Consider the following 139,519-nt stretch of genomic DNA (forward strand, 5'->3'; position numbering starts at 1 on the left):
GTGAACATAGCCTAAGGCGCATAGGGCTCCCCACCAACATGATATTGGTCGAGATAATGGTTGGGTGTGATGGAAAATCACTGAAATCTGAACAGTTTTTTCAACAAATCTGCTGCGTGGGAATTGACACCTAATAGTAGCTATGGCTGCAGAGATCTCTGCAAACCTCCATCCACATTAGGTCACTGGCACAACATAACATAAGGTCTGCCTGCATACTTCAGACCTTAGGAAGTAGTTTTTTTCTTTGCTATAAATAAATAAAAGAACAGAGTTTTTCTTTCTTGCAGTCCAAGATCAAACAAAGATTTCCCAAGTTGGAGCTCAGTTTGTGCAATCCTGTTTTCCTGCACCAAGATAAGCGGCACCAGAGACGCCTGTCCATTGTTTCACTGGCTGCTATCCCGTCTATGTCTGAATCATTTCTCGTCACTATTGGGACCTGTAGTTGTTATGAAGATATCTATGTACGGTACATCTACAGTCGTCCTTATCCTACCTCATTGTACTTGCATTCTGGAAATAAGAGCTTCTTGTGCTTTCACTTTGGCAGCCTTGGCATGGGATAGAATACAAACAGTAGACACTGGTTGCTACAATAGAAATACGTACAGCCTGCATAGGAAATGCCTTTTTTAGTGCCATAAAATCTACGATGCTTGGTGTTATTCGCCCAGCACTGCTTTATCCCCCCCAGTCACTAGCTCAACAACTCACATCACATGGCTCACGTGGTTCCAGTGCTCCTGCCTAATGCACAAGCTACCCTGTCGCCTATAGCTCAATAACCGAGTGGTTGTAGTTTGTGGGATCAGTCTCTATTCTAGCTATTGGTTTATTCTAGCTATTGGTTTATTGGTTTGCATTTTTGTACTTTGTATTATTTGTATTGGCTGTTGCCACGTCAGCAAAACGAGAAGCTGAGCAGATTGATGTATAGTTTTGTGGGAAATGTATAACTTGAAATCCCTCCTATTTCTGTGCTTAGGAGTCCAGTGGGCGGCTCTAATCAATGAAAGCTGTCGATCACTTATTAGGACCACCCACTGGACTCCTAAGGTCAGAATGAGATAAATAAATACTGAACATTTTATGCATCAAGTTCCTCAGCTCCTCCTGCTCTATAACCTTCTGTATGCTTGACATATTTATACAAGATATATGACATTGTGTTAGTGGATGGGGGTAAATACATTGTGGATAAGTTGTGGGCTTGCTGCTAGACATGTATTCATTTTTCTTTTTATTCTATATTTTTCAGATTGTGTAAAAGTTGACTCTACAGTTAATGAGAGGAATGGAAAAGTAAATATAAATTATTTAGCCATCGACTTATGTCAAGTGTGTACAGCCGCTTCTTTGTCTTTCTATGTCTGTTTCAAGAAAACCCAGGTGATGATAAATGTGTCCGATATTCAGGGACCCACAGGTGTTACTCCTCACCCTTCTCAGAGGAATAGTTCCGACTGGTATGAGGCCTCATGTACATTGTCACTCTGCAGGTCTCTGCTACTTCCAGGTTGTATGAAGCTGTAATACAGCAGCCATTAAAGCGTATGAGCCATGTTGTACATCTGTATACTTCTGATTTTGACCCTTATCTTTTTACACCTCCACTGTATTGCTGCATATGAGAAACACAACAACACTGATGACTAAGGACTGTATTAGTTGTCCATCCAAAAAACAAGTTTTCAGAGGCCTGATCAGTTGTGCGGTCAGACCACAGGGACGATTGCTGGATTATGTTGAAGAGGGTGTCCCAAAATTATGTCACATGGGAATCTGCCCTTATCATGACAGATACTCTTCAGTTATTTTCTTAAGGAGATGTTGGGAGTCCTGAAAAACGTGGAGATGGCCTATGGACTTGAGCATGCTCGACCTACGCTCATCTCTAGTTGCAACATAGGCTGAGTGGCCAAAAATGAATCAGGCTGCATAGCATCTAATGCAGGCGAATGGGATTGCGTTGCTAGAAATCTATCCAAAACGGGCTAATGGTTTACTGGTCACAGCCCATCCCCGTTCCTTTTCATTAGTTGCAATGTAGTGTGACACAGCAATATTTGGTCACGCAAGGTGTCGCTGCCAGAGTCACCATGCAGCCCTAGTTGTAGTTATCAGATTTGCAGTTTACTGTACATGAGAGGAGCATCCTGTAGCTTTATTAAAGAGCGATTCCTGTGTGGCCCTTTATGACATTGATTGATGTAGGTCCCACCTTAAGATCTCGGGATGGCCTGATTGTGACATACCTCTGGGATCTTCTTCTCTCAGCCATTTATGGCCTATTCTGTGGATCCACCATAGACATCCACATTGGAATGAAATAGAAAAGAAAGAAAATCTTCATGAGAAAAGGTTTTGTCAAACTTGAGCTTTTTTCCTTGTGATTTCTTTATCTCTATTTTTCCATCTTTTCCCTCTAATTTCCTCTTTCTGCTTCCTAATCATTCTCCGTCCCTGAATGGCGAGGACCATGACATTGTCCTAGTGAAAGCCTATTGACACATTGTTGCAGTGTAGAGAAACACCTGTACTTTTCATTTCAGCATCAGGGTCTCCGTCCAGTCAGCCATGAAGAGAAAAGCCTGTGAGCAGCTGGCCGGAGATGATGTACGCCCTAACACCAAATATTTGAAAAAGAAAAGGGGGGAAGATGTCTGATTTGTTTTAACGACGAGACGGAAGAGTCTGCGAGAAATTAAAGGGGTTTGCCAGGATTAGAATAAGGGTCTGCTTTCTTTCCCTCAGAAATAACGCCGCTCATGCACACGTCCGTGGCCGTTTTTACGGCCAGGAAATAACTCATCAGAAAGCTTCAGGAAAGCATTTTTGCTGACTGTAGAAACTGAAGTTAAGAGCAGCCGCTTGCATAATGTTGCCTCCAGCCAGAAGAGTGATTGACATGACCGGGAGCCAATGGCTCCTTGTCCTATCGAACGAATTAGGAGCACATACATTTAAAGGGCCAGGTGTGGCGCCTTGGCAAGACGCTGGCCCGGGCTTGCATCAGGACGTCTAGACAGTTTTCGGATGCTCCCATCAGTGCCGGAATTCCAGACAAATATAGGACATGTCCTATACTTTCTGGACCTATTTTCTCTCACCAATACACTTCAGGAAATATCCGGAAGGGTGTCCGTGCTCAACAGAACTCTATGGGATCGATCCAGTTTCCATATAGTTCTTTAGATCCCATAAAGAATATATGTAGTCTATCCATATTTGGTGAAGTGTACATGGATCCTTAGGGCCCTATTACACGGGCTAAACGGGCCAATAATTGCCCTGTGTAATAGACCCAGAGATAAGCCTGTACATCTTCCCGACCAATAAATGATGGAAGCGGGGCCGCACAAATGACCCAGCTCTCTGACCCGTTACCCCATAGGCTAGGTCTGGTATTACAGCTCTGCTCCATTCACTCGAATCAATGTAATAATGACACGAGCCACGCGCCAGCACAATACAATTTTCACACCGTTAAACGCCTTTTATTTCTCATGAACAATTGATTCGCTCAATTACAAGGTCGATAATGGTTTCGCACACCGCTTATTCTAGCTGCTCAGTGCAGATGAACATTAACATTCAGCATTTTATCAGGATTGGATTATGGGGACGATTAGTTTACGACCAGAGGAAAATTCAAGGATTTCATTAGGGGAAAACCAGGAACACTTTTCTTTACTCTTCTGCATTTCCTGCTCCTCCTTTCCAGCCCCCTTAATCACTGAAATGATGCAAGCGTAACTTGGGATACTGCCTGCCCTATGCAAAGCTATGGACATGCATACTCAATGGGGTATTGCCATTGAGATTTATGGCAAAACCACAATGTCTGATAGGTGGGGTGTTAAGATGGGCAGCCATTTCTTAGATTCAGTCTGCAATAGGATACAGCCCCATGGGCAGGACATCCAGTATGTATGAGTCACATACAGTAGGTGATCGGACATTTCTGGGATGACCCCTTAATGTCTGAAAAATGATGCCCCCTTCAGAAAATATGATTTGTAATGATATTACAAATAATCTTGTGTAGATGTAGAAATAAGGGGTAATTCACATGTGCAGGGAATAAGGTAGGTATCCAGCACGCATCTAGAATTGGGTAGAAACAAGATTCTTTATTTTGGCCTTTAGAAACCAATATTGGTTAGATAAGAATAACATGCCCCGGCAACAGTTATACAAATCTGATACGCTTCACACCTGTTTACTTGGGGGCCCTTAGCCACCTGTAAGGACGCCAATTAAAAGGGTCGAAAATGCACTGGCTTCCTTCGGTGATTTATTATTCTATCAAAACAACTGGTGTCATAAAGTTATGCAGATTTGTAAATTATATTTAAAAATCTCTAGCCTTCAAATACTTATCAATTGCAGTATGTCCTACAGGAAGTGGTATATTCTTTAGAGTTTTACACAGTACTGTCTGGAAGTGGACAGGAACTGTCCTGAGCAGTAGATAATGCCAACAGAAAACCTTCTCTGGCTTGGACAATTCATGACACAGACAGAGGGGGCAGCAGAGAGCAGTGTGTCAGACTGGAAAGACAACACCACTTCCTGCAGGACATACAGCTACTGATAAGTACTAAAAGACTTGAAATTTTTAAAAGGAAGCAATTTACAAATCTGTATAACTTTCTGACACCTGTTGATTTGAAAGAAACAAAATTTTTGCGGAGTACCAATTTAAGCTTTCCTGAGATTTCTAATGGCTGAAATTGTCATGTTTTTGCTGGATTTCTACCTCATTTCCTGCATGACTAGATCCTGTCCGGTGTGGTTATACTCCTCTGTTCATTGTCTGGACCAGGCCAGGGCCGCTCGGTGAGAACCTGTTTTTCATATGTCGCGTATATACAATGGATTTGCATCCAGATAGTCTAGATTATTACAGTGCCAAAAATATGTGGATGATATTGTAGCTCATTCACAAAATGCAAAGGAATCTGCATGTAAATCCACCTTCTGTAAGATTACATTGGCAGCATCATCATTGTGGCATCTGTCCTGTTCATCTTATCCCCACTGAAATTAATGGAACCGATGTTCAGTTCCAGAAACATTATTGTATGGAAAATCTGCAGGGTACCTAATATCTTCTGTCACTGATAAAGAAGTCACTGTTTTATATAAACATTGCCTAAAAGAGTAGTAGATGCTTGGAACAAACTTCCAGCAGATGTGGTTGGTAAATCTACAGTAACTAAATGTAAACCTGCCTGTATATACATATATCTATCCTAAGATAATAAGAAGGGAAATACTAAAAGGGCTGACTAGGAGGGCCTTTCTGCCGACAATCTTCTATGTTTTTAATGATTGTCATGGAAATGCATTGTTAGTATTATAATAGTATAATAAAACATTGCTAGTATGATAATAATAGTATAATAATGCATTGCTAGTATAGTCTTAGGAAATGTACCTATAAGTTCCGTATTGTTACTCAATGCAGCCATATTTTTTTATTTTTTACTTGCAGTGCGGCAATGGAGACAGCATATACGAGGGAATAAGGAGACAGCGATGCAACCCCGGAGCCCTATTAGCTTAATGTAGTAAATAATGTACGTGTAAAACCTCATTTATATTCCATTTACATGTTAATCTTCATGTGAATGAGGACTTAGCGGTTATTCCTCTAATTTGCTATTAAACCGTCTTAGAAAAGTATAAGAACTCCTTTTTTTCCTTCTCTACTCGATAATTTTACTTTATCGTAATTTTTTTTTTTATTTTTTAGCCATTTCCAGCCAATACACCAGAATTAGATGACACATTAACTATGTCGACGCTTGATCTCGTTTTAAATAACAAATACGGATCACATTATCTATCTGTAAAATTTTTATTTTTAATTTTTTTTTTCGAGAAGCGATGACAATATGTCATGGCACGCAGGATTTATCGCTCCGCACACGCAGCAGCAGCATCCAGGCTTCTGTTCTGAGATAACTGAAGAGAGTCATTTCTTATAGAGACGCAGCATGGCATGCCAGCAGTCGGAATTGTCACCCTTATCCATATGCTATCTAAGGATAAGGAGAGATGCAATATGCAGGCAGGCGCCCACATACTCCCTGTCAATGTCACCATCTGCTCGGAGGACGGTGGGATGCTGCTGCCTTTTGAGATAAAACTGTTTTGAACTGGTTAGTGATTTTTTTTCTTCTTCCCTTTCTCTCTTCCACCATCCACCCCTCCCCTCATCCTTCGCTCCCTGCCAGCTTGCTCTGCCTGTTTGTCTGATTCTTATCACCGACTCTCAATACAGGATTAAACACGCTAACAGGAATGTTAACAGAGGGCCAGAAACACCCTGAAATTTTCATCAAGTGGGTAATCAAGGTGACGCATTCAGTCGGGTCCCCCTCCTCGGCCTCCTTCATCCCTCGTGTGTTTACCACTGACCAAAGTGACTCGGGGGGGGGGGGGGGGGGGGGCATGAGAGCTGCGCTGCACATACTTACACTACCATAAGTGCTTTACAGCTCACTTGTCTATGATCTCTGTGACATTCATATCATCTTGCAGGGTCCAGCCTTCTTGTCTTTGTCTTTTCAGAGCCTATTATTTGCCGGCTAGTTATGCCATTTAAAGGCGATTATTAGAAGCGTCTCCTTTTGCATTCATCTCCGTTCTGGTTGGTTCCAGTCTCTTAATAAGTGTAGGTGTCCTCTTCAAGAACACTGGGCAAGAGGGCAGCATCCTCTCCAGACTCTCAATGGGACAGGCGAAATTGTAGGAGTGAGTGACTTAAGCCGGGCTCACAGCGAGAGCCTTGATCACTTTATGAGACCCTCAGTGCATTCCAGACTTTTGTGTCGCTTCTATCCAGTGTTTGCATTGTCAGGGATAAAGAACGGGAAAAGCGCAGCTCCCTCGCGGCATCTTATCCGGGCCTTGGCCTCTCAATGCTCAAGCCTAAAGGTAATAAGGTAACAGCTAACATAGTGCACCTGTGCATTGCATGCTATAACTCGTATACCTATCACATGCTGTTGTCTGCTGGAATGAATGCAATACGCAGAAATCCCTTTCTCCTCCTGCAATTGTATTTGTTTAATTCAACACATTTAGGTTATTATTGGCCGGGTTCTAGGCACGTATAGTTGTATATGTTCTCTATCTGTATCCTCTCTATCTCTCATCCCTATCCAGTGCCAAGGGAACAGCTATTCCTTGTCTGCTGGCCAGGTATGTCAGGGACCGCACGGTTACAGTATCTATTGTTAGAGTCCGCTCTGGCTATTTTGTCTCCACAAGGCTCTGTCGCTTGGGCTTTGTTATATTGTCACTCTGGTTTCTGTGTTCTGGTCTCCATCCCATAGAGACTTTTGATAAGCCTTGCGTTTAGCATTCCTTTGGGAGGGGATGGATCTGTTTGGAGTTGTTTCTATGTAATACCGTATGCACGGACTCCCTTCTACATGTGTGACTTGGTGGTGGGGGGTCGATCGCTTCCTGGGGACCTGGTAGCTTCCCGGTCTGTTAATGCCAAAGCTATTAGATCATTGCAATCTATCTTGTAAGACCATTGCAATCTATCTCGTAAGACAACACTTGGTTTTGTCCGGATGACACTCATTCATCCGTAGCGGCCAAAGATTATTGTGAACCCCGTAAACGAAGGAGAATTAATAAGGTGATTTCTAGTTAATGGTTTTCGAGATTTCATTGAACCCAGTGCCATTAAGAGCATCTCTATCTTGGCCGGTTGCTATGCTCTCTGTCCAGTTATTTAGCACGTCTCGGTGTCCCGCTGAGGCAGAGAATAGTCAACAGCTTCCAGCATAGAGCCTTCCCTTGTCTTGGCTTAGGGGTAAAGGGTAGCAAGGCCTGCACTTTCATCGCCCTTGATATGTCTACATTATGGATGAAGCCATAGGGTAAGAATCCACCGCACTCAGTAGGGAGCTTAGATGGAAGAGAAGGGGGGGGAGGCTTGCGCTGCCAGCGACGTACCTGCTCTGTATATAAATGGAGTGGTTGACAGAGGAGAGGATTGGCAAAACAAAGCAGAAAGGGCACGCCAAGGTCACGAGAACATGCAAAGAACAGAATATGTAATGAGCCTTTTCATGGGCACGCAGGGGGACGCTCTGAAAAAGTTGCAGTGTTTCGAGACGGAGACCGTGCGCACAAAAATACTGTAAAACGGAAACATTTAACAAATTCCTTCTCCGTGGTCCCTTTAGGCGTATCGCTAAGGGTCTTCCATGGACTTGATCTTTCACCCAAGGGACCTGTGTGTAGCGTGCTATACTCTCCATCACATGGAGCTGCCCCTACATTGTGGGCATGTCAGAGGTTAACTACATTGTAATGGCAACCTGCAGAGTTCAGGGCATCACGCGGTGGTGACTTCATTGCTGCTTTCTTCCAGCTCTCCCCCTCTTCTACTTTAGAACCTTACGCTGCCTTCACACATAGTATTTAGCATCAGTATTTGTAGCTAAAATCAGGACTTGGTTCGACTTGGTGTCTGTTCCATTCTTGTCTTTTGGCTACAAATACTGAGTACAGTGCTACGTGTGAAGCTTATGCCTGGCCCACCCTTCCCTTGCTGTTTCAGGTGTTCAGTCTTGCTCTCCTCACTCTCGTTCCCCTTGTACTTGTGACTTGGAGTCAGGTAGTTTGCTCCAGTCATATTCCTTCCCTTTAATCTTCTCCCCTCCCTCATACCTCTGGCTGGGTTGTCCCTCCCTCTGTGCTTACTCTTATTCGCTCTCTTTTAACACCCCCCCTTATATTCTCTCTTCTCTCCCCTTTCCTTCTCCCTCCTCCCTTTTCCACTGTTTCTCTCCCCCTTTCCTTTTCTCTCCAACAGAATGGAAAGTGAAGCTGTCAGGTTCTGTCACTCCGGACCCTCCCTCACACAATCACACTTTGCTCTACCAACATAACTGCACAGACACGGTGGCTCAGTAGTGATCCAGACTGTGCACATAACCTGCCCCGCTTTCAGCCTTATTGCTGGTTTTGGACTCCAGGATTTGCAGGGGACTTTTATTTTTTCCTTTGGAAAGCTCGGACTGTATCCACCTGCGGGCTGTCGGCTCCCACCATCCATTCACCTGCTTTTCTATCTTCCGACATCCTCACCTAACCTGTATCCAACTCGACAACGAAAAAATAAAAAGTGGTGGTTTCTCTTTGGACGGAATACACACCCGACACACCTGCAGTTTCCTGCCTGTCAGCCTGACAGCTCGCATGTTGCCTCCAATGATCACGTATACTTCCCGTAATGCACATTTCGACATGGTACAAAGTCGTATCAGCTGATTGGGGATATCTGCCTCCTATTCCTTTATCTACTCCTCACTGGCAAGAACGTATCTGAGGTATGTACCGCTTAGACCCTCTCCTATGTACTGCTAAAACATCCCGCATGACGAGTGCCAACGGGAATAAATAATACATGTATTGCCACGTTCTCACCGTACATGTGTTATTTAGTGTTTTTTCCTGTGTATCTTAACTTTATGTTCTCAAATTGTATTTCGATCATCATTTTAGTTGTCAGTATTTTTAGCCAAAATCCAGAATCAGTCCACGATACCAGAAATGAATTCTTTCCATTCTAGTTTTTCTCTGTGTTGGCTCATCCTCTGGTTTTGGCTATAAATACTGATACCAAGTAATGTGGCCTTACTTCTCCTATGGTCCTAACTTCTCGTAGACTTGGTCACTGATGGAGGACTAGTTTGGTTGGCGGTGGAACGGTCTCGTCCCTTGCACTGCTTACCTTATCGTCCCGATGTGTTATTACTGCAAAACTACAAATCTCATCATGCCTGGACAGCCAAAGTTTTAGCTTTGGCTGTCCAGGCATGGTGGGAGTTGAAGTTTTGCAACAGCTGGAGAGCCAAGGTTCCCTACCCCTATGGTGTATAGATGTTGCACAGTAGCTTCTGCACTTTCCCCCATTCACACCCTATCCAGTGTCTTATTCTTCTGCCTTGTCCTTCTCTCACCTTTTTTTCATAATTGACAAGTTCATCTCTCCCTACAAGTCTCCTCCCTGTCTGGTCTCCTTCTCATCCCTCCATCCTCTTCTCTGCTCCCTTCTCACTTTCTTCCCTTCCCCTATTCTTTTCGCTCTTTTTTCCCCTCACTCCCTGCCTTCCAGCACGTTCTCTCTCCCTCCCTTCCAACCTCTTTTGTAAGTTGGACAGAGATGGGAAAACACAGAGCGGCTCCGTATCTAGTGCCTGGTACGAGGTGTCCCAGGTTTGAGAGGTGGTGGTTCAAGCCGAACTCTGACAGATTCGCCATCCTTCCTTTCTAAACCCTGGAATCATCTCTGCCAAAAATAGAGTAATTATGCTCCTTAACCCCTTTCCTCCTGGTCACACGAGCATTGGATTGGAAAAAAGAAGGGAAAATCTTATTGTCTCGTTCCTAATGTGCCGTTTCCTGGAATCTTTTCATTGCACAAAGTAATGAGATGCTGCAGACATTAAACACTTAATAGGTTTATCGCAGCTAAATGGCTTCTATAATGGATCACGTTTCGCAGCAGGTACCCTCGACTGGCGCCGTACTCATCACAAGTTTTTATTTTTTTAGCAAGTTGCACATATATATATATATATATATATATATATATATATATATATATATATGGTCACCTGACGGTACAATTCCCCTTTAAGGGATGACAGAAATGTAACTTTGGCACGTATGATCCGGCCTGGCTATAAATCTCTAGTTCGTGTTGCAATCTAAAGGAACAAACATCCAATCTAAAACGTTGCTTCCTAAGAACAGAAATAAGCCATTTCCTACACAAAACCTCACGGATTCTAAAATTATAAGTGTCCCTCCCTTGTGTATCCTCCTGAAGGACACCCTGTTATAATGGACTTCCTCTTTACCGCCGTATATTCTCACGCGCCTTCCCTTACACACAAATCCCTTGAAAGCCCCCGAACCCAAGGTGCAATTGTTTTGCACAGAGTGCATTTGCATCCTAATTTGACCCAGAAACGCTATGGCGGCCGCCGCTTCCTGGTCATTGTTAGTTATAGAATAATTTCAGCCTTCCATTTTCAGAAAAAAAAAATGTCATGTGACCACCACAAGAAATAGGTTTTTGCGGCGGACGAAAACCTTTCATCTGCGGTCAGATTTTAATTATAGCGACGTAAAAATAAATTGTTAGACTTAGATGCTCTTCCTCTAGAATGCAGTATAGTATAGTAATATATCATATAGATGGTATATAGAGTATATAGACTATCATGGAGTCTTCCACTCAGGGCAGAGTAAGAAAAAGTGTAAAATAAATTTCTTCCTTATGTGTCAGGCTGGCTGTCCTCTATAGATAATGCACTAGCTGGTCTTCTCAACTACTCCTCACAAATGCATGCCCAGCTCAGCTAAGTGTGCATGTGTTGTAAATGGAAAGAGAAGGTGTAGCTGCTCCCATACACCTCTGATGGTGGCTTATCTTCCCAAGAACAAAAGGATCAGACATTACATCCAACACCCTGATCCCTCAATAGCTGCGTTGGGCGGTGTTGAGATTCCCCCCCCCCCATGTGCATTAGATCAGGATATGGAACCTTCGACCCTCAAGCTGTTGCAAAACTACAACTCCCATCATGCCTGCACAGCTTTAGCTTTAGCTGTCTAGGAAGGATGGCAGTTGTAGTTTTGCAACAGCTGGAGAGCCAAGGCTCCCTGCCTCTGCATTAGATGGTCGGTCATGCCAAAATAATCGGGTATGCCGACTACCTGTCTTATTAATATTTTTGGCAAGGTATATGCTTCTCATGTATATGGTATACTGTTTGAAGCTTAGTCCCATCATTAAGGCCAGGAAGCTGAGATATGAGTTGCTGTTTGATAGATTCCATATTCTTGAGAGCTGTGTGAATTGCTTTCCGTTAAGAAAATATTGGCATCGCGGGGTCAAAAATTGATTTTATTTCTCTAGACTCTAAAGAATGACAGTATATTGCGAGGACCTTGTCAATAAATATCCTCATATCTCATCGTCCAGGGGCCCTTTTGCATTTGCTATTGAGCGGAGATCGTGAATTTTCCAGTTTAATTGATTTCAAAGAGTTGCAAAGATTAAGAAAAAAAATTACCTTTTTTGATTTACAGAAAAAGCTCCATTCCTGCCCACAGGTTGTGTTTGGTATTGCAATTTAAGTTTGTTCACTACAATGGGGCTGAGTTGCAATACCATGCATAACCTGGGGATAGGTGTGGCACTGTGTTTCGGGAGAAAGCAACCAATTGTTATCTAATGCTGTACACCCAATTTAAAGCACTAGAAAAACATGGCTACTTTCTTGCAGAAATAGCGCCACCCCTATAATCAGGTTGTGTGTGGTATTACAACTCTGCTCCATTCACTTCAATGGAACTGAGGTTTAAAACCTCACAACCCAAACTAAGGACAAAAGTGGTGCTGTTTCTGAAAGAAAGCAGCCATGTTTTTCTAAGCCTGGATTAGCTGAAAAGATCTGCTGTAATGGGTATGAAGCAACTGCCCCCTGACCTTAGCGAGAGGTTTTGATATGTCACAGTAGGGTCAGTAGGGTTTATTAGCATATAAGATGCACACTCATTCGGGGTGAGTGTGCATGTGATGTAGTGCAGAGAAATAGTGCTTAGGCTTTTATGTTATTTGTGGTGATTTAATAAGTTTATGAGAGGTTGTTCCTACGACAGCACATTACAGGTGTGTGTGCCGGCTGCCCCCCGCCGCAGGGCTGGGACTCTCACAGCGGGCACATCTACGTCAGCCTGAGTTATCTGCCCCTATCAGGGTGATGGCACTCTCCTGAGTCCTGGGAACAGAACAAATGACCAGATTTCCTCCTCATTGTCGGTCGTGCCCAGTGATGCTGGGATGCTTATTTTTATCACTTTGACTAATATCCACATCATTTTCCTTTTCGCTAGAAGGAAAGGAAGCTTCCCGGTACGTCCCAGCACTGACAGGACAGATTAGATAAGCGCACTTTCAGCAAACGCAGATTTGTTCTATATTCGAGCAATAAAATCTCATATCCTGCTATGAGTCGCCCGGTCCTGCGGGGTCATCCGTCCGGGAGATTGTCTTTACGGTGAGGTGGAAATACCAGGGTGTAAACTTTGTGTCTTCTCTGTCTCCTTGTGTCTAGGGTAGCGACAACATGCTGGTGTCTGCACTGCCGTCCCTACTCCTCCTGCTTCTCAGCTTTTCTGTGAGGACATGGACTTCCAGGCCGGCACGTGTCTACCTGTCATACAAAGGTAAGATGGAGTCTTTTCTACCAACTTTTCTACCTGGCATCCCCCGTGCCACAGAGCTCTGCTTGGCTTCCACGTTTATATGGAATATGCCTAAAATCACATCTTATACATTGAATGCACATCGCTGTATCAGTGGTAGTCTGATCTCTGGGACCCCCACCCATTATGAGAATTAATCCATTTATCATGGAGGAGAATACCTTAATGAGTCGGCCTGCCGCCATTGTGACTGGTAATAGGATGGAGCTACGCTCATGTAATATTAGAGCTATCAGTATTATAGCTTATTGCAGTGATCTCAGTAATGCGAGTATTCGGCCTTCTCTTTGGTAGGGATCTGACATTGGTTCATTGTAGTTTATATACATTTTATGGAGTTTTTCCCATCACTTCATAATTTGTGGTGGTCCCACTGGGACTCTCACTGGTCGTGAGAATGATGGGGATGTAGTGCTTGAGTTTTCCCCTGCACCTGGATACCCGGCTGGGCTAAGAAGTGAATAGCAATGACCTCCATAGCCACGTAGCCGCTGTGAAGGGAAACAACTGTGCGGCTTCCCCTTTATTCTCACAAAGACGCTCTGACCCCTACCAATCATAAAGTGATGTCACGTCCTGGCAATGAGACAGGAATAAGCCTTTAAAGGTTAAGTCATGTACATACGTTAAAATGCTCACTTCCTGGTACTGATACTGTATTATGCTCCAGAGCTTATGTTCACAATTCTGCTGGCTTCAGAGCTGCAATCTCCCAGCATTCCTGGAAACATAATGGTCATCCATATAATATATCAACGCAGTGGCTCCACTAGTGTCTTCTCTTTTCTAGCACATGGATGGTTAGGGGGTCTCTGCCTTCTATGCCGTTCATAAAGGACATATACAGGAGGGTTGTCATCCTGAGGCAACCCCCCTTTAACTAGTAGACTGTAAGCAGAATTATGAATGCAGCTCAGGAGTTTAATGCAGGCAGTGCTCATTTAAAGAGATCTTCCAATGATGGGATACAAACTACCACTTGATCTTGTGTGCGACCCCCATTTCAATTATTCGCCGACAAGCGATGACTTTTATTGAATTAAAATAAAGCGATCAGCTGACATTCGCCATGTGTATACGAGTGCTAACCCTGAATGTAAGCAATGACATTTCTCTACTAAGTTGCAGACATCTTACCCAGTCCTTCATATATAATGGTATTACCAGAATTCTTATGCTGCTTAAAGGGGTTATGCCTAGATTAAAAGTTATCCCCTAACCACAGGACAGGGTTCAGTGCTCGGCTACGTACCGAAGTCCTGTAGAGAATGAATGGAGCAGCGGTCGATTACTACTCCATTCACTCAGGGGACAATTGACTCCCGTTCTTGTGAACCATGGGGGTCCCAGCGGTTGGACCCCCACCAATCAGCTAATTATCCCCTGTCCTGTGGATAGGGTATAACTTTTAATCTTGGGATATCCCCCTTTAATATTCCTCAGTAGACAGTGCATTGTGGCAGGCAGCAGCGTGTAATCCGTGAATGGGGTCGAGACTGTCATAAATCTGTCTGTAGTCTGCCAGTCAATAACCAGGAGACACACACTGGTGGGAGGAATTTCCCATGTGGCTCCTGCGGTTTCTATGGAGCGTAAGCAGCAATAATGTATTGGGGGATTTGTTATTTAAGCCATTTTATTAGGTTGAGCGTGCAGGTGTTGTATACACAATATGGAAGGTGTGAGCCGTGACACCTGCAGCACCATACACTATATCTCTGCTGACCCCCGTGTCATAGACCCTGCAGGCAGACCCTCTTACTGCATGGGATAAAATGTGTCCTCTGTGTGGGTGCCCTTTGCTATGGTCATCAAGGGGAAGAGATTACCTTGTGTTTTTGTGTGTATTTGACCTCTAACCCTAAAAGGTCACAGCAGGGTGAAGAATTGTCTCCTTATGTTTCCTCCTGAAGGAATTTGGAACGGGCGGTGGGGGCAATGTTGGCAGACTCTCCATATTGACACTATTAAGGGTTGGTAGACAAAGAGGACTGTTTAACACCTATCCTTCCATAAACAAGCTTGTGCAATAAAAAAGCACGCCCTCATTGTCACCATTTTGTACAGTGCTTTTGGCTGTAACGCTCGGGCCATGCCATCTTTACAGCTCTTGGCAACCGGTCGTACACACGCTCATGTTACAGGCAACAGCAGATTCTTCTGATATGGTGAATTAGAATGAAAATGATCCAAGAATGAGCGGACTTTATAACTCTGCGAGCGGGATCCGAAGGCTGTTACCCAGCGGGGAGAGGAGTCACGTCTGCAGCAGTGTCAACGTGTCTTCAACATTGATTGCACCGAGAACAAAGAGGAACGGGCAGTTGTCGGGATTTTGATGCACTTTGTTCTTGACAAGCGCATCCCAAAAATACCACAGTTACCTCACCGCAGCCGTGGGGGCCTATTAATAGGGAGCACTGAGCCCCGCTATCTGTGCGTGACAGCTGGGCCTTTATCCCTGGAGTCGCTGGGTGTGAAGCTGCATGCTGCGTCTCCACAGCAGGCAGTGCCCGGGGACACCCTCTGTGTGTCTGAGTATAAATCCTGAGACATCCTATGTGTCAGGGCATATCTATGTGTGAGGAGGATGAGCTCACAGCCAGTGCAGGCTTACTGGAAAGAGGGCATGGATGTCAACCAGTCCTCTAGTCCCCTACCAGATACCATTCCCCTACATTGCCATTGCCGTCTACAGATCTTCCTCCTATTTAACTTGTATTAAAGTTGTTATTTTAGCAGTCGGAATTACATGGAGATATGTCAGCCGTCATTCAACCCCCCCCCCCCCTCCGTTTTGGCCGTCATTCTTCAGTGCAGACGTCATGGGTACACGGATAGCTCCCTCATTTATGCATGTATGCAGCAGTCATTTCAGTTCACGTGTTATAGGAGGAGAAGTAGCTGTAAATATTAAGGTATCACCTTCCGAGTAATTCCCTTTTACAATGTCTGTATCTGAATCATCACCTAAACAAGAGGCTCTGATACTCTGATAGGAACCAGGCCAGGTGCCAAATACAGGTATAGTCTATGGTAGCCTGCGGACTGTTTCAAAGGCTTCACGTCATATTTATTGTCTGTGACGCAATTCAATAGGTCTCACATAGTCTACATGATCTGCTTTATGCCTCTATATGTTTATGAGAGATACAAATGCATGGTAGTCTATGCTTCTCTGTTCCGCAAATACATGATATACCAGCATAAAGCAAATAAAATGTGGTCAAGTAAAGGCTTATAGGTATACTTCAGTGTGAGATGGATAGAGATTTGATGGTATTCTGATATGAAAGTGGCCTGATGGGTTTATCATCAGAAACATTTCACCATTTTAGACAACTTCCAGCTCCCGGCAAACACCTGCTGTTTTAGCCAGAGGAAGCGGAGGCCATGCAGATGTTTTGGCGGCTGCAGGTGAAATGTATTACGTGGCCATCATTCAGATCGGGTCCGTCAAAGTAAGCAGCTCTGGCTTATAGAGAGGGGTCCTGATAGGAGGGACCTTCCTAATAGGACATATGCACAAATAGGACTTAAAGGGGTTATACAGGGTTAGATAAACATGGCCACTTTCCTGCAGAAACAGCACCTTTCCTGTCCTCAGTTTAAGTGTGGTATTGCAGCTCAGTTCCATTAAAGTGAATGGAGATTAATTGTAATACCACACACAACCTGTGGCCAGAGGTTTTTGCAAGAAAATAGCTTTGTTTTTTATTATTTTGGATCACGTCTCCATATCTCCTCATACAGATGAACATCCAACATGTCTGACCCTTTTCTCCCTGGCGCCATCTGTTGGGGGAGAATTGGTAGGCCTTAATACAATTTAGAGAATTGGCCAAACCCGCTAAAGATGACAAATTTGCCTGACTTTTAAGTAATTATATGCAGACTTTTATAGACAAAGGTTATGGGACAGCTCCTTTTATACGGCTCTGACTTCTCTCCCTCCCAGCAGTCAGATTTCCACCTATCCCAAGGTACCTGCTCAAGGAGATAACTTAATGTGTTATTGCTCATCCAACAGAGACAAGTTTATTGTAAATTTGACACATGCAAAAATTGCCCCCCAAAAGCTTGTAAGCCTATAGGTGGTGTAAACCTGGACTATAGAGTCTATAAAGATCGAATGAGCCTCTGGGATAAATCCGGTGCATTTTCTGATTGTCTAGTCTGTTACCATTAGACAGTATTAGTAACTCTGCCCCGCTGCCTATTTTCATGTGATCAAAGTCATAATCTACATCTGTCTCCATCCGATCCATGCATTTTTTCCCCTAGAGTTTTTGGGGGGGATCCCAGAAAGAGCAGCTGGCTGCATTCCTGTTTATGGCAGTCAGTCTGTTAACAGAGACCCCTTTGAATCGTAATAAGAGGATGGGTAATTTTGGGGAGAATGGTCACAATCAATATGATGAACATTTTTCAGTGTTGGTGAAGGACACCCAGTAGGTAGGAAGCATTGCTTTCCCATCGCCCTCCTCTTTGGACTGGTGCACAACCTACCCAGGCATCCTGGATGCCCACCGCACATCTGCTCTTCATAGAAGTCAATGCCCTCGCGGACTCTAACATTTCCTGCTGGACAGAAGGACGTCGTACACGCACAATCTGTGTCCGTCTGTAATAAGGGAGAAGAGAAAATGTCCATTGTTGTCTGTTGCACTAATGCACTGTGAGTTGGAACAGCTGCCTTCAGATAAACTATATTCTGGCACTAGGTAACCTAGATGTCCCGTGGGAGAGATGCCCCTTCTCTCCATATGGAGGATAGAAAATAAAGACTGTCCAAATGTGCAAATCCCCTTTAATAACTTAGTGAATGTAGCTACAATGTTTTGTAACCAAAGACAACTACAAAATATTCCCTCTTATTAGTCTAAACAGCTCGGGCGGTGGTGAGAGCCGGGCTCTAGGGTAAGCCTATTAATGCCTTGTGTGGGGCTTTTTGTCTTGCCTTGAAAGCCGTTTTATTGTCTTGTGTTCTACAGTTGTACGTCCTGCTGTTACGCTTGACTTTCTCTTGCGTCTTTGACCAGGTTTGCAAAAGAGCAATTTTTTTCTCTCCTTTTTTTAAGTTGCAATTTAGGGGACGGCTGTATGATAAAGCGACCAGGTTTTTCCATATTGCAAATTAAAAAAATCTAACTATGTTATAGTTTTATAAAATTTACAGAAGTAAAAATTAAATAAAGAGAATTACCGGCTAGGTACAGTATAAGAAACAGGGAGTCAAACTACCGTCCCTTCAGTTGGTGCAAAACTACAGTTCCCATCATGCCTGTACAACCAGAGATTTAGTTTGATACCCCTGGGGTAAGGGCTCCACAGCAATACTTAAAAGACCAACTCAAGTGCAGCTTCAATTTTTCGAGGAAGAAGTTGCCCGACAATTGTAAGGACTTGGTTGGCATTTGGGTTAGCTGCAACTTTTTTTTTCTCACATTAAGCTTATGTGTGGGTCATGGATACATTTTATTGTGAATGCCATACATACATGTGGAGCCTTAGCCAAAACATATAGTTGACCTGTCAAGTCTCCTTATACATAGCAATTGTCTGAAAAATTAGGCAGATATCCCACCATGTAATAAAGACATTACAGCAAACGCTCGCTCATCGGTGTAAAAAATGTCATGCAAATGTCCATGCAACTATAGCTCTTCATATTACAGAAACCTAGGCTCAGGGACACATGTACAGGCCTATTTACACAGAAGGATTATTTGACAGATTATCTGCCAAAGATTTGAAGACAAAGCCAGAAACACAATATAAACAGATTACAGGTCATAAAGGAAAGACTGAGATTTTTCCTCTTTTCAAATTTATTCCTGGCTTTGGCTTCAAATCTTTGGCAGATAATTTTTCTGTGTAAATGGACCCTATGGAAGCAGCACAGGTGCATGGAGATGATCTAGATCAGCGCTTCCCAAACTTTTTCTACTGGAGCCTAACCTAACAGACCAAGGCAATACCTGGGCCTTACCAGACTGACCAAGAGGGTGCCTGGGCCTCACTATCTGTGGTGAAAGTCCATTTAAATGCTGAAAATAATGCTAGGGCTACCATTCACCTGTCCCCCAAGCTCTATATACTAATTAAACGAGTACAAAATAAATAATGCTGTTCAAATGGATATTTGCAGATCATAGTTACTTTTGTAAAAACTGGCTCCCCACCTGGGCCTCACCAACAACTAGGGGGCGCCTCACTGGTGAGGCCCGCCTCACAGTTTGAGAAGCACTGATCTAAACAATGTCTCCTGGGGGTCGAGTTACCAAGTCAATAGACCGCTAATCTGGCATGTTCTGTGACTACAAAAGGAAGGGGGGAGCTGAGCGTGGTCAGAGTGGACACAGAGTAGAGGATTTTAGACCTCCAGAGCGGATAAGAATGAGAAGAAAAAACAGGGAAAGAGTGCAAGATAGGTTATACATGTATATTAGACATATAATATAATATTGTTTTTGTTACCCGGATAAACCCTTTAACTTTTCAGGTTAGCAAGTGTAGACCCACAGTACTACCTAAGCACTTTGGCTTTGGGCCACATGTTGTTTAAGTGGACCTTTTAACCTTTGTAAGAGGATCTTGTTTTTGCTACAGTGGGCCACACGGTGGCTACCTTGAGGAATGGTCCCAGTAAAGGTGGCCGCAGGACTCGGGGCCAATGAATTATTGTGGGATTAGGCAGGAGATTAGTCTGGGTACAACCTGAGGCCTAGGCAGGAGTTCACCTTAGATGGAACACTAATATCGAGGGCTCAGACATTAAAAGGGGTTCCTATTACCTCAATGGAATGGAAAAGGTACAATGTATATCCACCCATGAATACCACCCTGAATTATGGACATAATTCTTTGCTTCGTATTTCCCTGATAAATCTTTGTAGCTTTCTGTGCTCCAAGTCTTCTGCAAATATACAGGGTTGGTACAATCCTGCCATCAACAGGGGGAGCTCTGGAGCTTACTGCATACTGTTCATATACTGAACGCTGAAACAACAGAGTATGCAGGAATCTCTTTAAAGGGGTTATCCAACACTACAAAAACATGGCCACTTTCTTCCAGAGACAACCCCACTCTTTGCTGCTCAGTTCCATTAAAGTGAATGGAGCCTAATTGCAAACCGCACCTGAACTGGAGACAAGAGTCGTGTTGTCTCTGAAAGAAAGTGGCCATGTTTTTGTAGCACTGGATAACCCCTTTAAGACTCATCTCTACCTGGCTTCTGAATTCCCAATCTGCTGCGATTCTTCCCCTCCTCCCAAATCCCTACATAACTAGATGGATTAAGTCAGGGGACGGGATGACGGCCCTTATAGCCACAGTAAGTTGTTGCTGTCACTTTTACAAAACATGAGAGGGGGAGGGATGAAACCCCCAATACAGATAAGAACGTCTGACATTGTGCCAGGTTCATGTTCTGCTAGACGAAACATAGACACAACAGGGACAGAATTTCTCATTTTTGACAGAAGTATCACATAACTTTTGTTTTGGTGACCTTTAAATGTCACTTGCCAACATTCGTTCAGATTTATTGCCACTGTCGCAGGGTCAGGCTTCGGGTTGTGTAAAAACACATTAATTTGCACGGTGTCTGCCATAGTTATAGAAAATATTTGGTGTCTCATAAGGAATGTACTAAGGGCCGCTCACATCTATCTTCTGCATGGCAGGAAACCTTGAGGTACATGTGAATGTGTCCAAAGGCTTAGCCTCAGGGCTAATATCCTAATGAAGGCTTAGACTGTCATCACCCCCCAGTTTGGAACTGGGAGAACCTCTGGTTTACAGGCCATTGAAGACAGTAGTGACAAATAGTATACTGTATGACAACTAAATTATCTTATGGGAAAGGTCCGGTACCATGTATGGCCACAGATAAATAGTATCCTGTAACCGGTTGCTTTTGATAATAGTCTGAGAAGGCTATAACCACACAGATTTATAGAAAAATAAGAGATTTATTACAGAAAACAATACTTAGCTGCAGTTACAGATGGTACAGATGCATAGATGTTCCTTCCACAATGAAATGGGGAGCCCCATTGTATATTATGAACTAATATACGCCCATTTCGCCCGATGACAGGGTGCTGGGCACCTTCCATCCATGGTCCCAGCTGAGGCTGACTAGAAGCTACATATCCACGATCTTTATAGTAAGTTTGGGTGGGGGGTGATGTGCTTCCAGAAATGTCTATGTAGACCACTGATGACCATGAATGGAAGTTTCCCAGGCCCTGTACATGTTTACCAAGCAAAATGTGGTTGTACAATTACAGCTACATGCATTTTGGCAATAACAACAACTGTGTCCTCCAATGTTGACATCTACCTATTCCCATGCACTTAGCTAAATACAAACCAATCCCACTTACACAGCCAGCTAAGATAGATAGATAGATGGATAGATAGATAGAAGATAGATAGATACAAATAAGACATGAAAACACTACATTCCTTCCTATCACATGAATAAGACACTTTAACAATCTGAAATAAACCCATCCGGTTACATATCCCAAATAGGAGCTTAATACTTTGCTGAATTATTTCAAATCTCCAAGTCTTCTGTATATATACAGGGTTGGTGCAATTCTGCCATCACTAGGGGGAGCTCTGGAGCTTACTGCATAATATATATACAGTGGAACCTTGGCTTAAGTGTAACTTGGATTGAGATTGTTTTGCAAGAAGAGCTTACAGTTTTTCATAATTGTGACTTGGTTTAAGAGCATTGCTTTGGTTTAAGAGCTCCTTGTACTGGGTAGGAGCGGGGGAGGGGCATGGTCTGCGTAGTGGTGTCTACAGCCCTGTACTCTGACCCAGGAAGTCTCCCCCACCTTCCAAATCGTAGCAGATCCCCTTCAGGCTGGGGCTTGCATCAGGGGACAGGACTGTGGAGGTAATCTCTTCATAGCTTGTGTTTCCCATCCACTCCATTCCTGCTATAATGTGCCTGTTCTCCAGGACTTACTAGGGCTGCATCCAAATGGAAATCAAATGCTGACCCATCAAACTTGAGTATACTCAGCCAACAAAACACAGTAATCACTAAACTCAAGGAGAACAGCGAAAAAAACTCCAATGAAGTACTCAATCAAGAGTCTCCACTGATGCCCCCAAAAATTTAAATATGCAAAACAGGAGTCCGTGGAGTCTCGGTTGCGAGTCTCAAAACACGGGGTAGCCAGATATCTCTAGCCTGTTGCCACGGGGTGCCTCCATGATGGGGAGAGCACCACACCACCCTGATGGGGAGAGCACCACACCAAAAGGGGCCACCCCTGGTATTTTCCTATTTATGTTCCAATACTCGCAACCAAGTGGGACTTAAGGGGCTATTTATCAGGGTGGTGTGGTGCTCTCCCCATCATTGAGGCACCCCGTGGCAACAGGCTAGAGATATCTGGCTATCCCGTGTTTTGAGACTCGCAACTGAGACTCCACGGACTCTTGTTTTGCATATTTGAGTATACTCAGCCTTTAAGTGGTATAAGGTGAGAGCATTATGGCATCAATAACATGGACCAGATTGTTTGGGTACGGAGTTCTGTGAAGGAGACAAATGCAGGGGGTCATGTATGTGATGTATGTTTTGGCAGTGGTGGCTCTCTCTCTGCAGAACATTATTACGTCTTCATCACATCTTCTTACGTCTGTGCAGAGAACATTCCAGCAGCTTCTTGCAGACGTCTTCATCAAGTGCTGAACTTCTCTTGTAAGTGTCACAGGACGGCTCTTCTGACGTGTCAGATTCCATCTAGAATATGATGGGATTTACAGCTCACTACTTTGCGCTATCAGTGTTAACCCCTCAACAAAAATAAATGCGTCTTTGATGTAATTTGTGTTTTTCATATATCAAAGTCAGCATGCCTATTAATGGGATGTGCAGGGTTAGAAAAACACGACTGTGTTCTTTCAAAAACAGCGCCACCCCGTTTACAGGCTGCATGTGGTATTACAGCTCAGCTCTCGTATGAGCAAGGTTTTGTGTATGCATTACCCCAATATTAAATACAAGGTGATTTCAGCTCTGAATCTTGTATATGTGTGAATGCAGCTCTGGGTAGATTGTGTAACTCAGGGTCAGGCTCTTAAAGAGGTAGTTCAGCAAATAAAAAAATCCTTTAAATCAACTGGTGTCAGAGATTTGTAATTTACTTCAATTAAAAAAAATCTCAAGTCTTCCCGTACTTATCAGCTTCTGTATTTCCTGCAGGAAGTGGTGTATTCTTTTCAGTTTGGAGAACAGGAGAGATTTTCTATAGGGATTTACTACTGCTCTGGACAGTTCCTTGGATGGACAGACTGGAACTACTTCCTGTGCACCCTTATTACAGTCTCGCCACCCCACCCTTCCCTACCCTACTCTACCCTGCAGCAGAACTTGAAGCGACTCTGTACCCACAATCTGACCCCCCAAACCGCTTGTACCTTTGGATAGCTGCTTTTAATCCAAGATCTGTCCTGGGGTCCGTTCGGCAGGTAATGCAGTTATTGTCCTAAAAAACTACTTTTAAACTTGCAGCCCTGTGCCAAACAGCCGTGGCCTAGAGTATCTGTGCCCTAACTTTGCACCACCCCTTCGTCCCTCCTCCTCATTAGGAATGCCCCTGGCTATTCCTCTGCAGTGAACACTGCACAGGTGCCTTAACGATCCCACCCATGTGCCGTGCTGACACAGCTGATGAATAGGAGAATACCTGCCTGAAGCATTCCTAATGATGAAGACGGCAGGAAGGAGGGACATAGAGGGTGCGCCAGTCTTATGCATAGATACTGTAGGCCATGGCAGTTTGGCACAGGGCTGCAAGTTTAAAAGTTGTTATTTAGGACAATAACTGCATTACCTGCTGAACGGAGACCAGGACTGATCTTGGATTAAAAGCAGCTATCCGAAGGTACAAGTGGTTTGGGGGGGGGGGGGGGCGCAGATTGTGGGTACAGAGTCTCTTTAAATGACCACAGTGTTTTATGGTGATCTAACTTCTATATAGAGGCCGTGTCTTGCAGCCCTAATGAAGATGAATACATTGTCTCAGTTTGTCACCCTCGGATCACCCAAGTAGCGTGCACCTGCTAAACATATCAGGAAGTAGACAACAAAATTAAGACTGACGCTGCCCATAGCAACACGTTACAATGTAGCTGTATGTTTATGAACAATGAAAACTGAGCTCTGGTTGCTGCGGGCAGCAGAAGAAGATCTTGATAAATGAGGTTCCTACGGTAGCCGACTATTCGTATGTGACTGAATTGTTCTTCTAAAGAAGTGGCGTCAAAGCTGCGGCCCTCCAGCTGTTGTGAAACTTTAATTTCCATCATGCCTTAAAACCAAAAGCTTTGGCTGGCCAGGCATTATGGGAACTGTAGTATTACAACAGCTGGAGGGCCGCAGGTTTGACATAGTATGCCTCAAGAGATACCACCCACCCAGTCTGACAGTACAACCCCATATGACTCCCTGAGAGTATTCTGCACAGGTCTGATTCTAATTAACCTCTTTGCTTCCTGTGTGCGAGAAACTAATGGAATGGGATATATACATATTTATTTGTAATTATTCATATATATATATATATATATATATATATATATATATATATAATTTTATTTTTTATATATTTTTTTTTATTCAAAAAAAGTGTTTATCACGATCCAAGAGATACAAGTCCATCAAGTCTGATGGGCTGTATCTTAATACAACATCCCATCAAGTTGGTCTTGCTGTGAACTTTCGGTCTGTGTCTTTCTTTCACTGCCTCCTCCTCTCCCCCCCATGCTATGATAAAAGTTTTCTGTAAACGCAAATAAAAACAAGCTTGAAAAAAAAAGTTTCTAAAAAATGAAGAAAAAAATGATAATCATAAAGTCCTTTAAAAAAATTATAATAATAAAAATCTAAACAAAAGAAAGTTACCATAATTTGTGTCATCACAAGTGGAAATACAAGAACTATTAAAATTGTAACTAAAACATAAATAATCCCAATGCCTGAATTCTTTCTTGTTAACGTTAAATCCCAGAAAACATGTAATAAAAAGCTATTGAAAAGTCTGTTGCAAAATGACACTGATAAAAACTACAGCTCAGCGCGCCACCCCTTGGGGCCAGTTCACACGGAGCAAAAGCGACAGAATCAGCGAGAAAAGTGTTCCGCCCAGAATCAGCTCTCATGGAATTCCGCACAGAATACTCACAGAATTCTTGCGGAATCAGCGAGGAAAATGTTCTGCCCAGAATCAGCACTTGTGGAATTCTGTGCAGAAATGTAGGACGCGGAATCCGCAAGGAAATTCCGTGTGCATTCCGCACTGTTTCTGCGCTGAGAAATATCACAAAGGAAAATCTAAGCCCCATTGATTTCTATAGGATTCTGCCAGCAGAAGAATGAACATGTCCATTTTTCTGGTGAAAAGCGGATCTGCCGCGGATATTCCGCTGTGTGAACTGCAGAGTGTAATTTCCATTGAACTCAATGACTGGCTGTGCAGGACTTTCATGGGCGGAATTTTCAGCGCAGATTTAGCCATGAAATTTCGACATTTTTGCTTCGTGTGAACTGGCCCTCACACAATTTATAGTTGTGCAGTTAGAAAATTATAAAAATGGCATTGCAAAATAGTTTTTTTTTTAATGTTTTTTAATATCTTAAAAGCCATAAAACAACAAAGAAACAAAAACTTTTATTTCAGCTTCACCGCATTGTTTCTCATTATATGTTAAGATAAAATAAATGGTTGCCTTTAAAAAGTAAAACTGGTCCCACAAAAAAAAAAAAAAAAAAAATGTTGGAATTAAATAATAAAAGAGCAAAGAGGAAAAATGAAAATACAAAACAAAAAAATTGACTGCATCATGAAGGGGTTAATTGGATCCATGTATAAGTGTTATACAGTTGCCTGGGTAACTGTAGCGCCCAGCATGGCGTCTCTCCGCACCCGATATCAGGCAGGATGGTAGCCCTGGAGGTACATTTTAAGTTTCCAAGACTTGACTGTGATTGATGAAGATACAAAATCAGCTCTTAAGCTTCATATTCTCACCCCCCCCCCCCCCCCCGGTATATGAGCAGACAGCGACGTCTGTAAATGTCACCCAGTGTGCGGTAGAACACAGCCAGACTGTAACGCTCTCTATGGATTAGAGAAACTGCAGCGGAGAATGTGATCAGATGGGGAGTTTCACCATTTGTTTCTCATCTTTGTGAGCCTGCCTTGTGCACTGTGAATCTGGAATGGGGCCACATACCAGACAAAGGATGCCTTATGACGGGTGAGAAAAAGAGTGGAACAAAACCCCTCCACTGTATAAAAAAAATACAATGCAGATAAAGGTGACTCTATGAGCACATGGACATTCCAGGCCTAAAATATCTTTGTATCAAATGAATACGAGGTCTCTGGAACCATCATTTTTGCACATTGTAAATCATTGTCTGGAATCTAGTACTTCTTAGTGCAGGGTGATGTTAGCCATGACCCCACCGATTCTGCAATATTGTGCAGTGTGAATTGTAATGAAAGAAAAAGGGGTTGAGTTGTCATCCACAGGTTGCTGAGATCGTGCTCCGAAATCCATCATGGACTTCTGGCAATTGTCTGGTCACCATTGTGGTTATAGGTTGCACAACGACACCCTTTACTTACATTAGCTGCAATGCAACAGGGATCAAGGAGCGTGACATGGCGATCTATGACCATGTGACCTGTGCTGCCTTGTACCATGTACAGTCACCATGTAGCCATAAGGTGCCCATATACTTTATACCAGTACAACTCTCATCATGCCCGGACAGCCAAAGCTTTAGCTTTGGCTGTCCAGGCATGATGGGAGTTGTGGAGGACCAAGGTTCCCTACACCTGCTTTTATACTTAGTGTCACTGTCGTGAAATATTTTTTTTTCTCGCAGAAATCAAAAGTCCAGGCGATTTTAAGAAACTTTGTAATTGGGTTTATTAGCCAAAAAATGCATTTTTATCATGAAAAAGCGGTTTGAAGCTCTCCCCCCTGTCTTCATTGTTCTCCTATGGAGAGAGCTAAATAAAAGACCAAAACAAGACAACAAAGAGTTAATCTACAAATACCTCACCCTCTTAGATTACCTCACCCTCTATCTCCTCTGACAGTCACCACTGACCTCTCTGAGCTCTGTGCCTGTAATCCTTTGTTATCTGCTTTCTGCTGCCGGCTAACTCCCTCCTCCCCCCTCGCCTCTCCCTAGAACAGACAGAGTATGTCTGATGCAACAAGTCACAATTTTCAGATTTTTTGCAGTGGATGGAAAAGAGGAAGGAGGGGGGGACCTGGGAAAAGGCTTTTTAAATGCAGATAATGGCAGATTTGGCTAATAAACCCAATTACAAAGTAAAATCGCCTGGACTATTGATTTCTGCAAAAAAAAAAAAAAAAATACGACAGTGACTCTTTAACCCCTTAACGACCGCGGGCGTATATTTACGCCCGGCGGTCGTTACGGACGTTCAGAGCGGGGCCGCGCGGCGGCCGTGCTCTGAACAGCTGCGGGCCCGGGTGCCACTTGTAGCCCGGAACCGCAGGTATTAGCGGGCACGGTCCGATCGCCGTGCCCGCTAATACAGTAATCGGATGCAGCTGTCAAAGTTGACAGCTGCATCCGATTACCGTTTGCAGCGTCATCCCTGGTGTCTAGTGGGGAGATCGCTCCTCCGGGACGTTATCCCGGAGGAGCGATCTCCGTTTCTGAAGCCAGCCGGGGACCGCTCCAAGATGGCGCCGTCCCCGGCTCGGCACTCGTTTACTTCTGTCTGCAGCATCCGAAAGCAAACGAGTGCCTATCTCATGGATCTCTGCAGCATATCTATGCTGCAGAGATCTCTATGAGAGATCAAAGCACTTATACTAGAAGTCCCCTAGGGGGGAATAACCCTAACCCCAGGGGGGCTTCTAGTATAAGTGTAAAAGTAAAAAAAAAAGTGTTGTTATTAATAAAAAGCCCCCTCCCCTAATAAAAGTCAGAATCACCCCCCTTTTCCCAGGTTATTAATAAAAGTAAATAAATAAATAAACATGTTTGGCATCGCCGCATGCGTAATCGCCCGAACTATTAATTAATCACATTCCTGATCTCGTACGGTAAATGGCGTCAGCGCAAAAAAATCCCAAAGTGCAAAATTGCGCATTTTTGGTCGCATCAAATCCAGGAAAATGTTAATAAAAAGCGATCAAAAAGTTGTATATGCGCAATCAAGGTACCGATAGAAAGAACACATCATGGCGCAATAAATGACACCTGACACAGCCCCATAGACCAAAGGATAAAGGCGCTATAAGCCTGGGAATGGAGCGGTTTTAAGGAACGTATATTTGTAAACAATGGTTTTAATTTTTTACAGGCCATCAGATACAAGAAAAGTTATACATGTTATATATTGTTTTAATCGTAACGACTTGTGGAACATATATAACAAGTCAGTTTTACCCCAGGGCGAACGGCGTAAAAATACATATCCACTAAAAACACAAAATGTGTTGTTTTTTTTTTCAATTTCACCACACATTGAATTTTTTCCTGCTTTTGCAGTGTACTTTATGCAAAAATTCAGCCTGTCATTGAAAAGTACAATTAGTGGCGCAAAAAATAAGGGCTCATGTGGGTTTCTAGGTGAAAAAATGCAAGTGCTATGACCTTTTATGAAGAAAAAACGAAAACGCAAAAATCAAAATTGCCCCGGTCTTTAAGGGGTTAAGTCCAAATACATCAATGTCAGATGTATGGGGGCCTCCTGCCTCTCTTTCACCAAAAGTACACCCACCTACTCTTGTGTCATATAAGGCCGGAAGTATTGAAGTCGTGCCAAGCATAGGGAAGAGCTTATATGCCGGAGGGGTCGATCACTACAGGTTTAGATGAGTTATAATAGAAATAACAAAAATCAAAGAGTCACAGTTAGTTGTCCTCTATTGTCAAGACGTAAAAAAAAAAAAAAGTTCTTCTTAGCTGTTCCTTATATCCAATGCAAATCTATCTGCGTGGTTATGCAGTAATACATCCCCCACCGTGTCATCACCGCTTAGCAAGGCAGACTTGCCCTTCAGGAGTCAAAGAAGTGGGTGGCAACCCCATGTCTGAGCGGGATCACAGGGAATATTCGCCTGTCAAGTGGAGTTCCCAGCATCGGCTGAATAGATGGCTTGTAAAGAGGACCTGTCAGTTCTCCTGACATGTCTGTTTTGGTAAAAGCTGTGGAAATGGACGGCTGAATTGACAACAGGGCGTTCCCATTCACTTATCAGTAGAGCATGTACCTGTACAGTCTGGCACTGTCAGCACTACCTGGACTAAGTATATAGGGACAGGCCTCAATGGCAGGATTGGAAAATCCCAGTTGTCAATTTATTTGAATAGCATAACACAGTTCTAAAAAAATAAATAAATTGGAATCATTGTTCTTTTATAGGGAATTAAAGCACATGAGGAGTATCTACACCACAGGTGTCAAGCTCTCATCCCTCCAGCTGTTGCAAGACTACAATTATCATCATACCTGGACAGCCAAAGCTAAAGGCTCCCAGGCATGATGAAAATTGTAGTTTTGCAACAGCTGAAAGGCTGCGAGTTTGACCCCCCCTGGTCTACACTGTCTCTTCAAAGGCCCCATACACAGAAGCGAAAACAGTCATCCAGATCTGCTGATTTCAGCAGGACTAGCCGACTGTTTATAGTGGCCTTCGGACTCTTCAATAGCTATTAATGTTGAGCGCATATTGGGCATGCTCGAGTTGTGCTCATCTCTAATGTTGGGGAAAGAAGGATCGGGCATGCTGGATTCTGGATGATTCCGATCCTTTTTATCCTCAGAGAGATAAGCCACCACCAGAGGAGTGTCCATTGTTAACACATGAGAGCTCGGCCGAGCTAAACCTTCATGGGTATGGAGGGATTGGGAGAGATAGCGGTCGGACAAAGAAACCTTGGGGAGTTGACAGAAGATGATAAGATTTGTTGATTCTTTGATGTCGGGAGGAAGCGGCTTTTTGTTGATCACATTGATTACACCGGTCACAGGGATAACTAACAATAAGAAATCCTTTGTCTATTCAGAGGAATAATCCCTATGCATTTACATCCTTTCACTATTGTCAAGATTGAGCCCCTTTCAGCAAACTTTCACTAAGGTCAGTTTCCCACGAGCTGCTGCATTTCTGATCCGTATTACGGCCACAAGTCCCGGCCGACTATGGGTCCGATGACCCGAATCGACCGTCGAAATGTATCCGTATTACATTTGTGGGTTTATACACGCTAGGGAATTGCTTTTACAACAGAGGTATCAGCACATTTTTCTTTATACTGGGTTAGGGAAACTAAACATCTCCAGCTTATGGGAACCTAGAGGACATCTCTGTCTTAAAGGGGTTATCTAGCAAAAATCTTTTCCTTTCGAATCAACTGGTTTCAGAAAGTTAAATGGATTTGTAATTTAATTCTATTTAAAAATATCCAGTCTTCCAGTACTTATCAACTGCTGTATGTCCTGCAGGAAGTGGTGTGTTCTTTTCAGTCTGACACAGTGCTCTCTGCTGCCACCTCTGTCCATGTCAGGAACTGTCCGGAGCAGGAAAGGTTTTCTATGGGAATGTGCTACTGATCTGGACAGTTCCTGACATGGCAGTAGAGAGCATCATGTCAGACTGAAAAGAAAATGCCACTTTCTGCAGGACATACAGCAGCTGATAAGTATGGGAAAACTTGAGATTTTTAAATACGAGTAAATTACAAATCCGTATAACTTTCTGACACCAGTTGATTGGAAAGAAAAGATTTTTGCTGGACAACACCTTTAAGTTAGATAAAAATCGGACAACAAGCTCTTCAGATGATATTATTACATTATTTGCTTATTTGCATACATTGAGGCTTTCACAGATGCACAGGTGATCAGCTCTTCTTTCCTAACAAGACGGCCTCCTCGTTCACCCAATCTCACCCCATGTGACTTCAGGTTATGGGGCTCCTTGAAGAACCAGGTCTAGCGGGACAGCCCTACATCAGTGTCACATTTGAAGGATGACATTTGTCAGCATGTTGTAAAGCGAGTAAGGGTCCTATTCCACCGGCCGAGCAACAATGTAAACGAGCGCCGATCTGCTAGATTGGCGCTCGTTTACTAGGCCCCGATGATCGTGAAACAAGGGATGCAAGGACATCGTTACCGATGTCCTTGCAGCCCTTGTTTCTTACATTACCTGTCCGGGCTGCAGGTCTTCTTCTCCCGGTCCCGCGTGGCACCATCGGCTTCGGAGCGGAGCTGTTTGAACTGACAGACCGCTCAGCCAATCACTGGCCGCAGCGTTTCCGGCCAGTGATTGGCTGAGCGGTCTGTAGTTCAGACAGCCCCGCTGCGAAGCTGATGCTGTCGCGCGGGACAGGTATGGTTCTGCTGAAATCGTCGGTCGCCGCCGCGCACCGCTATTCAACCGTAGCGATGCACTGGTGGCGAATGACAATTTTAGGTCTGAACCTAAATGAACGATCAGCCGATGACGATGGAGCGAAAATCGCCCGAATTGGGCCGATTATCGCTCCTGTGGAATAGGGCCCTAAATCTGACTGGTTTTGCGAATGGAGAACATTGTTAGAAACCAAGGGAGACATATTGAACCTTTGTAGTGTGAATTGCATAGCTACAGCGCCACCTATTGGCGACTATTTTGATTACCTGTTGATCCCATCCGAAGTACCTGAGCAGAATGTCCTTCGCAGCCTCTGATTTGGGGATTTTTTTTTAATGTCTCTTAACTTGTATATAAACACTCAGCAAACAAGAACATCCACTTCAGCGTAATTCTGCCTGCTCAGCGTTTTTTCTTGCTGCATGTTGATATTTCTCGGTCTCTTGTTTAGATCATGTTCATGCATTACTAATGAAATTTACTTTGTTTACCGCCATTGCTGGAGGCGTTCGGAGCTCCAAATCTGGTGTGTCTTGTTCAGCGCATTGGGTGGGTATGTGTTAATAATCTGCAAGCACTTCTGATAGTTCCTCTATTGCACATTAATAAGTCCTAGGGGTTATCCAGGCTCTCTTCCAGTAATAGTGCCTCTCCTGTCCTCAGTGTTGGTGTTGGGTTTTGCACCTTCCATTGCAGTGAACGAAGCTGATTTTTAATACCACACACAACCTGAGGACACGGGTAAGCGCTGTTTCTGCAAGAAAGTAGCTATGCTTTTTCTAATCCCTTTAATAAAATATCCTGAATGTATAGATCATGTTTACTGATGAGGAAGAACTACATAAAGTTCTTTGTAGACATTGCTAGTCTGCAGGCCCAATCCATAGCACGTCTTGTAGTCACGGTCCCCGAGACCCACTTATAGGACTACATTGCAACACATATATGTAAGGATGCGTTTACACGGAGAGATTTATCTGACAGATTTGGCAAGCCAAAGCCAGGGATGGATTTGAGAAGAGGAGAAATCTCAGTCTTTCCTTTATGACCTGTTCTCTGTTTATAGTCTGTTCCTGGCTTTGGCTTAAAAAATCTGTCAGATAAAGCTCTCTGCATAAACGCACTATTACTTTAGGTAAATCACAGTCAATATATATAACCTTCATGACAAGTGAACATGTATATATTTCCTTTCTACGCCTGCACAGATCCCTCTAAGCCACAACTAGTCATGTCTTCTCTCCCTCCCACAGACACACAGAAAGGGAAGAGGGGGATGCAACTGCAGATTCTTCCTGTATTTACTATAGATGGATTGTTTGTAAACTTCTAGGATAGGTGAAAATTTCCGTAGCAAATCCATATTTTGCATAGAGGGCTGCAAAACAAACTTAGTGGACCAGGACTGATCTTCTCCCTGTCCAATGTTTTTAAATAAAAAGTGAAAAAAATGCAGAGGTAAGATGCAGGACCAAACTGGTATGTGACTTCAGTGGGTTCCTGCCGTCCGATTATCCTGTTGGTTTTGGGCTTTGTGACGGCCGGTCTTATTGTAGACCCTGATATGTAGTTTGGGTTGAGCTGAACTTCTCTCCGGCTCGGCTGGAGAGAAGTGTGAGAAAAAATGATAAGCTGGGCGTGACCTAACTATAATGACTATTGTAGGAATGATAATTTCTAGACTTTACATCATCACATTAGTACTTGGATAACTAGGACGCTGATGGCTGCCAATGCCTTATTTAGGAGAACGTGTCCCCTTTAATTAATAATTCTGTCACCATTTATTTAATGTGTGTGTCTTACATAATAGAACTTGGCTTGTGGCATTGTGCGCATCTGTTTCGGGACGTTGCTTATCATTATCGTGTATACTAGGCGGCAACACTATTGCCAATACAACCCTAATAATAATGCAGCCCTAATTATATACATGCAAGCTGCCGCTCCCTTCAGGATAGCCAAGGAAAGAACTACACCATCTTTGGCAGCTCAGTCAATTTCTTTTAATGGGGTACTCTAGCAAAAAAAAATTTTGACCAGTTTTAGAAAGTTACATAGATTAGTAATTTAACTCTATTTCAAAATCTCCAGTCTTCCAGTACTTATCAGCTGCTGTATGTCCTGCAGGAGGTGGTGTATTATTTCCAGTCTGACACAGTGCTCTCTGCCGCCACCTCTGTCCATGTCAGGAACTGTCCTGAGCAGGATTGGATTTGCTACTACTCTGGACAGTTCCTGACATGGACAGAGGTGGCAGCAGAGAGTCAGACTGGAAAGAATACATCACTTCCTGCAGGACATACAGCAGCTGATAAGTACTGGTAGACTGGAGATCTTTAAATAGAAGTAAATTACCAATCTATATAACTTTCTGATACCAGTTGATTTAAAAGAATTCTTTCCACCAGAATACCCCTTTATGGTGCGTTCACACCTACAGGATCTGCAGCTGATTTTCTGCAGCAGATTTCATTCAAATAACTGAACACAGCATCAAATCTGCTGCAGATCCTGTAGGTGTGAACGCACCCTTAGGGTATGTTCACACTTACCGGATCTGCAGCTGATTTTCTGCAGCGGATCCGCAGCAGATTTTATTTAAATAACTGAACACAGCATCAAATCTGCACCATCAAATCTGCCGCGGATCTGCTGCGGATCCTGTAGGTGTGCACCCTTCAGCAGCAAGGCACATGTCCAACCATGGCTTCATACAAGTGATTTAAGTTTGTGATCGGTAGAGATCAAAATACCCAGAACCCAACCAGTCAAAACTTTTTTCACTTAGTTTTGTTTCGGAGAAACCTGTATGACAACCAATATAGCTACAAGGGGTGCCCCAAACAACCTGGTTTTGTTCTGCTACATCTGATCATAGTAGGCAGTAGTAACTGAAGAAGTGGCCATATTGGTTGTGTCTTCCATCCCACACTTGAAGTAGTTGCAACCACTGAATATTGTTTGGCAGCGAGGGCAGAAGGACGACTCAAGGACTGTATTTTCTAGTCGACTTCATCAGTACTTTTTTGTTCCTTTTGCCTTTGATCCGTGCTGCCTACACCTCGGCTCTGACTGTCTTTGGAGACTCGAATCATCCTTTTTCCAGTCTACCGCATCTCCCGAGTGGTCTACTTCCCCTCCAACGCTTGTGAGGCTGTGACGGATCTGCCTCCATTATATTCTGCTCTATTAAATCCCAGGCACTCAGGCTCATCCAACCATTACAAAGTTTACCAGCAATTGTGAGACCCCCGCTCGGCCAGGAAGGGCAGCCCTCTCTCTTTGGGACCCTTGTAGCCGCTTTCATTGGAGGCATGGAAGTAGAAAATAAACATTAATGGGGGCACAAAACATTGCGTGCGGTTTTTGTCTCTTTTTATTGCGCTGTTTTATAGATTCCTTGATATATGGCTGGCAGGTTTTTGTTTTGCTCAGTAATCTGGATTTTAATGTCGGACTTGTCCTTGGATACAGTCACCATTAATGATTAACACGGCCACAATCAGATACCACGGAGGAAGGGATTTGTTGTTTTCTTTTTTAATATTTTATAGAATGTATAGAAAGATTTCGAAAAGACCACCTCTTCTAGAAGACCACCTCCTCGTCTATACCAGAGTGCTGGTTCCATCATGTTTTATGCTCACCGACCATATTCTTTGAAAAGACCACATTGCAATGTAGTTTTGGTAGTCGAGTCAGGAGGTTTTCCTATAGCAGAAATGGAGAACCTTTGGCCTTCCAGCTGTTGCAAAACTACAATTCCCATCATGCCTGGACAGCCAAAGCTCTCGCTTTGGCTGTCCAGGCATGATGGGAACTGTAGTTTTGCACCAGCTGGAGGGCCAAAGGTTCTCCATCTCTGCCCTATAGTATATTTTAGTGTGTATACATAAGAAATGGCAGCCTTCTGTATTCTCCTTGAAATAACAAGCTATATAGCTTTGTGCTTGGCCTTTCCTCTTTTATTCCTCATGGAAACATTACCATTTGTTACCATTTAGCAAGGTGTTACCACTTGGTGACATGTCTCTATACTGTTTGTTTTGATTGGATAGTGTCAACGATCAGCTGAGCACGGAGAAAACGCTCACTCGTCAGCCGATCGCATCTTTTGTGCTGGCGTTAAAATGTATGGCTATTAGTAGAGATGAGCGAACCTGGAGCATACTCGAGTCGATCCGAACCCGAACTTTCAGCATTTGATTAGCGGTGGCTGCTGAAGTTGGATAAAGCCCTAAGGCTATGTGGAAAACATGGATATAGTCATTGGCTGTATCCATGTTTTCCAGACAACCTTAGAGCTTTATCCAACTTCAGCAGCCCCAGCTAATCAAATGCCGAACGTTCGGGTTCGGATGGACTCGAACCCGAACCCGGTTCGCTCATCTCTAGCTATTAGCTGTCTTTCTCCCTGTGTAAGGGTACATTCACACTGAAGAAAAGAGGCAGAAATTCCAAGGGGAAACCCCGCCGCGGACTCCTCTCGAAATCCTGCCTGCCTTACTGTCTCAATGTTATGCATAAGGCTCCGGGGCTCTCCTCTCAAAGAATTGACATTGCAATTCTTTGAGCATAGAGCCGCGGAGGCGCCCTATACACAAGATTGAGACAGTGAGGCAGGCGGGATTCCGTCTCTTTTCCTCAGTGTGAACGTACCCTAACTCCCGGTTGGCTACTTAGTCATACATTTTAAGGAGGAGAGGTCAGGGGTCCCTTAACAGTGAGCAGATCACAAAGTGTCCCTCCCTGCTGAGGCCCTCAGCAATAGCGCTACCATAGGGAAAATGAAGCATTACATAATGTCCATTCACATGAACTGGCTGTGTGTGTAAGTGTATGTGCACACTACGGAATCCGGGCGCATAACCTCCGGCAGATTCCGTCCGCTTGCAGATCTCCATAGGTTCTACTGTATTCAGGCAGATTCCGCCGTCTGCCCAAAAAAGAGTTGACATGTCAATTCTTTAGGGGGACCTGACCATAGAACGGAGCCTATGGGACAGCCAGATGTTCAAGCGAGAGCGCAGGGGGTAAGCGCACGGAAACTGCCGGAGGTTATCTGTGCAGATTCCGTAGTGAGAATGCTCCCTTATTCAGGACTGAACAGGTTCTCCAGAGAGCCAGAAAGATGCTCCGGAGAGCTGCTGGGTGGCCCATTAAAGAGAGCGGTGGTCTGATGCTGCAGCCTCTATTACATGGAGCGACAGGCGGCAGACTGACGCTATCATTATTGGAATTTTAGAACAGGCTAAAAGACAACGATCAGCCGACATCGTGCATCATGGCTGATCGTTACCTTTTAACAGGAGCCATTTTACCCAACGATTATCGCCCGGAAAAGCTGGTAAATGGCCAAGTACAGACGACTATCTTTGGTGTAATAGGGTCCTTACACCATAACTAAACTAGACACTTGGCTGGGTGGGTCTGTGATGTCATGAACCTGGAGGTGGCTGCACATTACGATGTTGCTGGGAGAGGTGAGGTAAGTTATAGTTTTACCTCACCCCCTCCCCAGGCATCTAACTAATACAACCCTTATAAAGGGGCTTAGAAAAACATGGCCGCTTTCTTTCATAACCAGCGCCTCTCTTGTCCTTAGTTTGGGTGTGGTATTGTAGCTCCGTTCCATTGAGGTGAATTAAGGTGAACTTTAATACCACACACAACCTGAAGACAGGGGTGGCGCTGTTTTTTGAGCTGTGTTTTTTTTTTTTTGTTCTCTAAGGGTTATACTAGAGAAGGTGGAGGCAGGCTTGGCAGGGCTTGGACTGCGCTGTTATCTATCTCTCGGCCATGTTAACATGTAATCATTTCTAGCACGATGTCAGCTCTCCAGCAATATCCTTGAGAATGCAGCCATTAGGACTGAGGCCGTTTATCATGACAAAGAACATACTGCCAGATGTGTTGGTTCAACAGAATAGCCGCCATTGGCCTGTATGGGGAGAGAGTTTGTTATAACAACTGAATGATGGATGACCGGCGTATTGACAGAGGAATCCACCGATATCGAGCTCTTCAGAAATGATTCTCCGTCACGCTCACAACAGCTGGATTATCCAGAACGAGGGCTATAAACATCGGCTGATTCTTGGCACCCAAACATCGTACTTGTCATGTACACAAGTTTCTGGCAAGGCTCGATACAACTACCACCAAGAAACGTCATGGATTCTGGCGGCAAGATGTCTCCAAGACGCTGACAGCTTTAATGGATACGAGTGCATCTCACCACCGACATAAATATGGATCGTGTAAATGGACGGCTATTAATAAAGAAGTAAACTTTAATATTAGCCTGGGCCGTAAGCCTATGACTTGGTTTATTGTAGGACTCCCTAGGGCTGCATCCAACTTCTTCAGCCACCGGTATTAAAATGCAGTACTTACCAGAAAGGCAGGAGTTCTGGATGTCCATACCCTGTTGATCAGCTACTGATGGCCTATGTGAGTTCCCCCGCTACCTATCTTGGCAGAGACATTCATAGTCTCACTCCTTTTACAGTAAAGAATTCCAATCTATGTAACCGGAGAAGTTTGGCCATTTTGAAAATCCTGCAGGGGGGAAAATTGATTACAAGTACGCACTTACCTCTCCCTGTGAGCGGCAGGATTGGCCTCGAGACCCCCGCCAGAAGTAATGTGATGACATCTTGTCTTGTGGGAAAAGGCCAGTCCCAGCTGTAGGACCGGACGCTCAGCCAATCAGTGACTGGAGCAGCGTCCCACCCCAGTCGCTGACTGACAAAGCGACCAGTCCATCAGCGGGTTCGTGACATTTCCAGGCTAGTCCCACCACTTACCGCAGGAACAAGGAGAGGTAAGTTTGTTCTTGTTATCAAATTGCCAGCTGCAGGATTTTCAAAATGCCCGGTCTTCTCCTTTAATGTAAAAGCCTTCTATCTTCAATGCAGAGAGGATACCCCTTGTTATACATACAGTTCTGGTTATACTTAGATCATGGCAGAGATCCCAGTATGGTCCTAAATATATTATTTATATACACAGAGCAGGAATCCACAGCTTCCATGTGCATGAACCCTAAGCTATTGGTATCTCTGCCAGTATAGCCTGCACTTCATTGTGTACCTTACTGACCTATAGAGGAGAGGGGGACTCGGCAGCATAATGTATGTAGAAGAGCGGCACTTGTGTCAATTTTCATGATAAAGATTCGCTGTTAAGAAGACAAGTGGTTTTCTAGCTGACAAGGTGCTAGCAACGTAAACATGTGTGATAGCAGTGTTATCATGGTGTGACACCAGCGGGGGAGAGTGTGTGTAGAGTAACACCCTCTATAGAGAACAGCGCAGCCTTATCAATTACATTACCTTACAACGTTACCTTAAAGGGGTTAAAAAGACATGGCCACTTTCTTCCAGAGACAGCACCACACTTGTCTCCAGTTTGGGTGCAGGTTCTGCAACTCGGTTCCATTGAAGTGAATGGAGCTTAAAGGGGTTATCCAGTGCTACAAAACATGGCCACTTTCTTTCAGAGACAGCACCACTCTTGTCTCCAGTTCAGGTGCGATTTGCAATTAAATCCATTCCCTTCAATAGAACTGAGCAGCAAAACCCCGCTTAAGCTGGAGACAAGAGTGGGGATGTATCTGGAAGAAAGTGGCCATGTTTTTGTAGCGCTGGATAACTCCTTTAATTGCAAACCAAACCTGACCTGGAGACAAGAGTGGTGCTGCCTCTGGAAGAAAGTGGCCATGTTTTACTAACACTGGATAACCTCTTTATGATCCAGGATGTAAGGAATCTCAGGAACTGACTCTGGTATTAGGGAGCTCTATAGACCCATCCCTAATGTCTAGAATGGGGACTGCAGTGGTCGGGGCTGGATGTTAAAGGGGTTGTCCAGCGAAAATCTTTTTCTTTCAAATCAACTGGTGTGAGAAAGTTATATAGATTTGTAATTTACTTCTATAAAAAAAATCACAAGTCTTCCCATATGTATCAGCTGATGTATGTCCTGCAGGAAATGTTTTGTTGTCAGTCTGGCACAGTGCTCTCTGCTGACATCTCTGGTCGAGACAGGAACTGAAGAGGTTTTCTATAGAGATTCATAGAAAACCGTCTCGGCCAGAGATGTCAGTAGAGAGCACTGTGTCAGACTAAAAATAAAACATTTCCTGCAGGACATACAGCAGCTAATAAGTTTTGGAAGACTGGAGATTTTTTAATAGAAGTAAATTACAAATCTATATAACTTCTGACACCAGTTGAATTGAAAGAAAAAGATTTTCGCTGGACAACCCCTTTAAACTCTGGGGGCAATGAGACTGAATGAGTAAGAACCAGGCACCAGGGCTTCTCTCCTTCTAGTGTGAAGATCTATGTATACCGTGGCTGCAGGTCTTGCCCCCGGGTTTTTTTAGAAAGGTATTTCCCATAGCTGTCATTGTCTCGGATGTATTTTCATACCTTTGTCAGTAGATGTATGCCACCTCTAGTCATATTAGTGGAGAGTGACATACGAAGCCCCCCTGTGACTGTCAGGGTTGTGGGGGGACCCTCCTTACATGTGGTATCATACAGAGGACCCTTCTCTGCAGCGGCCTGTACCATACCCCATGTTGGCAGCGAGCGGGTTGTCAGGATGGATAGGGTTCCCTTTCTGGGATTATATCACTTTCTTACAAACAACTGACTCTTGTTATGTGGAAAGTAAAAGATGGTCCGTGATTGACATCAGAGCCGTCTCCTATTACAGGCTTCTATGCACGGCACAGTCAGAGATTTCACAATACCATATTGTCCTCCATAACACAATGCTCCACGCTGCCGGGAACTCCGCTGAAATAGCCGAGCGGGAACATTATCTGCTCCAGGGGGCTGCCAACTTGTCAATAACTATTTACTAGCTCTTACATTATTGTGTGTTTTTGGTTTACTGTGAGCCGCGGTGCCCCGGTGACTGCCTGGTTTGACCTCATACATTATTCCTGCAGGGGATTAAAATAAAATTATAGACGGAACGTATTAGCAGAGTTTTGCCTCAACAACATATACTCGATCCTGACACGCTGACCTGCTGCATTGGTTACTACGATTCACTACTAATTCATGGTTCGGGCCTAACCCATCAAATAGATTATATGATTAATGTGTTTTAGGACTCAGACAGCGCCGTACATCATGTAGTGGTTGTGTTTGGTTACTGCACCTAAAGAATAGACTGAAGTAAATGTGGGCTGAGCTGCAGTAACCCAACACAACCACTACATAATGTATGGCGCTGTCCAGATATGATGGGGACTGTAGTTTTGCAACAGCTGTAGGGCTGCAGGTTTGACACCTTTTGGGCTAGATCAGGGATATGAACCTGCGGCCCTCCAGCTGTTGCAAAACTACAATTCCCATCATGCTTAAGCTCAGCTGTCCAGGCATAATTGGAATTGTTTTGCAACAGCTGGAGAGCCGAATGTTCCCAATCCCTGATCTAGATTATAAAGCTTCTGTCGTTTTATGTATACAGCTAATAAGCAGACCCGTCTGTCTCTATGGTTACAGACTACAAACTTTGTAGTCACGTGCTACTCTTCTACTTCTAGTTCGTAAAACGCCTGGGCATATGGATTGCTGTACGACTGCCGGAGCATCCTTATAAGTGAGACACCCCCCTTGTATGTCAGCCGTATACCTCCAGACTAAGGAGTGGATGAATACATTTCAGATGATATATCATGAGGAATTCTAGCACTTTGCACTGTTTATATACAGCACATCACACAACTTCCCATCTTTTATGATGATTATGGGGGAGGACGACTTCCAAGCTGTTACAAGCCCTTCAGGGCAGCGCTGATCTGCGGGTTAATGCTAAAAAGCCCCCCTGGAAGTAATCCAATATATCACTTTGTACAATGCCAGGTGCTTCCAAGCTCCAAACACATTCATTCAACCCTGTCATGTGTATCTTCATCTAAAGGCACATGTTTAACCCATTGCCTGCTGAAGCTCCTTGGACCACCTATTCCTCTGATGCTGATGTTATATATGTGACCCATACACGGTGTATAGAAAGCCTGGGCAGATAGCTGCACATCACATACTGTACTATTTGTCCATTCTTCTAAGGGTGGTCCTTCAGTCAGTCAGCGGCATCGTAAACCCCCTAGATGCCACAGTCAGCCATTCCTGCATTTAGGTGGTTATCTGCCAGAGTTCTGATTGGAACCGCCACAATGTAACTATGGGGTGCTGATGGTGGAGTCCTACTGTAGGCCTCCCTATAAAATCTACTATAACAGCCTGACAGTACAGTAATATTGCAGCGGGGCATAAGGAAATGACCTTACCCAGAAAGGGGGTCAGTATGGAATAATCCAAACAGTTCAGGCCCGCATTCTATTATTCAATCATATCCAATATCAAAGAGGGGAATAATATGTTCCAGAAACCTCTCCCGTGGTAGTGACAATCTGCTTTATGGCGCTGCGATATGGAAAAAATGTGGTAGCAATATGGTAGATAACCCACCACTGTTTAGCTCTGCTATCTTGGGATAACAACACTGGCACAGTTATCGTGTAGCTGCAAATTGCTGTGTGGGCAGAAATTACTTTATGGCGCGGTTCCTTGTCGGGTGCAGTTGTAACGTGGGCGCATTGTTAGAATAGTATATGATTTGTGGCTTTGCAGAGGTGTAGTAAACGTTCATTGGCATGTTCACCGTTTGCCCCATCCTGGGGGGGTTTTCCACTCCTGTCAGTCAGATCGATGGTAAATTGCATTGCTTTCACTTGGCTCTTGACCTGTCTTCTTGTATAGGGGTAAGTTCACAGGGGTCGGATTTGAAGTGGAAATTTTTCTGTGTGAATTTGCTGCTTTGCATTTTTATTTGCAGATTATTTAAAAAAATTGTAATAATGGTTTAGAAATCCTAATCTATAGATTCTACAGCAGATTCATGGGTAAAGCCATGTTTATGTATGTAAAATAGTGGACTATACTGCAGTGCCCCAGTGGCGGGCCATTGACTTCAGTCGACTAGTGACAGCGTTCAGTCCATTTCTCAGCGTGTACAGTTTCTTTGCGGGACTCGAAAGTTAGCCCGCCGGCTACTTACGCTGCTTTATAAATGTGAAAATAACTTAAAGTGGTTATCAGGTCGTAAAAAAACAAAAACGCTGCTCTCTTTTGGAAACAGCACCTCAGTTTGGGTGTGGGGTTTTGCAGATCGGTTACCTTGAAGTCAATGGAGCAGAAGGGGTTAAGGGCGGCAGAATTACATACTCGTTGCGGTCGTTTAGACCGCAGCAAGTATGTAGTGTATGGGAACTGCCAGGACCTGCCGGGCTCGCAGCGAGAATCTCATAGTGAGACTAACAATTCCTTCCATACTTGTTGTTATCTATTCAGTCTCCTTCCCCCAGTTCTGAGCTGTCGCTTTCTGCTGAAAACACAAAAATCTGTGTGTGAGCTTTTCCCTGTCTCCCCCTCCCTTCTGAGATGGCTGATGTAAACAAGTCCCTTGTTGGCTGTATCTGCAACTTTGTAATGTCTCCCCCTCCCTTCAGGATTACTGATGAAAATAACTCCCTGACTGGCTTTATCTGCAACATTGTAGCTTCTTTGTAGAGCTGGACAGTGTAAACTGAGGTCAAGTTGCTGATGAATGCACTGTAATTATCCCTCCTGACATTACAAAGTTGCAGATACAGCCAACAAGGGACTTGTTTACATCAGCCTTCTCAGAAGAGAGAGGGAGAAAAAAGCTCACACAGATTTTTGTGTCTTCAGCAGAAAGCAGCAGCTCAGAACTGGGGGAAGGAGACTGAATAGATAATAACAAGTATGGAAGAAATTGTTAGTCTCACCATGGGCAGCAACAAATAAAAAGTTATGTTTGAGCGGAATACCCTTTTTTTTATAAATTGGGATTTTGACAGATCTAATACACGTGCTCAGTACCAAAATCCATTGATGATTTTACCCTCAGCAATCATTACTCCACCTGGCAGAATCAGCAAGATCAGGATGAGCAGGAATAGCTGCTCCAATGCCATCCAAACCCAATGCAACCCGACATTCATCTATTTCCCGTTTGTCCCTCTTACTTTTGCGGCGTTGGGTTTGGCGTTGCAGTGGCGTCTTTGTAGAAAGAAATATCTACGATCCACTGGGGAATATTTGATAATGACTTTCCAGATTTAAAAAAAAAACTAAAACTTTGAAGTTGAAAAGGCAAAAAGGCCACGGATGCGTGCCGGTGTGCTTCCTGATTTGGGCCGCTGCCATGGAAACAATCTACAAAATCATTGAGCGGAGTACATTGCGGAATAAATGTATATTTTCTGTTTACTGGTGATGGTGGTGACGGGGGAGGGAGGCGGAGGGGGTGGCGGTATAAGTTGAAGTTTTGCCTCCGGCACTAAGTATCCTTGCAGAACTCTCTACACGCTCTCGGAAGCCAGGAAAAAAAATTGATTCTTGCCTCAGGGCAGGAATTCATTCGTGTAAATGCAATTAATTGAGTCGGCGACTGTCAACGGTAAAGAAGGGGGGGGGGGGTTGGCAGAAAAGACAATGTATTCTTTACTGACCAATTACCTCTTCTGCTTATGTGAAACTGAAGATATCCCATGAGGATTAAAAGAACATGTATGCAGAATATATGGTAGACTATTTAGGGCTATGGCTTCCTGCAGTGTAGTGCTTTCCAGCTGTTGCAAAACAACAACTTCCATCATGCCCTGATAGAGGTTGTAGTTTTGCAACAGCTGGTGAGCCGCAGGTTGGGGAGCACTATGATGGGGTCACTAATGGCATTGTATGGATACATATGTCAGCAATAAAGCTCATGTATTCCGCTGCTTTCATAAGCCATAAGCCTGCAGGTGGAGAAATATTATTGTTGGAGTTATCCCGCCTATAGATATCGCATAACACAGCCCCATCTGTGGAGAACGGATGGGGTGTCAAAGGCTTCACAGGGGGAGATTATACTGAAGGGGGTCTGGTAGCCTGGAGGACCTATTGTAGTAGAAGGACCCCGTATGATCCAATGTCATTAGGAGAGGAAATTCCAAAAACTTTATGCTAAACACTATAAGTGATGAGGAAGGATGGAGGTTTCCTACAATACAGGCTACCCTAGAGGACCCTCATTTGTAATGGGGCCCCCAATAATAATAAAGGACCCTCATTTATAATAGGGCCCCCAATAATAATAACACTGCTCTTAAGGACCCTCATTTATAATAGTCCCCAATAATAATAATAACGCTCCCCTAAAGACCCTCATTTATAATAGTCCCCAATAATAATAATAACGCTCCCCTAAAGACCCTCATTTATAATAGTCCCCAATAATAATAATAACGCTCCCCTAAAGACCCTCATTTGTAAAAGTGTCCCCAATAATATTAAAGGGGGTAGTCAGCGAAAATATTTATTCTTTCAAATCAACTGGTGCCAGCAAGTTATATAGATTTGTAATTTACTTCTATTTAAAAATCTCCAGTCTTCCAGTACTCATCAGCTGCTGTATGTACTGCAGGAAGTGGCGTATTCTTTCCAGTCTGACCCAGTGCTCTCTGCTGCCGCCTCTGTCCATGTCAGGAATTGTCCAGAACAGCAGCAAATTCTCATAGAAAACCTCTCCTGCTCTGGACAGTTCCTGACATGGACAGAGGTGGCAGCAGAGAGCACTGTGTCAAATTGGAAAGAATCCACCACTTCCTGCAGGACTTTCAGCAGCTGATAAGTAATGGAAGACAAGATTTTTAGAAGTAAATTACTAATCTGTATAACTTTCTGAAACCAGTTGGTTTGAAAGAAAAAGATTTTAACTGGAGCACCCCTTTATTGACCCTGATTTGTAATAAAGCCCCAATAATAATAATAATAATAATAATAATAATAATGCTGTCCCTAAGGGACCCCCACTTTGAATAGCACCCCCCCCCCCATTTATAGTGCTCCTCTGATGGACCCTCATTGGTAATAGTGCCCCTGATGCTCCCCTAAAGGACCCTCATTTCTAAGAGTGTGCCCAATATTAATACCCCTCCCCCCCCTAAATACTCTAATCGGTAATAGTGCCCCCAATCGTAATAATCTTCCTTCTAAAGGACCCCAGTAGTAATAACGCTCCTCTAAAGACCCTCATGCGTAATAGAGTCCCCAATATAAGTAATGCTTCCCTAAAGGGTCCTTATTGGTAATAGTGCCCCCGATATTAGTAATGCTGTCCCTTACGGACCCTCATTTGTAATACGGCCCTTAATAACGGCCCCAGAGATTTGCTATCTCATAGGCTACAGAATAACTTTAAACTTCACTAAACTTTATTCTGCAGTCCTATCTGAGCTACCAGCTGCATCATGGACTTAATCATAGTCATGTGAACTAATGTTCCACCTGCCTGGGAGGGTGTTCCCAGCATGCCCTGGGAGTTATAGTTTTGCATAGTTCTGATCATGGATCAGAGTGTAAAGATTGTCAGGTTGTCACTTTAGTGGATGCCAGGTAAATGGAATGTGTAATACTATGAATGTAGATAGGTGGCGGAGGAGCTGCCCAGGGTACAACCACATGGAATACCCCCGGGTGCTGTCTTTTCTGACCACTGTCTGAATGCATTACATTCACTTTGACTTGATGTTGTACACAGTGACCCGTGATAAAATACAGAGGGGAATCGCATGTGACTGTCTTTTCCAGTGAAGGCAAAGAAACTGTGTAGCACTGGGAAAGTACAATATGGTGGCTGGAAGTTTTGCTGCCGTTAGTTCCCCATGTCTGTATGAGTGTTCCTCTGGCACCGAGCAGCTCATGGCACGCCAGATGGTGTAGGATTTCCCCCCCAATTATTTAGACATAATGGGGGCATTGTCTCTGTAGGTGTCAGGAAGCTATCGGATGGAATTTAATGGCCTATTAAACCAGAAGAATACCCGCAGCTCCCCCTTAGTATCAGCTTTATCCAGTGCATCGCCATGTAGACCTTATTACATTACAGCACTCACTTTATATTAATCCAGTGCAAGAGCCCATATTATACTCCAGAGCTGCATTCACGATTCTGCAGAAAGCTGCAAAAATCTCCTAGCCTCTCCCTAGCCTAGCATCTGAGAAGTATACAGTCATTATACCAGGCACCATGCAGTACGGGTATAGTCACAGTTGCTGTTTTTGATGTGGATAAACACCAATTTTCAATAGGCCAGGGTAAGTCACATGTCTCTGATCCTGAGTGCGCTTCACAGGAATATGTGTGTCAAAGTTACAGGACGCCGCTTAGCTCCATAGAATGGGGTTAATTGAATTATTATTACCATGTGAACATATCCATAGGGTTGTGTCTGTCCACAGATATGTCTGCTGATTGGAGTAACAATCAGCAGAATGATGATTACAGCTCTGGAGGATAATAAAGGCTATAAGTACAAGGTATAGTAGATGGTGTCTGTATATAAGCTGGATGCTGTGTCTTTATGTGTCTTTTCCTAGGGAATGATTTTATATGCTGTATATTGTATCTCCCTTGTGACTCACTGTTAGTTTTGCTTATTCGTCCCCACACCCTGCGTGCAGACTGGTGATACTACGTCCTCACCCATCTGACACCCGCTGCCCAGACTGGTGCCACCAGGAGCCCACAATCTCTCATGACATTTTGTTGTGTTGAAATCTTCATTTAGAAGTTTCAGATTGTGAAATTCTTGTTCTGATAGACGGACAGGTGATGTGACCAGTCGATAATTGTCGGATGTACTAATAAGTACATGCCTTCGTGAAGTTAGGAAAGTTTAACGGACATGTTGCAAGAGTTTACTTGGCATATTATTTGGTTTCCTGGTTTTTGTGTGGGATGACCATTGCATTATTCTGCAGGCAAATGGTTTAAGTGCATGGTCTTAAGATGCGGATAGTGCCATGCCAGCATGTGGTCACCAATGGCTGCACAACTTTGGCAGTAATGCATTGGCAATATTGTGCCTATAGGGTTGGCACAGGGTGGAGGAATTGATTTATGGTTGGCACACGGTGAAGGCATTAGTGTACAAATGACACAGGGTGGAGGCACCAGTATAGTGACTGGCACAGGGTGGCAGCATGGGTTTATGGTTGGCAAGGGTGGAGCCATCAGTGTAGGATTGGCACAGGGTAGATCAGTTTATTTATCTGTGTAGTGACTGGCACAGGGTGGAGGCATCGTTGTAGCGACTGGCAGAGGGGTGGAGGCATCGGTTTATGGTTGGCACAGGGTGGAGGCATCAGTGTATGATTGGCACAGGGTAGAGGTGTGGAGCCCTATGGTCGACCGGTCACTTGCCAGATGGTACTGTGTGATGCCACTATTCTGGTGGTTGGTCGGAGTATACCTCAGCCAGATGGTAGGATGTCGTGACGCCAGTGCCGGTTGGGCATACAGGTGTGGGGGCACACCTGCTTTTATTTTAGGAAGGCTGGCTATACCCTTTCCCCTGTGGTCTGTGACCTGCCGGGCTGTGAGGCGGTCCCTTGGGTACTTATTACGGTGGTCCGGAAAGGAGTTGTGACCCACCTGGACTATCGGTACCGCCACCCACAGAAAGGTGAGATGACCCAAGGATGATGTAATGACTGTGTAGGTGCCGGAACAATAATCACTGAGTCCTGTTACAATAAATAAAATCTTCTTTACTTCAGAAATACTTCAGAAGTTCAGTAGCAGGTAATAGACTTCTGACTTCACTAGACACAATCTGTGTTAAGAGCTTTTGGAGCAGAAGAGCTGTGCCGACTTGGTTGCGTGCTGAGGAGTAGAGTGCGTTTAGAGCAGTAGAGAGGAGTTTGTGCTGAGAGTCCCAACCCAGGGTAGAAGTGTGCTCTGCCGCAACTTTAGAAGAAGAAGTAGAAAACTGAAGAATACTTGAAAATAGAAGATTACTTGTGCCCCTGTTTCCATCTTTGTTGTTGCTGTACCACCTGTTGCCCTGACTACAGTGTTCAGTGACCCGTCCTCCTAGGGTGACACAAGCCCCAGACCTTGTTACCTGGGTTGAGCAAAGTGGCCAAGATTACCTGGTTACACCTGCGCTGCGAGATCGAGTACGTAGGCTTGTAACAACTTTGCAATATCCGGATCAGTTCCTCTTGTTTAAGGATACTGTCCTGCACCTCTAAAGATGTTCACGGTGTGGGTTGGGGTGATCTCTGACTTATCCTCTCCTAAGTGGTTTAGCATTGCATAATAAGGATAAGTGGTGCTTTTAGGAAGAAAAGAGTCTCTGTAGTCCCAACTAGACTACAATGGACAGGTGGGGGGACCTGGAAAAGCCAGGGCCCAGCTGAACTACAGCAGGGACCATCTTGTCGTGCGTCCTCTCTCTACCAAGACTTGGGTAAGACTACCTAAGTGTGGGTGTGCACTTCCTCTCCCCATGTGACAACTTCCTACAGGGTGTGTAATACCTCCTGTAAGTGGTGGAGAAGAAAGTGCAAGAAAAGAAAGGAGAATAGAAATAGGTGGAGAAGAGAAAGAGCTCTTATTGGTGCGCAGATTACCTGTAGACAATAACCCCTTTTTCACTGAAGCTGTGCAATATACAAGTGCATATACAAATAATAGCGGCATCTAGTGGCAAAAATTAGGCAAAACTTCATTACTCCTTTACTTAGGGTACAGGCTTTTGCGAGGGTTGTATAGACCAGTAACACCCATGGTGGGACACCACAGAGGCATCAGTGTAGTGACTGGCACAGGGTGGCGGCATCGGTGTTGGGTTGGCACACCTTGGATGCATCGGTGTAGTGACTGGCACAGTATTGAGGCATCGGTGTAGTGACTGGCACAGTATGAATGCATTGGTGTAGTGACTGGCACAGTATGAATGCATTGGTGTAGTGACTGGCACAGTGTGGATGCATTGGTGTAGTGACTGGCACAGTGTGGATGCATTGGTGTAGTGACTGGCACAGTATTGAGGCATCGGTGTAGTGACTGGCACAGTATGAATGCATTGGTGTAGTGACTGGCACAGTGTGGATGCATTGGTGTAGTGACTGGCACAGTGTGGATGCATTGGTGTAGTGACTGGCACAGTGTGGATGCATTGGTGTAGTGACTGGCACAGTATTGAGGCATTGTTGTAGTGACTGGCACAGTATGAATGCATTGATGTAGTGACTGGCACAGTGTGGATGCATTGGTGTAGTGACTGGCACAGTGTGGATGCATTGGTGTAGTGACTGGCACAGGGTGGAGGCATTGGTGTAGTGACTGGCACAGTATGAATGCATTGATGTAGTGACTGGCACAGTGTGGATGCATTGGTGTAGTGACTGGCACAGTGTGGATGCATTGGTGTAGTGACTGGCACAGTGTGGATGCATTGGTGTAGTGACTGGCACAGTATGGAGGCATCAGTGTAGTGAATGGCGCAGGGTGGAGGCATTGGTGTAGTGACTGGCACAGGGTGGAGGCATTGGTATTAGATGAGCCTGGCTGCTGCGTCCACCATACACTGGAGGGATGGGGAATCATTATACGTTACGATCAGTGATGTGGGTACACTCCGGCCATGTGAACCCCTCCTGGGCCTGCTTCTCATTATATAGATAGCCAGAGTTTATTTTCTCAGATGTAATTACGGTTTTCCTGGAGATCTCCCGAGCCTCCTCCACGTGTCTGCGCTGGGATCCCGGCCCGGGTGATTATTTTTACATTCAGGAAGATTAAATAAATGACGGCTGTGGATTATAGCCAGGCATATCTACATGTTATTAGCCTGTAGCTGGAAAGGCTGCCTTTATCTGGGAACATGGTCATGTGATGTGCGGGGAATATAGGGGAACACCAGTGTCTGTTTTTAAAGAGTCCGTACACATAGGATGCACTCTGCTAAAGCTGCGGATATCAGGAGGACTCATCCTTTGGCAGCAGTTTATCATCTCAGGAGCTGCTTATCCTCCTTAAAGGGGTAGTCAGGTGGAAAAAAAAATTCTTGCAAATCAATCGGTTTCAGAAAGTTATAGAGATTTGTAAATTACTTTTATTTCAAATTCTCAATTCTTCCAGTACTTATTAGCTGCTGTATGACCTGCAGGAAGTGGTGTATTCTTTCCAGTCTGACACAGAGCGCACCGTGTCATACTACAGAGAATACACAGTACCCCTTTAAACAAGTACGCTCGGCTGAGCAGAGCATGCATGATTATGAAGTCAGAGGTTTCATGTATTAGAGCGCTGCGTCACTTTGCATTTACATTACAATACTTTTTCGTTCTTGGCATGAAGCTGTTTTAAATAGTTTTGCAGGCGCAGCATCATCCATTCCTTTACAATTAAAACATTTTACTTTTTTTTTTTCAAAAAGCCTCACTGCACCGTCCAGTATGAACTGACCTTATGATGATATGTAAGAAATGTTGTTAATCACTGACGCCTCGGAGCTGTCTGTAGACATGTGGCAGAGCACTTGACGTCTGAGACGAGATTTATCAACATTGGGTAAAGGTTGGCGTGTGTGATGGCTGGTGGGGGGCATACAGGTCGGTATGGATAGATGTATTCCATAGCCTCTAAAGCTGCTTGTACTATTATGTCTAGGGATTGGTCGGACCCTCGGATGAAAATCGTCTCTGTAGTTATATGATAACTTCTTCAGGACATTATCCGTACATCTCCTCCATGCGGTGAGGTGTGACATTTACACTATGGTCCCCCGCAGATAGAAGCTGATGGGGAGGGAGGACAATCCCTTTAAGGTCCACACACACAACATACAATTACAGGAAGAGTCTGGATCTGTAGTTTTATCTATCGATCCTTGTTGCGATTTGTTAGCGCGTTCAGCTGGATACACGGATAGCTCATCTGTCACCCAGATGGATGAAAAGAAACTCATTTTGCCGATTCCACTGCCAAACACAATCAATTACTCAATGGGCCCGGTGACTGAACATACTGCGTTCCAGGGCTGGAAGAACAATCCCCGTCCCCATATTTCTCCCTGCGCTGCTGATCCTCATATAAATAGCCGCTGTGAGTAATACATTCCCTCAAATAATAGTTACGGCTATTCTCCTCTGCCTCATGCGCCCCTCTGTATTGGATTTGCACCGGGCCACACGGTGCAGAATTTTTCTATGTGGATATTAAGATCTGCGATAAATAATGTCCCGTGTGTCCAACTATTACATTGGGAACAATTCATGGATGGGTAGGGTGTGGAATATGGAAGACGTCCATAGAGTGTATAGAGGACAACCTCTTATCCCCATCACAGGATCAATTTTTTTAATCTGAAAATCTGCTGCCGCTGAGTGTGCACCTACCTCGCTAGTCGCCGCTATGGCCACCAGTTTTGTTTTTCGATTGGTCACTTTGGCCAAATGTTAATCCGGGCACCACCGAGATCCATAAATAGAGCATGATCCCATACGGATAGGATTTCATCAGGTCTTGCATTAATCCAGGCTGGACAATAGCCACAGCACCACTTGTTACGGGGTCATCATTCATCCGGGATATGCAGGTGGCAAGTCAAAGCTTTAGGGTAGTGATGTTCAGCCAGGCTCCTAGATACCATGAATACAATGAGCAAATGGGGTAAGAACCCGCCACTTGTATGTGTCCTGCTCTCCTGGGGTTAGCACATACGTTACTGCAGAACATTACACCGGATAGTTGTGATATGGGAGGAATTCAGTCTGAAACCCCCCATTGTTCCGATGCAGCGTCCCGAGAGCAGAGGACTTAATAGAATTAATGTGAGAGTTGAATCACACTTTAGGGAATCAATCTGTAAGACCTCTGGGGATATCGGAGGAATCCGTGTAGTAGATGTAGCCCGTGATCCGGATACACAGGGTGTATGTTACTTACAGCAACCCGCACATATTTCTGCTAATGGATTGCTCCATGTTATCAGAGGGAATATAGCTGCTGGCTTTATTACAGAGCTCGGTATTTATTCCCTGTTATACACCAGCTGCCGGAATATAATGTTATGATGATGAAACACCCCAGTGTGGAGATCCGTATCCACATGAATTATTCATTATAAATGTGTAGGTAAAAATTAATATTGCATGGAGGCCAGAGATTGTGATCTCCATGATGTATAGGCCTGTCTGACGGAACACGCAGCGTGTCAACACTACAAGGCGAAAGTGCGATGTATTGTAGAGGTGTGTCTGGGGTGGGTATATTGGTAGGGGAGATCAGGTCTGTGTATTGTCTCCGGCTGTATCATGTCTCCTGTATGTAGCGTATGGCTGGCTGTACGGTATCATGTCTCCTGTATGTAGTGTATGGCCTCCTGTACAGTACCATGTCTCCTGTATGTAGTGTATGGCTGGCTGTACAGTACCATGTCTCCTGAATGTAGTGTATGACCTGCTGTATGGTATCATGTCTCCTGTATGTAGTGTATGACCTGCTGTACAGTACCATGTCTCCTGTATGTAGTGTATGACCTGCTGTATGGTACCATGTCTCCTGTATGTAGTGTATGACCTGCTGTATGGTACCATGTGTCCTGTATGTAGTGTATGGCCGGCTGTATGGTATCATGTCTCCTGTATGTAGTGTATGACCTGCTGTATGGTATCATGTCTCCTGTATGTAGTGTATGGCCGGCTGTACAGTACCATTTCTCCTGTATGTAGTGTACGGCCGGCTGTACAGTACCATGTCTCCTGTATGTAGTGTATGGCCGGCTGTATGGTACCATGTCTCCTGTATGTAGTGTATGGCCGGCTGTACGGTATCATGTCTCCTGTATCTAGTGTATGGCCGGCTGTACGGTACCATGTCTCCTGTATGTAGTGTATGGCCGGCTGTACGGTATCATGTCTCCTGTATGTAGCGTATGGCTGGCTGTACGGTATTATGTCTCCTGTATGTAGTGTATGGCCGGCTGTACGGTATCATGTCTCCTGTATGTAGTGTATGGCCGGCTGTACAGTACCATGTCTCCTGTATGTAGTGTATGGCCGGCTGTACGGTATCATGTCTCCTGTATGTAGTGTATGGCCGGCTGTACGGTATCATGTCTCCTGTATGTAGTGTATGACCTGCTGTATGGTACCATGTGTCCTGTATGTAGTGTATGGCCGGCTGTACGGTATCATGTCTCCTGTATGTAGTGTATGGCCGGCTGTATGGTACCATGTCTCCTGTATGTAGTGTATGGCCGGCTATATGGTACCATGTCTCCTGTATGTAGTGTATGTATGGTACCATGTCTCCTGTATGTAGTGTATGGCCGGCTGTATGGTATCATGTCTCCTGTATGTAGTGTATGGCCGGCTGTATGGTACCATGTCTCCTGTATGTAGTGTATGTATGGTACCATGTCTCCTGTATGTAGTGTATGGCCGGCTGTACGGTACCATGTCTCCTGTATGTAGTGTATGGCCGGCTGTACGGTATCATGTCTCCTGTATGTAGTGCATGTACAGTACCATGTCTCCTGTATGTAGTGTATGGCCGGCTGTACGGTATCATGTCTCCTGTATGTAGTGTATGGCCGGCTGTATGGTACCATGTCTCCTGTATGTAGTGTATGGCCGGCTGTATGGTACCATGTCTCCTGTATGTAGTGTATGGCCGGCTGTATGGTACCATGTCTCCTGTATGTAGTGTATGGCCGGCTGTACGGTATCATGTCTCCTGTATGTAGTGTATGACCTGCTGTATGGTACCATGTGTCCTGTATGTAGTGTATGGCCGGCTGTATGGTATCATGTCTCCTGTATGTAGTGTATGGCCGGCTGTACGGTATCATGTCTCCTGTATGTAGTGTATGGCCGGCTGTACGGTACCATGTCTCCTGTATGTAGTGTATGTACGGTACCATGTCTACTGTATGTAGTGTATGGCCGGCTGTACGGTACCATGTCTCCTGTATGTAGTGTATGGCCGGCTGTACGGTACCATATCTCCTGTATGTAGTGCATGTACAGTACCATGTCTCCTGTATGTAGTGTATGGCCGGCTGTACGGTATCATGTCTCCTGTATGTAGTGTATGGCCGGCTGTATGGTACCATGTCTCCTGTATGTAGTGTATGGCCGGCTGTACGGTACCATGTCTCCTGTATGTAGTGTATGGCCGGCTGTATGGTACCATGTCTTCTGTATGTAGTGTATGGCTGGCTGTACGGTATCATGTCTCCTGTATGTAGTGTATGGCCGGCTGTACGGTATCATGTCTCCTGTATGTAGTGTATGGCCGGCTGTACGGTACCATGTCTCCTGTATGTAGCGTATGGTCGGCTGTACAGTACCATGTCTCCTGTATGTAGCGTATGGCTGGCTGTACGGTATCATTTCTCCTGTATGTAGTGCATGTACAGTACCATGTCTCCTGTATGTAGTGTACGGCCGGCTGTACAGTACCATGTCTCCTGTATGTAGTGTACGGCCGGCTGTACAGTACCATGTCTCCTGTATGTAGTGTATGGCCTCCTGTACAGTACCATGTCTCCTGTATTTAGTGTATGGCCGGCTGTACAGTACCATGCCTCCTGTACAGTACCATGCCTCCTGTACAGTACCATGTCTCCTGTATGTAAACTGTTTGCCTGTGATATAAATGTGTGTTGTTCTTCTCCCCACAGAGCTCATGGAGTCTCGCACAGCTCGCTTCTTCAGCTTTGGCTTTAACACCAGTGACTATCGGATCCTTCTCCTAGACCAGGACCAGGACCGGATGTACGTAGGGAGCCGTGACTATCTGGTGTCAATGGACCTCGGCAACATCAACCGGGAGCCCTTAATTGTAAGCCCGGGAATCAGAGGATTTCTTTATAATACAAGACACTAAAATGTTATATAGTGAATGAGTCAGGTCAGAATTATGGCAGAATTAGGAATAGGAGGTAAAATCCCAGACGCTGCGCACCATCCCCATCCGCAAGGTCAGTATCCTCCCCAGTAAGGTTTGATGTTTGGGGGTGTTAAAACAGAGACACCTCAGAAACGTTACATTTGTTCAGTAATAAATTATGGGGAGATGTCTTCTGTTCACTTGAGCATAGTCCTATCAGGGAGGAATATTAGCATCATGATTTCAGCTTGAGGTCTTGTCAGCCGTCTGGGCTCACAACGCTGCAACATGATAGATGATAGCAAGTGCTGGAATAGAAATAGATGGATACAGATGGTGAGAGAATAGCTGCAGGTTGGGAAGGATGGCTGGCGTATAGCAATCACCATATACAAGAGATATTGTACCCGTCATAACCCAATACAAGATATCGGAGGAGAAAGTGGTCAGGCATATTGGATGTCAGTGTGCCAAATATACGGTCAGCACTTACACTTACTGGAACTTAGCGGTTTGGAGTCTGAGTAGCTTCATGTCTCCAATGTACATGGTGGTGTTGGTATCAGCACAGGGCTCGCACCTTGCAGGGAAGAGTGTTCATCAGGGTCCATAGTAAAGAGGCCAATTCACTATGATCTGCCCGACGCAGGTAAGTGTATGTATTGTTTACATATAGGTGTCTCATAGATCACAATACCCTCTAATCCAGCCAGACCATACACATTAAGACCCTATTCCACGGAACCATTATCGTTCATAAACTCGCTCCAACGACCGCTCGTTAACGATATTCGCTTCGTGGAATTGGTGTAAACGAGCGAACGACAAAGGCGAAATCGTTATACTGACATTCAAAATAGTTTTTCAGCACGTCGAAAAAAAGTCGTTGGTCTTTGAAAGATAATTCGCTAATCGGTTCGTAAAATTAGAAATTTTTCAGTCGTTCGTAAAAAGGTTTAAAAAAAGTAGGTGTGTCGTATGGTCATGATCACCCCGGCGAACATTTTAAACGACCATGTAACGACCGCAAAATAATCGTTACACTACATATATCGTTCACGTTATGTGTTATTGTTCGCTAAAAAAAACGTTTAGTGATCGTTAACGAGCGGTCGTTGGAGCAAGTTCATGAACGATAATCGTTCCGTGGAATAGGGGTATTAGATTAACACTGGATAGACCCGCTGATGTCGGTGGGACCAGTCATCTATGTGTATGGGGGACTCCAGATGGTCCTGGCAGATGATGTCGGGGGTGGCAAAGAGATGTGACAAACAGATCAATGACAAAGAGGTCACATGGGTAAGAATAACAAGCCGGTATGGTCATAGCATGTAGGGATTTACACTAGACAAGTAAAGTGTCATTATTCTCTGTACTTCAGTAAAAGAAAATAAGGGAGTTGTCTCTGGTGTGATTTATTGTGTTGTTCTATTACCATGTGTGAACCACCCACAAGATTAGTATCCAGCTTGTCACATAGTAATGATCCTGTAACCCTGGGGCACTATGATGGTGGGTGGAGGGTGACCACACATGGTGCCCAATGTAGATTACATTCTCCTCTAGCACTGAGGTCACTTTCCAGCCACAGAGTCTGCAGTCCTATAAGATCTCTACTACATGTGCGTCGGGTGTGAATTACATGTGTATGATATGTAGACCATGGAGCGTTATTTATGGGGTGGCGGTAATTCTTATAGGGTGCCTCTCCAGTCCTGTGAGATGGTCAATGACTGTTCTCTCTTCTCACTGTCAGATTCATTGGCCCGCTGCCCCGAGTCGGCAAAAGGAATGTCTGATGGCCGGGAGGGGACGTGCAGTGAGTATACGAGTCTGTCCTTTACTGTACTTATAATGCAATCACTATTTAAGTGTCCATCGCTGCAAACACGCACAGCCGCTTCACATGACTTTATGGCCCAGTCTCTCACATGTCTTACGTTAATGTTATTGGGAAAAATGTTGCAGCCACTTTAAAGACATATAAAAGTCTAAATAGCCTCTTTCATGTGTCCTGCTGCAATATGTCTCATGTTAAAGGCACGGAAAAGTGATGTTCCAAGGCAGCTGAGAAGTCATATGGGAACAATATAGGTAAAGTGCAGGATCATGAAATATTGAAGTAGTTGCTCTATCCATAGCAGAAGGCATGTGATCACCAGCCCTGGGCCTGTATGGAGAGAGCATGCAAAAGCCCCATTGACTATTTGGCCTGTCGTTTCTATATTGATCGGTATAAAGTTTGCGTTCAATCCGGAACAGGTATATAATACTGTCCAGAATTTAGACAAAACTACAACTCCCAGCATGTCCTGATAAACTCATCCAATGTACTTTGCCATTCTCACTTCTCATCTCTCCTATCATACGTGTTTTTCCATAGGATGAATGCGCCAACTACCTGCGTGTCATTCAGCCACTGAACCGGACACATCTCTACGCCTGTGGGACGGGTGCCTATCAGCCTCAGTGCACCCTCATCTACCGGGGCTGGAGGTCAGAGGTGAGAAATGGGACATCACTGTAGGAGGCAGGTGACGTCACTCATCTACTAGTTCTGTGGCTACAATAGATGCCTCTGAGTAGTTTTAAAGAAATTTTACTATGTCCTAGTGCATTGTTCCCCAACCTGTGGCTGTCCAGCTATTTCACAGCAACAACAAGTCCCATCATACCCTGACAGATGAGAGTTGTAGTTTTGAAGCAGCTGGAGAGCCACAGGTTAAGGAACACTGTCCTCATGGCCTCCTCAGATTCTCTGCGCTTGTTTACTGCACAACTTATTAATTGAGTTATCTTTAGATATGTCAGGATTTTCTGATTTCTGTATAAGAATTCTACCACCATCTTGTGGTAGAAAGTGGTTACTACAGGCACCCCAACCAATCATCTGTTGGAAGGGGCCGTGTGTACCAGTGCTTGTACCTGCATTGTTGTACTATTAGTAGCTGCTGCACAAGGTACCGCCACTATGTCCCATTCGATTGAACAGGGGCAGTGCTGCAGTACCTAATGTACAGTGATGTGGGTACAGGCACTGGTTAACAATGAATAGGTTGCAGCACCTTCAAACAGCTGAGGGCCAGGAAAACTGTGATGATATGTGGACAATTGCAGTATGATTGTAATGCTCCAGTTCGGTTACCAGTCATTGAGACATGATATGGTTAAGAGGTAAAGCACCAATGTAACATTCTGCTTGGATCCCATCCATGTTGACTCTCACATCTTCACAAATGATTCTCCTTCTCTGTCCCAGGACTATGTATTCCGAATTATTTCTGGTTCTCATGAATCTGGGAAAGGGAGGTGCCCCTACGACCCCAAGCAAGAAAACATGGCCACCATTATTGGTGAGTTACTGAACTTTCCATACACATCAACCAGTAGGCCATGTCACCCATGACAGCTGCCATTTTATTATAACCTATGGTATTACAGATGGGGTGCTATACGCTGGGGTGCAGGTGGACTACATGGGGACGGACTCTGCAATTTTCCGCACAATGGGTCACAAACTTCCGATCCGCACAGAGCAGTACGACTCTCGCTGGCTAAATGGTAAGATGCCCTCTTCCTTGTTGAAAAGTGCCTATAGGAGCCATTGAATAATTTTGCTTTACACTACCCATCTGAATATGTGGCGGCTGGTGACGTGGTGGCAGATGTGAGTTGTGTTGGCACAGAGAGGATGGTATTGCCTCAGTCAGGCTCTGTTCAGCATCAGGAACATTAAATGTCATCCAGATACGCACAGCCGAGAATGTGTTTATAACCCGTAGAGAACAAGGATATTAAGCCAGCTGCAGAAAAGCTGCAGGACCATGTAGCTGTGATTTACCTGCCCATGGCCTATCAATCCATTATACGCTATCCCATCTTCTCTTACCAGACCCTGTATTTGTGGGATCGCTGGTGGTGTCCGAGAGCAGCTTCAAAGAAGACGACAAGCTCTATATCTTATTCCGAGAGAGGAGCCTGGAGGGGGAGGGCGGCCCCGCCATAGTGTCACGTATTGCTCGGATTTGCTTGGTAAAAATTAGGTTAACTTAAGTTTTTATAGGTTTACACAATGTGTTAGGGATCTGACTATCCTGGTACTCATGACACATTTCTATTGCAGAATGATGAAGGCGGGATGCGATCGCTGGTCGGAAAGTGGACATCCTTCCTCAAGGCAAGGCTTGTGTGCTCTGTTATTGGCCCAGATGGAGTGGAGACATCATTTGATCAGCTACGTGAGTAATATCCTTCCCCGCTGCTCCTTGATTATCTATGTAGTTATAAGACTGGTTGGTAGCATAAAGTGATTGTACTTAATAAAAAAAATACAGGTGAAGCTCTTTTGTAAGGTCAGCAGGGAGAAAATTATAAAGGCCTGTTCCCACTTTTTTTTTTTTTTTGGTCTAGTTCTTGAAGCCAAGTCCAAGAACAGATTCAATTGTTCCTTTATATGTGTCCTTTGGCTTCACAAACTGCATAAAAAACCTGAATAAGGGAAACACTCCTTTAAAGGGGTTATCCAGCGCTGCAAAAACATGGCCACTTTCTTCCAGAGACAGCCCCACTCTTGTCTCCAGCTTGGACGGGGTTTTGCTGCTCAGTTCCATTAAAGTGAATGGAGCTTAATTGCAAACAGCACCTGAACTGGTGTTGTCTCTGAAAGAAAGTGGACATGTTTTAGTAGATGTATAAGCCCTTTAAGTTGGGTGCTGATTTGGAAACAATGCTTGAAACAATGGTCATACCCTCACCAGTCATAAGGTCAATCTAATAATTCTACTGCCTGAATCTTACCTTCCTTATTAAATTCATGTATTGGCTATAGACCCCCTAAATAACACTGGATAAGGCAATTGATATTTAAGGAATTCCCCAATATAATGTTTAAGGTATCTCACTACCCCTAGAAGTAGAATTGCACTTTGGCTCATTTTATACTTATTATATTAGGAGCCAATGTTTCCATATACAGACAGCAGGGTTCTCCCCGGGCACAGTACATAATCTGTGATGGCTGCATGTAATGTGGAGGTGACATTGCTGTCAGGTCAGGATCTGCAGGTTAGCAGCACTGTATGTGTTGTGCCCGATACACAGGAGAACTTTCCACCTTCACAGCAGACAGGGTTTGTATCCTACTTCTTCCTCAGTATCTCACTTGCTCCATCACTTCTGCAGTCTAATTAGCTTCTCAGTGATGGGAAGATGCAAGCGTGAATTAAGCCTAAGGGCCGGGAGCTATGGAGAGACAAATAAGTGACGAGATGCTACAACTTGGTCCTGATGTGAAGCCTTGGGGATCATCCAAATGTTACCATTCACAAGTCTCCTGGTTACATCTCTGTTCAGCTGATGATATCACTGGAAAATATTTCTAAGATCTAGTATTTCCCTTTATTATCTGACCCCACCGTGGAAGCTGTGCCTAACCCAGCCGACAATTATCCTGCAAGAAGAGATGGCGGGGGAGGGGAGCCAGGGCTTATTTCATCTTTTACAAATGTTAGTCTATGAAAAAGTAATGAACTCCCCATGACACCACTTGAGTCACCACATGTCTTGGCAGCGCATTCTAGTGCCTGTCAATGGCCCTGCTCTTACCGTGATGGAGTGTGTATTATTGAAGGCAGACTCCGTAGGAAAGAGAATGGGTATCGCTGAAGGAGCTTTCCTGCTCAAGATGACTTCATTAAATATCGCCTTGTACATGTTATGCCGAACGCCTTGTTTTCCCCTTCTTTAGTTTTCAGCTCTATGCCTTTCATGTACAGTAAAGCAACTTGCAGTGCAGTATTTCATGGCACTAACACATCTATAAGTACAGTAGTCACTCACTAACTACAAAACAGCATACTTAAAGGAAAATTTAAATGTATTAATTCCTGCATTGTTCATATGATGCAAAAGCATTATCTTCCATAGCCCTTTATTTCCATAGCTCTTTATTTATGTTGTTTAGTTTCTCTTCTACAACCACCTGCATTGTCCTTTTCACCGTTACATCCTACAGAAGTAACAGAACTTACGATTCAGTTTCCAGCCCTTTCCTTAACAAACGTCTTAAAAGTTTGTACAAGGAAGGAAGGATAAGAACAGCAAACTGAGTCTATTAGAATAAACCTTACAGATTTAACTGATGACCGGAAACTGCAGAGGCTGTAGAAGAGAAACTAAGCAAAAATAGTAATAAAGACCCTAACAAGTACAATGCAAAGTTCTTGTCCATTGAAAGCTGGCAGGACATGTGGACATCATCTATAGCAGGCATGGGAAACCTTCAGCCATCTAGCTGTTACAAAACTACAATTACCATAGGCTGGCCTGGCACGATGGGGTTGTATTTCTGCATTAATTGGAGGGCCAAAGGTTATGGTCTATATCTCTCATTCTGTATGGTTCGGATGGTTCCTAATATGTATCTCTCTCATTGTGTCTTCTTATAGGTGATATATTCATCCAGCAGACTCAGGACAAGCAGAACCCCCTGATTTATGGGGTGTTCACCACATTAGGGTGAGAGCCTCTATATAAGCATTCTGCCATAGTTTCTGTTGCTTTGTCTCGTGTGCGTCTTTAGTCTCCAGATAGACTGTCCTGTGTCTTATATTGTATACCACATCACCGTTGCCTGCCCTGCATGAAGACCAGGCCTGCATTGGTACACTGTGTCCTGGTTGGCATGGTACATGGCTGTCTTGTCCCCCCGGTGTGTGATTTCTTGGGTCACCCTGCTGTGTGTGTTTCCTAATGTATCTGTCTCTGTGCGTCTCTTAGTTCCGTGTTCCGGGGCTCTGCCGTCTGTGTGTTCTCTCTTGCTGACATCCGTGCAGTGTTTAATGGGCCATTCGCACACAAGGAGGGACATGGGTACCAGATGACTGCGTATACAGGGAAAACACCCTATCCCCGACCTGGAGCGGTGAGATATGTTCTGACAATATGAGAGTCTAAGTGACGCATTGATGCGGTAAAACGTGCACAGAAACTTTATGGTAAAGTTGTCCCAAGTACGGCTTCTTTGCTTCTAGCAACAGTGCCACACCTGTCGGCAGGTTGTTCGTGGTACTGCAGCTCCTCATTCACTTCAGTAGAACTGAGCTGTAATACCAGATATAACCCAAGGACAGGTGTGGCACTGTTTCTGAATGGTAGCAGCTAAGTTTTTCTAATATTGGACAATTCCTTTAAGCTTGTCATTGAAATATATATTTTTTATTGGTGACACCACACTGACATGGTAGAGAAGGGTATAAACAGTATTACGTTATGTGAACTTCAGCAAATACAAGGCCTGAGTGCCTGCAGGCACCACAGTAGGGAACTGGCTGCTCACTGTATTCTATGTAGTTTAGTGTATAAACTTAACTATGTATTAGTATGCAGTAAGACAGTGATCCCCAACCTGTGGCTGTCCTACTGCTGCATTACTACAACTCCCAGCATGCCCTGACAGCTATAATGTGTGTAGTGTGCCTCCTGATAGATGATGGGGGGAAGAGAAGAAATAGCGATATTGTTCTAGGAGAACTAAGGGCCCTATTCCACAGTATCGATAATCGGCCGGATCGGCCCCATTCGGCCGGTTATCGATTGGTGAAATAGAGAGAACGATCAGCCGATGATCGTGTCATCGGCTGATCATTCATTTAGGGCCAGATCTAAAATTATCGTTCCCCACCGCGCATCGCTACGGTTGAATAGCGGTGTGCGTCGGGCGACCGACGATTTGACAAGCAGCAGCATCATACATTACCTGTCCGGGCTTCTTCTCGGCGCTGTCTTCATCCCCGGGTCCCGCGCGCTCTATCTTCAGAATGGCCAGTCAGCTGACGGAGCGCTCAGCCAATCACAGGCCGGGACCGCCGCGGCCTGTGATTGGCTGTGTGTGGCCTGTCAGCCGACCGGCCATTCTGAAGATAGAGCACGCACGACCCGGGGATGAAGACAGCGCGGAGAAGAAGCCCGGACAGGTAATGTATGATGCTGCAAGGACATCGGTAACTATGTCCTTGCAGCCCTCGCTCAACGATCATCGGGCCGTGGAATAGGCCCAGTAAACGAGCGGCGTTCTAGCAGATCGCCGCTCACTTACATCGTTGATCGGGCCCAGCTCGGCCGGTGGAATAGGACCCTAATGGTGCTTTTAGACAGAGCGATAATTCGCCCGATCGCACGATTAAGGATTTTGAATGAACGATGTGTTTTTTATCTCACACATAGGTTAAATCGGTGAACTACTGTTTAGACGGAACAATCTGCAAATTTTTTTGCGAATGACAATTTAAGAACATGTTGAAAGATCAAAATGAACGATTTCTCGCTTGTCGCTTAATCGTTCGCAGCCTTTACACGTATGATTATCGTTCGAATGCGATTGTTATCGCGCAAATTCGAACGATAATCGTTCCGTCTAAAAGCACCATTAGGGTGCCTTCACACGTACCGTATCGCTGCGTATTTAACGCTGCGTTTTTGCTGCGTTTTTTACTTGCGCGATTTGATTTTCACATGATTTTCATGTGAAAATCAAAACTGGCATGTAAAAATCGCACCAAAAACGCAGCGTTAAAAACGCAGCGATATGGTACGTGTGAAGCTACCCTAAGCCACCACCAGTCTAGCAGCAGCTTAACCCTCCTCTCTCCACTCAGAACACATGTACGCTCTTCCCAGCTGAACATTCATGTGTATAGGGGGATCAGGAGAGATAGCTCTCAGCCAACAGCTATTGTATGAGTATGGCTACCGTTAGATCAGAATAGGTCATCAGTGAAAAAGTCCTGGATATCCTCCTTAAAGGGGATTTCCAGCCACATGGAATCTTTTACAGCTAGCTGACAATGATGACAAACGGACTAATGTTCACTTACAAATTCCCTGCCGATCCTGCACCAAAGCTTCTCTGGTTCCCTGTTTACTAACAATGTGTCATCTCAACATGTGACTGCTGCAGCCAATCACTGACGTCACCTGTCTATGAGACATGACACTGCAGGGGACCAGGGAAGTGTGAGCACAGGAGCGGCAGAAGACTGGTAAGGCAAGTTTTACTACTATTACTATTTTACAATACGCTTAAAAAAAAATAATAATAATAAATCATGGTGTTGGAAACCCCCTTTAAGGCTAAAATTAGGCCTGTACGGGCAATGCTGGGATGTTAGTCCAAAGCAATGGAAAATATAAAGGAAGGATTTATACTTCTATTTCCTGTTGGATCCACTTCTGGCTTTGAAGGAAATGGTGGAGAGGCACTTTACATACGCTGCACTCTTCAGTTACTCCCGCCGTGGGGATATTGGCTGTCCTGTCATTTGCCGTACATAGGGAAGTTGGGAGTACCCCGGTGGTCTCCTCTGTCATCGTGTATGATTCTGTGCTTCTGTTTCTGTGTTGTATTTCATTGTGATCTATTTTGCAGTGTGCAGGTGGATTCTCTGTCACCGGCATCCATTCCAGTAAGCTTTTCGGGGAGGATGTGTTGAGATTTGTCCGCACACACCCCCTCATGTATACCTCAGTCTACCCCATCAACCGGAGGCCCCTGCTCCTGCTGTCAGATGCCTCCTACACATACACCAGTATTGCTGTGGACACTGTGCCCGCTGCCGATGGCGAGTACACGGTTCTGTTTTTAGGCACCGGTGAGTAACTCCCCTTGGTTTTGGTCTCATAGGCAGTGTATTGGCTAACCCATGTGTAGCTTACCATCCGGCTTCTCTCTCCTACAATCTACAGACCGCGGTACAGTACAGAAGGTCATGATCCTGCCTAAGGGCCCTGAGGAAACGGAAGGAATCACTCTGGAAGAAGTGGAAGTCTTTAAAGTAAGACTTGATTTACTGCAGGGTCACGTGGTATTTATTATGGGATTTCTGTATAAAATGTGATTTCACTCAGAGCCTAAAAACATTTTAACAAGGGTGTTCATCTTTCTGGTGGAGTAAGGGGTATTCCGGCACCTGCCACCTATGTCTGTGTCGGGAACTGCAGGGCTGCTCATGTCCTGGGCCCTGCACAGTTACACATCGCATAACCGAGCCTCCTTTAATGTCTGTTCTAATGCATGTTAGATATTAGAATCAGGGAAGCAGCCTGTGACGCTAGTGCTGCAGCCACTGTAAATCAACACCCAATGTGCCACAACTGCAGCACTACTGACACAGACAGCTTCCCCAAGTGTAATGTCTATTGTAATGCTAACATGGATTACAATAGACATCAGGGAAGGCTCAGTATTTGCATTTAGTAGCACTAGTAATAATTGTGCCTAGACCAAGGCTTCTACAGCTGTGCAGTTCCTGACACAGCCACAGGTGGCAGCAGAGGGGTAGTGATGCTCCTCACTGCTTTCACTAAGTCTAAAATTGTGATATATATATATATATTTACATTTTCTTTAATAAATTTATACAATTGTAAATAAAAATATATATATTTGCTGAAATAACCCTTTAAAGAAGCTAATTTGTTTGTGTAGAAATGTATAACTAAGTAGCCAACTGGGTGTTACCAGCTGGGGGCGTATACCTGCACTGTCTGAGACTATCCAATCAGGGCTGACAATGCAGCAACACCCCCCCAACACTGCATCGAGATCCTTCAGCTCACAAGGAGCAAAAACCCATTCAGCAATGATGGGTTTTGTTCAGCCCGGCATCTTCTCTGTAAGGACCTGTTATGGATTTCTGTACATTAGCTATATTAATGCCTTCTCTCTCTTTACCTCACTCAGGTGCCATCCCCTATTAAAAACATCAAGATTTCTTCTAAAAGGGTAAATATCACCATTATCATCCTGGGAGATGTGCTGGGCAGGCTTTATATAGGGGCAGAAAGTTTCTATACTTTACATAAAGTCCAGCTCCCATCTATATCCTATGGCAATGCCTTAAGTCCATCCGCTGTGTAAGGACATAGCTTGTATAATGTGTATATACAGTATATATGTTATGCTGATAGCTGACTGTAGATGGTTAACCTGACTTGTGACTTGTATCTTTTTACTTGCAGCATCAGTTGTACGTCTCTTCAGATGTGGGGGTGACGCAGCTTTCTCTCCACCGCTGTCCTGTATATGGGAAGACTTGTGCAGACTGCTGTCTCTCCAGGGATCCTTACTGTGCCTGGGATGGGAACACAAATGCCTGTGCACGTTACACCCCATCACCTGTCAGGTAAGATAGCGTTGGCATTGGATGTATCTTGAAAGGATATTGCTATGATGGTATTGGCACTAGGGTCACCCATCACTCACTGGTCAGTTGGGTCAATGTGCTGTTCCTTAATTTTCACTGTTATTTCAGCTTCCCATCATTGGTGTCATTTGAGTGCTTAGCATAACTCCATCCTGCAATCCCAGTGCGTCAGTAACCCCCTTCTCCCCCCACATGCCATCTATTGTAGTGGAGTGCAAGATTCTAGTCCTATTATAAATGTTTCAAACATATGAAATGGAATTCACAGGTCCAATAAAATAAAAAGCGATCCAAACTTTATTGCAGCATATAAAAAAAAAACCTTCAGACTAACATTAAAATCATGCCGACTCTTTTTTTGGGGCCATGATTATGGGGGTCTCCCCAAAAAACATCGTCGTGATTTTAATGTTGCTCTGAAGATTTGATCTGCAGTCTCGGGGTACCCGTTCTATGAGGATGACACAAGCCCCAGTCCTAGTTACCTGAGTTGAGCAAAGTGTACAAAGATTTCCGGTGTCACCTGCGCTGCGAGATAAGTGCGTAGGCCTCTGGCTGCTTTGCTCTATCCAAATCAGTTTCTTTGCTTAGCATACTGTCCTGCACTGTATAGAAATGTTTACGGCATGGGTTGAGGTGTTTTCTGACTTTAATTGTTTAGCACTGCATCTTGAATATAAGTGTTGCTTTAAGAAAGAAAGTTTCTGCGTTCTCTATACGTGTGTCCTAACACCACAGCTGGTCTGCCGTGGACAGGGAACCTGGCAGAGCTAGGCTCCTGGCTAAGTTCAGCAGGGATGCCTGATCTGTGTGTCTTGCTCCACTGAGAATCAGAAAGAAACTGACTCTGTCCCTACACTTTCTCTCCCCCATGTGACTACTTCCTACAGGGGGTATGTGTAACAGCTCCTGTGAGTGGTGCATAAGAGAGTGCATAGAAGAAAAGAGAGAAGAGATAGAAAGAGAAGAGCATCTCTCATTGGCTGGCACAGAATCACAAAATACAACAATAACTTTTCACTTACTACAGCTGTGCGACATACATAAATATATAGTGACATCTTGTAGTAAAACCTTAGAATGCACCTTCGTCACCATTTCACTCTACCGTACAGGACTTTTACGACGGGTGCCCATACTAGAAACACCTGTGGTGGGACACCACATGACCAAGCGTTGCTCTCTGTGACCTTTCATGAGGCTTGATCAGTCATACAGATGACTACTTGACCATCTGTGCGGCCCTTTGCTGTAATCAGCTGTGTTAAACAGGGAAATGTGCGGCCAACAACCAATGATATTTGTTGTGTCAAATGTCCCAATTAGCTGCTGAATGAATGTGTGGCCGTTCATCGGCTGATCAGTAGCCATATTACATATCAGCCAATAATAGCTCAGTGTAATAGGGCACCTAGACCAAGCACAGGGGGATCTCTTAAGAGCAAGCTACAGGGGCCTAGTGCTATGCTATATGATGGGAAGAGCCCTTGCAGATTCCTGCAATGTGATCAATTACATTTCCATTGCTCACATAGCTGTAGCATACCTCATTGCTGTACACAGACTGCCCGCAGAAATCTAAAGCTTCCTATAGACATAAACATCATCTCCCTGCCCCTATAGATATGACATGACCCCGGAAGAACTGGCAGGTTAGCAGGGGAGATGGGGCTTTGGCCTCTGATCAGCTCCTTATGTTTATGTAATGCAGCAATGAACTTGTCAGGCCTTTACATCACCATCTCCTTGTTACTTCAGACGGAATAGGCGTCAGGACGTCAAACATGGTGACCCCATGAGGCAGTGCAGAGGCTACAACATGCAAGGTAAGTGCCCTGTGTTAGAGTGATGCTCTGTCCCCAACCCCAATCTTACGTTTCCAAATAATGATCTGACTCTTGTTCCTGGTTTACAGTGGATCGTGGGGTCTCAGAGAAGTTACAGATTGGAGTTGAAGGGGGAACCGTATTCCTTCAGTGTGACACAAACTCCCCCCTTGAAAGTGTCACGTGGTTACTACAGAGAGACGGAACCCAGCACCGAAAAGAGGTAACAACAATGTCAGCCCTGCTTCATCCATCACCGTTACCGTCTCAGCTACTGAGATCCTTTTTGTTGCTATACATGTCAGGGTTGTGTTTTACACCTGTACAGACCATGCACACTACAGTACTGGCCCATGTGAACCTGGATGAATATATATTGCAGCTACTGGCCTGATATTGGTAATGACTGAGCGGATATAACATATTGCTTCATCAGAGGAAATAGCACAAGGCCACTGTACAGTTTCCTGTCTCTGCCTCTAGAGCCTTGGCTGCTGTTCATCCATCAACATTTTAGGAGATGAACCTGGAACATCCACAGCTGACATGACATTCACCTTGTCGTCTGCTGAGCTCAGACGTCAGGAAGTTTCCTGCCCTGCAGCAGCTCCTACTCCCATCTGCTGTGACCTATCCTTAGATGCCTTCCTATTAGTCAGTTCCTATAAGACGAGGGGCAGTTAGATGTAACAAACTCCAAAACCGGGCATTTAACCATCAAAATGCCACTGTCTATGTGCCAATCAGTTTTTATGGCAGCCGTGGTTGCCATGATAGCACTCCTAATACACTCATGCCATAGAAAGGCTGTAATAGGCGAGAAGAATTTTGGCAAAACACTGAAACCTTAAGTGACAAAATGCTGTTAACATACTCAAAAAATCCATAACAAGAGTACGCATCATGTAATACATGGCGTCACCTGGCGGGCTGCTCCCAACATTATGTAAAGAATTGGACGCAATAGAGGACAGCACCTTTTAGTTTACAGTAAGACAGCTGCTGCAAGGCAAGTAAGACCATGGGGACCAGTATAGATACATATAGTGGATGGACCATAAGGGGTCCCACCATGCACAGCAGGAAAGATTGGGGGAGAGTTTCAGGTCCTCAAGTTGGCACAATTGATTAAAGTGTCACTGTCATCATAGAAAACGTTTGACGTGTTCAGACCTGTACCTATTGGGCGAACGAGCGGGGAGAGGACCACGTGGCACTATAGACTTACATTAGGTGCCCGAATTGGGTCTTCTCCCTGCTCGTTCTCCTCATTGGTACGGATCTGAACACTCAGACCTGGACTGATCAAAACTTTTGACATGTCTCTATGGCAAGTCAAAAATGATTTATAATAACAGGTAGACTTTAAGATGAGAACGCTCAGGCAACAAGCCTATACAGCATATATTGTGTTCCATAAATCCTACTAATTAATATTGTTTCCTCACCAGGTACGTCTTCAGCCTATGGAAGGAGGCGCCATCCTACGCTCAGTGCAGATGAATGACGCTGGCCTCTACACCTGCCTGGGTACAGAAAATGGCTTCCGGCGCTCACGCAGCAAAATAAGACTTAGTGTTCTACCCCGTGAAATGATAGAAAGACTGACAGCTGCCCCTACTATGCTTCCATTACCCGCACAATGCCCACCTAGTCGCAGCAGGCAGAAATCAAGGACACAAGTGGAGAGGAACTGAGGCGGTTACAGTCCAGACACATAACCTCCAGACAGAGCTGGCCGGCTGCAGCCCCACAACCCACTTCTTTAACACCAGAGACTCCAACTCCTGGGAGACGGTGGAGGCTGCACCTTCCCTGTGACTGGCAGATGTGCCGGCTAGGGAGCAGATGAGTATTGGTTTGTGTAGGGGTGAAAGGTGTTAGTGGTAGTAAGACATTCCAGAACGATACTTTGTATAGAGACGTGTGTGAGTGCGTATGTAGTGAGAGTGTGAACTATTCCTATTTATCACAAACACTGGATGCCAGATTTCTTGTTTTCCCCTGGGAGAAGCCGCCATGTTGTGCACCATCCTCCGCCTGAGGCGCTAGTTTTTGTTTTTTTTTTCGCTCATGTATCTGATTTCCTGCACAAGAGACTATGCTGCACCACATTGAACTGGACAGATGCCAGGCGACAGTGCCGGCCCTCCTGTAACTAGCGATATCAGGTCACAAGCTGAAGACAGACATTAAATCTATTTTGTATCTGTTCCCTCTGTGTTCCCACGATGCCCCCCGTGTTCCTTCTCACCTTTTATATATTTATATTTTGTTCTCATATCTTTGCTGGATGACACTGTACAGTTTTGAATTTATGAAAGAAAAACTAAAGACATTTAAATGGGACTGGAAAGTAGTAAAGAAATGTTCTGATCCTGTGGCACCGGGTCTCCTGCCACCTCTAGGTATATAGGATGATAAGGCTAACAGCACATGTATACACATCACGTGACACACATTGCAGATGCCACCCCATAAACTTTAATGGCAAAGTTATTACCTGCGAAGGATGAGATACCCAGTAAAAACTGCAAATAAATGCGTAGTTTCAAGTTTTTAAAAGCCTACCTGGTTTTGGTTAAGTTAAAGTCCCTATAACATGGCCCAATCTTCACCCTCTAATAACCAGGTGATGATTGCGCTCTCACTGCTGCTATTCAGCCCCTCCATGGTGTACTTCTCATTCTCTCCATTTCAGGGCTGTTTGCCTCTAGTACACACAGCAACTTCCTCTCTCTTACTTCTCTGGCCACTTACAGCACCGACTCTTTCCTGACATAGTGCTGGGTGAAAGTACACTGAACAGGCTGGAACTGTACTAGGGCATGTTTTACAGTACATTACTATAGCTGGCATATGGTAGCAGAAGAGGTCACTGATGCCTTGTATTTGCTTTGTGACCAGAAAGGAAATAAACAGCAGGAGCAGCACAGCAAGGGAGGAGTTGCTGTTAAAAAGTAAACCTTGGTTAATGGTATTATCATGTTTTAGAAAAACATGGCTCCTTCCTTTCAAAAAACAGGGCCAATCTTGTGCACAGTTTGAGTGCTCAGTCCCATTGAAGTGTATGGTACTGAATTGTAATACCACACACAACCTGAGTATAGGGACAATGCTGTTTTTGCAAGAAAGTACTTTTTTTTCGAATTTTAAATAACCCCTTTAATTTAGGGATACTTTGTATCCGCTGTAGTGTAGACAGGCTTTCTTCTACACATGGAATTAGCTAAACCCTACTTCCTGTGTTATGTCTTAGTTTCAGTCTCTCTGGTAACAGAGAGACAAACAAAAGGCAGTGAACAACAAGTTGACGGGCAGTATGACACCTTTTAAAGCTGTTTTTTTTTCCCTGCAGTAAAGAGTCCTTTCTAAGACATGAAGTTATTTACAAATGTTAGAAATCACGCTATCACACTGAGCTCCTCATACTGATTTACTAGAACACACCGATTCCTGTTCTGGCTCATGTCTTTAGTATAAGAACTAGTACTGGCTATATGCAATAGCGGAGATCTTACACCACCGATACTGAAGATGGAAGTCTGTAGGGACTGGTTAGTAAGGATACATCATTTTTTATTATATATAGCTAGATGTACATGCAAGTGCAACCCTATGTAACTGTGTGTACAATCTAAGACTAGGGCTGCAGGCACTGCCGCTACAAGATGTCTAGAGCTGGGCCTGGTGAACCATGAAGTTGCAAGACTTCTGCAGTCCCTTCAGTCAGCTGATCAGTGCAGGGCCAGAAATCAGTCCACCACCCATCCTAAGGGTAACACCTGAGGATAATACTAGTGCATGAGACTCCAAGACAACTGTACAGAACCAGCACCTTCACACAATCTCATTTCAGACTAGAGCTAAGATAGGAGACATCTTTTCATAAAGGGTATGCTTTATATACCATTCCAAGGCACCTAAATATCACTATCATCATACAATGGGACCCCACTCCAGTACTTTAGTCCTGAAGGGGTTAAACACCTAAACAAACATATTTAGCAATGCAGTATGTGTAAGGGAGAGGTCCAGATCAGGCACTGTCAGATACATCATGGCTGGTGCTGAAACATTCATCTGGCAGCACAGACATCAGCATTCAGACACCATCTGTCCATGAAACTTCATGCCAGGCATCAGGCTTTGCTGTATCAGTTACTCGCTGCGGGGGCATCAAAGCCATGACAAGTACTGGTGATATACTTACACTGATGTATGTATCAATAATGTGACCAATCATAGGATCCGAACAATAAAAGGTCATTTATCTTCTGCGTGGTTGTTGTACTTAGCGTGCATGTGATAATAGCTGAAGCCACAAATCAGACGTCTACTCCATAGCTCATCACACAATTTGCTGAAGAGAACTGCTCTGGAAAGTTACACTAAGGCCTCATTCACACACCTACAAAAAGCATCAATTTCTGGCAAAGATATAGCGCTATTCACATGTCCACCTTATTTGTCTCCGCATTTGCACCCCACAAAAAAAAAAAAAAAAAAAAAAGTAGTGCGGACCGCAGTTGCAGCACATTTTCCCATAGAAATCTGTTAAGAGCCACGACTATCTGCAATGCAAAAAAAGCTGAACACAGCTAGTTCAAAACACAATGCACAAATGTCTAGTTTCAGGGGAAAAAAAAAAAAAAAAAAAAAAGATTTTTAGCAGATGGCAAAATGCTGACAAATTTGTGTGAGCAAAAATATACTGATGTGTGAATGAGGCCTAAGGCCTTATTCACACATCCCGTAATTTATGGATCCGTATTTGAGTTAGTGCACATTGATGTCTAGCAGTAGATTACAAAGATGCAAACCAAAAAAAAAAAAAAAAAGACATGTGGACACAGATTATTTTTTTACGGATCCTCTCCTAGAAAATCAATGAGATCCGTATTTTTTTTTTACGAACTGTAACCTGTTTGGCATTCGTATTTCCGTAAAAAATTTGGATGACTCAAAAGGTCAAAGGTTCTGTTTCTAAGCAACCACAACCAGGAAGGAGGAACTGCAGAAGTACATGTGCTGGCAAACAGAAAGAACTAATTAACAGAACCGTCTCACAGTAATGTAAAGCAAACCAGAAATGGCTGACAAGCGATCATGTGACTTTAGGGGCATACTGCTGCTAGTTTTTTTAACCTACTCAACCTTAACAACTAGTATTGTGCAGTCAGGGGGAAAACAAACAAAAAACAAAAATTGATTTCCGGAAATACAGATGCCCAATCCATAATTTGTAGTGTATTATGTGTGAGGACTCTATGGACTTGAAAATACTGAACGTGTGAATAAGGCCTTAGGGTCCTATTCCACAGAAACGATAATCGTCTGGATCGGCCCCATTCGGCAAATTATCGCTCGGTGAAATAGAGAACAAATCAGCCGATGATCGTGTCATCTTCAGAATAGCCGGTCAGCTGATGAGCGCTCAGCCAATCACAGGCTGGGACCGGCCATTCTGAAGATTGAGCGCACGGGACCCGGGGATGAAGACAGCATGGAGAAGAAGCCTGGACAGGTAATGTATGATGCTGCAAGGACATCGGTGACGATGTCCTTGCAGCCCTCGCTCATGGATCGGGCCGTGGAATAGGCCCAGTAAACGAGCGGCGATCTAGCAGATCGCCGCTCGTTTACATAGTTGATCGGGCCCTGCTCTGCCCGTGGAATAGGACTCTTAGAGACAAGTTGCCCATACATAAGGATGTGTTCACACTCATGTCCTCAACTTCTAACAGACATTATGATGCTGTCTGGCAGATACAAACAGCAAATGAGAATCTGTGGATAAAACCAAGGTTGCTGCAAAACGTGGCTCTCCCCTTACAATTGCTCCTGCTGCGCCATTCGTGCTGTCAATAGTAACAACACCCAATAGTTTTATGTGTACACAGCACAACTTCCTGCTGGCAGAGGACAGATCAATACAGTGAGAAGTGGTTCAGGTGGCTGGCATTATTAGGGGGGGGCAGCACAGCCTCTATGGGTGTTACCTGTCAATACCTCAGAGTGCGTGTGAGGACCACGATGTAGAAGACTTTTCTATGCTTTTCTCAGCTTAGAATTGTTTTCAGTAGGAATAAAAGATGCTAGAACATCCAAGTCTATTTCACTCACCCTACTTCTCCCACCTACTCACAGCTTTTCTTAATAATAGAACAGGGTGGGCAAAAGCATTATCAATCTACAGAGCAGCCTACACATACACGTCTTTCAAAGTAGGTTTCACATATCATAAAAATGATTTATAAAGACAGTGCAAGCAGCACAGTCCATATTTATCAGTACCACTGTACTCTAAGGGGGGGGGGGGGGGGCCGAAGTCTTTATACCCTTTGTGCTTCAGCTAGTTTGGGCCCCAATGACCAAGCTAATTTTTTCAAAATCGGACTCATTTTAGTGCTGTTGTAACAGGATAAACTACCACTCCAGGAATTGTAGTTTTGCAACAGCTGGAGGGGCAAAGGTTCCCCATTCCTGGTTTAGATAATCGATTTGCTCATCTCTAGTATTACCATTGTAATGATCCACCGAAAAGACAGAACCACATTCTCGGGATAATGGACTATTCAAGGAGCAGAAGTGATTTTGACATAACTATGATAAAAAAAAAATAATTTCACCTATAAAAAAAGGACCAAACCTAATAAAGCAATACTTCCAGTAATAGATTAAATCCTACTGGCCTGACCCAAAGTCACAGAGGCCCGCAGTCCTGCTCCACAACACTGAGGTATAAAACAGCAGCATTTACCTGGTAAAGCCAACAGAGAGACAGCATCCAAAAACCTCTACCTTTATTTCTACATGTCAGAAAAGATAACTCTCCAGAATGGAGTCTTCAGGGAATTTTTTTTTTCCATTTTTACATTTTCTAGAAATTCTTTTTTTTTTCCATTTTTTTAAACAAAGTGTTCTCAACAAAGTGAACATGTTTTACAGGGATGGGAAGTGCAGAGCGCCCCCTGGATCCTGAACTACTGGGTGAAACAGGAGGGAAGCCGGGCAGTTAGTGAAACTATAAACCACAAGGAGAAGGGAATAAATAAAAAGGTGTGCCCCCGCCCAACCACTGTTATAGCTTCCTTACTGACAGAGAAGTCCCTCGTCCCTATGCGCACCAGACACTGGTATTGGTCAGGTGCACATGCTTGTCAGGGCGGGCCCTCACCCTGCAGGATCTATGGCAAAAACTTGCATCTTGTCTCCAAACTGGAGTTATTTGCTTGACATCAGCAAGAGGAGGAAGAGACGTTCTCGGGATCCTAGAGTCTTGTATGCAGAGTTTTGCAGTCTGTCATGAGGAAGTAGCACCAGTATCCACTAGGTGTCCCCAGAAAGAAGTCTCCCCTCCTTTTCCAGGAGACGAGTGTGTGTAGAACAGAGAATGCTGTGTAAGAGGTAGAGGGGTTTCCAGGTCTCGACACCCCCTACAGCTGCTTCTAACCATCCTTCAGCGAGGTAAGACTCATGTCTGGTGGGGAGTGTTACTGTCCCAATTCATATAGTGTCAGGTCATCATGCTGAATGTCACAAGCGCTGCTAAGCAAAAAGAAAGGAGAATTAGTGTCACATGCCTGAGAGTCTGGTCTATTTCACTGCCAGATTGATCACTTGGGTATGCAAAGCATGAAAGGGCTCTACAGCCATCACTGTAGAACCCTGCAGCCAATATACATTGTGATTTACTTCATATAAGTTCTCTGCTTGCAGTCAGTGACATTGTCTACATCCTGCAAGCAGTACAAGGCTACACTCCACTTCTATAGGGATTCCACCACAGGATCCATATAAATAAAACAAAGCTTCATGCAGTATTTTGTCCTACTAGGATCCTGCAAATGTGAACTGAAATTAAGCTTATGCAGAATCAGAATCATGGCTGCTTTCTTCCACAAACAGCATCACCCCTGTCCTCAGAATGTGTGTGGTATTACAACTCTGCTCCATTCACTTCAAAAGGAACCAAGCCGCGATACCGGGCACAAAGTGAGGATAAAAGCTGTTTTCCAGGATAACCCCTTTAAGACAGAAGCTTCAATACTTATAAAACAAAAGGGGAACAGGACTCGAGTCATTATGGTGGTCCCCTTCAGCTTCTCACCATCCTACCAGTCTCGACCGATCAAGTTCTACTTAATGAAAGATCTGGCATGGCAGGATATGAAGCCAGGGAGCATAAAATAGGGGCAATGGCAGTCAGCATGAAAACAGGAGTCTTCTCTGTAGTATCAACCATCTTGGATTACTGCGCTAAGGAACAATGGAACAAGTCTCCCACAATCCTTTACTCACCTCACCATTCTGATTACTTTCAGCACCAATTTTCCTCGGACTCTCCTTCTCGGCCGTCACGTCCTGAGATCGGTCACTGCGGCTTCTCTTTGGTCCCAGCTCTTCTTTCTGGAGTGTAGAGGGCAGGAGACCACCCTCTACCCTCTCACTCCTCCGCTTTTTCTTCTTTTCCTGGTCTTTTCCTTTCAGTCGACTGCTTCTTCGTTCGCATCGTTCTATCTGTTAGGGAACAGGCACATTGATATCCATTTCTGGATAGTGGAATCCTTTAAAGCAAGCGGCAGTCACTAACACAGAACTAGCTAAGGCGATATAGACAAACACACGAGAGCCGATCAGTAAGAGATCATGAAGTCACTAGTAATAGGCCAAGGTCACACCCTTAGACTCCATGGGCCAGCCATAAGTATATTATGATATATACCTATATAACCTTTGGCCTACATGAATGGGACCTAACCAACCTAGATGCCAATATTATCCAATTTCACATAAAGACCCACGTTACCTCTATCAGGGTCCTTAGCCGCTCCACCGGCGGTGTCTGTGATGCTTGTATTAGCCTCCAAATACTAACTTCTTCTTCAAGTGTCACTTCAAGTAGGTCCCCTTCCAACATGAGGTCCTCCAGCAGAGCTCGAGACCCAATAGAAATATCTAGAACTGGCGTCCTGTCAATACGAGGGAGCAGAGCTGCCATTGCATCTAGATCTGGAAGGAGGAGGCATAGGCAATTATTACGGCACATCCACCACTGCCGTGTCACCACAGAGGATACATGAGGTTCAGTTACCTGGCATTGCACATGTGCCGTTCTCTGAATGACCATCTCCATTCTCATGGGGGACCTGTGTGGAAACAGTAAGATGTAATTTTATCAGCGGTATACACACATGGGTACATGTCAGGGTCACTAGATTCTGGCCCAGTTTGTGCAGTGGCGTTCTCGTCCAGACAACGATAAATCTACAGGGAAGCAGTCTGCATTCTCACAGGAAGCCATTTATACTCCATGGGCTACTTGGCTCCAGCTGACTGATCACAGGACATTTTAATGTTAGACAAAAGAATGAGTTTGCATGGCTTAAAGCTGAAGTAAGAGGCTAAAAGATGCCTATGGTGATGACTTACATCCCCAAGAACAAAAGTATCAGGCAGGTGAAATCCAAACAGATACTGCTTTCTGACTGACTGTTGGGGAGAGCCGAGGGGTTTGGCCAACTAGTGTCTAATGTGTACGGCAAACAAAAATAAAATAAAAATATATAGCTACCTTCTTTCAAAAAAGCACCACCCCTGTCCTTGGCTTCTGTGTGGTATTACAACTCCATCTGTCAATGGAACAGAACTTCAAAACCCCACAGTCTAAGGACAGGAGAGGTGCTGTTCTTAATGACAGTAAGGGAAGTTATGTGGAAGGCATAAAGGGAGACAGCGCTCTGTACTGGATGGGCAAGATATCCCATTCTTAGGAGGAGAATATCCCACAAGATTTATTCTGCCAATTAATGAAGACTTACAGCCATCCTGCAACAATGGATTGTTAGGGTGCGTTTACACAGATTTATCTGACAGATTTTTGAAGCCAAACCCAGGAACAGAGTATAAACAGAGAACAGGTCATAAAGGAAAAAGAGTGAGATTTCTCCTCTTTTCAAATCAATTCCTGGCTTTGGCTTCAAAAATCTGTCAGATAAACCTGTCTGTGTAAATGCACCATTACACACTGCCCTGTATATGCCTAACAGAGAAATCTCCCCATCCTCCACACTGAACCGTATGACAGGGCAGCATGAACACCATAGTGACATCGAAAAACAAATGGTGTAACAGAGCAGAGGTGGTACTAAAGTGCTGCAGTGGCCGGAGTCAGATTGGTGCCACATTGGAACATGTCTTGGTTTATGAGCTACACATGACAGGCTCCCAAAAGATTTCAGCGCCCGAAGCCTGGCGCGCGCGCTCACAGGAGAGTCCGGTGCCCATAGAGAATGAATGGGGAGTCTGATGCTCCGTCAGTCTCTATGGGCATCTGACTCTCCTGTGAGCGTGTGCGACGGGCTTCGGGCGCTGAAATCTCAGTCACCCCACCGGCTCAGGAAGAGGGACCCGGTCGGGGGGGTGGGGGGGGGGGTGACAGGTCCTCTTTAAGAATGCCCATAATACTACTTACAGGATTCTGTTCATTGCGAGTCGTCTCCCTCAGTGCCTGTGGGTCCTTATAATTTTGTACCCGCTGTCTTTTCTCCGCCAGGGTTGTAGCAGCATTAGATATTTCTGGTGTTGCCAGTACCCTACGAGCTCGATCCTGCCAGCTCATTGCTCTTTCTGTCAAACATTGTAGTGCTTCTCCTTCCGGTAAGCGCACTGACAACTTCTGAAGAGCAACCAACAGAGAAAGTATAGTCTGAAGCCGAGGCCGCCGCGAGCGCACACAGAGTGGGCACAAAAATCGACTGTCCCATTCCCACCAAGCCAGAGATGGAGAAGTGTGCGCCCCACGATGAGCAGACAGCCTGGGGCCGGGCACACACAGCCCATGAAACATGTCCTGGCAAAGCTCACAGCGCAGCATTAGCTCTCCTGGAGGCTCTCCGCACACACAGACACAACCTCTCTCCAGGGAGGAATTCATAGTCCGTAGTCTGAGGATGCCAGCTTTTTCCTTCTGCTCCCCTTCTTTAAAGGCCAGGACCTGAAAGGATGGACAAGAGTTAGTACAAAACACTATCAAAGGTTTTGGGAGATCAGGCAGAGGCTCACCCCATCCCCCTCCCCCAATTAAGTCTCATGAACCCCGGCAGAGCCAAGCACTCATGGGTAATAAGGAGTATTGGCAGACATATTGATTGTGTATGGCGAAGCTTTACTCACAATGCATCCAGGATCCCGCAGATCTTGTGCAGATAACCCCAGGCTTTCTATATCAGACTGATACAAGCCAAGTTCTCTCTCTTTCCTCCACTGGGACCTTTTGCCGGTACCAGACAAAACATCTGCACTCGGGCACAGCACCTGCAAGAGACAAAAAAGTTACCTTTCCACATACTGGGCCACAGTAAGAGCTCCACAGATTATGGAAAAAGAGCAGACACCAAGAATAACCTTATAAAATATCCTTATAAATCATCAATATCAATCAGCTGTTTGAACGGGAGAGTGGAACCCCAACAATTACTGATGTCTTATCTTGAGGATAGGCCATCAATTCTACTTCAGATGAGAGTTTACATATACAAGACTACCAATTTTTCATTATAACTAGAGATGAGAGAACCTGGAGCACGCTCGACTCCATCCGAACCCAAGCGTTCGGCATTTGATTAGCGGTGGCTGCTGAAGTTGGATAAAGCCCTAAGGCTATGTGGAAATCATGGATATAGTCATTGGCTGTATCCATGTTTTCCAGGCAACCTTAGAACTTTATCAAAGTTCAGCAGCCCCCGCTAATCAAATACCGAACATTCAAGTTCAGATGGACTCGAACCCGAACTCTGTTCGCTCATCTCTAATTATAACCCCTAACGCTTAACTGGATAACTTAGCTAGACCTGAGTTTAGGCCAATTTCCCTGTTCTTGGTGTAATCACCTCTAGAAGGGTATAACACGAGTTCTTCTTCAGGAAAGTCTTAGTTGCCTTGTCCCTCCAGGAATGAGCCGCAGCCACTTGCACTTCCAGCTGATGCAGTTCATCCATCTTCACGGGAAGGTCACGACCCACAGCGACCAGACCCTCCAGGTCATCCAGACAAGGGTAGTGATCTCCACTCTATAAAAAAAACACAAAGATGTCAGCAGGGCACAGTCATTCCACAGCTGGTCGGACACCAGCACTAATCCAATTCTCCGGTATTACAGTTTATAGTGATTTTCAGGAAAGGCCATGCAGTGAATAAGCTTATTACTGGCTCAGTGTACGGCAGCTTACCGACTGTGATCAGGACTTGTTCTGAGGGAATTACAGCTCATTGACTATTGCTAAAATGGCTGTGTGGCTCGCGGGAAAGGGGGGGGGGGGTGGTCATCTCTAATTTATTGTAGGAATCACATAAGGCCGTGATAAGTTTTCACAGACAAGTTCAGCAAGAGCAGCTCATAGAACTGCCACTACTACTGCTGAAATGTGATATAAACACAGCAGCAAGATATTGTGCACAGACAGTCATTCCCAAAGTGGCTAGATAACTTAAAACATATACTTCCAAAATGTATGCCATGTGACCTTCACCTCCAGTGCGGATTCCATGTTGAGCTGTTGTGTAGTGGAGGAAACTATACAACACAGAGTGTGTTCAGTGTACAAGTCATCTTAAAAGGGTACTTGACCAAAAAGCCCTTTCAAATCAACCAGCACCAGAGAGTGGAAGAGTTGTAATTTACTTCTATTAAAAAAAATGTTCCAGGTCTACTTATCAGCTGCTGTATGTCCTGCAGGAAGCGGTGGATTCTTTCCATTCTGACAGTGCTCTCTGCTCCCACTTCTAACCATGTCAGGAACTGTCCAGAGCAGTAGAAGATCCCCACAGAAATACTCTCCAAACTGGAAAGAATACACCACTTCCTGCAGGACATACAGCAGCTCATAAGTACTGGAAGAGTGGAGATTTTTTAACGAAGTAAAATTACAAATCTGTCACCAGTTAATCTGAAAAAATAATAAAAATTTGGTGAACTACCAGTTTAAAAAAAATACACTGCACAGAACTGTGTCCACACTGGAGCTGAAGACTGTGTGAAACAACTTTAAGAGGTGCACCTTAAACTTTCACGGGACTAACTTATAAAATGTTGATCCAAATGTTGTCTGACCTGAATCTCATCCACGTCGGCACTCCAGGCTCGGGCCTTGCACAGGGCCTCTTTCAGGCTTAGTGTATTAGGAAGTTGTACTGGAATGTTCTCGGCTTCCTTTATGATCGCCTCCAGGGTAGCAGGAGGATGCTTCTGCCTAAAACATTAGCAAACCTATATGAAATAAAGGGCTGATAAGACTTACCACTAGAATAGGTCACCCAATATAAAGTAAAAGTCACCTTGCTTCTAAGCACATCTGAGCCTTTTCTTCCCAGCGGAGAGCGATGGAGATCAGTTCCTTCAGCTCACTACGAGCCTTTTCCACTGCAGGGCTCTCCGCCACTTCACCAGCTTCTTGTAACAAAATACGCATCTCTTGGAGTGTTCCTGAACGCCCCGCAACTAGTGCAGCTTGTACCCGCGATAACCACTGCCCTTGACGCAAATGTCTTGCCAGCTGTACAGCTTCAGGTAACTGAACGCCGAGAGCACCACAGCGCTCTAATATTTCCCGCATCTGAGGTGCGCTGTCTGGGAGAGACTGTAAGCAATTCTTTGCCTCTTTCTGTAAGACTTCAGCCTGTTCCAGTAGTTCCTGAGGAGATGTAACACGCGTTACGTCCTGCACGACGCTCAAGTAACACTGCGTGAAGCAGGGTAGAGGAGAACTGTATATTTACCTGTAGTGACGACAGCTGATCCAGCGCACATGGAAGAGCTTGGATACGTTGTATAAGCTTATGCAAACTGTCCAGAGACATTACTGTAGAGTTGCTCCTGAAAATCATAAACAATGCAAGAGTTTCACTAGTAGACAAGAAAAAAAACATTCTGATCTTGTCTTCTAATGTAGAAACCCATGATAGACCCTGCTGCCTCCCTGATGACACGTTTACTTGATTCATTGACAAACGTAATTTATGAAAACCTACCCTGAAGGTTTGGGATCAGCGAGAACTTTCTGAGCCTCGCTAATGCAAGCTTCGGCCTCTTTGATGGTGCCCTTGAGTTCCTGGAGCATGTCATTCTCGGCAAACCTCTTGTCCGACGCTTCTTTTGCGAGTACTTGTAGTTGTTCCAGCTCTGTGAAAACAAATGAAAAATGGAGGCAAGTTAAGACAATGAAGACAGCTGCAGGTGGAAAGTCAGAGTGGTAATAGCACATCAAATCTCACCTATCTTAGCCCCATTCTGCAGCTCCAAGGCTCGACGTACTTTGTTTGCCCAGGTGTCAAAGGATTCTGCCCGAATTTTTAACTTGTATAACATGGCTGGCAGCTCATCAAGTGTATAGCGGTACCTATAATGTGTGATCATTTAATACAGAACACATTACTGCTGTGTCCCATTAGGATCCAGACTATTTGACTGCACAAAATTCTCTAAACCTGGGATGGGGAACCTTCGGCCCTTAAGCTGTTGTAAAACTACAGTTCCCTTAGTGTCTGAACAGCTGAACCTAACGCTTTGGTTGTCCAGGCATGATGGGAATTGTAGTTTTAGCTGGAGGGCAGAAGGTTCCTCTCCGGTCTAAATGTTCCAGCCTTACCTGAGATACTGGCGAGCTGGTGGGCACTGACACAAGTCGTCAATGTGATACAGGCACACAAGGCCTTGGGGACAGTTATAGCATGCCAATGCAGATAGAAAGCAGGTAGTCTTGCACTTCTGACATTGCCTTTCATCATCAGGGAGCAACTCAAAAGCCTCCCGCTCTGCCTCTGTAATCCCTCGTTCCATCAGTGACTTGCGTAGCCTCCGCTCTTCCTGCACCAGAATAAGCATCTCCTTGTGCACTGCAGCAGCTAAACTAAGGTCTAGTCTCTCGGGACACGCTGCCATCTTGCAAATCAGCTCTTCGTGCGAGAAGACACAATATCGTCGGAGCCTTCGATAGTGCTCAATACATTTTCGGCCAGCTGGGAGCTAAAAGTTAAGACAAACGCTTTGTAAGACTAAATTGGAAAAAACCTGGATAGAACTTATAAATTGTAAATTGCCAAGACACTGTTTTACAATGGCCTACACTGGCCTTTTAAGGAGTACTCCCATCCCATAGCATATGGGATAAGCTAAATACTAGGGGTCCAACCATTAGGACCTCCACTGATCCCAAGAACAGACGCAATGAATAAAGACCTCAGCACACCTGCGTCTGCCTATTTTTAACAATTGAACACTTAGCTGCCATAGAGAATAAATAAGAGTGTAGCACACCAGTTATTGCAGGGACTATTGGGTCAGGGTTCTTGTGGTTAGACCCCCAGCGATCAGCTGGCTATCCCCTAACCCATGTATAGGAGATAAGCCAAGATGGGAATATACCTATAAGCTACAGACACCTTTACATTTACTATTCAATAATTTCAGTCTGGCCAAATGTCCATAGCCTTTACAGTTTTATTACTGGGCTGAACATAAGCTATAAGCATAATGCTCTGATCTTCACCTTTTACCATGTTAAAAGCGACTCTGTGGCCACTGAACCCCCCCCCCCAATCTACTTATACCTTGTTGTAGCTTAGGAGAAGTCCTTTCTGGTGGTATTATGTAAAGCAGGTTAGGCTTTCATGAGGCAGAAAATCCATTTATAGTAGCAGGGCTGCCGTGTCTAAGAGGCAGGCCGAGAGCGTTCGTGCCCTAGTGTAGCGCCGCCTTTGTGGTGTTGCTGGTAGTCTCCCCCTGCCCAACTTTACAGGGTTCCATGTGAATGTGCATGCAGCATTTTTTTGAGCTCCGGCGCCGCTGTAGTGACATGGCCGGGTCCACGCCGCCTCTGTGGAGTCTCCTCTGCCAGTCTTCCACGCCCTGTTTAGTGACGCTCTCGGACGAGCCACAGATTGGATTTTCTGCCTCATAAAAGCCTAACCTGCTTTACAAAACATACCACCAGAAAGGACTTCGCCTAAGCTACAACAAGGTATAAGTAGTTTGGGGGGAGGGGGTTCACAGTGGCTACAGAGTCACTTTAATGCTTTGTACTGCAGGTTTAGCCTGGAGACATTGTGATGAGGTACTCACCCAGTCAGCAGTGCAGAAATTCACCGCCTCAGCAAAGTTGTACCCCTGGTTGAAACCACTGTGATAAGCTCTAGGAAACGTAATTACAAACTCCCCGGCACATTGGTTTGTCCGCACAACCTAAAAGGAGAGCAACAAGTTAGTATGACTAGAAAGGTAACAGAATAAAAGGTCAGACTTATAAAGGAAGATGTAAGATAACTAACCGGCACCCCATGAGCCATTAGGGTGTTGGGGTTCATCAGTGTGACCAGCTGGTGGAGGAGATCGGGCTGACTTTCAAAGAGTTCTGGAGTCAACTTCTTCATAACCTCTTCAAGTTGTTCAGCAGCAGAGGATGGCACCCCATACCAGGTCTTAGGTTCTCCCCTGGAAAAAAAACAGGATGGCAGAGGTTTAATCCAACAAAAGAATACAGTTCACGTAGGGAAAGTGGCAGTCAGGAACGCATGCTGCTGCTCTATGGGACAGATGGAGATAGCCAAGTACAGCGCATTGATAGACTGTATGGAGCAGCAACATGCATGTCTGAGCCCTGCTCCACTAGATTCCCCTTATTACTACAAGATCAGACAAATAACTTCCAGTATGTATCAATGGAAGGCTTTGCTATGGCGGGAACATGCCTTACCAGTGAAGGTAGTTGATAGAATAGCTCCAGTGATCCTCAATATGCCAACAGAAGGCAGAGAAAACCATGCCCACATACAGCCAGGGCACCTTCATCCCAGAGATGTCAGCATTGATGTGACACAGAACAGACTGCTCCAGCACCGGCATGACATTCAAGTTCCAGCCACTTGTAGCATATGTCTAAAAGGAAGAAGGAGAGAGAGAGGGGGGGGGGGGGGGGGGGGAGGGAGTTTGAAAAGAACAAACCATACAGATCGGTAGAACTGATGTAAAAGGGATAAATGAAGCAATCACCTCCTCCTCCGGAGTCAACTCTGTTTTGCCATCAAGCATTGGGAAACCACTGCCAAACTCTTTGGAGTGGATGTCTGCCCCATACTGTACAGTCACATCCTCTTCTATACTGTTCACCAGGCGCCAGAACTCCTTCTCCACCAGCTCTGTGGGAACCATCTGCCGACCAAAAAGAAGCACATTTACACAACTGGCATCAGAAAGAATTGAGCAAGTCTGATAAGTCTTGAGGACCACAGCCCAATATTTAGTCTACACGTAAATAACAGTGTGATCAAACACTGCGCTACCACCCTAAGGTAAAGGTATAACATGGGTGTCAAGCTTACACCTCTCCAGCTGTTGCAAAACCATAAGTAACACAACAAGCATCCAGAACGCCTGGACAGCCGAAGACAAACATTGGCTGTTCAGGCACAAAGGGAACTGTGGTTTTGCAACAGCCAGAGGGCCACAGTTTGACACTCCTGACCTAGAGCGTAGTCTGCACTGACAATTAGACAATGTGCACAGACAGAAAGTAATATTTTATGCAACCTGTTATCATTCTTGTAAATCAATGTTTCCAGGTCATGTGTGAACAGTGCCAGTGTAAGCTTCAGGGTAAACATCTATTTGTGAAAGCAGTAACTTCCTGAAACAAATCGGTGTTCAACATTAGGTCTGTGTGAGTGTAAAACCAAAGGGAAAACTTACGTGAACAGGCATGTTGAAGTAATCCGCCTTGAATGTGTCTGCCATTTCACCAAAGCTCTGTAATGTATACTCTCGAGTTGCCTGTTCAAACCCAAAAGCTTCAGGGGGTCTTCTACATTCCTAGAGAAAAAGTAAGAAGAAAAAAAAGAATAAATAAAAAAGAAAATCACATGTCTAAAGTAATGGTAGGTTGGGAGGAGTACTGAGAAGAGGCTTCCCCGCTTTACTTACTGCAATGACACACTTGGGACAGTGCCAGATGCCTTTCGGAGGTTCTGGTAGTGGAGGCAGTAAACAGAATGTATGATAGTTGTCATCACACCCATCACATAGTAGTAACTTTTCATCATCATCTCCACGGGAACAAATTCGACAGACATAGGTATCCACCTGTATTGGAAGTGAAAGGACGCAACGTAAGGACAGTAAGTGGCCAAAGTGACTGTTTGGTGGTCCTGGCGGCCGTCCCTTCAGCAAACTGGCGCTGCTGCTAAAGGAATAACGTACAGAGACCCTCTGATATGACGTAGGTTATGTTCACTTCCACCAGGGCTCTATTTAGTGCCATGGAATGGTGCTGGACAATGTGTCCAATAATGGGCGCTGGATGATTCTGATGGAAACTCTAGTGATCTCTTTGACTTCAATAAAGTGTTTCCATCCGGTGTCCATTCATTTTACAGAATTTGAACGGACAAAAAAAATAAATAAAATAAAAATAAATTGCTCACATACTTCAAAACAAAAGGAACTCTGACACCAGGTAGAAATGTGAACCTGACCTTACATTAATCCTTGGAGGACCACCCTTTGCTATATACTCTTGTTAGGGCATATGTATGTCATAAAGAGTCGTCTTTAAAAACAGCCAAATGAACTTACGAACTGGGTACTGCTATTATTCCTTCGAAGCCTCATAGTCATCTTGGTGCATGGTTCAGGGCTGAGGGACCGCTCCCGCTTTATATATGGATGGTGTTCGCCAGGCTCTGCTTTTATATCTACAGTCACCTCCTCCTTCACCACCAGCGTTGGCGGGCATTCCGGAATATCACTATCTGTAAGAGAAATGGCACTCAGTGGCAAATATTACAGATACAAAAATAAGAAATAAAAAAAAAAAAAAAAAACACACAACAAAAGTTGTAGTTTTGTTGTAAGGGTATACAGCCAGGATAGGGAACCTTCTGTCCTCCAGCTGTTACAGAACTACTTATCCCATCATACTTGACAGGTAAAGCTTTAGCTGACCAGGTATGATGGGAAAGGCACATCAATCGTGGTCTGGACACTCAAACCCCGATTGATCAAACCTTTTGATCAGGTAAATAGGGGTAAATATGACCAGGCTGCAATGCGTTCAACTCCCAGCTGTCTCGGTCACATGACAGAGCTGGGAGGGGAACAGATTTCTTTTACACTTTAAAACCCCAACTAATGCTTTTGAGGACTTCAAAATCAATGTCCAATCCTAAAGACTCTCTGGCCACCATCTGAGCAGACATAGGGCACCATAGCACCATGGGGGATGTCATGACTTTAGCTGATCAGGACTGCAGGAGAATTGCTCAACAAGTCTGTCTAGGACGACCCCATCTTGCTTACCTTTTTTCCGAAGATTTTTATCTTTTGCCATTAATCCAAGTCCCATCATTTTGGGGCCAGCACCATAAATCTGAAGCTTTTTCAGCTCTGGGTTCTTTTCAATATCTTCTTCAGTGGGCTCTGGCTGGAGAAAGAAATAGGAGAAACAAAAAACGTGAAGATACATTACAAAGAGGAGAATGGTGAGGAAGAGCGGAAAGAGGAGAGTGAATGGGCACCCAATGACTAAATCTACACACGTGAGAGGGTAACAGCACAAGGTTAGGTGAGACGTCTTACAATAGACAGGACACAAGCAGAGAGTTACACATGCAGTCTTATACACTATATAAGAAGGTCACACATAATGGAAACACACAAGACCATATACCCAGGGTGGTGATGGTTCTGGGGGCCGAGAGGAACTTTGAGAGGCAGGATCTGAGCTGTCAGGATCCTGCATGAAATGACAAGGGGAGAAGAGAATAATATACATGAGACTGGAGAGCCTATGGAGGACAGGCTCTCTGAAACCTTCCTCACAGCCTCCTAAACACACCATCCTGATAAAGGACACCTACTGCAATACACAGAGCCATCTGCCGATTAAATGAAGACATGAGGTATGAGAATATGGCATGAGTGAAAGAACGGTTCAGAGTATGGAGAAGACTGTGGTTCTCACCTCCTGAGTCAGACGTTTGGCTCGTCGTCCGTAGCTGGTGATTTTGGAAGGTTGGACAGACTGCCGCAGTGGTATACTATGAGGTTTGTATTCCTTATCTTTCTCTTCACTGTCGTAACGTGGTCGCTCACCGCAATCCTGTATTTAAAATACTCCAAATGTAAAGGGAGAAAAGCCTCATACCTCGGTGCAGGATCAGTGTTTGAAACACTGAGAATCTTACCACCAAATTTGCTCCTGACTGGTACATATGAAATGGGTAAATAATGCGCTCGTAATGGGATCTCAACAGGGAGCCGAGGTTTTTTCCTGAGGGATACCCCATGCGTTGTGCCACTCGAGCCCATCGCCGTTCTCTGCAAATTGGTTCGTAGCCGCCCTCCTCCTGTACGATCTGCATCGATGAGATGTACAGACATGAGATTTTACACCATAAAGGATATTCGCATAGCAGGTCTAGGCATAATGTAAACAGAGTGTAACCTGAGCGTACTCAAGTCCGATTGTTTGGCATTTGAATACTGGTGGAGGAAGCTGGATGCAGCCCTAGGGAGCCTGAAAAACATGGATATAGTTGTAGACCATAGGCTGTATCGATGTTTTCCCGGACTCCCTAGGGCTGCATCCAGCTTCTTCAGCCACCAGTATCGGACCTGAGCATTTTCCAGTTGCGCTCATCTCTAGTAAACATAACAGGTCACCTTGTTGAGGCTATACAAGTCCAGGATTCTTCGCTCTACATTGGGAATTTTCAGCGATGATCCCTGGATCTCCCAGAACTTGGCAATTTGGTCCAAGTAATTTAGCTTGACTCTGGTTTCCGCCTGAAAATTAATTAATAAGAGACAAGTTTAATATAATGTGCAGTTATAAAGGAACAATGCTTTTATTTATTATGTCCTCATGAAACTGAGTCACCACACTTCCTTGTACGGCTTACCCACAAACAGACTCAATACAAGTGTGGAAGGAATACTGCAAGCTTTGTAGTCACTGTCTATGCTCCAATAACAGCCCGATCAATAATCTGCTAGACTGACTGATGGTGAGTTTACACAGGCAGATTTATCTGACAGATTTTGGAAGCCAAAACCAGGAATGGATTTGAAAAAAGGAGAAATCTCAGTCTTTCCTTTATGACCCGTTCCCTGTTAATGTTCTGTTCCTGCATTTGGCTTCAAAAATCTGTCAGATAAATCTGCCTGTGTAAACGCACCATGATGCTCTATCACTAAGGGTATTAAACGGCTCAATGATAGTTAGCCCTAATCTGCCCTAAACTATATACATTACCTTCCTACACTCTGATCACTTATCAAAACCACCACTGTAGCTTCAGAGCGGGTCTCTGAACTGACAGGCCGCTCAACCAACTACTGGACAGCACTGCTGTGGCCTGTGATTGGCTGAGCAGCCTGTCCATTCAGAGACCCCCTCTGAATCTACAGCGGCGGTTCCAGGAAGCAAGCAGAACACCTGGAGCATGAAAAGGTAATGTATACAGTCTACACAATGGACAGCAGTTGGCCATGCATCGCTATTACATGTAGTGATACGGTCATCGACAGACAATTATAGGTGAGGACCAAAAGAGGCCATAGTGGTCTCTATTGCTCTAGTGAGTGAGAATCGACTTAAGTGCACTCTGTGTAATAGGGCCCTAACTGCACATCTTTTAAATAAAAGCCAAGCCATATAAAAGGTTATAGCATCAACTTGCAAGCTGCACAGATTTGTAATATGGCACCCAGAGCACATTCAGTGAACTTAACGTCCCTTTGTATATGGCAGAAAACTTCTTGATGTACACTGACCTGATTGGCGTGCAATCCATTTTACTAGCCATGGATATGACCACGCCAGTACTGTGCACAAGCCCCACTCTGATCCAATAAGGTCATTGTCATCCAGTGGCAAAGTGGACTGCACACTGATCAGGTCAGCGTACATCATGACAGGTACACTTTCAAAAGTCTTTTGATTGCTCTTTACACAACTCTATCACGCAGCCATTACCGTCACTTACCCAGGGAGAAGAGTTGGCAAAGCGATCAGCAGACACGGGCCCATGGTCTCTGCAAATGCTCATTCGCCTGATGATCGGCCTGTGTAACAAGGCCTTTACTTAAACAATCCCTTTAAACCTTCCGACTCACCTCTAATTCATTTAGTCTCTGAATACGTGGAGTGAAATGGAAGTTATCAACTTCAACAGCAAATGGCGGCTGCCAGTCCTGGAGAGTAAAGGAATATGGTAAAGTTATTGGTTACAGGTTACAAGTATATGAAAGGCAAGTGGTAACTGCACAGCACATCAACAAGTTTACATTACAGGGTACTAGCTTTCTACTAGTGAGCCACTCTGCCCCCTAGTGTAGAAATATTGGACTGCGCCTGACAAAGTACAACACAGCAGATGGTAACTGCGGTGCTGCAGCCACCCATTACTATTCCCAAAAGGAAAAAGCAGACAATAGTGGGACGTCTGACAACACGGACACTCCTTCACACTGTAATTAGAGGGTGCGGAGCCGGAGAGAAGACTTCAGGGTCCTTTTACATGTCAAGATAAATTGCTTAGGCGCTCGTGTAGCGAACAAGTGGTTTTCCTTTAAGCAACAGGCGTCTAGACAAGACGAAAAATCGCAACGAAAAGTTGTTAATCAGATGGTAGTCATGTAAGTATGAATGCAATTGCGTTCACATATACACCATGAATGATTGCAATTCTGTTCATATCTATATACTGTGAACGATGAGGGCTTACACTGAAAGACTTCAGAACGATTATCGATTTTGAGGTCAGCTCATAAGATGCGATCAACGACATACGAGCAAATTTTCGTTCGTTTTTGCACGATAATCAGCCCGTGTTAAGGGCCCTGTAGGATAGAATCAGAAGATTCCATCAGTTATGAGAGGATCCAGGCACAATCTAATGGCTATGGTGTTTAAGCCAGACAGATGGAGGAAGAACATGGTGGTGATTGGCTGGATCTACACTCCATATACTGACGCCACAGGCCCCTCCACCTGGTAGATCACTCACTTCCATAAAGAACTTTAGTTTTAAATCTGCCATCAGACACTTGCAATACATTTCTGCCCTTGTACTAAGTGTTATCCAGGTGTAAAAAAACATGTCCTGGATAACAGTAACAGCCCCACTCTGGTCTTCAGTTTGGCGTTTGCAGCTCTGTTCCAATGAAGTAATACCACACACAACCTGAGGACAGGGGTGGCGCTGTTTTGGCAAGAAAGTAGTTGCACTTTTTTCAAATCCTGGATAATCCCTTAAGTCTGCAAATTCAGGTCCTGTGTACAACATATGGGTCTCTTTGGTGATCTCTGATCACCTTGAGCATAACCCATTTATCATCCACCCGCTGTATAAGGTGTAGAAGTTACCTCCATTGGTGTCTGACTGCTAGGGTCACCACAACTGTGGTGGGAAAGGTTTTTTTGTTTTTAAATGGAGTGGCGACTGCTCCATACACCTACACGGGAATTACAGAAACAGAGCAGTGTATTACAATGGGAGAGTCCAGTTTTCTCCTCCTATAAGCACTGAAGGTCCTTCACCCTTTCTTATAACATTGTCAGCGCAGACTGCGGCCCAACCAATTTGAGCAACAGGCAGAAGCGCCTGACATCCTGTGTGGGACAGAGGTCGCAGTTCTGGTGCTTTAGCCCGGAGCTGAAGGGACTTTCACAATATTCGTCTACACCCTGAAAAATCCCGAGAGCAGCGTGGAGGGTAGTCAGAGGCAGTGACCATATCCAGCACGCCATCATTCTGCATGGAGACTGAGGGGAATCTGCTGCAGCCGTATAACCACCATGTGTGCACACAGTCTTAGGGGACAGTCACATGTCCTGTGATGGTCCGTGTGTGGATAATGTGCTACAGAACAGTCACAGACCTCCTGGCAACATGTATCATGATACCAGGAGCTCCGGAATGGTCAGTACAGTAGTGCAAACATTTACACACCGCTGCGCTGCTGTAGCGATACAGCCATCTTCTGCTCACCGGACAGAAGACGGATATACAGGTTGACCCATTGTGTGAGCAAGGTCTGCTTTATGATGTACTTATTACTTGTTTTACATCAGACTGTAAGCGGGGGAAGTAGACTGACCTGCTGAACACTCAGGTGACTCTTGTAAGATACTGCCATCCTGTTCAGCCAAGTCACAGATTTGCATTAGGAAAAGCCACGGTGTCCTACGGCACCGGAAAGGACGGTAACATTAAGCAGGACATTGCAAAAAAAAAAAAAAAAAAAGAATCTGGGTGGAAAATGATGCACTGTGTGGATTTTCGCACCAGTGACTTAAAAGGGGAAGTTTAAAGCCCCGAAGGATACAGTTCAGATTCAGTGGAAACTGCTAAGAAACTTCTCTGCATTTCCAAAGCACGTCAAAGTGCCCTGAAGGTTACGTTCATGAAGGGATTAGGTTAAGGCCCTATTCCACTGAGCGATTATCGTCTGTATTCGGCCATGCCGGCTGATCGTTGCAGGCGCTTGTTTTTCAACATGTTATAGCAGCTGATATAGCAGCGATCTGCTGCCGTCGCTCCGTTGAATAGGAGCATCGGCAGCAGACGCTGCTGTATCCTATGGGCTGCCCGGACGATCAGCGATCACCCGGGAAACCCCCCCCCCCCCCAAAGCTCCCCGCCGCCTCTCCCGCACTCACCCGCGATGAAGAGCAGCGGCAGCGAGCGGGGAATGAGGAGCAAACGAGCGCTGAGAGCGCTTGTTTGCTCCTCTAGACGGCCCGTGGAATAGGGCCTTTAGTTAGGTTTATGCTGCTTTTTAAAGGGAAACTGACAGCAGGAATAAGTGTATATCACATAAGCATCTATACAGAGGCGGGTCGGAGACGTCGTTAGCTCCCACCCTGCTCTCTTGCTGCTGCATCTTCAGGCCACTTCCCACCTTTCCAGAATGATTGACAGCTGCCTCATCTTCAGCTGTGCAGGATTACTATGTGAAACAGTGGTCAATCATTCTGGGGGCAAGGCGGCAGCCTGAAGATACAGATGTCCAACCCACCTCGTTCCACCTGAAATAGAGAACTTTTTTTTTTTCCCACAAGATGCCATATTACACAGCACTGCTAAAAGTATGCATACGATGCTTGCGTGAGATATATATGTACATACGTACAAACACATCCGTACTGTCCCTTGCCAGTGTAACAATAAATTGTAGATATATGTTCATATCATTAAGTATTCAGTAGTTTACAGGATTATATATAAAACATAACCTGTTATCCTTGCCATGACATTCTCCCAGCAGCCTTACCATCACAGCACATCTCAAACTGTTACCCTACAGCTGATAACCACAACTCCCATCATGCCTGGACAGCCGAAGCTTCAGCATGATGGGAACTGTAGTTTTGCAACAGCTGGAGGGCCGTGACGCCCCTGCATTACATTGCTGATGTGGCGTATTTTTAGCATCAGGGCATCTCCTACTCCCTAACAAGGTGCAACATGTCACTTATTCCAGCATACATACAATGCACGTGAAGAACTTTTCACCTTAAAAGGGTTATCCAGCGCTACAAAAACATGGCCACTTTCCCCCTCTCGTCTCCAGATTGAGGTTTCAAACTCAGTACCATTGAAGTAAATGGAGCTTAATTGCAAACCACACCTGAACTGGAGACAAGAGAGGGGGAATGTGGCCATGTTTTTGTAGCACTGGATAACCCCTTTAAAAACTCATATTGTGAATTAGAGAGTGTATATTCCCACCAAAAGCAGTGGGTAGATATAACACAGGTCAGCCTTATAATACTGGGAGGCACTTATGCATTTAGTCTTATTCATACAACACCGCAGGTTCTGCCCAAGCTACAATGTTAAGACTGGTTCGATGTGGTGCAAGCCAGCTATGGTGTACACATACAACCGCCACAATACACACATCCCCTCAAACTAGCCAAAGTGCCCCCTATATACCTGATCATTTTATAGCAACTATAAAGAGTTGGGGGGGGGGGTTAGGGTCAGGCAATGTATCTACTTTGTCCATGTAAGGGTAAATTTACTGCCGGTTGGATGCTTTCTATTAAGCAGCAAACGAATGGTCCCCGTATATACAGGGGAGGGCGACCACACAGCCACTGAGGGGACGCAAGTCACTTTCAGCTCATGTCCCCTTAAATCGATAGCAAGTCCAGGATTGCACAACGCTTCATCGACGTCACCCAGGGCAGTGATTCAGTGTAGGCCCCAGTCAGTGTTTGCTGCAGTAAAGCAGATCTTCAAATTTCACTGCTTACGTGAGAAAGGATGATCCAGATAATGGACAGTCATGGTGTCTGCCTCCCAACAGAGGCGTGTCTGCACCATACATGAGAGCGTCCCCCGGTGTACAGATAACCTTGTGCTACTCCACACCTGCACTATGGACGATCATCAGGGAACACAATCAGCTCTTTAGGGCCCCCTCCAGGCCCATCCCCCTCAACATATTACACGGCTGCTCCGTCCAAGACAACTAGTTTTACTACTTCAAATCTTGCGTCTTAAGAGCCGACAAGTATATAAGTGGCAAAAAAAAAAAAAAAAGTGAGTGAATAGAGCAAGATTTGGCTTGTGTCCTCAGGCTGGATGAGGGCCACGGACGGTGCTGCCATGTTGCCCGGGGCAGCCCCCCCTCCTGCAGCTCTGCTGACAAAGCCGCTCACTTAGAAGCCATGTCATACAATATGAGGTGTGTATAGTGGTGACAAGGAGGGGGGAGGGGAGCTGGACTGTAGCGTGTAGTCATCTCATGGAGTTGTCTGCTCTTCTAGGGTTAGAGGATAATAAAAGGAGAGCGGCCTAGGGTGTCTGTCTGCAACTGCAAGCCTCGTGTGAAAGACAGAATTTACGTAGACAGAGGCCATATAACAGGCGTGGGCGGCCATTACACCAATATAGCAGAGGAAGCCGCTGAACAACTGTTATTAAGTATAATAAAGGCCTAGATCTTTTAGCCAATTTTGGGAAAGCTGGGTGACCCAATTATGACTCTCAACAATGCCTATTGTCCTCCTACACATGAAAATATCTGCTACCAGCACTACCACCACTTCAGAGCTGCCCAGATGGCAAAGATGGCTGCCACTATTAACTGAGTTACTTAGCTTGGCCATTTCTTGAGAAGCAGATCTACCTACTTAGGCTGGATTTACATGTTGTAACAGTAAGGTGGTAATATTTTACCACTGCCTCAAAGCAAAGCGCTGCACCCCCCACGTACCATCCGACTACAAGCGCTGCCCTGGTGTACTTGCCACAGAACTGCGATGAGGCATATTGTGTGAACCAAGCCTGATTTAGTAATGTGATGGTGGTGGGAGGCAGAACACATGTATGACTGGTGGGAAATCTGAGAAAACTGGGCAGCAACCCTATGGGAGCTGTAATGGCTGCCATATTGGTCATCACTAGAGATAAGCGAACCTGGAGCATGCTCAAGTCCATCCGAACCCGAACGTTCGGCATTTGATTAGCGGTGGCTGCTGAAGTTGGATAAAGCCCTAAGGCTATGTGGAAATCATGAATATAGTCATTGGCTGTATCCATGTTTTCCAGACAACCTTAGAGCTTTATCCAAGTTCTGCAGCCCCGCCGCATCACTCACTTTCGCTCTGAAACTAAAGGGGTATTCCCATCTGGACATCTATGGCCCCTTAACGTATGCCGTAAATGTTTGACATATGCAGGTGCCAGATATGGATCAAGACCCCCCCTCCCTCCTCCTACAGTCTGCTCTTGTCCACCAGAGATATGAAGCCAAATACAGGCAAACATGGCACTTTATGTAACTAGCACAGCTGGCTAGCCGTTACAGAAACTCACATTCATGTCAATGGGTGTTATGCAAACTGTGTACAACTGGTGGCTTGGCCGTTTCTGCCTTCCTGACCACAATCGGCAGAAGTGGGGGTGCACCACGTCCAAAAAGTCTGGGTTCCATGTCCAGTTGCTTTCAGTCCCCTGACCAGAAGTGGATGAAAGCAGGCTGTAGGGGGCTGGGAAAGGTGGGGCCTCGATCCGGAGGTAGGACCAGCACCTATCAGATATTTATGGCATATCCTGGAATTCAGTTAGCTCCAACGATGACAAGGAGGGGGCCAAGGGTCCTTAATCTCAGGATAGGTGTGGATTCCAAGGAGGAGACCCAACTCTCTCAGATACACATGTCCTGATAAAGGAACAGCCTTAGAGATGAGCGAACCTGGAGCATGCTCGAGTCCATCCGAACCCCAACGATCGGCATGTGATTAGCGGTGGCTGCTGAAGTTGGATAAAGCCCTAAGGCTACGTGGAAATCATGGATATAGTCATTGGCTGTATCCATGTTTTCCCAGACAACCTTAGAGCTTTATCCAAATTCAACAGCCCCAGCTAATCAAATACCGAACGTTGGGGTTCGGAAGGACTCGAACCCGATTCGCTCATCTCTAAACAGCCCTTTACGATCACAAAAAAAGGGGGTCAAGAGTCTTCAGTTACAGGATAGGTGTGGATCCCAGAGATGAGACCCAGACACAAATATCCTGATAGGAATACCCCTTTAAGGGCCTACACATACATGCAGTAGAATAAAGTTACAAAACAAACTAAATAAGCATAAACCACTCAGGGCTCTGAAGAAAATGTAACCTTTAAGATAAGGGGAACGTAGTAAGTCTGAAAAGTCGGGGAACGTAGCCAGGTGTTAGCAGATACTCACCACGGGCGGACGGATTTTGCATATTCCAGACTTCTCAGCAATAGGCCTGATGCGGGCGATGTAACCCAACGGGTCGGCAAACTCTTCCCAAGTCGGCTCAAACACAGGACACTCCGGAGGAGGGATGAAATCTTCAGACTCCATGTCTGATGGCCACGAGTGTAAATCCAAGAAGGGTGGGTGTGGGGGAGGGTGTCGGTGTGTATCACTGCATTATCCTTACACAGATACTCGTCGTCTGATCCTAATACATTAATGGAGGATGAGTCACGACGGTTCCTGTACGGTGGCCTCTGGATGGCGACGGTTTCCTGAGATCTGCCTGTATAATGGAGAGAAGACAGGGGTGAGAATAGGGCGAGAACAGACAACACTTCCTGTCTCAGTATGGCCGCCGTGTGCTATTCATATACAGAGCCATAGAGGTAACAATACACAAGGTGCCATGGCAGCAGAGTACAATTGTAAGAAAACTACACGCGTTTTGGTCCGTATTCTTTATCCATAATCATTGTGCAAGACTACAATTCCCATCAGGTCACGATCGGAGTTGTAGTTTTGCACGTGTTGGAAAGGTAAAAGGTTTAGTCTATATAAAGAAATGTTACTTATATGCCTGAAAAAAAAAAAAAAAAAATATATATATATATATTTTCCAGAATTTGGTACAAAACGCGTCGACAAAATTCCAAGATGAAATTTTCATTGATCGCAAAACGTTAGCGGATTATCGATACGGTCACCACGAGGGTGTGATTACCACCGGCCGTTGTCGTAGACGTTGGTCAGGATCCTGCTGGCGGTCACGGAAGTTTCCAGCCCCCCCCATACCCCCCCACTCCCTCCCTCCTTGGTCACTGGTAACATAGAGATATAAGACAATATGGCAGAGAAGGGTCCCAGGCGTCCCCAAACATGGCCCCCCATCCCCTCACACCTCCTCCTGCCTCCACACACCGGCCCAGCCTGCCCACAAGGACTCTCAAGAACAGCTCTCCACCTTGTTATTGTTGTTTTCCTCTTTCAGAGTCGGTTCTCCCCCTCAGTCTCCGCAGCAGCCATCTTGAAATCGTATCACCGGTGTCCTTGCGCGCCCCCTCCGGTGACCCCACCCTTTACCGGGCTCTACACGGGAAGAGAAAAGCGTCAGGTGCCACAGGAGAGCAGAAGCCGTCTAACATGACGCCTGTAAGGACCCTCAATGGCAGGAAGGAGGTCGGGAAGGAGCTCCTATGACGCGCACGTCAATAAGTCCCCCTTAGCGGAAGGATATATAAACAAACTGCAACTAGGCCGGGAAGGGAGCCGGACTTGATATTCCCGTCCAGTCGCACGTTTAAAGGTCCCAGCTGCGCATGCGTTGCCACACAGGAAGCGGGTTGGTGAAGGGAGGGGAAATACCTGCTGGGTGACGTCAGTGGAACCCGGAAGTGTGAGAATGCACGCTGGAAAACAAGGTTTAAAGGGACAGGAGCGTGAAGTTGACTGTGCTGTAGAACTGCCCCAGCCACTTCACTGGGCTGCAATTAGAAGAAGGTTGTTTAGGTTATTTAGGTCAATTGTTCCTTTAAATAAAAAACTTGACAGTCTTGTACTATAAGAATAATGTGAGAAGGATAAAGGCGTGTCCTATAAAGGGGTTAACCAGGATTACAACAACAGCTCCACCCCTGTTCTCATGTTGTGTGTGGTATTACAAATCTGCTCAATTCACTGCAATAGAACTGATCTGCAATACCACACCCAAACTGAGGACAAGGGTGGCGCTGTTTGTGGAAGAAATCCTGTATAACAGCTTTAAATGGGAGTCTGGTGGTGACAGGGGTCAGGGGTGATGGAAAATCACTGACTGCCTCTTTGTTCTGGGAGAGATAAGCCACAGTCTTGTGTATGAGGAGGACGGGAGAGTAATGGATGATCGTTTCGCCATCATTTCGCCTTAACATATTCCCTTTAAAGGCCCCTCCCCAGTTTAGTAAGTGATAGTATATTGCTAAGGTATGTCATCACTTTATCACTGTGGGGTCTGTATTTGAAGACGCCCACCCACTGATTTTGGGAGTCAGGCCGGGGCTACACAATGACTTTGGCCACTACAGGGGTTGTGCAACCAAGGATTGCGGCATTGTAGGGAAAGTATGACATTACAGCTAATGTAAGTGAACGACTTCATAGGAAGGATAGTCATGAAGGCAGCTGAGAACAGGAACCTGAGTCATGGTGGTCACTGCTCCTCCTGATGCAATGGTTAATACATCTCTTGGCATTTTTGTACAGGTAAAAGAATCTATTGATCCAGGACGGTGCGGCAGGAGAATCCACCGACGTCACAGTGATGGCTCCCGTTCATACCGGCCAGTGTCATAACTATGGATCATCTGCAACGTTTGACAGTGACTCATACACAAATGTAATAAGGGAACCTGTCCGTGATTCATGCTGCCCAAATCCGATTCCTTGTATGAGACACATATGACCTGTGCAAAGGTCGGGGGAGGCTGAGCTGCTACTGTCTCCTCTATCTATTGGTGTCACCTTGGGCAGTAATTATGTACAGATCATTTTCCAGTAGCCTCCTCCTTATCATCACATAAAAACCAGTTTTAAAGGGGACATGTCCCCCCGGCTGCCAGGGTGAAACCCGCCCGAACCCCTCGGTGGAGCCCCCTATACTTATCCCCCTAAGTCCCGGTCCCCATCCTGTCGCCAAGAAATCCCTGTCGGAAGCCGTGTGCGCGCTCACCAGAGATGAGTCCGACGCTCATAGGACATTCTTTTTTTTCTAGCTGTTAAGAAACTACAACTCCCAGCATGCAGAGCTCTGTGCTGGGCATCATAACTAGTAATCAAACAGGTTTTTATATTATAGCAGGAAAGCACATGACCTGAGTTGATGGACACTGATCGGGTATATGATAGATCTGTCAGTAACAGAATAGTGACAGGTATTATAATGTTCAGCACTTGCCTACAGGTCTTACCGAGCTCCTCAGAGACATCACACGGGAAACAGATGTCTTTTTCAGTTCTGAATTCTCTGCTACGTGCCCAGACACATGCTTCACTCCAATGCTGGTCCCCGAACTGCAAGAACATATCAATTGCAATTGTCAGACCCAGATTTTTCTAATTTTTTTGTACCATTTAGGCTACATTCACACATCTGTAGTGCAGCCCGTGACCGCGGACCGCACTACAAATGTGCATCTGTAGTGCTCCGTGCTTCACAGAGCACTAAATTCACGCTTCATTAGCGTAGCGATCCGTGCCGCAAGATGCGGTCCGCATTACAGCATGTCCTTTTTTTTTGTGGCACGGATCACGGATGTGTGAATGGGGCCATTGAACACCATAGGTTCTATGTTCTATCCACAATTGCATGCCCGGACAGAACAACGGACGTGTGAATAAAGCCTTACTGTCCAGTTTGTTTTTAATCCATATCTTCTGGAAACCGTCAACAAGCAGGCAAGCTGTAGACACAGTATTATGGACCTATCTTTGTGCCCATTTCGTTTAAAAAAATAAATAAAAAATTCCAATCCATTTTGATGCGATACATATGGAGTCACAAATACCAAAGAACCAAGAGCAGATATATTATTATACGCTCCAATAAATAAAGGTGGAGTTAACTGCCCTGACTGCCTTAAATTACAACTTAAATTTCTTTGGCACAATGACACTCTGGGTAGCACTTTCTTCATAACCAAAAACTCTCAGATATCCTGTCCGCACTCTGTATATATGAAGGAGCAGAACAATATAAGTACTCTACCATTCAAGCAATAATAAAAGTTTGGAGATCGGCAAATCTAAGAAAGAAGAATAAAAAAAAAAAATGGTCTTGAAATCTCCAAAATGCCAACATTTCAGTATGTGAAATAATTAAAGCTGAAATGGACCTTAGTAAATGGAAAGAAAATGGTATCACACTAATTTTAGGTTTTTTTTGATGATGGCGAACTTGCCTCCTACAGCAATTTAAAGGGGAACTATCAGCAGGTTAGACTAAGCCCCCAAATGTGCACAGGGTGCAGAGGAGGAAGGTATGTCTTTTACCTCCCTCCTCTGCGTTGTTCCTGCGCGGTTAGTAGTTGAATCCATGGCCCGGAGCAGCAGTGTCGGACTGGGGTATCTGGGGCCCACCAGAAGAAATGATCCTGGGGGCCCACCAATGAAGAACCAGTAAGAATGACGTGTCAGTCAGTGTTAGTGCAGGTTCAAAGCTGAGGGCCCATCAAAGGATCCTCTGGTCCTTTGGTGGGCCACTCAGACATTGCGGAGCAGGGGGCTGTGAGCAGGTTAGATTCATCTAACCTGCTGATAGTTCCCCTTTAACAAACAAATATCACCTACACAAACACGAGTTTTATAAGTATCTACAATTCAGGCATGCTTCATCTAAATTCAATAAATGAAGCTTATCATCCCCTACTGACTTTACCTCCTGGTTGGTGTCTCCCTTGGATTCCCCCAAAGACATTTCTGAATGTTACCGCATTTTAATAGAACCATACCTTGATACCTTAAAGGGATAGTGCAGCGCTAAGAAATTATTCACAAAATAACACACATTACAAAGTTATACAACTTTGTAATGTATGTTATGTATGTGAATGGCCCCCTTCCTGTGTTCCCCGCCCCCCGCCCATGTACCCGGAAGTGTAGTGCAGTATACATACCTTATCCGTGTCGACCGACTCCTGTCTGTAATCTTGTCAAAGATGTCATCTTCGGGAGGCCGGCCGACCGGCTCCTGCCGTCCCTCATGCCGTCCCCCCTCTGCCGCGTCATAAATGTGCTCAGCCGCGATTGGCTGAGCACAGTTATGCTCATCCAATCGCGGCAGAGCAGCTGATGACACGGCGCTTAACTTTGCAATGTGTGTTATTTTGTGAATAATTTCTTAGCGCCGCACTACCCCTTTAAAACCTCTACTTCAGATCTGGGAACAGATTTCAGATTAAGGGTGGGTTCACACTGAGGAATTCTCGCGGATAAATTCCGCAGAATTCCGTCTCTAGAACGGGCTCACGGCCACGTGCCTTTCAGCCGGCTCAATTGACACCATTCTATGGGCCAGCTGATTCCGCTATCCACCAAAAGAATTGAAATGTCAATTCTTTCAGCTGAATGCGGAATCCGCCCGTGCATAGATTGGTGTCATGGCGCGGCCATGAGTGCGTACAGGCAATGGAATTCCTCAGTGTGAACCTACCCAAGCAGTGGAACACTGCAGCTGTAACATTTAGAAAATTCTAGAAAAATCTATGGCCAGTGCTATACTCCAGTACTCTTCTAATCTACTCTAATCTAATCTAATCTTCTAATCTACTCTAATCTAAAGATGAGCAAATCGCCAGGCATATCAGCTGCCTGCCTTTCAACTTTGTTACGCTCCCTGCCGCTCCACCCCAGGTTTCGGGGAAAAGCTGGATCCAGTTCTGGTAAACTTGGAGAAGTGATTTGCTTCGTTTGGACGGGTGATTTGCTCTTCTCTACTCATCAATAATCTTCAACTCCTCAGATAAGTGTTGGAGATGATGTTGAAACTCGGTCCTTACGTCATGTCCTTTGGGACTGCCCCTCGGTATACCAGTTGTGGAGAAAAATTGTTAATGTATTGTCTCGTATTTGCAGATACCCAGTTATCATCTCTCCTCTATTGACGCTACTTTCTATAGATATAGACACATTTCCACCTGACCACATGGTTGATATAACGCATACCTTGATTTCAGCAAGAGGCAAACTGCCATTATATTGGAAGTCACCTACACCTCCGTCCCTTATCAAAATCCTGGTGAACACTAATAATACTTGTTGGCTGCATATCAGATTTCCATCCCTCGGAGAGCGGGGCAGACCAGTCAACCATAACATTTTGTTCCAGGAAAACTAAGGGCCTGAAAAGGTTGTACTATATAGCTTCAGGGCATAACAACTTTGAGAAATCCCATAACTTTCAATTACGGGAAAGAGACCTGGGTCAATCATTTTCAGACGAATGGGTGAATAGGTGCCCGCCATTAGGGCGTTCCCTGGTGCTTTGAAGTGCAGTTCACATGTCGAACCTTGGCATAAAACAGTCACCAGATTATCCTATACCCCAGGTAGATTAGCTGTTATGTACCTTACCTGCTCAGACAGGTGCTGGAGATGTCCTGGCCTTAGAGGGTCCTTGTTCCATACTTTGTGGACTTGTCCCATAGTTCTGCCATAATGAGAAGAATGTAAAAATCTTTTCATTTTTATGGCACCAATTGATGCCCGTGATTGCCCCAACTTGTGCTTCTGTTACTTGGAGGGCACAACTTACTTGTACACCAAAGAAAACTAATTTATTTATTCTGTATAATAGCGAAGGTTACGTTGTTACGATATTGGAAGCCTCGGAATATCCCAAAGTTCCAGGAAGTCATTGGCTCTAGTAATACTATGTAAATGTATGAATACATTGTCACAAGGGGAGATCTTTCCTTCACAACCTTAATAATAATCTGGGCCCCTTGGTGCAAGTGGAACCCTTGTAATTTTCCTTAATTTGTTTTAATTAATTTCCCTTTCATTAGTTCTTGCTTCCCACAGTCAGTGAAGCTACACATGTGTACTTACCTGCTCATCCACGTTGCAGTGTGTGTTTGTATGTATATGATTTGCTGTTGTTATTCCATTTGCATATTCTTTTAGTAGTTCCAATGGTCTATTAGAGTTCTGATACCTTATATTACAAGTTCTGTTTTACACTGTTAAACTTACAGATATGATATGGTTTTTATAACCACAATAGTGTACTTTGTTATTCTCTTAATCCTGTATGAAGGCTATTTGTGTATTTTGGAAAAAAAAATTCTCAATAAGAAAAAATTATTGAACCGAAACGTGTGATATTGACCAGCAGTGCCTACCTTTGTATATGGTGTCCGAGCACTATTTTTTCAAAACATCCAGGGGGTAGGTGGCTGAACAAAACAACATGCACTTAAAGGAGAAGTCCAGCGAAAATTTTTATTAAAGTATTGTATTGCCCCACAAAAGTTATGCAAATCCCCAATATACACCTATTACGGGAAATGCACATAAAGTGTTTTTTTCCCTGCACTTACTACTGCATCAAGGCTTCACTTCCTGGATAACATGGTGATGTCACTTTATAGATAACATGGTGATGTCACTTCCTGGATAACATGGTGATGTCACTTCCTGGATAACATGGTGATGTCACGACCCGACACCCAGAGCTGTGAGGGCTGTGGCTGCTGGAGAGGATGATGGCAGGGGGACACAGGGCACTGGAGGGACACTAAGCATCCCTCTGCCATCATCCTCTCCAGCAGCCACACCCTGCACAGCTCTGGGAGTCGGGTTGTGACATCACCATTTTATCCAGGAAGTGACATCACCATGTTATCCAGGAAGTGACATCACCATGTTATCTAGGAAGTGACATAACCATGTTATCCAGGAAGTGAAGCCTTGATGCAGTAGTAAGTGCAGGCAAAAAAGCACTTTATAAGCATTTCCTGTAATAAGTGTAATTGGTGATTTGTATAACTTTTGGGGGGCAATACAATACTTTAATAAAAAATTTCGCCGGACTTCTTCTTTAACCTCCCCCGCTCCTAGCCGGTTTCTTGTTTCCGGCCACTTCTATGTCTGAGTGGGGACCTGGGACGTGACCTGTCAGGCCAGTCAGCGGCTGTAGCAGGGTCCTGGATTCCGTGGCAGAATTCCGCCAGTTTTACTCCATGTGAACAGAGCCTTATTGTGAAGATCAATTACAATATGTTTTTGTATACGTTAAAATGTTTTAAAATAAAAATAAATGTAATAAAAAAAATAGAAAAAAAAAAAGATCCAGGATGATCCAGCTTTAAAACACATAAATAGATGGGGTCTAATATCTGCATTCATAGAGGATCCGGCTACTCCTCCGAACGGTGCATTCCCCCTGATACAACAATTTAGGAGTGCCTATTCTTATAACTATGCATCACACTGCTCCCTTGTTATTCCTGGATAGTTACAAGTAAACCATCAAATTAACAAATCATCAAACTTACAAATTCATCAGGGGTATTTCCATATTGTAAAGTTATTCTCTATCCACAGGACTGGGAATATCTATCTGGTTACAAGGGGTCTGACAGCCGGGTCTACCCACAGTCTCAAGATTGGGGACCAGAGTCTCCTGTTACAATAGAGCAGCAAGTCACACGTGTATGCCGCTGCGCCATTCATTCTCTACAGCCGAACACTGTACTCCACTATTTTCAACAGGTCCCAATAGAGATGAGCGCAACTTGAGATTGATCATTCTGCATTGGAATACTGGTGGCTGAAGAAGTTGAATGCCGCCCTAGGAAATCCAGGAAAACATGGATACAGCCATAGGCCATAGCCCTCCATTGCCTAGTGGTAAATCCGGCCCTGTGTGTAAGTGCTAGTCTTCACCATAGTTGTGGCATTGTGACCATGAACCAAGATAAAAGTGACAGCAGCTAAAAACAGAACCTTCCAGAAAAGGGTTACGCCACTTCCTTTAAGTAGCAAGAAGTAAAACAATAACCTATTTGTAGCCGCATTGAAGTAGCAGATGAGATTCTACGTTCCATTAAAAGTAGTAATAGTCTTATTCTTTATACAACATAAAATACACAATGTACCCTAGTCCCAGCAGCTCATTGTATTCCATATATCTCAGTGTACACAGCCCACACGCACCTATTATAGGGGCTGTATTATTAGAAAGGGCATTGTGGATTTCTGTCTACTGGTGCAAAAGCTGGAATATTATCATGTAGTTTACTCATCAGGGTCTGTGCCGCGGTACTACACCTATGGTAGTGTCCTGTGCTATCAGAGGCAGATCCTGGGAGGTGCAGCCTCCATAGATGGAACTTGATCCTCCAGCACATCCCACAGATGACCGATTGGATTGGGAGCTGGGAAATCTGGAGGCCGAGTCGCCATCTTGATCTCATTGTCCTGAACAATGTCTGAAGTGTGGCCCCCGGGGTATTATCTGCTGCCATTATGGGGTTCTTCTGCCATGAAGGGGGTGATTTGATGTATACAATGGTTAGGTAGGTGGTCAGTGCCACAGTAACATCTATATGTTGCCAGGACACAAGGTCTCCAGCAGAACATTGCCCATCACTCTGCCCCCGCCATCTTGTCTTCTTCCCATACTGCATGCTGGATCCTGGTGCCATCTCTTCCACGGGTAAGAGACGCACATGCACCCGGCCGTCCACATGATAAAAGACGTGATCCATCAGACCAGGAGCCTTCTTCCATTGCCCCCTGGTTCCGTTCTAAAGGCCATTTTATTCCCTTTTGGCAGTGGGCAGAGCTCGGCATGGGCGCTCCATACAGTAAGCTGCAATGCTCTGAGTGACAGCAGGAACAATTGCAGCAGTCTGCTCTGAAGCAGCTCTTCTGTGGGACAGTACTAATAGGTTAGCCCTTACCCCACACATTCGTCAATGAGCTTGGGGGGGCCCAAGACCTGGTTCTGGATCACTGGTAGTTGTTTTTCCTTAAACCACTGTTGGCAGGTAACCATTGCATACCAGGGAGACCCCAACAAGACTGGCCATTGTGGAGATGCCCCCACCCACACAACTAGCCTCACAGTTTGGCTCGCATGCTTACATCTGCCCACTTTTCCTTCTTCCAACACATCAACATCAGAAAAAGACTGTTCACCCACTGCCTAGAATATCCCACCCCTTCACAGGTGCTCCATTAGCATTACCGATAATCCCAGCAACATTGTACAGTTATTGGGGAAGTCCCCGAAATGTATATTGGCGGTCCGGCTCTGATAGGGTGGGTATGTTTTACTTTTTACTTTGAGCCACAATAGCCAATAACTGGGTCCTGTCACTTTCATTGAATTACCTCTTTGTATACATTGTATAATATTGTGGCCGATTTTATGCCGTTCAGTTTCGGTACATACTACTCTGACCTACCCTCCCTGTGATCTATTTTCTTTGATGTAATCTTCTTCTTTGTACTTTTAATCATGTGATACTGGTAAAGTATTTGTAGGATTCTGAATGCTATTGTTCATTTATTCTATCAATATGTGCAGTGTTTTATTGGTGTTAATATAGATTGTAGTAAAATAAAATTTATGGTGTACCTGTTATTAAAAAAAACTTATGACATGTCAAAAGTCGGGGTCTCCTTGCTCAAAACCCCCCATGATCATAACAAGGGAGATGCATACAGTATCACTTCCCAGCTGTCATCTTCGTCCAGCTTCTTTATAGACTTATAATGGAGCTGCCTGGATGGAGATTGGGGAAAGCAGGGAGGAATATAATAAGGAAGCTTTACTTACCTGTCTTTGCAGCACTGTGTCACAGGCTCCTGTGTGGTGACCACCCCCGGTGTGGAGGAGGTACGGCCGGTCACTTTTCAGATGGTTAGGTGTGACGCCAGTTCTATGGTGGTTGGTCGAGATATAGCCGTGCCCAGTGATGGTAATTTGTCGAGACGCCAGTGCCGGTTGGGCACACAGGTATGGTGGCACACCTGTTTTTATTTTAATGGGCTGGCTATACCTTGTTCCCCTATGGACAGTGACCTGCCGGGTTGTTGCGGGGTCCCTTGGGTACTTATCACAGTAGTCCGAAGTGGAGTAGTGACCCACCCAGACTATTGGCCACTCACAGAAAGGGGAGTAGACCCAAGGAGTGTGTGTGTGCTGTGTCGGTGCTTGATGAGGAATCACAGAGTCTCTTTAGCATAAATATAATCTTGTTTATTCTGAAGATACTTGAGGTAGGCAGCAGATAATACAGCTTTGCCTTGAGACAATACTTTACACTGGACAAGATACTTTAAAGTTCAGATCTGGGTAGAGAGTAGAGAGAGTGGTCCAGTCGTGCTGACTAGGTTGTGTGATGAGAAGTAGAAGAGAAGATCAGAAGAGTAGAGAGGAGGTTGTCGTGAGAAGATAATACTTGAGAAGAGAGAGAATAATAGTGACTGTGTTTTGACTCTTTGGGCCTTGCACCACCTATTGCCCACCAGTGTTGAGTGACCCGTCCTAGAGGGTGACACAAGCCCCGGACCTTGTTAGGGATGAGCAGAATGCTGAGGGTTCCCTGCTTACACCTGCGCTGCGAGATAGAGTTCATAGGCTTCTAGCAACTTTGCTATATCCGGATCAGTTCCTTTACTTTCTATGGATACTGTCCTGCGCTGTGTCATGGGTGAGTGAGGGATGCCACTGGTGATGGGCGGGGGGCTGTGTGCTGCGGGTGAGTGCTGGACGGTGCCGGGAGGCTCTGGACACGGGGTGAGCTCTGGGCTGGGGGTGACCGGGTGGCTGCTGTTAGAGAGGGATGCAGTCACAGCTGCGCTGATCACTGTCTCCCTCTCTAACAGCAGCCACCCCATCAGTGTTCTCAGTCACTTCACTGTGCTGGGACTGAGGACACGTGATGCCGACACGGAGGGTGGGGGCCAGGAGCAGGGAGCATGTCGGGTTGGACTGAGGTCTGATGATTCTATGCAATCCGTGGGGGTGAATGCAGCTGGATAACAGCAAAACTGTGCAGAATCCATAATAACTTTATATTGGAAAGATGAAAAGCTACGGGTGGGCAACTTATTAATGCAAAAATAATTTTGGAGGGAATACCCCTTTAAGTACTACAGCTGTGCAGTAAGTGAGTATACATACTTATAGACATCTTATGGCGAAATTCTGGTACTACATCACCACTCACACTCACAGGTACAAACCCACACACCGTATACGCAGCAGATTTGATGCTGTGTTCAGTTATCTAGATCTAATCTGGTGCGTATTTGTTGCGTATTTGCTGCGTATCGCAGCAGTAAATACGCTGCGTATACGGTGTGTGTATTTATACCCTTAAGCAGTGGCGTAGCTATAGGGGTCGCCATGGCGACCGGGCCCCTACGCTAGGGGGCCGCGCAGCTTCTCAGGATGCACAAATCGATTTGATGTTCCGCCCGCACAGTGAGCGGGCGGAACATTAAAGCGATCAGAATACAGGAGAAGGACCTGTCAGCGTCCTCCTCCTGTATTCTCTCCCATAGGCTGCCGGCACTTCATACCAGCAGCCTATGGGAGGCCGGGCCGTGGTCATGTGCCCCTCCGGCAGGCGTGATGATGTGACGTCATCACGTCTGCCGGAAGTCCCGTCCCTGCGGCTCGCAAGATGGAGCCCGAAGAGGAGGAGAAGAGCTGCTGCCTGCACAGTGCGGATTAGGTGAGTAGGATGTTTGTTTTTTTAGGGGCAGAGCAGGGGGCATTATTAGTATATGGGGGGCACCTCTGGGGGCATTATTAGTATATGGGCGCACCTCTGGGGGCATTATTAGTATATGGGGGGCACCTCTGGGGGCATTATTAGTATATGGGGGCACCTCTGAGGGCATTATTAGTTCTTGGGGGCACCTCTGGGGGCATTATTATTGTATGGGGGCACCTCTGGGGGCATTATTAGTTCTTGGGGGCACCTCTGGGGGCACTATTAGCTCATGTGGGCACCTCTGGGGGCATCATTATTGTATGGGGGCACCTCTGTGGGCATTATTATTGTATGGGGGCACCTCTGGGGGCATTATTAGTATATGGGGGCACCTCTGGGGGCATTATTAGTTCTTGGGGGCACCTCTGGGGGCATTATTATTGTATGGGGGCACCTCTGGGGGCATCATTATTGTATGGGGGCACCTCTGGGGGCATTATTAGTATATGGGGGCACCTCTGGGGGCATTATTATTGTATGGGGGCACCTCTGGGGGCATTATTAGTTCAGTGGGCGTTATTAGTTCATGGGGGCACCTCTGGGGGCATTATTAGTATATGGGGGCACCTCTGGGGGCATTATTAGTATATGGGGGCACCTCTGGGGGCATTATTAGTATATGGGGGCACCTCTGGGGGCATTAATAGCTCATGGGGGCACCTCTGGGGGCATTATTAGCTCATGGGGGCACCTCTGGGGGCATTATTAGTATATGGGGGCACCTCTGGGGGCATTATTAGTTCATGGGGGCACCTTTGGGGGCATTATTAGCTCATGGGGGCACCTCTGGGGGCATTATTAGCTCATGGGGGCACCTCTGGGGGCATTATTAGTTCATGGGGGCAACTCTGGGGGCATTATTAGCTCATGGGGGCACCTCTGGGGGGCATTATTAGTATATGGGGGCACCTCTGGGGGCATTATTAGTTCATGGGGGCACCTCTGGGGGCACTATTAGCTCATGGGGGCACCTCTGGGGGCACTATTAGCTCATGGGGGCACCTCTGGGGGCGTTATTAGTTCATAGGGGGCAACTCTGGGGGCATTATTAGTTCATGGGGGCACCTCTGGAGGCATTATTAGTTCATGGGGGCACCTCTGGGGGCATTATTAGTTCATGGGGGCACCTCTGGGGGCATTATTAGTTCATGGGGGCACCTCTGGGGGCATTTTTAGCTCATGGGGGCCACCTCTGGGGGCATTATTAGCTCATGGGGGCACCTCTGGAGGCATTATTAGTTGATGGGGGCACCTCTGGGGGCATTATTAGTTCATGGGGGGCACCTCTGGGGGCATTATTAGTCCATGGGGGCACCTCTGGGGGCATTATTAGTATATGGGGGCACCTCTGGGGGCATTATTAGTTCATGGGGGCACCTCTGGGGCATTATTAGTCCATGGGGGCACCTCTGGGGGCATTATTAGCTCATGAGGGCACCTCTGGGGGCATTATTAGCTCATGAGGGCACCTCTGGGGCCATTATTTGTTCATGGGGGCATAATTAGCTCATGAGGGCACCTCTGGGGGCATTATTATTGTATGGGGGCACCTCTGGGGGCATAATTAGCTCATGAGGGCACCTCTGGGGGCATTATTATTGTATGGGGGCACCTCTGGGGGCATTATTAGCTCATGGGGGCACAGCAGGGAATCCTACATACAGGGGGCATCCCACATTCCTACTCGCTTTACTGCACATTACACCAAACAGCGCAGTTACTATGGGAGCCTACAGGAGGGAGGAAGGGAAGGAAGTTGCTAGAAATGTGCGGAGCCTAAATTGTTTGTCTCGCAGGTTTTAAGGGGATGAAACGTATCTGGAAGGAATCATCTTGGAGGTCTGGGCCGGATGAAGAGGAAAAGGGAAAGTGACGCCTCAGATCAAAGAAGACATCACCGGTGAGTCACTGTATGACGGTTTTCTTATTTTGTAGAACATCATTTAGTAGGGGTGCCCCGAGGTGGAAAAGGTTGGGAAGCACTGCGCTAATCTGTCCCGCTGCGCCCGCTGGCACATGCTGTCATCTGATTGGGCCTCTTGTCTAATCAGATGACAGCAAGTACCAGCGCCCCCTCCTCCAGACATCTGCCTTGGTGGCCCAAGCTATGTCCTATGGCCGTATCTTTACCGCGTTGAGCTCCAGCTTGTGCTGCATCTACATTATCTGTACTCAGAGATATCACTGTGTTATCTGTGGTGTTACATAGGACTGCAGGGGACATCTACTACATGATCTGTACTCAGAGATATCACTGTTATCTGTGCTGTTACATAGGACTGCAGGGGACATCTACTACATGATCTGTACTCAGAGATATCACTGTGTTATCTGTGCTGTTACATAGGACTGCAGGGGACATCTACTACATGATCTGTACTCAGAGATATCACTGTGTTATCTGTGCTGTTACATAGGACTGCAGGGGACTACTACATTATCTGTACTCAGAGATATCACTGTGTTATCTGTGCTGTTACATAGGACTGCAGGGGACATCTACTACATTATCTGTACTCAGAGATATCACTGCGTTATCTGTGGTGTTACATAGGACTGCAGATGACTACTACATTATCTGTACTCAGAGGGATATCACTGTTATCTGTGGTGTTACATAGGACTGCAGGTGATATCAGGTGACTTCTCCAGGTTGCAGAAGTTCAAACTTCATCATGCCCTGCTGACAGTTTATAATGGGAGTTGTAGTTTTGCAGCATGTGGCTCTTCAGGTTGCAGCACTACAACCCCCATCGTTTCCAACTGGCAGTTCATGATGAGAGTTGTAGTTTTTCAGCTGGAGAGTCAAAGATTGGAATACAATGATTAGACAATGACACAGTACAGTCCATTAATTATAGGGGGCAGTAGTGCAGTACATGAGGTGGAGGCAGTGACAGGGCATTAGAACATGGTGGCACATTAGAGTAATTGGATATAACGTTAGATATGACTTTGCCTGATCGGGTGAGATGGGGGGGCCCCAAGCTAAAATTTTGCACCAGGGCCCATCAGCCTTTAGCTACGCCCCTGCCCTTAAGGGTACAAACACACACACCGTATACGCAGCAGATACGCAGCAGATCTGCAGCAGATTTGATGCTGTGTTCAGTTATATAGATCTAATCTGCTGCGTATCTGCTGTGTATCGCAGCAGTAAATACGCAGCATATACGGTGTGTGTGTTTGTACCCTAAAAGTGCAGGCTTTTACGAAGGGTGTAACCAATGGCAACACCCGTGGTGGGAGACCACACCTGGACCCCAGCCAGAACTGATTTTTTTGCAGCTTCCGTTGTTGTAATGACTTGTGGGAAAGTAACCAACCTGGCGGTGTCCCACCCCAGTCACTGGCTGAGCAGAGAATCCATCAGCCGGGTTGTCATGCTGCTGGAATAGGAGATCCAGGAAGTCCAGGGTCTGGGATCTCCATGATGTCATCACAACTGGGGGTAAATGACTTCCGGTGGGGGTCCTGCAGCCGGTCCTGCTGCTCACCGAGGGCACGGGTAGAGGTAAGTTGTTGCTTTAAATCAATTTCCCCCCTCCCCCTGCAGGCTGCCAATGGAGCTGTGAAATCCAAATCAAAATAGACAGCATCCATAAGGCAAGCATTAACTGTATGTCTGCTGTGGTTTTTTTAAGTCATGAGCTGTACTTTACATTGTCTGCACCGTCTATTTTGTGCGGCCGCTGTTCAATGAAACAAAATAGACATGTGAGTTTTTTGTGCAGCCACATGGAATTCATAGGGTGTATACATTCCATAAGGGTTAATGTGATCGGCCGTTGTATAATGAAAAAATACATTGTGTGAACGTGGCTTAAATCTATAAAACTCAAAGCTATGATTCCTCAGCACTAGCTATATACCAGTGTTTGATCGATATGTGCGCTGCCTTTAGTTAGAGAACAAATGAAGAGAGACGACTCTGGGGAAATAACATGTGGCGCGATGAGAGTAGAAGCCCCATAGCAGACACCCATGGGCCCTTTCCCTGGGAATGCCAAGGCTATAATTGTCAGACTGCACAGCCTCTGATTGCTGACTCTACATTTCTGGAGGGACTCCGAACCTAAGCTCACAAACATAATAAGCTCCCTGGTATTGTAAGAAGACGGCATCCTGACCTTCACAGCCACCTTAACTAATGGTGCGTTTACACAGAGAGATTTATCTGATGGATCTTTGAAGCCAAAGTCAGTAACAGACTATAAACAGAGAATAGATGTACCACCAGGAACCGACGGATCAAGCGGCGCCGTCACGGGGAAGCCGGTGCCGCGGTCCCCGTGCACGGCGCCGCTCTATGCACCGGAACCGTCCGGTGCTCAAGCACTGGAGCTAGGCCAGACCGCCCCCAGTGGGAAGGAATTCCCTCCCCTGCATGACGCGGCTCCATTCATTCTAAGGGAGCCGCGTCATAGAGGGGAGGAAATTCCCTCCCACTGGGGGCGGGCCCGCTAACCGCCAGCACCGGCCGGTTCCGGTGCGGTCCGTAAACCGGCTTCCCCGTGACGGCGCTGTTCGATCTGTGGGTTCAGCTTAAAGAGAATGTACCTGGTGGTACATCCTCTTTAAGGAAAAACTAGGATCTATCCCCTTTTCAAATCCATTCCTGGCTTTGGCTTCAAAAATCTGTCAGATAAATCTCTGTGTAAACGCACCATTAGGCTTCTGCTGGCAGGCTCTCAATTATGAACAAAGATCTTTGTGATCAGTTTCTTTACTGATCCTTAACAAGGACCATAGTCACGGAATGTGTGAATGCGCCCCCTAACCCAGTGGCCCTTAATATCATCATTGCTGGATGTACATCCCATTTATACAAGGCAATGTCTTAACACTGATGTAATTAACTTATGGTGTGTTTAGACAGCGAGATTTATCTGACAGATTTTTGAAGCCAAAGCCAGGAACAGACTATAAACAGAGAACAGGTCATAAAGGAAAGACTGAGATTTCTCCTCTTTTCCAATCCATTCTTGGCTTTGGTTAAAAAAAAATCTGTCAGATACATCTCTCTGTGTAAATACACCATTAAGATTGCCTATTGGGAACAAGGGATCCTAGGTGCGCCCGTGTTATTCTACAGTTTCCATCACTTACAAGGCTAGGTCCACATCATGTGTGGGCAGGGCCGGATTAAGGTTGGTGGAGGCCCTGGGCGACAATTTTTTTTGGGCCCCCCCCCTCTCAAAAAAAAACTATACTGCAATCTATACAGGTGGCTGATTACTGTAGGCGACTTAGCACAGACCCCTTCTCACTCCTGGCTGTGTGGCTCAGCATCCTCCTATGTTGTGCATGTGATGGTCACTAGAGGCTGCAGTGCAGAGGAAGATGCCAGGCCTAGAGACAGGAGCGGGGAAGGCTGACTATCAGGGTGTGTTCTCACATTGCATTATTATCACAAACACAATGTGAAAACCCAGCACCTTCTGTGTGTTCTTACCCACTGGGTAAGTAGCGTTGTTCTGCTAGATTGGCGCTCGCTTACAGAGCCTTTTATAAGGCTGGATCAGCCATCGGTCGCACATCACTATTAAACGCAGCGATGCACGGCCGGTGGCAGATTTTGAACATGTGGGGAGATTTTGCTAGGGAGAAGCAGTGTGGGTATTATGGCTTAGAGCAATATAGTCTAACATTTTTTTTATTTTACCCTGGGGCACCCCTACCGAATAATGTGCTAAAAAATACAAAAAAAAAAAAAAAAAACATCATTCAGTGACTCACAGGTGATGTCATCTTTGATCTGAAGTGTCACTTTCCTTTTCCTCTCCATCTGGCCTGGACCACCATGATGATTTCTTCCAGCTACAATTCGTCTCTTTAGAACCTGCCAGACAAACATCTTAGGCTCTGCACTTTTTCAACAACTTACTTCCTTTTTCCCAACCTATAAGGTCTCAAACAGTAGTAATTCCACTTTTTGGTGTGATTTCCAGTAAAGTGAGTAAGTACTGTATGTGAGTTGCCCGTGTATGTAGAATTCCCTTGTTGTGCGCCCAAATAGTTATAAAGTCCCTATGTCCCCATATAGTAGTAATGTCTCCCGCTGTGCCTCCATATAGTCATAATGTCCCTGGCTGTGCCTCCATATAGCAATAATATCTTCTGCTCCTGCTGTGTCCGCACTTAATGTTATACTGTGTGCAGATGTGCTGTGTGTGTGGGTTAGCAGCACCTGGGGCAAGAAAAAGTACTTGCGCCCCCAGTGCCCCTAGCATTGTAATTAACAATTTAGTGGTGCTCATGTAGCTATCCCCTGTGGTGTGCTGATAGCTGTAGTTCTCCCCCCCCCAATCCCCTGTGGTGTGCTGATAGCTGTAGTTCTCCCCCCCCCCATCCCCTGTGGTGTGCTGATAGCTGTAGTTCTCCCCCCCCCCCATCCTCTGTGGTGTGCTGATAGCTGTAGTTCTCCCCCCCTCATCCCCTGTGGTGTGCTGATAGCTGTAGTTCTCCACCCCCCCAATCCCCTGTGGTGTGCTGGTAGCTGTATCCCCCCCCCCCAATCCCCTGTGGTGTGCTGGTAGCCATATCCCCCCAATCCCCTGTGGTGTGCTGGTAGCCGTATCCCCCCAATCCCCTGTGGTGTGCTGGTAGCCGTATCCCCCCCCAATCCCCTCTGGTGTGCTGGTAGCTGTATCCCCCCCCCCCTTAATCCCCTGTGGGGTGCTGGTAGCTGTATCCCCCCCCCCCCTTAATCCCCTGTGGGGTGCTGGTAGCTGTACCCCCCCCTTAATCCTCTCTGGTGTGCTGGTAGCTGTATCCCCCCCCTTAATCCTCTCTGGTGTGCTGGTAGCTGTATCCCCCCCCAATCCCCTCTGGTGTGCTGGTAGCTGTATCCCCCCCCTTAATCCCCTGTGGGGTGCTGGTAGCTGTATCCCCCCCCAATCCCCTCTGGTGTGCTGGTAGCTGTATCCCCCCCCCCAATCCCCGATGGCTGTGCTGGTAGCTGTATTCCCCCCCCCCCAATCCCCTGTAGTGTGCTGGTAGCTGTATCCCCCCCCCCCCAATCCCCTGTAGTGTGCTGGTAGCTGCATCCCCCCCCCCCCAATCCCCTGTAGTGTGCTGGTAGCTGTATCCCCCCCCCCCCAAATCCCCTCTGGTGTGCTGGTAGCTGTATCCCCCCCCCCCCCCCAATCCCCTCTGGTGTGCTGATGTAGTAAAAAAAAACAAAAAACAGTCCACTCACCTTTCCTCGCTCCTGAGCTGGCCGGGCCCTCTGCCATCTTCTGCAGCGCACGTCTTCTTCGGCAGGCGGCGCGCGATGAAATGACGTCATCGCGCGCAGCCCGCCAGAGAGAAGAGGCGTGCGCTGCCTCCCCGGAGCTGACAGGCACAGCGCTCTCCTGTGTCTAGCAGCAACCGGACGCAGGAGAGCGCTGGAGCTGGTGAGGGCTGCATTTCCACGTTCCGTGATCCTGTCGGATCACGGACGTGGAATGCATGTACCGGAGCCTCCCCGCGGCCGGACAGCATCTGTAATTAGATTGTCGGATGTAAGGCCACTTCACACAGGGCCACCCTCATGTACCAAGGCAATACCCACACACAGGGCCGGATTAAGGAATGGGCACCAGGGGCACGTGCCTCTGGGCCCCCACCACAAAGGGGCCCCCACCAACCTGAACCCGGAAGCAGAGTTCCGGGTTCAGATTGGTGCATCTATGGCTGCATTTCCACGTTCCGTGATCCTGTCGACAGGATCACGGAACGTGGAAATGCAGCCATAGATGCACCAATCTGAACCCGGAACTCTGCTTCCGGGTTCAGGTTGGTGGGGGCCCCTTTGTGGTGGGGGCCCAGAGGCACGTGCCCCTGGTGCCCATTCCTTAATCCGGCCCTGTGTGTGGGTATTGCCTTGGTACATGAGGGTGGCCCTGTGTGAAGTGGCCTTACATCTGACAATTACAGTATATCTCCTGACTGCCCCATAATCATACATATTGGCTGAGTTTGTTTCTCTTTCAATAAGCAATAGGGGTTAGCCAGTTGTCAGCCACATCAAGCTTATTCAATACGCACAATCCCCCTTTCCCCAGAAATCTGCCACTATATATAGAGATCCCACAGGTGTGAGATCATCAGTGCTGTATTTAGGTTGTTATTTATATATTTTTTTGCCATATTGAATTACCATATTTGTTTTTGGCCCTTTGATCGCCATCCCCATTTCTCATGGACTCAATCGGAGTACAAAGCCGAACAATTCGCTGTTAAATCCCTCTGTCTGCCCACTCCATGGAGAAGATGAACACAGCCATATGCCATATCCATGTTTTCTAGGCGGTCCTCGGGATGTATCCATCTTCTCCACAGAGAGGGCAGACAGTGGGATCCAACCAACCTTAATGTAGGCCGCTTCACTCATCTCTAGTTATGGTCAGACATGCTCAGTTCGGGCCAGTTCACACTGAGCAAGATCGTCGTAATTCCACGGCGGAATCCCGCCGTGCTGTGTGCTGCTGTAAGTGAATGAGAGGGCGCGCGCTCGTCTGCTCCCTCTCCTCCCCGCTCAAAGAACTAACATGTTAGCTCTCAGAGCGGAGAGCGGCGGCAGCGGACGTTCTTGCTCAGTGTGAACCGGCCCTTCAACTGCAATGTCCATGGTAGGGCTTTTCCTTTTTTTATTTTAAAGGGAAGGGGGCAAGTGATGGTGGTGGTGTTAGGGTCCTTTTACACACAAAGATATCTGACAGATTATCTGACAGTTTTTTGAAGGCCAAGCCGGGATTGGATTTGAAAAGAAGAGAAATCTCAGTCTTTCCTATATGATTTGTTCCCTGTTTATAGTCTGTTGCTGGCTTTGGCTTAAAAAATATGTCAGATAATCTGTCAAATATCTGTGTGTGTAAAAGGACCCTAAGCTACACAACAAGTTGTGATGTCATGTTTACGGTGGGCGGCAGCAGCAGCATCTCATAGGCATCTCTTCCATAGTATTTCATACCCTGTCAATATACCGCTTTATCTCACCGGCTGGATATTTCACGGACGAACTGACATGAACTGGAAGATCAAAACCCCCCTGGGAGACGGATTGTATTTTTAGCTGCTGCCCTCGGTTCTGAGATGAGAAGGGGAAACACTTCAAGAATACATAAGCCATGAACATAACCCCACTCGCATCTCATATCAGGTTGCGGTCTGGCTGCATGGCATGTTTCCCCTACAGCAGACAGATATATAGATGAATAGGATTTCACAGCATGTTGTATTTTCGAACATTCAGCATAACTCATCTCTGCTTTCAATAGATCAATTACATATGGACTTATTGAAAATATATGTGCCAATAGATCTAAGGGAGCGATCACACGTTCCGTGCACGGTCAGTACAGTAGCACAAAGATTTAAACAGTTTCTGAGCTCCCGGCATCATCATGAATAATGATTCTGGGAACCTCAAATTCAGTTCCATAGCAAATCTTCCATAATCACTGACCATGTAAATGTCCCCTAAGATATAGGTGATGTGCGTGACTGTTACAGCACTGAAAGAGGTATTCTACTCAAACATAACTTTTGATATGTTGCTGCCCATGGTGAGACAAAAATTTCCTTCCATAGTTGTTATCTATTCAGTCTTCTTCCCCCAGTTCTGAGCTGCTGCTTTCTGCTGAAAACACAAAAATTTGTGTGTGGGCTGTTCTCTCCGACTTCCCCTCTACCCCCCTCCCTTCTGAGATGGCTGATGTAAATAAGCCCTATCTGCAACTTTGTAATACCAGGAGGATTAATCACAGTGAATTCATCAGCAACTTGATCTCTGATTAACAATCCCAGCATTATGAAGAAGCTACAAAGTTGCAGATACAGCCATAAATCAGCTGTCTCAGCAGGTAGGGGGGAGGAGGGGGAGACAGAGAGAAAAGCTCACACACAGATTTTTGTGTCGTCAGCAGAAAGAAGCAGCTCAAAACTGGGGGAAGGAGACTAAATAGATAATAACAAGTATGGACGGATATGAAAAGTTATGTTGCTACCCCTTTAACTGCTTGCTACTAAAAATTGGCAATCTCGGCCGTAGGCTTGCCAGTCGGTTGGCTTTAAACTCTGCACTGGGTGCCTGGAAAAGCTGGATGCAGGCCCAGGAAACTTTTTCCAGACACCCGAAGTGGAGTTCAAAGACAGCTAGCTAGCTAGCCAATGGCCGAGCTTAGGCAAGCGTTTCGCAGTTACTTCATATTTGCTCATCTCTACTTCATACCTACAGTTGCCACAAGGGGCACTGTATATGGACTTATACAGCTCCCACTCCAGTTCCATACTGTTTGTAGAAATCCGTACACAGATATTTCCTCCTAGTGATGGCAGTGTGTGGCCTGAAGGACCAACAATTCAGATTTTAACGAGACAATCCCAGAAAATGGACCACAAAGGGGGATAACAGTTTATGCAGGCTCTGTCCAAAAGTGCCTGAGGTAGATACTGTGCAGTGTCCTGGTACCCGTATTCCATTCTAGAGTTGTTGTGTGGCTAAGGAATATCTCTGTAAGCATCCTAAATTAGTAGTGTGGGTTACACCGCATACACTACATTACATTGATAGTGTAAGGATTAGGTGTTTTTTATTCATAACCAATGGTCACAGCCCTAGCCAGAGAAGAGTGGTAGCCAGCTTTTGGCAAACTGTGGGGCTAGTCAGTTTCTATTAACTTGCTACCGAGTCTACAGTTCCTGTAAAAGAGGGTCAGGCCCAGGGGTGGATCATATTGTGGTCAGCTTGGACGGCCACCTAGGACTCCAAGGCTGTCCAAACCAACATAATCTGATTTTATAACTGACCCACCAGAGCATCCTCCAGTAGGCGTCTGAGTGATGTGGGTTGTTTTCAGGATTTCCGCCTGGGCCGGAAGTCCCAGCTGCCTGTCAGTGCTCCGTCAATTGCAAAGCACTGACAGGTGGCCACAACTTCCGGCAAAGGCAGAATCTGTAACAAACACTGCCTGCACCGGAAGAGCTGGTGGGCAGCCTGGGGCCCAGGTGCATTTAATCTGCCACTGGTCAAACAACAAAAAGGAGACATTTTTACCTCTTTAAAGGCTCTGAACCCAATCCTCTCAAGCCTAAAAAGTGTCTGTGGGGACAAGCCTACTGTAAAGAGAAGATGTTGCCTCCTGGTGCCCCTGAACCTGATTCGGGATGAGCACGTCAGGAACCATGTACAGCAGAGCTAGAAAATGTTATGATCTTAGTCATGAGAACTATCTGGACTTTCGTAGTTTCTAAATGGTCACTATCATTTTAAGACATGTGATTCCTAACATTTCTTTAACTCACTTCAATATCCAGAAATTACTCTGCTATTACTACTGCTATATGCTCACAGTGTAGTTTCTTTTCAGCAGCTTAGTATAATGCCTTCCATCCTTGCTGCGCTGCTATGGTTTCCTTTCAAACATTGCACTTTTAAAGGGGTTCCCCCTACTGTTGTCTCCAGTTCAGGTGCAGTTTGCAATTAAGCTCCATTTACTTCAATGGAACTGAGTTTCAAAACTCCACCCAAACTGGAGACAACAGTAGGGGGAAAGTGGCCATGTTTTTGTAGCGCTGGATAACCCCTTTAAACCAAGTGCATCAGTAACCCCATTCTCCCACCACATATCTAGTGTGTAAATCATCAGACCAGCACAGTGTAAACTGCCAAGTCCAGTGTACTATGTTATGGCACAGAAGACAGGAGTATGTAATGTTGTATGCAATCATTGGTTAAAAAAGTAAGGGAGGAAGTAACTGTGCATGTACTACTGGAAAACAACTCAGTTTTTTTGAATAAGGGAGCATTCACACGTTCCAACCGCAGTCCTTATATATGGACAATGTGATGTAGAACGGAGGGTGGAGTTCTCGGCATCATGATTCATTATGATGCCAGGAGGTACGAATCAGTTCAAATCTTATTGCGGCTGTATTTGTACTGTAGTGCAAAGATTTGAACTGATTCAGAGCTTCCAGCATCCTAATGAATCATGATGGCGGGAGTTCCATGATTCCAGTCTGTAGCACATTTTCCACGGAACGTGTGAACGCTCCCTTACAATGGAGACCATCTAACTGCACTGAGACAGTAAAAGCAGCAAGGTAGGGTTGTGTATTGCAGTAACAGACCAGGGCGTAGCATTGTAAGCCCAGATTATCCATTATATAAAGTACCTTGTGTAATACACAGACGCCAAATGAAATAAATGCAGGACACAGTAAGATACACACCAGTAACAGACTTTTTTTTCCATTTCTGAAGCATTAAATATACACAATATATACATCTGGATTTCATATATACTTCATAGGATTTTTATGTACCCCCTCCCCATTCACGCCCAGACACAAAAATAAATCAGTCCCAAACTGGGCGTAAAAACAGATCAAAATTAAAATAACCAACTAAAAATAAGGACAAGATACCTGTCCCACAGAAAAATGGCCCAATACTCCCCCATAAACCTCCCTCCCACCCCACGCGGCACAGGCTGGATAACCATTCCATAGGAAATATTTATCATATATAGTCTATACACACATCCAGAACTGTACAGCAGTGTTGTGCTTGCAAGCAGCACACCACGAGCATGCTATGAGCATACAGAAGGGAACAGAAGCCAATAGGAGGAAGAATAAAAAAAAAAAATGGAGTGTACTGGCCCTGTCTGGGAACAGAAAGCAAGTCATAGTGAATGAATCTGACCCTATCCAGAAAATCTTTTTCATCTATTTCCAATGGAAACGACCTGCAAAGTATAACACACGCATGCCGGAAACATTCAAGCTATCATGACAACATTCTGGAGGAGAAAACAATGGGGGGAAAGAAAACAAAACAAGCTTCTTTGGGTCCTTGAGGTTTTCGGAGACTCCCATAGAGGGTATTCAGATCCAAGAAGCTTGAATCAAGCTTTACCTTCTAATTTACTTTGAGAATTTGAGGGATTCCAGTAGAGAAAAAAAAGGCACCACCTACAGGACACCCTGAGAATTACAGCGATATTTAGAAAATACGTCCAATGTACTGTAGTGACTATGCAATGAGCTCTATGGAGCATTACTTTAGGGTAAATAATGGTGTGCAACGACATTGTGATTAATAATGCATATGAACGGACGCCTCTTTAATGCTTACTATCATCATGAAAGGGAGATATGATGACTGAGACTACTATGAACCATAGAGGAAGGCTCTGTGGTTGGTATAGGTCCATGGAGAGAGGACCCCCTCCTCAGATTGGACATATTCAGTAAATTAGCGTGACTTATTATTCTCCACCTCCATGTGAAGCAATCCAACGTTTTTGATTATTGGGATCCATATGATGATATGTCCTACAAAGTGGGATAAAGTCTACATGGTGAATATCCCACATCTCTGCCTTCACAAGATCCTTAAAGGCGGCTTCTGGTTTAGAGAGTTACAAAAAAGTGTCCCCCACCACCACCAATTTAAGAGCCTCATCAGCTACAAAAGAGTGTCTATTACTCTGAAGGGCACAACTGATTTGATATCGATTTGACATAAAGGTGTTGTAATACTTCAAGTCGCCTCTGGGAGTGCTGTAGGAGAACTGAGCAGTTGCTGAGTGGCTCCTTCACAAACTGATCAAAGATTAAGCTAGCAGCAGATCCCTTTTGAATGAAATATCATAACAGGAATGATTATGGGGTACGATGGGATGATTTTCAGCTTTGACATTAGAAATTTCTTACTGTTTCTCCATCTATACATTCCCCTTACAACTGACACTAGATTCTTATCGCAATATCCAATGCACAACTGTAAGAATTTTAGCGTCATGTAACTTCATAAAAAGAGCCTCGCATAGTCACCGTACATTGAAATTCCCTAATAACTACATCTATTGGGGAAAAGCCGGCGACGACGGCGTCACCTCATTTAAAGTGCATTCACTAGGTCACAGACATGTTACTATTTTAAGCTATACAACATGGCTTCTCATTAGCATCGTATGAGTGGCTGAAAACATTAAATTAGTTGTTTTAAAAACTTTAAAAGGTTATAAAAAAGTTAGCATTTTGTAACATTTGCATGGAGTGAATGATACAGGTCATGTATGTACAGTACTTAGATATTCTATATAGGGATTTAGTTTCAGCTTTGGCCTCTTGACACTGAACTGCTGCAGTCTAAGGAAGTGAGGTAAACTAGATAGCATGGATATTCTTGGCATCCCTTTAAGGCCCATGCACACAGGCTAGTCTGCTATGGCTCCATACTATACATACATAGAATCCTAGAAAACAAAATCATGCTGCGTTATGGAGGTATCCTCCCCTAGGGGCACTGCTCCTGGAGAATGGGGTCCCAATGGTTTCATAATACGGATTTAGAAAGGATGACATATGCCCATACGGCGGACCTCAGTCAGATACTGGTGATCTAACAGGCTGCTCACATTAGGAAACCTTTATAAATCATTACAAAGTTTATCAAGAAGGCGCTTACACTTGTATCCCTTACTGCACTGCAAGGCTAAGGGGCATGTACGGCTATATATTCTGCAACTTTTGGCTACAATTATTTTTCCCATCATTTACAAAAACTGCTAAAAAATATTCTTGGCACAACCAGTTTATAGATTTGATCTTGCTCCGCCCCCGAGGTTTACAGATTTAAGCTTTCTCCGCCCCCGAGGAGCTACATCCATACAAGTATACCTATTGGAGCAAGGTAGCTGGCAGCAAATTACAATGTTATGGAGGGAAATCTATCAAAGTTAAATTTGCTTTGATTATTTAACATTCACTCAGATCTGAAAATGTTACAAAAGGCTCATTGGTAAGAACAAAAATATTAATCAATGTTTCACCTTTAATGTGGTAAGATTAGGCACGTGCCTGTTATTCTTTTGCCTGAGGCTGGGCAAATGTATATACATGACTGATATACAAGACTATAAGGTTAAAGGGGTCATACGGAACATTGTAAATTAAGTGATTTAAGGTCCTGGATGGGGCTGCATTATGACTACTTCTAGTCCGTGAATAATATTATACATCCCCTTATGTAATCTTGACCCCCTAGATCTGGGAGCGATAGTGCCCACCACAACCACTTTTTCTTACAATGTTCTGGAGAACCCCTTTAAATTGCTGCATGGTATTACGCCTCCTTTATTTAGATGCTTCTTACATTAGGTGTACCCTTAAGGGAATTTTTTGGGATATTTACAGTTTAATAAATTAAAATCTGGCACAATAAACACACTGAGGGTTCCACTAAAAAGTACAAGGTGCAGGTTGTTGCATTGCTTTTGGCGATCCCTTTGAGAGGTCTACTATGAGCCAGTGATCCCGTACTGAGGATCTCCTGATCACAATTCCGTATATTTGCAGGAATCCATGTTGCATTCCCTTTGATTTAGAGACTCAGTGCAAAGCTATACATGCCACGCATATAAACCGGCCATGAAGGATGCATTTCTAAAATATATACCCTGCTTATTTTTATAATGAATGGAAGAGTTCAAGATTCCCCTACTTATACCCACAGTGGAAGCAGTGGATCTGTGTCTATGTGGGGTCACCAGGAGGTGGGCAATGGTTCTGTTAAAGGGGCTCTCTGTATGAGTGATATTTGTAAAAGGGACCATCCACCCTGCGTTAACATCATACATGATCACCTAGCAACAGGGTAGGGGGACAACTAGTGATCAGATCATGGAGACCTCCACCAATCCCAAGACTGTAGGCGCCTAGTCCCCCGAGAGACTATGGCATCAGCTCGGTCACCACTTCATTCATCTCTATACGACTTTGCAACATAACCGAGTGTTAATCTCAACTAGTCTCAGAGACCGTGAACGGAGCAGTGACCTCCATTTTTGTGATCGGTGGGGGGTCCTAGCAGTCTATGAATAGGGGATAAGTTCCAGATTAGCAAAAAACAAAACAGTGCCACACATGGGTTGTGTGTGGTATTGCAACTCATCCGCATTCACTTCAATGGAACAGAGCTGTAACAACAAACTTAAAGAGAGGCGCTGTTTCTGTAGGAAAGCAGTCATGTTTTTTTTCCCCCTAATCCTGGATAACCCTTTAAATCAAAGGGAACTTGTAATACCACAGACAACCTGAGGACAGTGGTGGTGCTGTTTTTAAGTCTCTATATATTTTTTTTCTAGTCCTGAATAACCCTTTTAAGCAAATTTTATTCTAGCCCGGAGAGTCCCTTTAACATCCACCTCTGCCTCCACTGTGTATAAGTGCGGGGTCCTCTCATAGTGAAGCTGGTTTACCTGTCGGCTGCTGCTGGGATAACATGATCCAGTGCGTCCACTTTTCTGTAGCTGCAGCTTCTATGCAAGCTGAAACCTCGGCCTGACACAGAAGACGTCAGACGTGAAGCAGACATTCTACCTCGTACAAAGGATTTACACTATATATATTTATATATATTAATATAGACATCTTTTATCTCTATACATAGAACTCTGTATATAGTTTTCTTAAGAAAGCAGGAACTGTTCCATGATTGTGCAGGAATAAAATGGCACACCACATGCCCAGAACATCAGGTTAGGTTTTTTTTTACTATATACACTTTTTGTTAATGCTGTTTAATGGGGTCCGATCCCTGCGTCTTTTAGTGGTATATACCCTGGACTGCACATATATAGGGAGTGTTTCATTGGGAACAAGGCCACCCCTTAACAATGCATGGGTGGCATCAGGTTTCTAGTTGGGTTTTAGTGCCCATGCTTGCCCCTTGTGCAACGTCAGCAATCCATCGCTCTTACAGCACTAGCAGCGGGGTCGGCTTGGACCCATTAGTCTCATTTCCTTCTAATACACAAGCACACTCTCACCAGACACACCGTCACTATGGTGCATTAATCTGCTAACAAAATACTAGAACACTCACCCACCAACCAGATTATCAACTCTCACTATCACATGTCCGCCCCCTTTAAGAAGGGAAAAGTCTGGCACCTTGTAACACCCAACAAAAGAGGACGTCAGAACAGGGAAGGGGATGCAAGGGCGATGCATATATTAGGACATACATAGTCTCTTCTTCACATATCAGAAACATAGTCCCAGTGACTACATGTATCACTGGCCGTGGCTCTGTCCTAGTAAGTGCCGAGGAGTGCTGATGGAGCTCGGGTAGGTCTTCATCCATATGCCCATGTGCATGCTTATTCCTTCGCCTCTGGTCTGGCACCGTCTATACGACCAGTCGGTTACACCACCGTGCTGATTCGGTTAACTGGTTTTTGTTTAGGGTTACCCTGGGATGTATTTGTTCCCATAGGATGATGGGATGCATGCTGGGGCAATGGAGATGTTGGAGGAAGAGGGGAGTGTGGTGTCAGGGGAGTGTGAGGTGTATGTGGCGATGGAGGGGGAAGAGGCGGATAGGATGGATGTGGCGGTATGGGAGATATAGGTGAGCAAGGAGACTGGTTGAGCTGTTGGGTATATGGGGTAGGGGTATATGGGGCCTGCTGAGGGCGCTGCGGCTGTGGAGGCATTTGGGAAGGGTGGTGGGTAAATACAAAGTGCTTAGGTGGTTGCTTCTGCATGGAGTGCTGAGACTGGTGCATGTGCTGGGGATATGTGTGCGTCATGGCATGTTGGGGCACGGCCCCGTACATAGGTAGCGGAGACTGTGGTTGGTTTGAAGGGTGCCGGCCATGCAGGGTGTACTGTGGATGAGGGGAGCTGGGTGTCATGGGTGGCCCTCCTACTGCTGGTCTCTTCTGTTGACCAGGGCGCTGCAATGTAAACTGAGCGGAGGATGGTGGTACATGGTAGCGATGAGATGGTGGAGGGGGAGGCTGCTGTGGCGGTGCAGAAGACGGTGGCTGGGAGTGATACGGTGGAGGGGGTTGTGCGAGCACCCCCTGACTGTGGCAGTATTGAGCATGCAGAGCCTGAATTTTCGACGGTCCATCAATTCCTGGAGGCGTATGAGGGTGAGGTGGCAATGAGGCTGGGGGCAGGTTCTGGAAGGGACCCTTCCCTCTCTTGCTTCCAAACAGAGAACCCAGGAAAGAGGAAGAATTGGACACTGGTCTTGGAGCCTTGTACTCCTCCGGAGGAGGTGGTGGTGGAGCGGGGAGCCTCTGATGGGGGCGAGGGCTGCTAATTATAGATCCCTGGGAAGAGAAGACAAGACATGTGTATGACTACAACTGTATTAACCCCTTCACCAGCATGCACCCCCTCCCCCATGCACATACAGGACCTACAAAGTACAACATCAAAAGCGGATAGGACAGGGATCTATCCCTAAGATACAGAGGGGTCCATGGATACACACGGTAACACATCACATGCAGCTAAACCTCAGGACTTACTTCAATGGTGCTGTCCAGAGATCCCGCGCTGTTACGCCTCCCTCTCTTACCTAAGCATCAAGTTAGTAACAAGCAAGCATTAAGGAGCAGGAGGAAGAAGATAATGGAGAAATGGGTGAGAGAGAAGGAAAGGCCGAAGGGAAAAACAGGGGACCAACTGTATACAGCAAAGAGATGTAAGGGCAGAGGCATGCGTACGGGAGTGAGAACACAGGTGGAAATAGACAAATGTAGAAAATCATGAGCAAATAGAATATAAAGGGGCATTGTGTGTGCTGCCTGGATACACACGACTGCCTTACATCCTGAGAGGTTGCAATCTGTTGGGTACTCCGAGTTCCCTTGCTGCAAGTTACACGTCTGCCCACACAACCTGCACCTTCTGTGCTTAACATGGGAGCTGCCGTTCAATCGTTTCGCCAATAGGTGGCAGCACAGTACACAGAAATCGCCAGTGAATGGATTATATATCACATACAAAACCACAGTATCAGCACTGTCAACCATGTGCAACCAGTTCCATTATTAAGCTCCTTCACGGAAAGATTAATGCTGCCAGAGCTGGAAAAGAAACATGAGCCTCAGTTCTGCCTGCCTTGCAAATTTGTTTTATCCCCCCTGCTATGAGGACTAGCGGGAAAAATCTATTCACATGTGATGTGTTCTAGGAGTCTGCATAGTCTTAACCGCTTAGGGGTTTACAGATGGATGCTTAGAGGTTACTAGGCCCCAATATCATCATCTGTAATAGAGACCAATGGGCGGCTTACAGTACTGGGGCCTCCATGGGCACGAGAGACCTAGGGAACACAGACACACACATATATATTATATATATATATATATATATATATATATATATATATATATATATATATATATATATATTTCTCTGTGCCCCAAGAGATCAGCCATGCCCCCACCCCTCCTCAGCTAAAAGTGAAAAGATCAGCAGGAGTTGAACCCTCATGTTTTCTACAGATTTCTACATTCATTGTGGCATTTTTCTGATTACAAGTCATGTATCCTAATCCTGTCCGTGAACAAGGTCTGATCTTGGTGATCGGCACATCACAAGGCTCGATCCGTCGTGCAGCACCTTCCTGCTGTCAGCCATCTCCTACACAGTGAGGATATGTGTGGGTGACAGCCAATGATTTTTCTGCAGGACGGAGCAGGCTGATCGGCCAACCAGCGAGAGTCTGCTTGTACGTCAGCGTGTCTTTTTGGTTGTTTTTATCTAGAAAAATGCCATGCGTGAAGTCACCCATAGAGAATCCTGCAGAGTGACATATAGTGGAGGCAGGATTATCTCCTCATATGGTTCACCTTTAGCGATCTCTAAAAACCTAATGATACATCGGCCTGTAGCCGCCTAGCCCCTTATTCCAGTGCAGATGTTCTTATTTTTCTAGGTGGTGCCATTTTTGATTACTCTGTTCCTAAATTAGTACCTCTGGTGCACTGGGGGTGTTCTTCGTGCACCGTTCCGCCTGTCCCCTAGCTAAACTCTATTCTGCTATGCATAAGCAGGCACGCCTATTCTCAAGCATGCGCCATTGAAATTGTGAAGGCGTGTACTAGCTGGTGGGCAGGCCGAGCGGTCCAATGAGGGGCCGAGGAACGCCCCAGTGCAACAAAGGACCATATTACTCTAAAACAGCGGCACTTAGAAAAATAAGAGCACTGGTGCCGAATGAGGAGCTAGGCGGCTGCAGGGACATGTGGATGAACCAGCGGATAGGGTTAAAGGGAATCTATCAGTATGTTTTCTGGTTTATTGAAGACAACTGTATTATGATTCCCATACAACCCACAAGGAGAACAATCACGTTATGATGCAGTTGTCCCTGGTCGGAATGAAGACCATGAAGGGTAACGATCTAGGTTTCTGTCTGATAATATTCATCACTGGGCTCGATGCCTGATAACTTGGGCACATTGAGTGGCCTAGGACTGGCTTATTGGTTGGCAGAGAGTCGGCTCGGCCACCAGATTGTGTCAGCCACTTTGACAGCAAATGGAAGAACATCTTTGTTATAATAAGGCAGGGACAGATTCGAGGAAATGCACATTCATTATATAGCAAAGCTAATATCATTAAAGGATCAGTAACCCAACTCTGTATGTGTGTGTGGAGGGGGGCCATTTTTCAGATCTGATTCCTCATTGTCCTATTTGCTTACAAGCATGGATACTCCTACCTCTAAATCGTGTCTGCTGGTAGAATGGGAATGGCTATGAGTAATGGCATGGATGTTGATGGCTGGGTCACGGACAATGCTTACCAACATCAGAGAGATCTCGTAGAGAGCTACTAAGAGCACTTCTCTTCAGTCCTTCCCCTAGTGCATACGTGTCATCCAGACTGGGTCGGCCGAGAGTCCCATTGACCGCTTCCTTCATCCCCGGTCCAGGCGAGGTGTTGGGACGCATCACCCCCTTTTGCTTTTCTAGTTCGGCTAATGCAAAAAAGAAAAAAAAAAAAAAAGTATAAAAAATGTAAAATGGGTTGAGCTAGTGTGATAAAATAGTCTGAAATAGTAAAAAAAATGCATATGATACACTTACATTCTACTCTATATTTCTCCATCTCCTGGACCTCTGCAATAGACTCTCGTAGGTCGCTGGTGAACCTCAAGCGGTCTTGAAGACTTGGAGCGTTAAAGATGATCAGTACTTTCCTCTCACCACCAGGGACAGCAGAGAGCAGTTTGATGCCATTCTGGTAATCTGTACAGAAGCAAATGGAAGGTTATTGTAGTGGGCACAACCATATAGACTAGGACTGTCTCCGCTCATTTACAGTGTTAGCAGCCACTCACATGAATTCTGGAAGAGCTGCATCTGCATGTCCACCAGTGGAAAGGACTGCCGGAAGCTGTAGGTCACTAAAATTTTCTTCTTCTGGAAGATCTTTGTTACCTGCACAACATGAAAAGAATGGTACATTGTACACTGATGGCTATTATATATATCCTCCCCATCAGTGACCACTCAAGCTGGTTACATACCACCAGAAGATCATTGAAGAGGAAGACCTCCCTCTGGTGCAGACCCATCCTCTGGGGACGATTGGGATCGGGGACCTCGTAGAGTTGGCAGCAGCAAACAAGACGCCGATGTGGAAGAGAAAGTACCTGCCGGCAAAAGTGTAAAATGTAAGAGAGCGATACTGGTGAAAGCGAGAAATAAGCATAAAGGACGCCATGACCCTTACCGGCTTCTTTCCAACAATCATCCTCTCCACAGCTTGCACCTGAGATACATGATCGTCGTTTGTTCTCAGCTCTCGGCCCTGGATCCTCTGATATATTCCTACCAGCAAGTCCCGGGGAATGTCCTCTCCGTTATCCACCCCTGGGACAAGGAAAATATTCTGTAATTTGCTTCCACATGAACACAGGCACTCTCTTCTACCACTTTTTACCACCCTGTTATCCCTCCAGGAAATGAAGGTTTTAGGGCCCTATTATACGGAGCGATAATCTGCAGAATCAGAGTAATCGCTCTGTGTAATAAAGACAATGATCAGCTGGTGAAAGCGCTCATTGTGTGGTTTATTCCAGCCTAAAAATCATCGGCCACCGGGTGCACATCGCTACGGGTAATAGGGATTCATGGCCAATGGCTGATGAATGTGTACACAAAAAAAAAAAGAAATAAACGTTATGCACGCTCCGCAAAGTTCTTTCCGCCTCTGTCCTCTGCTTGTAGCCACTGCTGGAACTTCAGAGCCAGTCTCTGAAGTGACAGGCCGCTCAGCCAATCACTGACTGAGATGGGACAGCACTGCGGCCAGTGATTGGCTGAGCGGTCTGTCACTTCAGAGACAGGATCATAAGTTCCAGCGGTGGCCGCAGGGAGCAGGGAGAAGTGAGAAAAACATCAGGTGTGTGGACAGGTATGTATAACGTTTATTATTCACACTGTATGGACATCGCTAATGATGCCCGTGCAGCCCTTGCTGTGCGATCATCAAGCCGTGTAATAGGCCCAGTAAGCCAGTGCCAATCTAGCACTCACTTATCCGTAATTTCAGGCCGTGTAAAACTGCTGTTAGGGCCAGTTCACACTGAGCAAGATCGTTCTCAGTGTGCTGCTTTAAGTGAATGGGGAAGGGGCGCGCTCGTCTGCTCCCTCTCCTCTCTGCTCAAAGAAGTAACATGTTAGTTCTTAGAGCAGAGAGCGACGGCAGCGGACAAGCGCGCGCCTTCTCCATTCACTTACAGCAGCACACCGAGCACGACGGGATTTCGCGGCAGAGATTTCCGACGATCTTGCTCAGTGTGAACTGGCCCTTAGTTGGCAACTGGGTGCTACCATTCCACTTATTAATGGGGCATGTCCTTACACACTCTGACACTGTCCACTACCAGATGGTCAAGGCTTATAATAATTCATATATTTCCAAGAGGAATTACAGAGGGACGTCACAATTTAATGTTCTAAGAAAGGACTTTGAAGAAATGTTATTTCACAGAAAATACAAGAAAATAGAAAAACAAACACTTTGAAGTATTCTGATGTGTGAGCGTATGACTATCACCTCTCCCAGTCAATGACACTAGAGAATCCGATGCAACTAAAGCCCTCATAGGTGTCATTTTAGCCTGTAATGGTCAGGATGACGTATCAGATATGAGATTGGGGTTTGGTAGAGGTTGATGTTACAAGCTGTAATGTTTGCATTGTCAGGATTCATGATCACTCCCCTCTCATCAGGATTTGTACACATGAAGCAAAACTATGAGGAAGCGCTACAATGCTTTAGGCTATCTTTACGTTTATGGAGTATTTCTAAGCCTGTATGGAAGTTTTTAGAGAAGATAAGGTAGAAGGAAGGAGGAGGCAGGAACACCAGTAAAGGAATCCATGTTGATGTGACCAACACGTGTAACATGTACTCCAGAGCCCTACACTGATACGTATGCTGATGCGTGGTGTAAACCAGTGCCAATCCTGTCCATCAGTGCTTGTTTAAGGAGTCTATTACAAAGCTCAAGACACGATGGCTGGATCGTCCATGCAGCCCTCTGCCTCCTGTGTGTAGTGTTGTGTGTGTCTTAAAATAAACACAGCTCCTTTCGTGCAAAAACAGCAACACCCCTGTCCCCTGCTTGTGTGTGGTATTACAATTTGGCTCCAGCTACTTAAATGGAACTGAGCTCCAATACCAAACTGAAAACAAGAGTGGTGCTGGTTTCAAAAGAAAGCGGCCATGTTTTTCTAAGCCTGGATAACCCCTGTAAGGTAGCATTCAGATCTGACCTCTCATTAGGATATCCTCCCATAACTTACCAATTGATTGGAGCCTGACTACATGTCCACTCCGTTCCGTAAGCATGGGTGCCTATGGGCGAGGTGAGGCATGTTGAGTGAACCAAACTTTTTGGGTTGGCATTTGATTCCAAATAGCTGCAGAAGTTGAATGCAGCCCTAGGCCTGCCAGGAAAACATGGATACAGCCAGTGGCCTATGGCTGTATTCCTATTTTCCAGGACTCCCTTGGGCTGCACCCAACTTCTGCAGCCACGGGGAGTCAAACGTTGACAGTTCCGTTTTGGAAAACGTAGCTAAACCCGAGCATTTTGACAGGTCCCCCTCAACACTAGTGACGGACATAACTATGAGGCATCCATTAGAGGTATACATCAAGGGCTTTCCTGACATAAACAAGGTCATTAACATAATGTGAACGGAGCCCAACAGCTTCTCAGAACCCCTAGATGGTTTATTTCTTACCTCGCAGGTTCTTGATGAAGTCATCTAATTTCATCTTGCGCTCGGCCTTGACGCTCGGACTGTACATGTCAGTGTTGAGGAGAATGATAGCGAACGCCAGTATAAATATGGTGTCCGGATTCCGAAACTGGCGAACCAATGCGGGATTGCACACACAGTATCGCTGGCTGGGAACCAATGTGAGAGGCAGACATGTAAATGCTGGTGCGGTGTAATGGATACAACACACAGAGATGAAACGGTAATAGAACAGTCACCTGAACGCCTCAATAAGTCTCTCCACCTTCTGCGCCTCCCCTTGGACACGTATGTGAGCCTGAAACTTCCTCAGAGCGTCATCCAGATCCATGTTGGAAAAATCCATTTCATCCACCACACAGCTGAAAAAATACAAAGGATGCATCAGAAACCACATATATTATATCACTTCACAAAGATCATGTATGGGGTTAGGGCCCTATTCCACGGGACGATTATCGTTCAGATTATCGTTAAATCGTTCGAATCTAAACGATAATCGCTCGGTTGAATAGCAGTTAACGACTAACGCCCGAACGAGAAATCGTTGATCGTTTAATAAGACCTGGACCTATTTTTATCGTTGCTTGTTCGCAAATCATTCGCATTGAAGACGTCGTTCGGTCATTCGCAAGTGACAAACGCAATAGCGACAACAAGACGACCACAAGAATGATCATAAGTAACGATTATCTTTCCTGTAAATGGGTGAACGATTTCAGGTCTTTTGCAATAGCGGTCGTTTGGATCGTTTATCGTTAACGATTATGCGAACGATAATCGTCCCGTGGAATAGGGCCCTTATACGCAGAGATGTAGCAGAGCTCAGATAGTTGTTAACCATGCAGTTTGTGCACCTATAGTTATGCGAGAAGACAAGCTCAGCTCTGCTATATCAGGAACAGGGATCTGATCATCTTAGGGCCCTTTTACACAGAAAGATTATCTGACAGATTATCTGCCAAAGATTTGAAGCCAAAACCAGAAACAGACTATAAACAGGGAACAGGTCATAAAGGAAAGCCTGAGATTTCTCCTCTTTTCAAATTCAGTCCTGGCTTTGGCTTCAAATTTTTGGCAGATAATCTGTCAGATAATCTTTCTGTGTAAAAGGGCCCTTATAGAGAAGGGGGAGGGAACATTGGCTCTACAGCTGTCGCAAAACTACAACTCCCATCATGCCTGGACAGCCAGATCTTTAACTTTGGCTATCCAGGCATGATGGGAATTGTAGTTTTGCGACAGCTAGAGAGCCAAGTTTCCCTATCTCTGTTATAGACCATTATGATTGTTCGCGAACAATGAACCCCCAGGCAGTAAATGACAACCTGAGCTTTGCTACATCTGTAGTTGCCATGTCTATCGGACTGATATCCTGTTGCTTCCATATCACCAGGGGTTGTAATCACTAGCATCAGGGTTATAAATAGGAAATCTAACAGGGCTGCCAACCCAAGCCTCCACTTACTGGCAGATATAAATGGCTGCGGTTAGCACGCTGACTGCATTTAGCGAATCGCAGCTCTGCAGAGCAAAGGAGTCAAAAATAGATTTTCTTTTTCTTAAGTGGAGAATGGAAATCAACCTTCACCCAAAAATATATACCTGCCTATATACAGACAGGGGTGCGCAGTACGCTGGCCCATGCATTTCAGTTTGTGCTTATTATGGTAGAATTCTTTCCTTGAAGAACATTGTGACCCCCCCCCCCCCAGACAAGATGGCCGTCCTCATTACTAAGACGCATACTGCTCTCTCGCAGCATGCCAGGCCTCTATCACATCCTCATCCGCTCACACAAGATGTCGAGCGTTTTCATTCCAGGACATCCCCCCTGCTCTCAGCCAAGGAAGCGCAGTTCAGCACATCCTGCTCTAGCAAACACAGCATGGAAAGACCCTTCCCTCCGGGAAACACCGTCCCCGCATACATACAAGATGGCAGGCCTGCTGGCAGCGTCTGGCCTCTTGTACAATACTACACCCCCCATACATACAGTCCACATTTCTTACTCTAAAACATCCCGGTTAAACTGTTTCTGGCGGTTTCCAAGGAACTCTCCGATCATCTGTCGACTCAGGCCTTTCCTCTCCAGGATGAAATGCGCTACCCCCACGGGGGTGTCTGACAGGAAGCCCCTCTCGATCAAGTACTGGATCCCCTTTTCTGGCTTTCTGAGGTAAACAAGAAAATAAAAAATTTAGTAAAAAGAACCGACCAAACATCTAATAAACAGACATGGCACTAAGCTATGACGATCCTACCTAAACATTTTAAAGGGGTTGTCCAGCCTTACAAAAACATGGCTGCTTTCTTGCAGAAACAGCACTACTTCTGTCCTCAGTCTGTGTATGGTATTGCAGCTGCACTCTATTGAAGTGAATGGAGCTGAACTGTAATACCACACATAACCTGAAGACAGGGGTGGCGCTGTTTATGCAAAACAAATCCTGAATAACCCCTTTAGGTGGCCATACACACTCCTCCTACTAACAGCACTCTCACCATCTTCATGTGATGGCGATGCAGTGAAGGGGATAAGTTGATACCAGACTCCTCCACTACTTCTTTCCTTAAGAACAAGAAAGGATCATGAAGTTAAAATCCAACATGTCTGGCCCTTTTCTTCTCTTACAGATGCCATCAGAGAAGGATCAGATGTGTTAGATATCAACTTCTGGATCCTTTTGTTCTTAGGGAGATAAGTCGTGAGCCTCCATATTAATTATAAGGATCACCGGAAACCTGGAAGTAATCAATTTATCTGCAGTGCCTCCACTGGAGAAATAAAGTATTACACATTTCTTTATGAACATCATCATCCTTTATAAAGGCTTATTCAGCATTACATGAGTTCAGCATGACTCAGGGTTCTAATAGCGTCCGCTATGTCCGAGGAGGAGGAGTTTTTCTGTTTGTTTTTTTACTTATTTTTACATCTAGGGTGGAAAGTCACAACAAAAACACGAGAGACATGACACGTGATATTCCTCGTCTTTTATAGGACAAGCCCCAGGATATAGCGTATACTCTCCCCATGAATCAGCGTCATATAATCTCCTAATAGGCCATAACAATCAGTATAACTTATTTATTAGGTTCACTGTCCCCATAAAATGTCATTGTTTCGTAGTCTGTATTTTACAGGTGATTACCAGGACGGTGTGACTCCCCAGCTGTTGTGAAACTACAATTCCCAGCATGCCCCGACAGACAAAAATGCATCTATAGGAAGGTGGCCTTCTCAAAGAGGACTATAATGTATAATATATAGCAGAAATGGAGATCTGTCAGAAAAAAATAAAAACGGCCACATCTTAATGGGATATACCAATCTGAAGAGGTTATCGCCTATCCACTGTATAAGGGAGAGGAAGCTGATTGGTGGAGCAGCCAGCACTTATATTGGTGTCCGATGTGTCCCTCTATAGGATTGGTAGGGGACCTAGAAGTCAGACCCCCACCCATCAGCTGGTTATCCACTATCCTGTGTGTAGGGAATCATTTCTTCAGATTGGAATAACCCTTTAAGCTCATACACCCACTTGCCCACTGAAAATGGTGGTTACAGCCAACTTTACTTGTGTGTATACATTGCCTGAAGATACAGCACCTGGCTTCTGTCTTTGTTGAACTACTTCTTAAAGGGGTAATACAGGATTTAAAACACACACATATACCTTCTAGCAAAAACAGCACCACCCCTGTCCTCAGGTTGTGTGTGGTATTACAATTCAGCTCCTTTCACTTCAACGGAACTGAGTTGCAAAACCCGCACCCAAACTGAGGACAGGGAGTGGTGCTGTTTCTGGAAGAAAGTGGCCATGTTTTTCTAAGGGCCCTATTACATAGAGCAAAAAAACAAAAAATCATCGCTTGATTGTTGTCTTTCAACATGTTATAAAATTGGCAGCCGGCCGTGCATCGCTACATGTAATAATGATAAAAGAAATAAAGATTATACTTACCTGTCCAGGCTCCCTGATGTTCTGCTGCCTGGTTCTTGTGTCATCCGCTCACCGCAGCCGCCTCCACCACTTTGAAACCTCACTGGTCATGTCACTGTCCCATCTTGGTCAGTGACTGGCTGACAGGTGATCCTGTTATTACAGAGACAGGATCAGAAGTCCCCGAGCCAGCTGTGGTGAGCAGGGAATATAGGAACAAAACAGCAGGACACCAGGTGAGCCTAGAAAGGTAAGTATATCTCTATTATTTTTACACCAAAGCAAAGGCTGCATGGACATCGCTATCTATCCACGAGCCAGCGGACGTGCTGATAAATCCATAGCATTGCTGCATGTGAATGGGGTATAAAACGCATTATGCTCAAAGTACAAGGAATCAGTGGCGTAGCTACCCCGGTCGCAGCTGTCGCCACTGCGACCGGGCCGCTACCAAGGGGGGGCCCGCGACTGCCCCCCTCCCATTCGCAGATCGTTTTGTGTAAACAGTCTTTCAAAGATTCACCCTATGTAAAAGATGGGCTTAAGCGATCTTAAAAACGATCACATTAACGAATTTTCTTACGAATTTTATACGTCAAAACGCTGATCGTTATAAAAACCAAATCGTTGCTTCAAAATCGTTAAACGATCAATTGGGCGAATTATCGCTCCGTGTAAACGTAGCATTAGTCAGTATGTGGTGGTGTTAGTCAATATGTGTTGGTGTTAGTCAGTAGCAGCGGTGGTATTAGTCAGTATGTGGTGGTATTATTCAGTAGTGGTGGTGTTGGTCAGTAGCAGCGGTGGTGTTAGTCAGTATGTGGTGGTGTTAGTCAGTATGTGCTGGAATTAGTATGTGGTGGTGTTAGTCAGTATGTGGTGGTGTTATTTGTTACTTGTTATCTGGCACTGTGTTTTATTGGATTTAGTATTCAGGATCTGGTCAGTAACAATATGGTGGTTGTGGTGTGGCGGTAATATTTCCTTCCTATATACTGGTATTATTGGCAATATTGGTCTCAGTATACAGGATTTGGTTAGTAACAGTATGGCGGTAATATGCATGGTGATATTTCCCATATACTGGTATTATTGGTAATATCAGTCTTGAGAATATATATATATATATATATATATATATATATATATACATACATACATATAGCATCGCTTGGTTGAGGAAGGGAAGGGGGGCCCAAGTTGACCTCTTGCACCAGGGCCCAAGAGACATTAGCTACTCCCCTGCAAGGAATCCATTATGCACAAATGGATCACGTCTCATTTCCGTCAAGATATCGGATTATTCAGGCGTTTCATTATGTCACATGTAAATAAGGCACCTGGCTCCTCTTACATCAGAATACAAAGGACTTATGTTATGTGACCACATATAGCATACCCAAGACCGAAAATACAAGCTTATCCCAATATCCAACTATTCTGTCATCACCGTTGAGTTTCCTGCACAACTTAGTCCGAATGGGAATTATACTTATGTGACGGAGTTGATGACTATTGATCAAGGGGCCAATACACAAGTGGCAGATTTGTTGCATAAAGCTATTACTGGCACTTAAGGGGTTAACTAGGATTAGAAAAACATAGCTGCTTACACTTAGAAACAGCGCCACCCTAGGCCACAGTTTTTACATAGTACTGTTGTATTGATGTGAATGGAGCCTAACTGTACTACCACACACAACCTGAGGACAGGGGTGGCGCTGTTTCTGCAATAAAGCAGCTTTGTTTAGCTAATCCTGGATAACCCCTCTAAAGGAGGAAGAGATCATATATTCCAAAGGCAGAGGCACCAGCTTCATTG

General features: G+C 45.2%; 3 protein-coding genes across 10 annotated transcripts in view; 1 reads left to right on the forward strand and 2 right to left on the reverse strand.

Annotated features, from left to right (window-relative positions):
• Positions 1 to 301: 301 nt before the first annotated feature.
• On the forward strand, positions 302 to 72,872 carry LOC138765975 (semaphorin-3F-like). Of its 3 annotated transcripts, none has more exons than XM_069943199.1 (20): positions 302 to 472; positions 1,262 to 1,305; positions 5,504 to 5,588; positions 13,170 to 13,281; positions 55,356 to 55,516; positions 57,324 to 57,386; positions 57,951 to 58,070; positions 58,827 to 58,920; positions 59,009 to 59,128; positions 59,460 to 59,599; positions 59,691 to 59,805; positions 62,014 to 62,083; positions 62,345 to 62,489; positions 64,992 to 65,214; positions 65,309 to 65,397; positions 66,306 to 66,347; positions 66,584 to 66,747; positions 68,527 to 68,594; positions 68,684 to 68,817; positions 70,046 to 72,872. In XM_069943199.1, exons 4-20 carry the CDS (start codon positions 13,182 to 13,184, stop codon positions 70,289 to 70,291), a joined length of 2,094 nt encoding a protein of 697 aa, XP_069799300.1. In that variant the 5' UTR covers positions 302 to 472; positions 1,262 to 1,305; positions 5,504 to 5,588; positions 13,170 to 13,181; the 3' UTR covers positions 70,292 to 72,872. The 3 variants fall into 3 exon arrangements, with proteins under 3 accessions (XP_069799300.1, XP_069799302.1, XP_069799299.1); XM_069943201.1 differs by having other exon boundaries at positions 302 to 467; XM_069943198.1 differs by lacking the exons at positions 302 to 472; positions 1,262 to 1,305; positions 5,504 to 5,588 and adding an exon at positions 8,790 to 9,368.
• Positions 72,873 to 75,383: 2,511 nt separating this feature from the next.
• Positions 75,384 to 98,652, reverse strand: LOC138766302 (lysine-specific demethylase 5C-like). The gene is made up of 28 exons (XM_069943800.1): positions 98,357 to 98,652; positions 97,357 to 97,678; positions 90,763 to 90,840; positions 89,308 to 89,430; positions 88,830 to 89,000; positions 88,607 to 88,744; positions 88,313 to 88,378; positions 87,943 to 88,066; positions 87,220 to 87,395; positions 86,569 to 86,727; positions 86,338 to 86,457; positions 85,642 to 85,800; positions 85,346 to 85,527; positions 84,921 to 85,083; positions 84,715 to 84,834; positions 83,243 to 83,619; positions 82,869 to 82,993; positions 82,626 to 82,776; positions 82,374 to 82,470; positions 81,933 to 82,288; positions 81,709 to 81,847; positions 80,489 to 80,668; positions 79,773 to 79,913; positions 79,072 to 79,593; positions 77,692 to 77,746; positions 77,407 to 77,609; positions 76,904 to 77,117; positions 75,384 to 76,145 (listed from the first exon to the last, which is right to left on the reverse strand). The coding sequence occupies exons 2-28, from the start codon at positions 97,498 to 97,500 to the stop codon at positions 76,114 to 76,116; spliced, it is 4,515 nt and encodes a 1,504-aa protein (XP_069799901.1). The 5' UTR covers positions 97,501 to 97,678; positions 98,357 to 98,652; the 3' UTR covers positions 75,384 to 76,113.
• Positions 98,653 to 121,876: 23,224 nt separating this feature from the next.
• IQSEC2 (IQ motif and Sec7 domain ArfGEF 2) overlaps positions 121,877 to 139,519 on the reverse strand; it is a 142,312-nt gene continuing 124,669 nt past the window's right edge. For 5 of the 6 annotated variants that reach the window (XM_069943042.1, XM_069943045.1, XM_069943046.1 and 2 more), the window contains 10 exons: positions 135,763 to 135,924; positions 133,990 to 134,112; positions 133,733 to 133,899; positions 131,208 to 131,347; positions 131,002 to 131,127; positions 130,813 to 130,912; positions 130,559 to 130,720; positions 130,276 to 130,449; positions 127,988 to 128,037; positions 121,877 to 127,786 (listed from right to left, as the gene is read on the reverse strand). In XM_069943042.1, coding sequence (XP_069799143.1) covers positions 126,869 to 127,786; positions 127,988 to 128,037; positions 130,276 to 130,449; positions 130,559 to 130,720; positions 130,813 to 130,912; positions 131,002 to 131,127; positions 131,208 to 131,347; positions 133,733 to 133,899; positions 133,990 to 134,112; positions 135,763 to 135,924 — 2,122 coding nt within the window. In that variant the 3' untranslated portion in view covers positions 121,877 to 126,868. The remainder of the gene's footprint in view (positions 127,787 to 127,987; positions 128,038 to 130,275; positions 130,450 to 130,558; positions 130,721 to 130,812; positions 130,913 to 131,001; positions 131,128 to 131,207; positions 131,348 to 133,732; positions 133,900 to 133,989; positions 134,113 to 135,762; positions 135,925 to 139,519) is intronic. The other variant, XM_069943048.1, reaches the window with a different exon arrangement.

The sequence above is a fragment of the Dendropsophus ebraccatus genome, chromosome 10 (genome assembly GCF_027789765.1).
Source record: "Dendropsophus ebraccatus isolate aDenEbr1 chromosome 10, aDenEbr1.pat, whole genome shotgun sequence".
NCBI lineage: Eukaryota > Metazoa > Chordata > Amphibia > Anura > Hylidae > Dendropsophus > Dendropsophus ebraccatus.

Bases quoted from the DNA above. Each gene is read 5' to 3' on its own strand.
- LOC138765975 (XM_069943199.1), top strand. From the start codon at position 13,182: ATGCTGGTGTCTGCACTGCCGTCCCTACTCCTCCTGCTTCTCAGCTTT. The intron at 62,084-62,344 runs GTGAGAGCCTCT...TGCGTCTCTTAG, and splicing joins GGGGTGTTCACCACATTAGG to TTCCGTGTTCCGGGGCTCTG. The intron at 66,748-68,526 runs GTAAGATAGCGT...TTGTTACTTCAG, and splicing joins TACACCCCATCACCTGTCAG to ACGGAATAGGCGTCAGGACG.
- LOC138766302 (XM_069943800.1), bottom strand. From the start codon at position 97,500: ATGGAGTCTGAAGATTTCATCCCTCCTCCGGAGTGTCCTGTGTTTGAG. The intron at 83,620-84,714 runs GTGAGTACCTCA...CTTAACTTTTAG, and splicing joins ATTTCTGCACTGCTGACTGG to CTCCCAGCTGGCCGAAAATG. The intron at 79,594-79,772 runs GTGAGTAAAGCT...CCATCCTTTCAG, and splicing joins TGCGGGATCCTGGATGCATT to GTCCTGGCCTTTAAAGAAGG.